The sequence below is a fragment of the Nylanderia fulva genome, unplaced genomic scaffold (genome assembly GCF_048542155.1).
Source record: "Nylanderia fulva isolate GAGA-0341 unplaced genomic scaffold, ASM4854215v1 Scaffold87, whole genome shotgun sequence".
Lineage (NCBI taxonomy): Eukaryota > Metazoa > Arthropoda > Insecta > Hymenoptera > Formicidae > Nylanderia > Nylanderia fulva.
Window position 1 is genome coordinate 1 of NW_028190993.1, and position 133,366 is coordinate 133,366.

Genomic DNA, 133,366 nt, shown 5'->3' on the forward strand with positions numbered 1-133,366 from the left:
CATCGTTAGAAATAAAGAAGTGGATAATCGATGGGTGGTACCGTATTCACCATATTTAATCATGAAATATAATCGACATATTAATTTAGAAATATGTTCATCAGTGAAGAGCGTAAAATATCTATATAAATATATTCATAAAGGATTTGATTGTGCTGTAATTGAAGTGCAAGCACGAGATGGTACAAGATTTATTAGAATAGATGAGGTTAACTCATTTCTGGATGCAAGATATGTTAGTGCTCCAGAAGCAATGTGGAGACTTAACGGATATGATCTGTTCATGAAATCTCATACAGTAATAAGATTGGCAGTTCATTTGCCTGATCGCCAAATGGTTTATTTTCGAGCAGGAAATGAAGAACAAGCTGCTCAAAGAGAGCTAAATCGAGATACTACGCTGACTGCATGGTTCAAATTAAATCAATATGATGAAAATGCAGTAAATTATCTTTATACAGATATTCCTTATCATTATGTTTATAATAAAAAAGAAACTAAGTGGAAGCCACGTAAAAAAGATGGTGAAAAAATAATTTCAAGACTATATACAGTAAGCATAAAAGATATTGAAAGATTTTATCTCCGTCTTCTTCTACTACATGTGACTGGAGCAAAATGTTTTGAAGATTTGAGAAATGTAAATGGAATTATTTATAATACGTTTAAGGGGGGGGGGTGCAGCAATTGCAAAAAATTTAGTAGAAACTGATGACTTTTGGGGAAAAACGATGGAGGAAGCAACAGAATCGAATATGCCTGCACAACTTCGAGAATTATTTGCTTACATTTGCATCTTTGGAAATCCAATAGATGTACCAACAATTTGGAATAAATACAAAGATTTTATGATTGAGGACTTTGTAAATAATAATGTTGTAAATCCCGAAAATATGGCGTTAAACCATATACAACAAATTCTGATAAATAATGGAAGTAGTTGTGAGAAATTTCAATTACCAAATCCAACTGAAATAAATATTTACGAAACAGAGTATAATGTAGATGAAGAAAAAATACGTGGTGATTATTTATTATCTACACTAAATGATGAGCAAAAATACGTGTATGATATAGTAATGCGAGCAATTGAAAATGAAAATGAACCTAAACGTTTGTTTTTTATTGACGGGTTTGCAGGAAGTGGTAAAACCTATCTATTTAATACATTTCTAAGTGTTATTCGAGGAAGAAATGAAATAATTCTTCCATGTGCTTCAACTGGAATTGCAGCCACACTTCTAAAAGGAGGAAAAACTTATCATTCTCTATTTAAGCTTACAATTCCAATTGATGATGCAGCTAAATCAAATATTAGAGGAAATTCTCAAGCTGCACGAGAATTGATCAATGCCAAATTAATCATATGGGATGAAGTGAGCATGACTGTTGGACATGCCTTAACAGCAGTTGATAAACTTTATAATATAAATTATCATTGTTTTTTATCGTTTTATTCTTTTTTCTACTTTAACCGAATGGTCCGATGATAGGACCAAAACGATCATAAATAATAAATAAATTAGGTTTCTAATTAGTATATTTATATTGAAATGTTTTATTTTATTGTTATTATTATTCCAATAAATTTGTAAAATATTATTTCATAAATAAATATAGAATGTAAAAGTAATAGTATATGGTTATCGTTAAATAATAGAGTTATAAAACGAGATATAAAATATATTGCTTTGTCTGCTACTACCTTTAGCATTAATATGTATATTTTTGATGCAATATTTAATTAAAATTTAAAATTTCTTCAAGATTGTACAATTTCTAAAATAAGGCAAGAAGATTGATATTTCGATGATGTATCTTCCAAACTGTATTTAAGCCTTAGTCAGAATTGAACGAAAAGACGTCGAATCGATATCGATTTAACCAATTTAATACCGATTCGACATCAATTCGACGTCGATTCGACGCCGATTCAACTATCATTTCTAACTGGAACATTTTTTCTTCTAATTTTAGATGGCTCAATAGCAAAAAATATTACGATAAGATATCTAAATATAAACATATGAGCTAAATCTAAAAGATATTTTGGAATTTGAGGAGAAATCTGTAGAGGAATCTGAGAAGGAACCTGAACAATTGATAATTATGAATAAAAGTTTAAATTTTACAGAAATAAGAATATACAGTGTGAAGCTGTCACAAAATATTATATCTGAAATACTTGATAAGCTTTATGACATGAATGATTCGATAACTCATATAGCAGATTTCGATTACGAATATCAATTAGAAAATACAATGGCACCTGAGTATGACATATATAGAATGAAACAAATAGCTACAAATTTCGGAACGAACACTTGCATCTCTGATGAAATTAAATACTTGTTAACAACCGTCGAATCTTCACGGTATGATTTACTATAAATTAAGTGCTTTGAATATCATAGACTGAAATAATATACTTATTGTTCTGTTTCTTTTTTCAGAAGTGCTAATTGCGATCTAACCAAGAGATATTGCAATATGAGATTGTATAATTATTTGAGGAAACATGTGCTGTTTGGAAAGTGGAGAGGATTTTAAACAAAACCAGTTGAACAACAGCTAATGGAACAAACTGCTACTATTTTGGCTCAATATTTTCAACCAGAAAAGGATATATTTTACTTGCGCATAAAAGCATCATTAAATACTATCGCACAAAACGCGCGGAATTTACTCAAAAAAGAATATCCCGATCATTCAATATTCGGGACGACTGCCGAAAATTTTTCCCATTAGGAAAACAACAATATTAATGATAATTATTAGGACGAAGCGGAAGGAACTCAAATTATGGATACACTGCAGGAATATATATTTGGTGAATTCGACTTTCGATTAAACAAAAAGGTAGACGATGATGAATTGGAACTGTTTTGTACAGAGAATGTAAGTTATTACAGATTATAATACATAATAATTATAGTCAATTATGCTATAAATATATTCAGTTTAGGCTAAACTCGCGTATGATGACGAATTATAAAATTTTATTTTTTTTTCTTGAAAATTAGTTGATTTTACGAAAATAAAAAAAAAATAAAAAAGTTTCAAAAGGAATCAATATTTGTAACGCATATGTTTGAATAATCATATTCTGTTTAATAAGTTCTAATGAAAAATTGAATATGGATTGTTATTTTTATCTCTCTAAAATAATAAAGATTAAAAAGCAGGGAAAAATAATTAAAAAGATATTAACAAACATTCTTTTTGATAGTAATAAAAGTCAATTTACATTTTTTAACTTGTCCATAATTTTCGAAAAAATTTGAAAAAATCTGTTTTTTATCTTCTTTAAAAAAGTATAACTCCTCAGAGAGGGATAAGATAAACTCGTGCGTGATAGCCGTACCGAAAATATGGCCACAATCTGTAATTTTTCTAATAATCGCTAAATAATACGTTTTTTATTATTCTCAAATATAATCAATATTTACAATAGTATATATGCATATACAATTCAAAATAACAATATAGTATATATTATACCATGCTCTTATTTTTTATTACTACCAAAATATTTCACATGTTCACTAAAACATATGCTATGACGTCGAATAAATTTTAATTGAGCTGTTATACTCAACATTATATATAACAAATGTATATAAATTTTAAAATTCTCGCAAAAGATGGACTTTTTCTTACAAATTAGAAAAAAAGTTTGTGCTATTTTTTTTTCAAAAACACTAGTTCTCCCTCCTCTAATTAATTTTTGTATTGTAATTTCCGAAACAAGTCTTAGAAAATAAATATGGCGATAAATTATATATGGCAAAAAATATTATATTAACAATATGTCACAGCGTGGCTAAAAGACTTGGTCTACGGTGCGATATAATTAAAACTCAATATGAAATATGTATATTTTGGAAACCTAAATAGTAAGTATATTTTATTTAGATTATAAATTATTTAAATTGTTCGACATTTTTACTTTCATTATATATACACACGCACATGTTTACATATATGTATGTATATATATATAACTTTACTTGTTTATATATGTATATGTATGTATGTGTATTTATATATGTATAGATGTGTAACTTTTTATTGTTTCCAGTGCAACGAACAGCTTAGAAAATGTAAGTTGTTTTTACATAAGTTTGGACAAATTCTCGGATTTTTCTATAAAGATGCCTTTTTCAGAACACTCTCAATATTGCAGAATGTCAGCTATTGAGGTTGGCAATTATTCATAGATGATTTATATTAATTTTAATATTTATTATTTAATGCATTTGCAACATCGAAACCACGAATTTCCGAAACACATCTTATAACTAGAAAAAATATACCATTTCTCACTTTTTTTTTCGTAATCGCAACTTCATCTACGTATATATACATGTTTATAATTTTATTATTTCTTCTAGTTAGTTGAAAACATTTTTGAATTTGAAAATATTACTTGGAAAATTAATATTTTGGAGATGCCACCAAAGGAAATACTATTATCAAGTGTATCATTCATTTGCAAGGATGAAAAACGTGTATGTGTCGGCATTATACAATATTAATATACATATATTGATAATCATAAATGTTATTGTTTGTTCTCTTATATCATATTCAATTATGGGCGAATTATAATTTAATTCACTATTATTCATTTTACTACAAAAGTTCAATTAGAAATTACATAATAGAAATTATTATTTAAAGAATAATATTACAATTTCTAGGGTGCATTTAAATTTAGTAAATTAAATCAGTCGATTGGACGACCAAATAATATCAAATTTGCAGTTGGAATGATCGTAAAACATAATAAAAATAAAAGTCATGAATCTACAAACGGTATTCGTGGTGTAATAATAGGTTGGCACAAAAATAAATTTGGCCTTAAAAAAATATTCATTAGCGACAGTTACCAATTCGGACACAAAATAATCTTCTACTGCTATCTTAGGCCTTTCAATACTTACGCGTATCATGATTTTCTGAAAGCATTCACATATGAACAACCACATTACATAATTTTTACTAAAAAAAACACACTTTGTTTTATAAATGAAGGTAAAATCATTGAAACTTATCTCTTTTTTAGAATATATTTATTAAATTACAAAAACGTTTCTTCTATAGGCAATGTAAAAAAATATTTTATTTTTTCTGGTTTATTCCAGACTCTTTATTAATTTAGTTATTCTGTTTATTTTATTTATCATTTTTATTTATTACATTTTATTTATTATTTCTTGATACAGTTTATTACTTAATCGTAGTTATCATTAATTCATTTCTTATTTACTTATTTTTTTTTAATTTAGACGCTCTGACTGTAACAACTGGATGGGTCGAAAATTACGAAATAGGACGTTTTTTTTGTAAATTCGAAGACACGCATTACGTACCAAATAAAATGATGGCAGAACTTTATCCGCATGATGCCGCTTGATGCCTATAATTGAGGAAAAAAACAATATCAAATACGGTATACAAATGGCCGGCTAACTATAAGCACAAACGCAGTAATTAAAACACGTATATGTACTGTAAATTATACCCATTGTTATTGTAAGTATTATAATGTAAGTATTATCAAAATAGGGCGTACATTTTAATTTGTTTCTGAATCATCTGTAACGCAATTGAATAGTAAATTTAACATAATAATAATATAAATAAAATTACTAACAATTTATTAAAGTGTATTCTTACCTCATACAAATATTAAAAAATAACTTTATTTTAAAACGATAACTCCAAAGTATCACACATATTTACAAGATATATTACAATTTGTAAATCAAAAACTGAATTCTACTAAGAGTCTAATAAGGCTAATTATTTATATTATTAGAATATTATGTCGGAAACAAAATTTCAGCTAATAAATCATTGAAACGATACGAGATTAAGAGTGACAAAAGTTACAAAAACGGATAATATTTCTGATTGCGAACGAGATGTAACATAAATCGATCAAACTATCAAGAAGACTAATTATAAATATATTTATTTAAATACATTATAAATTATATTGTAAAATATTCATTTTGATTACCTTTTTGTTTTTGATCATCGAACGTTCAGTATGTTAACACATGAATAATTTATAATATCGACTCTGTATTATAATATATTGCTGTCATGACAAACTAAAGTTTTAATCTTAATATTTATAATGATTATTCTGCGACATATATAAAACATACTAAGAGGCATCATAGTACTAGGTTTAAAGAACATCGGAATAATATAAAATTAGATATTACTTCGCCTTCTGCTATTAGCAAACATATGATTTCGATTAGAATAGTTTTAATATTTTACATACTAAAAAACATGTAAAGAAGAAAAAGTTGTCAGAAATGTTTTTCATTAAAAAACTAAATAATAACATAAACTCACAAAAGGATACAGAGAGATTAAATAAAATCTACAACAAAATAATTAAGGTTGTATAAAATAAGCTTATTGATAGTTTTAATATATTGCTGACGATCATCGCTGTTTGACACGTTGATTACTGTCTCTCGCTTTTAATTTCTGCTTTTTGTCATAAAGTGTTATAATGTTTATTTCGACAAAAAATGTGAATTTTGCTTATATTTAATTTTATAATAAGTAGTAATATTATAAATAATAATATTATCATTGCAGTTCTGCACTTGGACAGTTTTGTGCGTTTTTTGTTATCATCTTTATAATTTTTGTAATTTTTATGTTTAAAATAATTGTTTATTAGTATAATAAGTGTTTCACTTTAAAAGGACTGCAACCACATGGTCGAATCGTCGTGATAGTTAATAAATTGATTTCTTGCTAGTTTGATTGATTATTTATTATTCCTATTTACTGATTAGCGATTGAAAACAATTACGCGTACAATTTTCTTTGCCTATCCTTTTCAAAAATCTCTAAAGATCAAAACAAGCATTATTTGAAGACTTTCAAACCAAAAAACTTTTAATGTTTCCGCAAAGAAGGAAAATTTTTCTAAAAAGAGGCTGCTTATGAAAATGTTCACATTACTCATGTATATATATATATATATATATATATATATATATATATATATATAAATATGTATATTATAAAACTACTTGAATTCTTTAAAAATCTTAGAAATGTATGTAAGCTTCATGTATGCGATGTTGAACAAAAATAACGCTAAAGTATTTAAGTGCAAAACGATGTTTTGGGATAATTAACTTACAGGAATTTAAATTGTACGAAACAAAGATCAAACTTTTTATTTTGGCAGGTACAGAACACATTTTTTTCCCACTTTTTTGATTCAAAAGTAGACGATCAAAAGAGTGGTAATAATAAAAACAACAAACTTAGACTATTATATTAAATTAGACGCGAATCTTTAAAAATATTCAAATTGCAAAAACGTATTTATTGCAACATAAAAAAGTACGATTTTTTTTTAAATATGACGCTTTTCTGCTTTAATGCTATTCCGTATTCATCTATCTTTTTCTATCTTAAAGGCGCATAGATCGAATAGAAGTATTGAACTTCCTTTCCCATTTTCGTGGTTTCTTTGATTCATATAGTCACGTGACAACTCATGGTGGGAGAAACCATAAAAGAGTCTCGATTCTGTAGCTAGTATGGGTTTTCAGGTTAGAAAATAAGGATAGGACATAGTTTGGAATTCTCTATTATATAGTAAACATAAGATTTGCATTTGTACTCTCTGCAATCGGTAAAAAAACAGTATTACGGTAGATTTTTCATACGTTCAGACAATAAATTAATTGTACGGAAATATTGTAATGGCTTCGATACAGTTATTATCTGAAGAGGTGATAACCATCATTCTTGGCTGCAATAATATAAGTATTGAGGATATTGTGAACTTTAGATGCACGTGCAAGCAGTTCCAGTGGGCAGGCGAATCCAAGAAGTTTTGGCGAAAAAAATATTTGCAGAGGTAACTCCGCTTGTTGAGACCTTAAAAGATTATGTAAATTCTATAAAGTTCAGAGAATATTATAAAAATATTGCAGTCGTAGTATGTTTATCAAATGTTTTGTGAATGTACACAATATATACTCTTGAGATATTCTCCGAATATTATCAATTTGTATTTGTTCCCTCATGACTTATTGTTTTGAACTAATATTTATAGTTATAAAATTAATATTTTTTATTTCACTTTAATATTTTTTATATTTTTATATACTTTTATGTATTTTGACAGACACATTGATCCAAAAATAAGATCGAAACGTATCCATAAATAAAAAATAACTTTTACAAGAAAATATTTACTTATATATACAAATTACAACGCCAGGTTTATTAATTAGCACATTTTTATTCAATTGTTTTAGTTTATTGTTGCTATTTCATTAATTAGTTTTGTAAAATAATATTTAAAAATATAAATCAATGATGATGTGAATTTTTAACTTGATATCCTTAATAACTCCAAATTGTAGTAAATTATTTTAAATATTTTACTTATTTGTTTAAAAATTATTAATTATTGATTTATAATTATTAAATTTTGCAATTTTAACATTTAGTTGTATATAAACATTCAAAAAACAGATAATAAATTATTCACACAATATAAAAAAGCAATTATAAAAATTTGATTTTGTTATATCATGTTCTTCAAACATGTAAAAATGTTTTTTACCAAGTTTTAAACTGTTTTTAAATAGTGCTTAAATAATGTAGGTCCTTAAATAATAGAATTGTCAAACGATATATATACTGCTCTGTCAACTGTTTTAGTATAAATAATCTAAAATTTTTTGAAGGTTGTGCATTTGTTGCAATAAGACAAGAAGATTGACATTTTGATCGATACTTTCTATATATTATGCATTTTAAAAGATGTATTATTCCACAACTTTATTAATAATACAATAGCATTGTTTATAATGGAATTTTCAAAACTTTATTAAAATATTTTCTGTTTCAATTTTAGATGGCCTAATGCGAATAAGGACTGGTATAAACTTCTCGAAAAAAGTACAAAAAATGAGCAGGAGAAATCTAAACTAAAACAGCAGTATACAAAATTTTACTTTGTAAAATTGGGAATCCATAGTGCACGTTTTATAAAAAGAATTGTGTCTATACTAATTAATAAACATTATACTATCAATGATACAATAGATAATTTAATAGGTTTTGAAGAAGTATTCAATGTTAAATGTATGAATACAATAAATGATATTTTTAATATATTCAGAAGTGGACCACGTGATCTCACAATGATTGTTTTTCTCATTGATGAAATTAGAACCTGCCTGACTCGATTTTTACGGTAGATTTTAATATATCAATAATGTTATATATAAAGATTATAGAGACTAATGAACTTTGCACAGTTAATTTGGAACTTTTTTTTAGAAAAGATTGCGATCTAACCAAAAGATATTGCTTTAAGAAAATGTTTCACTTTCTGAGGCAATGTTTGGTGAATGCAAAGTGGGAAAAATTAAAAAAAAAACCTCAAAGCAAGCAACTTATAGAACGGATGGCTACTATTGTGGCCCAATGGCTTCAGCCTGAAAAAGAAGTATTATTCTCGTCCATAAAAGCATCATTAAATAATATCAAACAAAAAGTACTGAATCAGCTAAGGAACAAATATCCCGACCATTTAATATTCTCTACGTCCGCCGATAAATTTTTATATTGGGAAAACAACAATATCGACAATAATTATTGGAACGAAGCAGAAGGAACCCAGATCATGGATGCACTTCAGGAATATTTATTTGATGACTTCAACTTTCAACAAATGAACTCAGAAGACAAAAAATTGGAACACAGTTGTATAGATAATGTAAGTTATTATAAATTAAAATACATGATAATAATGACTCCTCAATTATTATGCTTATATACATATTTATATGTGCTCGTTATATATCTTAAAAACACTTTCTCTCTCTCTATCTATCTCTCTCTCTCTTTCTCTCTCTCTCTCTCTCTCTCTCTCTCTCTCTCTTCCTCTCTTCTTTTCTTTCTTTACTTAATTCTCGTAATTTTTTAAATAGGTCGTAGAAAATAAATGTGGTCGAAACGTAATTTTCTCAATAATATATCACAGTGTGGCCAGAAGACTTGGTTTACGATGCGATATAAGAACAAATAATTTAGCACTAATAATATATTGGAAACCCGATTAGTAAGTAATATATATTAATATTAAATTAGGAATTATCTGAATTTTATTATTACACACACGCACATACACCAATGCACATATATTACATTTTGTTTTTAGTGCCACGAACAGCTTACAAAATGTAAGGTGTATTAACATATGTATTCATCGCTACATTTGTCGTAGCGAATATTCTATAATTCCAATTGATGAGGTTGGTAATTATTTGTATATAATTAATATTAATTTTGACACTTTTTAATTAATAAATTTGTAATTTTGGCAAAAATACGAGTTATACAAACACACTTTATAAGATGGAGAGAATATACATTTCTCGTTTTCTTCTTTTGTAATCATAACTTTGTTCTTACGTAATTTCACAATCTTTTTATTTTTAAGTTACTACTACTAATACTACGTGTATTTGAGGATCCACCCTATTACAATAATACTTTCATGCAAACACCACGTGAAATACGTAATTATAGAGAATCCATTCATGAAAGGAGTAACCAAGAGGTGTGTAAATACTATTCATACTACGTTAATATATATATGTCAATATAATATATATATATATATATATATATATATATATATATGTGTGTGTAAAATAATATCAATACAAGTTTTAAATTCTCTTTCATAACATATACGTATAACTGTGCACAAATCGTTATTATTTATATTCCTTTATAAATTATATCTCTAATTGAATTAGCTGTAATTGAACTTGCTCTGAATGTTTATTTATAAATTACTTTAAAGGAAATATTATTTAAAATTTAATATTACATTTCTCAGAGTATAGTTTACTCTGATATAGAAAGACAGATAGATGAAAAACCGAAATTTGTGATTGGAATGATCGTAGTACATGAGTGTAAAGGTGAATGTTATCACACTATCGTAGTACATGAGTGTAAAGGTGAATATAATGACACTAATAAACGTAAACATAAAACCAATACTGCCGGTGTAATAGTCGGATGGTACATTAATAAACACAAAATTACGTTTGTGAAAAATGAAACAATGTACTCTCGTATGCACTTCAACACTTGTTGTAATTTGGGAGATCCAGATGACCTTATACATTACATAATTCTTACGGAAAATAATGAAATGTGTTGTGTAAATGAAGGTATGAATATTATTAAAAGCCTATTGATTTTTAATTTTTATCTTTGTTCAATATGCCAGCTTATCTCTTTATACACAAAAAATATATGTATATATATGTTTTTTTTATTATATTTTCTTTATTATTTTAGTTATTTTATTTATTTTAGTCATTATATTTTATTTATGAGTTGTTATTATATTTTCTTTATTATTTTAGTTATTTTATTTATTTTAGTCATTATATTTTATTTATGAGATGTATTTTTGTTTCATTATTTAATTTTAGTAATCATTAATTTATTTTTTAATCGCGTTTTTTTAATTTAGACGCCCTGACTCTGACATTTGCATGGATCGAAAATAGTGAAATAGGTCGATATTTTAACCAATTCAAAGGCACACATTACGTGCCAAATAAAATGTTGGCAAAACTTTATCCACATGATACCGCTAAAATTGCCACCCGACATGGTAAAAATGTGGCTACTTATAAGCAGCAGTGCATTACTAACAAATAACGATTCGTCGAATCGACGTCGCCTCAACATCGAATCGACCAATTCGTCGTCGATTCAACATCGAATTGACGTCGAATTGACTATCATTTCGCGCTGAGTAATTAGAGCGCGTAAATGTTATAGTAAATTAAAATTATTATAATACAATAGTAATATCAAAAAAAAAAGCATTAAGATTTTGGGCATCCTTGCGTAACGAGTTAGTAAATTTTAGAAAATTATATTAGAAATAATATCATAGTTAGAATAAAATTGCTAATTACAATATATAGTTATAAATGTAATTTCATTTATTCATTTATTCAAGCAAACAATTTTTTCTCTCTTACGTTATCTAAGTAGTATAATGATTTTAAAATGACAAGTATATTTAGATTATTCTTATTATATGTATATCTTTCTAAATATTTTTGTAATAAATAAATTATAATATTTTGTGTAAACAACTTAAGAGTCTTTTTTACACATATATGTACACACAACTACAATTATTATATAATTTATCATTTTAATATTATAATTTTGTGTAATTCTAATTGTTTTTAAATATATTAACTTTGAAAAAGAAAATTGGTACAATTTTATAAAATATTTTGGAAATTTTTATATATATATTCATATATATTGGATTAAATTTGCTGAAAAACTTTAATTAACTGTTGAAAATTACTTTCAAAAAAATTATATAATTATTTGATATGGGCAATGTCTCAATGTTTGATATAGCAATGAGACATACATATGTCATTTGCCTATATCTCCTTTATATGTAGGTGTACATTTGACTTAATTAAAATTGAAGATTTTTTTGAATAAAAAATTAACTTTTTCTTTTAATATTTAAATTACATCGATATCGCTATGCCAAATTTTTAGAGTGTTTAATTTTGAAGTGATTTCTTAGTTTCCAATAAAAATAATTATAAAAATAAATAATACATGTCATTAAATAATTGAAATAAAATTGTCACTAACCAAATTAAAAAATGACATATTTTGATCTTTTTGAGGCAAATTTTGATCACTTTTCTACAGATTAGACAAAACTACAAACACATTTACCGTAAGATTATATGTATAACTTATGTTACATTTCTCATTTTATCTATCCATTTTTTCAAAGATCTTGAAAGATCTAAAACGGATATGCATTATTTGAAAGACTCTTTAAACATCAAGAAATTCTTAAAGTTTTCGCAAAAAAAAAGTTCTTCTAAAAGAAGACTACTTATAATAATGATTACATTACTTATATATAAAAAAATAAAACTCTTCTTTCGACCGTACTGGCAAATATTATTTATTAAATCACAATTAACGTTTCAACTCTTCTTTGAGTCCTTATCAAGTGATCTAGATATACATAGAGAAGAAATACAGTACAGAGATTAATATAATAAAAAAAATTACTTCAAAAAATTACTTAACAATATTACAAAATAATAAAAAAAAAGCGAAACATACTTGTGAAATTAAAACAAAATTATAATTTTAAGATGTCAAGAACGAATATAGTGTCGGTTCGACAACACGTCAAGACTCTTAGACGAGTTACGACCCAGCAAACGTCGATATATAATTGTTACATTGCTATAATTAAACGGAATATAACAGATAATATAACGTGCACGTTACGTGTAACATCCATGTTAGTTGTAATTTCCCACTCATAGATGTAACATTTTAATATAACATATATTACATTATTACATTGTAGTTGTATTGTAATTATATACTAAATAGCACATTGATATATTGATAAGTCAGTGCTTTCTTGGGATATAATGACAATATAAGTACAATGTAATATTTGTAATATTAAAAATGTTATATTTATGAGTGGGAAATTACAACTAACATATACGTTACATGTAATATGCTTAAGTATATAACATTTATATACTGTGTTTGCTGAGTGCCTTAAAATCAGTTCAGTGAATGATCAAACGGGACATTACGGACACTGACATTTCGAATTTGATTCAACGATTGTCAACCGAGAAGGGAATCAACAGTTTGCGCAAGCTGCTTGATAGTGATACGACATCAGAAGATTATGTAGATTTCTCGTGGCCGATTTTCCAAGTGGAGAGATACCTGAAAATTCGCGAACTGTTGGAAGCTCTGGGCGCCAAACAATTATTGAAGCTTGACGCAATCGATTTATGGTAAACGTTTTTGAAGAGAATCGTCCTAGCAGTGTGCACCTTGGCGGTGCCGTAAATCGTGGTGGCGTTTAAATCACGGAAGAGTGCATCATTGCGGATGCGGTCACCGTATTCTATACCGGACAAGAGTCTTTTGTGAGCACCAAGTATGACAACGCGAATCATAACTATCCGTTCGTTTAGCTGATCTATGACAAACGACAAAGAAAAAAATATTCTCTTTGTCGGATGTTATAATAAATTCGCCGAGTTCGCTTCTCAAAATTAAATAGATACTTTACACACAATCAGATACAAATTTGAAATGTGGAATGAATTAATTGCTAATTGAGCAACAGATTCTTAATTATATAAGGCTTTGTGGTATTCACTTCGACCTATTAATTTGTGAAAATTTTTGCGTGTCGCATTTTTAAGAGTGAAAAGATATTTTCGAAACATAACTTTAAATGACTTTAGTATACTTTTAAGATATTTTTTATTAAAATAATTTTTATTTATTGACATAATAAATAAATAAAAGTTTTTAAATTTTGATTTAATATTTTTAAATTAATTCTATAAACAATAAGAATCTTATACATAATCATTAAAATTGATTATTTTTAAATATCTTGTGGATAATCATAAAATATTTATTACAATAATTAATAAATTATTAATTTAAAGTATAAGACAGGCGATAAGAGCCGATCGCGGAAGACAGTGCGTTATCCCAACGAAACTAAATTTTTTCGTTGGAATTAAATATCTGTGCACAAGGCACCAAATTTTACTTGGTCACTGCCAAGATTTTAAATCTCAACTATGAGATTATTTCATGTTTTAAAAAAATCTTGGCAGTGACCAAGTAAAATTTGGTGCCTTGTGCACAGATATTTAATTCCAACGAAAAAATTTAGTTTCGTTGGGATAACGCACTGTCTTCCGCGATCGGCTCTTATCGCCTGTCTTATACTTTAAATTTATATTTATATGACAGAGCCTTGTTAAACTCTTAACTTAATAAATTATTGTTAGATCACGAGATTGCTATGATATAAATTATAATATTACATAAAATCAAATATGTAACAGATAAGGAATCTTGCAATTGTAACTTTTACATTTTTATATAAAAATGTTTATTATATTGAATTACTGAAATACTAATAATTAGAATATTGTTTGCTTTTATTGTGCTATATATTCAATATTATCTGATAATAATAATCTATAAATATTCAAATGTGGTTTATACATATATGTCTATTATGATTTTGCATATTGTAATGATTAATATGTACATTATGTATACATATATCAATTTGTATATGTATATTTAGACTGCAAAATTTTGTAATATTGTAAGCATATACGTTTTTTTAGAAATTAATTTTTTGCGTTACAGTTTCTGCACTTTGTTATGCGTAGAATAATAATATTGCTATTATATTTAAATGATACAAATGTTTGCTGCATAATTAACTGTATGATATTATTTTAAGAAATACAATAATGAGGAACTTCTGACAATTCATTAATTCATGTTTTTGTTATTAAAACGCCTAGGAAAATAATATCGCAAAATTAATTATCGATTAGTCATGAGTTATAAGAAATTAGATCATTAAATGTAATAACAATTTTTCAATCTTATAAAAATGTTGCGTGCATTATACAATTTACGCGAAACGGGCATATTTATATATTAATTTTATATTTAATATTGGGCATTTTTATATATTATATCAATATAAAAGTTATATATATATATAACGGTACTGGAACGTTAATATTATTATATATAATTACAAATGTTGTAAATTTTGTATTTATTTTTAAACTACATATGTATCTCGAAATGTATTTTTGAATCTTTTATTTTCAAATTTAGAAAAATTTTTACAAAACATATTTGTATACACAGTACCGAGTAGTAACTTTTAATGGATTTTTGTAGCAAGTTATATTATAACTAATTAATTTATAAATAATTACATTTCATGTATAATTGTATATGTTATAACAGAAAATACTAAGAAACTTTCATTTTTATTATTATACATTAATATACGATATGTGTAGTGTTGACATATCCTTTTCTTTGGCCGTTTTTATTACATAATTATTTTCTATATAGAATGTGCTATTTCATCTTGTTTAATTATTCAAATACTATTATAAAAGGATAAATCCTCAAATATATTTACAATAACAATTAAGAGATAAAAATAAACGTATGGAAAAAGCTAATAAGCTCACAAAAGAGAATGTGGGAAGTTTATATACTTTCTTGAGAATAAAAGCTCTACATTAAATGTGCAGGGTTTCCTGTAAGTCGAGATCAATAACTCGATAACAACGCATTTTTTGAGCTATATGTTTATATTAACTTTTTTTCTTGTTTTTGAATTCCCATTCATTTTTTGAATGATTGTCTTTGACTTGTGGGACACTTTACATAATGAGAAATAAATTGGCTATAAGAGCTAAGGAGTATACATATATTAAGTTTCTAATGATAAAGTATGCTTTAAATAGCTCGTATTTTTGTCGAAGCTACAAATATATTAATTAATAAGTGTTAAAATTATTACAAATTATATATGACTTAGGATAACCATTAGTTTCGAATAACTGATTATTTCTTTCTGAAGAGTGCTATTATTAATTATAAATTTTAGCAAAAAATTTGGCGTTTTAAATATACATAAATTCTGTTTAATTTAAAGATAAAAGATCTCGTCTTATTGGACACGACAATAATATATATACAAACTAATTATTTTTTAGAAATTAAAAGTGTAAGACAGGCAATAAGAGCCAAATCGCGGATGACAGTGCGTTATTCCAACGAAACTAAAATTTTTTCGTTAGAATTAAATACCTGTGCACAAGGCACCAAATTTTACTTGGTCACGGCCAAGATTTAAAATTGGAATAATCTCTACAAAAGATTTAATTCCATACATCTTGGCCGTAACCAACTAAAATTTGGTGTCTGGTGCACAAGTATTTAATTATAACGAAAAAATTTTAGTTTCGTTGGGATAACGCACTGTTATCCGCGATTTGGCTCTTATTGCCTGTCTTACACTTTAAATTTATATTTATATCACAGAGCCTTGTTAAACTCTTAATTATTTTTTAATACAATTCTATATGAATAGGTTTAATATTTTAAGGTAAGATAAAACAAAAACCTGCATATATGTCAGTGATAATTTTAAAATTGCACTTATTTCATAGAATCCGAATTTTAATCAAGATGATAATTTATATAATGATATTCAGATGATAAGACCATAATGATAAAATGGAAAAATGGAGTTAAAGGTAATATTATTATTGATAATAATATACTGATAAAAGTAATAATTATTTTGTGAAATTTATTTTAAGCCTTATTAAGATCGATCAATTGCGTGCTTTAATTCTATATTGTTTGATTGTTATAAATGTATATAATGACGTAATAAACATATTATGCGCATATGAGCATTACTAGTAGAAACGAATATTTTTTACGACAGATAAGACTAATTATTAAATAATAAGTTTGAAAAAAAGTTTTTCTTATTTTCTCTTTTCTTCGTTTGCTTGAATCGACGAGAAATCTTTTAAAAGAAACAAATTATTAACAATTTTGAGAAATTTCACAAATCACTATATGTAGAAAAAAGATTTATACAGATAAATATAAATAATTTATACTACTTTGATCAGGTTTGTTTTTATTTTCAATCGACCTAGGAAAGACACACAGTTCTTACGAAACCATGTTTGAAAACTGTCAATGGCTCCTCTACGTGTCGCGTTTTCTCGGATGTCATTCACATACCATCGACGAACGATTTCGCGTATCCGGTGTAAATTTTTGCCTGCTATTGATATATTCATTAATTATGTGGGGTTCATATTTTGCTCGAGAATAATTACCAGAGATTCACGCAGCGTGACTGTCAACGTGTCTCCGTCGGGATTATACAACCATATTTACATATGTATATTCTCACGCAATCAAACTTGAAACTTGGAAGCATATGATTATAAAACGAGTTGGACTCGCGAGGAATGATAATTCGGCATTTCTGATAACTCTTATTACGAATATCGTCGTTATTGATAATAATTTGACTTATCATATTTGTAGAGCGCAAACATTGATTTTGTATTTCTTGATTATCTTCTCGTTTATAAACTTATTCGTCTAAGCCAGAAGAAGATAGTGGATTGACAAAAAAATATAAATTAGATTTTAATTTTTTTCTTTTTTTTTCTCGCAAATTTTCTCATTGGAATTATGGGTCAGTGTATCGCATGATTCGATAACAGGATTGTGGCAATCCAGTTATCATTTTTCGGGACATTATTTTTTTTTTTTTTTAAATAGAGAAGGTGGAAATGTATTTAAATAGAGATATATGGAGAGAAAGAAAAACATTTTATTTTTAAAAGAATATATTTTTCATACGTCTGGGGTTTAATAAATCTTTGACCAAGGATTGTAAAATATTTTTTGAGATTACTTTAAAATTATTAAAAGTAAAAAATATTTAGAAAAATAATATGTATAGTATAGATCTTATTTTTCGAAATACAGTAAATATATATGTATCAAGAGACACGGTAGTGTCTCGCGACCAGTTAAGGGCGTAGCGGAGACACCGTGTATCTTAACGCGAGTCGGACATTTGAGTCTTTATAATATTTCGAATCCTCAATAATGGCTGAAGCAATCGAGTTTATACTAGACTTAATCGATAGATTGAGTTCGAATTATATTATGAAAGTGTCTTTATTTCTGCTCTACGTGATTTGTAAGCAGAGATATATAAATGCAAAGTCGAAATATGAAAAATTTCTATTAAGAAACGTCCCCGTCATCATTATCATCATTATCATCATTATCATCATCATTATCATCATCGACCACGCATACATAGTAGTATCGTGCTACACGTATTCACACGTATACAACACATGCGCACACATATATCACACGTACACAACACATGCAAGATGCATGTAGTGGTAATTTTGTCCATCTCGCACGTTTTACAACAGATGGCGATAGTGGCGCTCCGCCATATCGGCAGCGTGCGGGGTTATGTTGGCTAACTCTCTCTCTCTCTCTCTCTCTCTCTCTCTCTCTCTCTCTCTCTCTTTCTCACACACACACGCACACACACACACACTCTCTCATTCTCACTCACTCACTCACTGTTCGTCTTGTGTACTTATTTAGTACATTCATGATTAAACATCTATATGCATTAATGTAAAATTTACTTACAATTAGTTTACTTGAAATATTCAATCTCTAAAGTGTTTATCTTATAAGATAGACAAAAAAATCTGAGTAAATAATAAGAAAAAAAACAAGGATTATTATTGTCATAATTTTTTATCAATTAAGTACTCTCAACTATCCAATAATTAAATAAATACGTACAAATGTGCGCGCGTGTACACACGTACACATATTGATATTAAAGAGATTGAAGGAGAGGAAGGAGAAGATAAAAATTTAAATATTCACATATATTTTCAAATATTATATATGAATTTATAGTTTACATATCTAATTAATAATGAATTTCTAATTATATTAAACATATCAAAATAAAGACATACATGTATTTATCAAATGAATAAAATTATTAAATACAGACTTAAAAAATTTATTAAACATAGACTTAAAAAATTAATTAATTAAACATATTCCAAATTTAGAAAAAATAAACTTTATTTATATATGCAACAGCTTTTTAAACTAAATTTTTAAATTCTATTTTATATTAGACAATTATCTCAATCAACATCTACGTCCACATTAGCTGCACTGCAGACTACCTCTACAGCCACATTATCTGCTCCGCGGATACAGCGTTATGCCAATACGATACATTACATGTACTTACTTACTTGCCTTTACTGTACCAACTCTTGTTCTTTCCACGTAATCATGTTTTTACAGTTATCGTTTGCTGTATTTCTTCCAGCAAACTTTATTTCGTGTGAAGTGTATTTAATTAATTAAATCTCTGCGAAAGATTGAGAAGATGAAGGGATAATTCAAACTATGCGAAGACATGGTTACATGGAAAAGACAAGAGTTGATACAATAATAAAGACATACATGTATTTGTATCCTGCTGGCATAAGGTTATAGAAGTTGATTGAGATTGAAAAATAATAATGAAAATAATAAAAAAAATAAAGACACATGTATTTGTATCGTGCTGGCATAAAGTTATAAAAGTTGATTGAGATTGAAAAATAATAATAAAAATAATTAAAAAAAGGAAATATTCAATCATCATTTAAAAGCATATTTGAAATCTGTAGAATAAACAGTTTTTGCAAAAAATGTGGAGCATTAGAGCTCTAGTAAGTCTAAAAATAAATGTAAACATCAATTAATAATAACTGATGTTATATATATATTATATATATAAACCAATTTGTTGCAATATTCACTATAAAAGGTTGTAAGGGTAAGATGGCTAAAAGTGAATAATTTAAAAGATAGTTAACATAATTTTACATAAACTGAAATATTTCATAGAATAAAATATTTGTAATATTTCGAAGTTTATGTAAGATTATGTAAAAATTATACCTTTACAACTTTTTATAGTAAATATTGCGAGGAATCGATTTATATGAGAAAAATTAAGGTAATTCTATTTTGAAAATATAAGTGACCTTTAAATAACCTTGAAAATCGCCGTTTAGGAAAAAGTCTGTGTCAACTTTTTCTTTTTCGAAATCCTGCAACTTTTATCTAAATTTAATAGAAAATGTATAAAAAATGCTCGACATTAGTACACACACACACACACACACACACACACACATATGGGTAAATTTATATAAATAGGGTGCTTTAGGAGGAATGATCAGGATTCTAGAATATGATTGTACACATTATTTTAAGCAAAGAAGTTTAGATAAACATGTTTAATAATTGTTCTATTCCGGTCATAAAAATATACAAAAATGAATGATATAATCTCTAAAAACTCACCTTTAAAAAAAGGTAAAAAAAGGCGACCAGTTAAGGGCACGCCATTAACAAAAATTATGCATTGCAAACCCATGTAGAATCCTATCCTATTGCAAACCCATGTAGAATCCTATAAAAAATTAATCATTGCAAACCCATGAAGAATCCTAGGCAAAATTAACCATTGCAAACCCATGTAGAATGGTACCCATTGCAAACCTATGTAGAATCCTATGAAAAATTAACCATTGCAAACTCATGTAGAATCCTATGAAAAATTAACCATTGCAAACCCATGTAGAATTGTATTAAAAATTATCCATTGCAAACTTATGTAGAATCCTACATTGCAAACCCATGTACAATAGAATTGTATGAAAAATTATCGATTATAAACCCATGTACAATCGTAACAAAAGTAATGAAATAAAAAAAAAATTGCGCCAAGTGAAAGTAGAAACTTGTACCAGTGGAAAATTAAAGTTGCAGACATATATAGAGTCGTATAATGAATCAGTAAAAATTTAAATTTGCAAATGTAGAATCGTACCATAAAAAAACTTATCTTTTAAAAAAAAAGATAAACAAGATGCCAAGTCCATGCGCCATGTGAAAAAGAAATAAAAAAATTTTAGTTAAAAAAACTGGGAGCGCTGCTAAATAATATTCTAACAATATTAAAATTAAATTGTTACTTTTAAACTCATTACAGTTAAAATATGTTTTGTGTTTAAATTAATTAATGTTACTTTAAGGTGCATTGTAATTTTGAAACTTAGCAGCGCGCCCAGTTTTTTTAACTAAAATTTTTTTATTTCTTTTTCACATGGCGCATGGACTTGGCATCTTGTTTATCTTTTTTTTTAAAAGATAAGTTTTTTTATGGTACGATTCTACATTTGCAAATTTAAATTTTTACTGATTCATTATACGACTCTATATATGTCTGCAACTTTAATTTTCCACTGGTACAAGTTTCTACTTTCACTTGGCGCAATTTTTTTTTTATTTCATTACTTTTGTTACGATTGTACATGGGTTTATAATCGATAATTTTTCATACAATTCTATTGTACATGGGTTTGCAATGTAGGATTCTACATAAGTTTGCAATGGATAATTTTTAATACAATTCTACATGGGTTTGCAATAGGATAGGATTCTACATGGGTTTGCAATGGATAATTTTTGTTAATGGCGTGCCCTTAACTGGTCGCCTTTTTTTACCTTTTTTTAAAGGTGAGTTTTTAGAGATTATAATACTTACTGAAAAGAACACACTTTGTTTCATAAATGAAGATAAAATCATCGAAACTTATCTTTTTTTTAGAATATAGTTATTAAATTACAAACTCGTCTCTTCTATACGCAATGTAAACAAATATTTTATTTTATCTAGTTTATTCCACACTCTTTATTAATTTAGTTATTCTATTTATTTTATTTATCATTTTTAATTGTTACATTTTATTTATTATTTCTTGATACAGTTTATTACTTGATCGTAGTTATTATTAATTTATTTATTATTTACTTATTTTTTTTTAATTTAGACGCTCTGACTTTAACAACTGGATGGGTCGAAAATTACGAAATAGGTCGTTATTTTTGTAAATTCGAAGACACGCATTACGTACCAAATAAAATGATGGCAGAACTTTATCCGCACGATGCCGCTATAATTGAGGAGAAAAACAATATCAAATACGGTATACAAATGGCTAACTATAAGCACAAACGCAGTAATTAAGACACGTATATTTTATTGTAAATTATACTCATTTTTAATGTAAGTATTATAATGTAAGTATTATCAAAAAAGGGTGTACATTTTAATCTGTTTCTGGATAATCTGTAGCGCAATTGAATAGTAAATTTAACATAATAATAATATAAATAAAATTACTAACAATTCAATAAAGTGTTCTCTTATCTCATTCAAATATTAAAAGATAACTCCATTTTAAAATCATAACTTTAAAGTATCACACATATTTCCAAGATATATTACAATTTGTAAATCAAAAACTAAATTCTACTAAGAGTCTAATAAGGCTAACTATTTATTATTAGAATATCTTGTCAGAAACAAAATTTCAGCTAATAAATCATGGAAACGATACGAGATAAAGAGTGACAAGAGTTACAAAAACGGATAATATTTCTGATTGTGAACGAGATGTAACATAAATCGATCAAACTATCAAGGAGACTAATGATAAATATATTCATTTAATTACATTATAAATTATATTGTGAAATATTTATTATAGTTTGATTACATTTTTGTTTTTGATCATCCAACGTTCAATATGTTAACACATGAATAATTTATAATATCGACTCTGTATTATAATATATTGCTGTCATGACAAACCAAAGTTTTAATCTAAATATTTCTAATGATTGTTCTGCGACATATATAAAACAAACTAAGAAGCATCATAGTACTAGGTTTAAAGAACATCGGAATAATATAAAATTAGATATTACTTCGCCTTCTGTTATTAGCAAACATCTGATTTCGATTAGAATAGTTTTAATATTTTACATACTAAAAAACATGTAAAGAAGAGAAAGTTGTCAGAAATGTTTTTCATTAAAAAACTTAATAATAACATAAACTCACAAAAGGATACAGAGAGATTAAATAAAATCTACAACAAAATAATTAAAGTCGTATAAAATAAGCTTATTGATAGTTTTAATATATTGTTGACGATCATCGCTGTTTGACACGTTGATTACTGTCTCTCGCTTTTAATTTCTGCTTTTTGTCATAAAGTGTTATAATGTTTATTTCGACAAAAAATGTGAATTTTGCTTATATTTAATTTTATAATAAGTAGTAATATTATAAATAATAATATTATCATTGCAGTTCTGCACTTGGACAGTTTTGTGCGTTTTTTGTTATCATCTTTATAATTTTTGTAATTTTTATGTTTAAAATAATTTTTTAGTGTTTCACTTTAAAAGGACTGCAACCACATGGTCGAATCGTCGTGATAGTTAATAAATTGATTTCTTGCTAGTTTGATTGATTATTTAATTATTCCTATTTACTGATTAGCGATTGAAAACAATTACGCGTACAATTTTCTTTGCCTATCCTTTTCAAAAATCTCCAAAGATCAAAACGAGCATTATTTGAAGACTTTCAAACCAAAAAACTTTTAATGTTTCCGCAAAGAAGGAAAATTTTTCTAAAAAGAGGCTGCTTATGAAAATGTTCACATTACTCATGTATATATATATATATATATATATATATATATATATATAAATATGTATATTATAAAACTACTTGAATTCTTTAAAAATCCTAGAAATGTATGCAAGCTTCATGTATGCGATGTTGAACAAAAATAACGCTAAAGTATTTAATTGCAAAACGATGTTTTGGGATAATTAACTTACAGGAATTTAGATTGTACGAAACAAATATTAAACTTTTTATTTTGGCAGGTACAGAACACATCTTTTTCCCACTTTTTTGATTAAAAAGTAGACGAACAAAAGAGTGGTAAAAATAAAAAAAAATAACTCAGACTATTATATTAAATTAGACGCGAATCTTTAAAAATATTCAAATTGCAAAAACGTATTTATTGCAACATAAAAAAGTACGATTTTTTTTTAAATATGGCGCTTTTCTGCTTTAATGCTATTCCGTATTCATCTACCTTTTTCTATCTTAAAGGCGCATAGATCGAATAGAAGTATTGAGCTTCCCTTCCCATTTTCGTGGTTTCTTTGATTCATATAGTCACGTGACAACTCATGGTGGGAGAAAGCATAAAAAATCTCGATTCTGTAGCTAGTATGAGTTTTCAGGTCTGAAAATGAGGATAGGACATAGTGCGGAATTCTCTATAATATAGTAAACATAAGATTTGCATTTGTACTCTCTGCAATCGGTAAAAAAAACAGTATTACGGTAGATTTTTCATGGCTTTGATACAGTTATTATCTGAAGAGGTGATAACCATCATTCTCGGCTGCAATAATATAAGTATTGAGGATATTGTGAACTTTAGATGCACGTGCAAGCAGTTCCAGTGGGCAGGCGAATCCAAGAAGTTTTGGCAAAAAAAATATTTGCAGAGGTAACTCCGCTTGTTGAGACCTTAAAAGATTATGTAAATTCTATAAAGTTCAGAGACTATTATAAAAATATTGCAGTCGTAGTATGTTTATCAAATGTTTTGTGAATGTACACAATATATACTCTTGAGATATTCTCCGAATATTATCAATTTGTATTTGTTCCCCATGACTTATTGTTTTGAACTAATATTTATAGTTATAAAATTAATATTTTTCATTTTACTTTAATATTTTTTATATTTTTATATACTTTTATGTATTTTGACAAACACATTGATCCAAAAATAAGATCGAAACGTATCCATAAATAAAAAATAACTTTTACAAGAAAATATTTACTAATATATACAAATTACAACGCCAGGTTTATTAATTAGCACAATTTTATTCGATTGTTTTATTTTATTGTTGTTATTTCATTAATTAGTTTTGTAAAGTAATATTTAAAAATATATATCAATGATGGTGTGAATTTTTAACTTGATATTCTTAATAACTCCAAATTGTAGTTAATTATTTTAAATATTTTACGTATTCGTTTAAAAATTATTAATTATTGAGTTATAATTATTGAATTTTGCAATTTTAACATTTAGTTGTATATAAACATTCGAAAGACAGATAATAAATTATTCACACAATATAAAAAAGCAATTATAAAAATTTGATTTTTTTATATCATGTTCTTCAAACATGTAAAAATGTTTTTTACCAAGTTTTAAACAATGTAGGTTCTCAAATAATAAAATTGTTAAACGATATATATATATTGCTTTGTCAACTGTTTTAGTATAAATAATCTAAAATTTTTTGAAGGTTGTGCATTTGTTGCAATAAGACAAGAAGATTTACATTTTGATCGATACTTTTTATATATTATGCATTTTATAAGATGTATTATTTCACAACTTTATTAATGATACAATAGCATTGCCTATAATGGGATTTTCAAAACTTTATTAAAATATTTTCTGTTGCAATTTTAGATGGCTTAATGCGAATAAGGACTGGTATAAACTTCTCGAAAAAAGTACAAAAAATGAGCAGGAGAAATCTAAACTAAAACAGCAGTATAAAAAATTTGACTTTGTAAAATTGGGAATCCATAGTGCACGTTTAATAAAAAAAATTGTGTCTATACTAATTAGTAAACATTTTACTATCAATGATACAATAGATAATTTAATAGGTTTTGAAGAAGTATTCAATGTTAAATGTATGAATACAATAAATGATATTTTTAATATATTCAGAAGTGGACCACGTGATCTCACAATGATTGTTTTTTTCATTGATGAAATTAGAACCTGCCTGACTCAATTTTTACGGTAGATTTTAATATATCAATAATGCTATATATAAATATTATAGAGACTAATAAACTTTTGCACAGTTAATTTGGAACTTTTTTTTAGAAAAGATTGCGATCTGACTAAAAGATATTGCTATAAGAAAATGTTTTACTTTCTGAGACAATGTTTGGTGAATGCAAAGTGGGAAAAATTTAAAAAAAAACCTCACAGCAAGCAACTTATAGAACGGATGGCTACTATTGTGGCCCAATGGCTTCAGCCTGAAAAAGAAGTATTATTCTCGTCCATAAAAGCATCATTAAATAATATCAAACAAAAAGTACTGAATCAGCTAAGGAACAAATATCCCGACCATTTAATATTCTCTACGTCCGCCGATAAATTTTTATATTGGGAAAACAACAATATCGACAATAATTATTGGAACGAAGCAGAAGGAACCCAGATCATGGATGCACTTCAGGAATATTTATTTGATGACTTCAACTTTCCACAAATGAACTCAGAAGACAAAAAATTGGAACACAGTTGTATAGATAATGTAAGTTATTATAAATTAAAATACATAATAATAATGACTCCTCAATTATTATGCTTATATACATATTTATATGTGCTCGTTGTATATCTTAAAAACACGCTCTCTCTCTCTCTCTCTCTCTCTCTCTCTTTCTCTCTTCTTTTCTTTCTTTACTTAATTCTCGTAATTTTTTAAATAGGTCGTAGAAAATAAATGTGGTCGAAACGTAATTTTCTCAATAATATATCTCAGTGTGGCCAGAAGACTTGGTTTACGATGCGATATAAGACTAAATAATTTAACACTAATAATATATTGGAAACCCGATTAGTAAGTAATATATGTTAATATTAAATTAGGAATTATCTGAATTTTATTATTACACACACGCACATACACCAATGCACATATATTACATTTTGTTTTTAGTGCCACGAACAGCTTACAAAATGTAAGGTGTATTAACATATGTACTTATCGCTACATTTGTCGTAGCGAATATTCTATAATTCCAATTGATGCGGTTGGTAATTATTTGTATCTAATTAATATCAATTTTGACTCTTTTTAATTAATAAATTTGTAATTTTGGCAAAAATACGAGTTATTGAAACACACTTTATAAGATGGAGAGAATATACATTTCTCGTTTTCTTCTTTCGTAATCATAGCTTTGTTTTTACGTAATTTTACAATTTTTTTATTTTTTAGTTACTACTAGAAATCTTATATGTATTTGACTATCGACCCTATTACAATAATACTTTCATGCAAATTCCACATGAAATACGTAATTATAGATAATGGAATCATAAAAGGAGTAACCAAAAGGTGTGTAAATACAATTCATATTATGTTAATATATATATGTCAATATATATATATATATATATATATATATATATATATATATATATATATGTAAAATAATATCAATACAAGATTTAAATTTTCTTTCATAACATATACGTATAACTGTGCACATATCATTATTTATATTCCTTTATAAATTATATCTATAATTGAATTAGCTGTAATTGAACTTGCTCTGAATGTCTATTTATAAATTACTTAAAAAGAAATATTATTTAAAATTTAATATTACATTTCCCAGAGTATAGTTTACTTTGATATAGAAAGACAGATAGATGAAAAACCGAAATTTGTGATTGGAATGATCGTAGTACATGAGTGTAAAAGTGGATATATATATAAACGTAAATCTAAAACTAGTACTGCCGGTGTAATAGTTGGATGGTACATTAATAAACACAAAATTACGTTTGTGAAAAATGAAACAATGTATCCTCGTATGCACTTCAACACTTGTTGTAATTTGGGAGATCCAGATGACCTTATACATTACATAATTCTTACGGAAAATAATGAAATGTGTTGCGTAAATGAAGGTATGAATATTATTAAAAGCATATTGATGTTTAATTATTATCTCTGTTCAATATGCCAGCCTATCTCTTTATACACAAAAAATATATATATGTTTTTGTTATTATATTTTCTTTATTATTTTAGTTATTTTATTTATTTTAGTCATTATATTTTAGTCATTATATTTTATTTATGAGATTTATTATTGTTTCATTATTTAATTTTAGTAATCATTTATTTATTTTTTAATCGCATTTTTTTAATTTAGACGCCCTGATTCTGACATTTGCATGGATCGAAAATAGTGAAATAGGTCGATATTTTAACCAATTCAAAGGCACGCATTACGTGCCAAATAAAATGTTGGCAAAACTTTATCCACATGATACCGCTAGAATTGCCACCCGATATGGTAAAAAAGTGGCTACTTATAAGCAGCAGTGCATCACTAACAAATAACGATTCGTCGAATCGACGTCGCCTCAACATCTAATCGATTAATTCGTCGTCGATTCAACATCGAATTGACGTCGAATTGACTATCATTCCGCGCTGAGTAATTAGAGCGCGTAAATGTTATAGTAAATTAAAATTATTATAATACAAATGTAATATCAAAAAGAAAAGCATTAAGATTTTGGGCATCCTTGCGTAACAAGTTAGTAAATTTTAGAAAATTATATTAGAAATAATATCATAGTTAGAATAAAATTGCTAATTATATAGTTATAAATGTGTAATTTCATTTATTCATTTATTCAAGCAAACAGTTTTCTCTTACGTTATCCAAGTAGTATAATGATTTTAAAATAACAAGTATATTTAGATTATTCTTATTATATGTATATTTTCCTTAATATTTTTGTAATAAATAAATTTTAATATTTTGTGTAAACAACTTAAGAGTCTCTTTTACACATATATGCACTCACAACTACAATTACTATTTAATTTATCATTTTAATATTATAATTTTGTGTAATTCTATTTGTTTTTAACTTTTTTTTGTAATATTTAAATTTTATCAATTTTGCTATGCTAAATTTTTAGAGTGTTTCATTTTGAAGTGATTTCTTAGTTTCCTATAAAAATAATTATAAAAATAAATGATACATGTCATTAAATAATTGAAATAAAATTGTCATTAACAAAATTAAAAAGTGACATATCTTGATCTTTTTAAGGCGAATTTTGATCACTTTTTTACAGATTAGACAAAACTACGAACACATTTACTGTAGGATTATATGTATAACTTATGTTACATTTCTCATTTTACCTATCCATTTTTTCAAAGATCTTGAAAGATCTAAAACGGATATGCATTATTTGAAAGACTCTTCAAACATCAAGAAACTTTTAATGTTTCCGCAAAAAAAAATTCTTCTAAAAGAACCCAGCAAACACATATACTTGGAAATATAAAATAAAATGTAAATATATATAAAATATATATTAAAATAATATATATTTCTTACACATGTTTATTAAAAGAAATTAAACTCTAAACATAATACGCTATTATTTCCTTTTAAAAACATTTTACAAAATATGTTATAAAATCATCGATTAAAATAAACTTTAAAAATTTATACAACATTTTTTCAGCAAAATTAATATATTTATTTCCAGCAAACACTGATATATAATTGTTACATTGCTATAATAAAACGGAATATAACAGGTAATATAACGTGTACGTTACATGTAACATCCATGTTAGTTGTAATTTCCCACTCATAGATGTAACATTTTAATATAACATATATTACATTGTAGTTATATTGTCATTATATACCAAATAGCACATTGATGTATTGATAAGTCAGTGCTATGTTAGTTGTAGTTTCTCACTCATAGATGTAACATTTTAATATAACATATATTACATTGTAGTTATATTGTAATTATATACCAAATAGCACATTGATGTATTGATAAGTTAGTGCTATTTTGGGATATAATGACAATATAACTACAATGTAATATATATAATATTAACAATGTTACATGTATGAGTGGGAAATTATAACTAACATATACGTTACATGTAACATGCTTAAGTATATAACATTTATATACTGTGTTTGCTGGGATAGTACTTACTGAAAAGAACACAATTCGTTACCTAAATGAAGGTATGAAAATTATTGATATTTTATCTCTTTTTGAAATATTCTTATTAATTTACGAGCTCGTCTCTTTCAAACTCAAATTAGAAAAATATTTCATTATTTTCTTCTAGTTTATTATAATTCCTTTATTAAGTTATTCTGTTTATTTTATTTATTACATTCTTTATTGTATTTTATTTATCATTTTTTGTTTCACTTTCTTAGTTAATCGTAGTTATTATTTATTTATTTTTATTCGCATTTCATCTTTTTAATTTAGATGCTCTGACTTTAACAACTGGATGGGTCGAAAGTAGCGAAATAGGCCATTATTCTTCTGCATTCGAAGATACGCATTACGTACTAAATAAAATGATGGCAAGACTTTTTCCGCATGATGCAGCCATAATTCACAAAAAAATAAACGATATCAAATATGATAAACAATAAGTGACTACCTATAAGCGCAAACGCAGTAATTAAGACACGTATATTTTATTGTAAATTCCAATATACGCCCTTCCTTTTGATATGATACTTATTATAAATGTAAGTATTATATCAAGAAGGGCGTACATTGTAATCTGTTTTTGGATCATCTTCAGCGCAATTAAATATAGTAAATTTAACGTATAAGACGGGCAACAAGAGCCAAATCGCGGATGACAATGCGTTATCCTAACGAAACTAAATAATTTTCCGTTAGAATTAAATACCGGTGCACAAGGCACCAAATTTTACTTGGACACGGCCAAGATTTTAAATATGAAATAATCTCATATTTGAGATTTTAATTTCCGTAGGGGGGTTAAAAGGGGGTATTGAAATTAAAATCTCAAATATGAGATTATTTCATATTTAAAATCTTGGCCGTGTCCAAGTAAAATTTGGTGCCTTGTGCACCGGTATTTAATTCTAACGGAAAATTATTTAGTTTCGTTAGGATAACGCATTGTCATCCGCGATTTGGCTCTTGTTGCCCGTCTTATACGTTAAATTTATATTTATATTACAGAGCCTTGTTAAAACTCTTATATAAATATAGTAAATTTTTCAAAATAATAACACAAATAAAATTGCTAATTAAAATTATTAATATGAGTTCTTTTTTACGTCTTCCAAATATTGTAAGATTTTAAAATACTAATTCCAAAGTATCACATATGTTTCTAAGATGTATTACAAAATTTTCATGTATAATATAATTGTTTGTTTATTATATTTCTCTAAATTAATCATTGTGCAAAAAATCGCAATTTCTATACTGCATCTGTAATAGGAAACATTTTTCTGAAATAAAATTTCACATATTCAATAAAAAAAAATATATTTTTATCAAATATGGTATACATGAAAATGCTCAAATTACATGAAATGATCAATTTAAATGCAACAAAATATATGAGTAATTTATATCTAATTATTTATAATGATGTTAATATATTCTTCTGCTTGTACGTTTTTTATAATTAAGAGAGCTAATAGAACTATTGTTCTATTTTAGATTGTATTTCCATACTTTCTTCTATTTTTTGAGATATATTTTCAAGCTTTTCTGACGAACTTTCTTTAAGTTCAGCTCCGTTTATATCTTGTATTTCCAAACTATCGTCTATTTCTTGAGGTATATTTTTAAGCTTCTTTGACAGAGTTTCTTTTAATTCGGGTTGGTTTATTTCTTGTACATTAATTAACTCCTCTAAAGTATGTAAAAATCGAAATCGATTATCATCACTTAATTTCCAAGCAAGTGAAGAAGCCTTATCGTAAATAACTTCGGGTTTCGGTATGCAAACTCGTTCCTCTCTGAATTCGTTTTCTTCAAGTTTTAATTTATCGATCTCCTCCTTCATTTTCTTCTCATCATTTTCATCAGCATCATCATCATTGGAAGTCACTGCAATATTTAAAATATAAATTATATGAAAAAAAAAAAAAAAAAAAAAATTAAATGGACAAATCAATACTATATGTAATTATATGCAAATCAACAATTATCTGCAATTAATGTTATATAAATTTATAACAAATTACAAAATTGAAAAAAAAAAACTAACAACAGAGATTCAAAAGTTGTTCTTCCAGGTGAGTAAGTTTACAAATTCGATTTTGATGAGAGAAAGCCGCTTCATTTATGCCATCGCCAAGCAAATTCAATAGCAAATCCACAAATTGTGTTTCTTCCTCGGCTAACAACTTGTCCAAATAATTAAGAATCCAATCTAGAAGACCGATGCATAAGTAAGCTCGTATACTTTGAGATACGGGATAATTGGTTTTCGCATAAATGCTGTCTTCGTCTGTTGGCTTCCTATTATCCAGTATCGCGAGAATATGAATGAAAAATTTGTTATCTGTTGCATTTCCGCGTTCACGTGCCATTTCCTCATGCTGGAATATGTCAGCTAATACTGTTGTCAAATGTTTCAATCGAGTCTCTTCTTCGTCGCATGTAACTGCTTTAGCAATTCCATAACTAGCATTCAATTTCATCTGAAAACATCATTTCAATTAATTATAAGTATTGTTATTACACACATAATATATAGTATTGTTATAATATTGAAAGTATTATTTATGGAAGAATATATCTATTATAATAATTTCTTTTCTTACCATTATTTCTTTTGTTCCATCTTTTAGAATAGCATTAGTATTTTCATTCTTGCATAAGGCATCATAGTAAGAAGCTATATTATCTGTACTATATTTTATTTGAAGAGTTTGTAATACTCTATTGCTTTCCTTCAACCACATCTGCATTGATTCTAACTCAGTTCGTTTTTTATATTCGCTCGTAATCGCCTCGTGAGCGTCTATATGCACATTCAAATACTGCAGATATATAGACAAAATATTTTACATTTTATAAATTTAAAAATAATTTAAATATATAGTTATATAATTTTATTTTATAATTTATATTTTAATATGTAAATAATTTATATACATACACAAGACATATAATTTACCTGAATTTGTCGGAAACTTGCGATAAGGGAACGTGCTTTGGACCAGTCTGATTTAACAAGAGCACGTGTCATCGCATCTACAATTAAGGATATTCCATATCCTTCATCACCGCTCAGAAATGCTAATTGAGACGCTACCTCTAAACAATGTACGTCTTTCCGACGAGCAAGAATTTTCGCCGCCTTATCATACTGCTTCAATTCTACACGACTAATGTAAGCAATATTAAATATTAATTTAAAATAACAACTCTTTTCGTTAATTACTTCGGCTATGTACAACAATTATTATGTGACGACAAATTGTACAAATAATTTTCAGTTATGAAATGCATCATATATTATATCTATTTATATATATAGTATATATTATACACACATGTATAAAATAAACTATATATATATATATAATATAAAATTATTATGTAAAATATACATCATACATACATATGTATTATTTTGTATAATATAATTTTATGTAATAAATAATATAAAATTTATAATTATCAATAATTATATAAAATTAATTATCCTACCAATGAGCTGCTTGCTCCATTTGACCATTCAAAAGACACCATGCCGACCATAATTCTAATATCTTTTCTAAAAACGCATCAGTGATGTCCAATTTGCATCTCGCAAGCACGTAAGCCTCTTTAAACATATTAGCATTTAAAAATGCTTCTAAGGCTTCGTAAATTTTGTGTATGCAGAGTAAATATGACACTGCTTTCTCCACATTGCCTTGACTTATTAATTGGTGCGCGTACACTTCGCACATTTCTTTCCACATTCTGTAAAATTATATTAATAATTTTGTAAATTAATATTTGTAATGTTATTTTAAATATCTTTTCTTAATTGTTTATAAAAAAAGTATTTGTATGTACTTCATAGAAATGCTAGACGCAAGCGATACCAAAAAATCATTTAATTCTTGATTTTTAGCCGCGCATATTAGATCATTTTGCAGACTACCGCACCATATATTCATCTCAGTTCTGGTATTTGAATCTTGTGTTGATTCTGCAAATATATATATATATATATATATATATATATATATATATATATATTAGTAACTCTATATATAATATAAAATAAAAAATGTATAATATATATAATTTTAATTTACTTTCATGATCAACAAGCTTTGAAAGATCTTCTTTAGAGAACAGCGATATGTTCGCAATGTTATCATCATCTTTGTCTTGCTGTTGTTTCGGACTTATATCGTTTCTGATAAAATTTAAAATGTTGTATTTATTGCTTATCAATTTGTTATATTTACTAAAATATGAATTTTTCTCTTTCTTCTTCGATGGTGCTATTTCAGACTCTGTAATCAAAATTTTTAATATAATTATATACATGTCAATTATAATTTAAGAAGTAATAATCTATGCAACTGTACTTGTATTATATGTATCAGATTGACCGTTTGTCGATTTGACAATTTGACTACAAGTCAAATTAATCGTATTACTCTGCTCTCCATTCATTTTAATTTTTGACCAATTTTTTGGTGGTTTCTGCTGTTTAAGATTCTTCTTTACAGCTTTAATGTCGGAGATTCGCTTCGGCGACTGCGTCGGTAAAGTATAATCCCATATGCGTAACATAAAGTCCGACGAGCCGGTCATTATCAATTGTGGTTTTAAGGGACTCCACATGCAACATAGCACCGGTCCATTGTGACCCATATATGTGCCCATTAGTTCCTGTTTTTCAACATTCCAAACCTAAAAGGAATATTTGAAAATTTTTATATAATCATGTATATATCTGTGTACTTTTATTATTTTTTACCATTAAAAATAATTTTTAGAATTTAATATATGATATTTGCAACACGTATCATTTAATAAAAATTCTAAATTTCAAGACTCACTACTTAAAAAAAAAAAAAAAATAAATTTATTAAAATTAAATTTATTTAAATTTAATAAATGACATCTAATGAAGCACAAAATAGTCATATAATAGTGTATAAGGCTGTTTAAATTACTATATAACTTATACACTATGTACTTTACCTGTGCGACGTTATCATAACTACCGGATACTAAGTGTCCGCTAAAGTGTGGACTCCAAGCTAGACACACCACTTTATTGTTGTGTCCTTTTAACATCGCTACTGTCTTGTAGCGTTTGCATTCTTCTTTACTGTCTTCCTCCTCGACACAATCCATAGTAAGTGCTCTTTCCAGGTCCTTCATCAGTTCTGACATATCAAAAATTACTATAGTACAATCGGAGGCAACTGCCAAGTAATTGGCAGCTGGCGACTTCCATTTATCTGTCGCCGTACTTTCGGGATGCCAAGCCAAGCAATTCACCATAGATCTTAACATATGTATTGTATCTTGTTTCTTCAGCATCTGATCGTAAAACATGATCGATCTGAAATAACAAACATCTATATATTTGATGCAATTATTTCATCATTTTTTAGAATAAATCTATGATTTATACCCATTTTCTAAACCAATCGCTAAGCACAAATTGGATTTCCAAGCAAATTCCGTGCATTCTTCCTTGATTATGGACATGGGTTCTGAAATATAGGTTGTGATAATAAAACAGTGTTATAAAATAGGGAGTTTCGACATCTCACCGTCATTTGGCGCGCATTTTTTGTACGCTACTAATTCCCCTTCCGCACAGGAGAATAAATAAAAATCCTCTTCAAGTTTAGCCCATTCAAGCTTATAAATAGTATTTCTATGATACTGCTTGTATAATATAGGTGGTTTATTAGTCCCAATTGCTTCGAATACACCAATGCGACCTTCTCCAGTACCAAAAGCCACGATGGATTCATCTTCAAGAAACCACGATACCTGATATAATAGTCATTTGCATATTATTCAATATTTGTCATATTTTAAATTATTTGAAAAAAAATTACCGCTCTTATTTTTCCTTTTATCTTCTGCCAATGCGAAACAACATCGAAACATTTTACATTGTCAGGGTCAGACAAATTCCACAGACGCAATATCGCGTCTCCAACGCCAAATACAATGCGCAAAGTATCGATGTCACAAGCTGCCATACAGTAAATAAAGCCTCCTTGCGTAGGAATTTTATATTCCAGGACAGCTGGTTTAGTAAGATCGCTGTTTCGTTTGCAACCTATAATCCAACGATCTTGTGCCGATGTCCAAACCGTGAATCTGAAATTTAATAACACCATGAGCTCCAATATTTTACCTTTAGGGTTGGATAAGTTAATAATTTTTTAAAACTAAGTTAAGTTAAAGTTAGTTGTTTATAAAATTAATTTAGTTAAGTTAAAAGTTGCATAAACAAAAAATTAATTCAGTTAAAGTTAAGATTAAATTAACTAAAGTTAAATCAAAAGTTAATTTTTAAAAACATTATTTATATTAAATTAGAATTTTGTTTGTTAATTCTTTTAAAATTTATAATAATAAATAACAAAGAAATTTTGATTTTTATATAGAAATATATTTTTTGATAATTACAATTGATGACAAATGAATATAAAAATTAATAATACTTTAATTTAAAAATAATACATTTATAACTTATAGAAAAACAATAATAGTATGTATTCAGAAATAAAAAATTTAACTTAAGAAAAAAGTTAACAAGTTTAAAGTAAAAAATAACTAGTTGAAGTTAAAAATAATACATTTTAAATTAACTATGCTAAGTTAAACGTTATTTTAACTTTTTAACTTTATAAAACTTTTAACTAATTAACTAGTTATTACCCAATCCTGTTTACATTACATATCATTTTGTAGTACTATTAAAAATTTTTACTCACTCGGATTCTGTTCTCCAATTGTCAGATGCGGTATCATTTTTGGGTGCAGCAGCTATGCAAAACAATCCTCTGGTATGGTATGTATGAAATAACTTGCACGTAGGTTTGGTGTTGTTTGTAGAAAGATCCCAAGACAGAAGTTCACCCCAAAGAGAGGAAGTTAAAAGCACTTTAGGTTCTATCCAACACACCGCAATCCAAGTTCCAGTACCAGTACCAGTCGTAGTGTTAATTTTGCCTTTATGACAAGTATTTACAAGTGGCAAATTTGGCATATTTATCACAGTCTCGTATCTACCATCTCTACCAGCTCTCCAAATAAACACAGATCTAGAAAAAAGAATGTTTAACTGTTAATTGCTCCCTCATTTCAATATTCAAAAAGAAAATGATGACGATAAACTTTAAACAATATATTTCAGATATTATCTGCCAATTTTTTGACATATTTACATACATTTAACATATGTAATTAATTCAATACATGAAAGATAAAGAGAATATGAAAATATTACGAAAACTTTATCTTACCGGTCTTTTGCACCAGAAGCTAAAAGTAAATCTCTTTTATCATTTCCATTTAAGATATTCATATCCGAAGGACACCATGATAAACTGACTATTTCCTCGTTGTGACCTCTAAGTTTGTATAATATTGTTTTGCCTTGAACAATATGAATTAATCCACTTTTGGTACCTATCGCTACAAGATTCGATTCATGGGGGCATGATGCTAAACATGTAGGAATTAGCTTGCCTAGACATATTGTCTTCGACGTTTCATAAGACATGTAACAATACATTAGTAAACCCTCTGAATTTATTGCATATGCAAGATTGGTATCTTTGACCGACCAATCAACTCCTATAATTGATTTCCCCTGTATTAAAAAAAAGTTACATTAATAATTAAAAATTAATATTTTTTAAATAAGAGAATTCTTTATGTTAAATAAGATACTGTATGTACCAAACTTTAGATTTATTTTGCAACGTTTTACTTACATCCTTAAAGGAGAACTTGGAGACCAATTCTAATGTATCTACGTTCCAAATTTTGACATTATCGTCATCGCCACCAGAAATTAGCAATTCTGGACTGTTTGGACTATCGACATTAGGACAGAATGCTAATGATGTCACTTTACTCTTAAAAGCATCATTAATTAGCAAATACTGTAGACCACTTTGATCCTCCTTCTGTCTGGCAACAACAATAAAGTTCTTGGTGCCCCATGCCAAAGTTCCCTGTTTCGAGCAAACCAGGATATTACTCAGATACCAGTTCGGTGAGGGTGGCAATACAGTCTCATTCATCTTTATTGTATTTCCTGTAATCAAGAAAGAAAGAATAAGAATCCACGAAAGTTTATGACAAAATTTGGTAAAAAGAGACAGCAATCCTTATAAAATATCACAATAAAATTGTATAGATTTATTTTTTATATAAGTTTTAATGCTTTGCAAAACAATTCCTATAAAATATATTACAATCAAATTTTATATAAATTTATTCATATTTTATATTAATTTTAAAGAGATGCAGAACAATTCTTATAAAATATTACAATAGGGTTTTTTTATATAAATTTTAAAGAGAACAATTTCCTATATAATGTCCTATATAAATGAGAGAAAGAGAATAATTTCTATAACAGAGAGGTTAGTTTCTGACGACGAAGAATCCTCTTTTCCATTGTCAGAAAAAAATATAAAATAATAAACTAATAATAATATAAAAATTATTACATCAACAAATAAAATTGTAAATTATTTCTTAAAATTGTTCTCATTGTTTACATTCAAATCCATTACGGATTGAAGGTTAACCGGTGACTCGCAGATACATTATTAACAGTATTTATAATTGTTTCTCAGTTCGTTATCAAATCAATGATAGAGAGGACGGAGAAAAATAGCGTAACTCCCAAAAATTACCTCGTCAAATGCGCAATATTTAATTAATCCACAAGTGTCGGCTTTCGCTGTTCACCATCAAACACGTGTCTGACACGTTTTTGAGCGCACTAAATTCGAAATATCGCGCATATGTATATATCCTTGAGAAAGAAGAAAAGTCGTTTTTTCATTCCGAAGAGTGTGTGTAGTGTGTGCGCGCGCTTTTTATATACAGGGTGTCCGCGCGGTAACTAACGGACCAACGATTACAAATGGATTCTTTGGTCAATCATTTTTTACAACTTTCCAATATTTGTCATTATGTATCTTTATAACTATAAGCCTCAAATTAAAATTTTATTATAGTAAACTCTACCTGAAATTAACTGAGGAATGTATAATTATGTTAGACTTTTAACTCCAAAACGTTTAGTTTTCAAAGAACCTATTTTTTTCAATCGATTTTGTAACTCGAAAATTATTGACTTCTCAACATTTTTGCTAAGAAAAAATCGTCTCCAAATTGGCCAGAGAATCCACCCTTAATCATTGGTCCGTTAGTTACCGGACACCCTGTATATATATATATATATATATATGTATGCGTGATATAAGGTCACAAATAAATTATTCAAACCGCCTTCAAACAAAAATATATATATACATACGTCAAAAACGCAACGTTATATAGAGATAAATTTTTAATATTTTTATTATTTTTTTTAATTTTTAATTTTTTATTATTGTATTAATATTTTTATTATTATAGAAGAACGTATATATTTTTCAAATAATTCTATAAATTATTTTGATATATTTATTATATAATATATTCTAATATATATATATATATATATAACCAATATTTATTTATATATATATAAATTGTTATAAATTAATTATAATATATATATATATATATATATATATATATATATTTGCTATATTATTCTTTCTGATAATTATTTTATTTTCTTATAAAAAATTATATATATATATATTATATAATTTAATACATACCCAGATATAGTACAAGGTATTCGAAAAGAATTCATTTGTATGTCAAATCACCAATTTTGAGTTTTTTTTCAAATACATATACAATTTATTTTATTGATATGAATTTTATATGTATTTGAAAAAGGATTCAAAATTCTTTTTGAGTACCTTGTGCTATCTGGGTATATATATATATATATATATATATATATACATATATATTTATTAAAATTTAGATATATATATATATATATATATTAAAATTTAAAAATGAAAAGATTTATTGAAAATTTGACAGGAAATTAAATGTAAAATAAAAGATAAACAAACATTGCGCGTTACTTATTTATTTTTAATTATATAATTGCTTATAAAAATGTAATATTAAGTTGATGTGTGGATTTTTCTTATAATTAAAAAAAATTTCCTTTACAAACTTCATTTTATAGTTTTCTTAATAAAAGAAATTATTAAAAATTTTATTTCAAAATTAACGTTTTTATAAAAAAATTATATATATTTGATTATATATAATAAAATATATTTGATATTTGATAAAATAAGCCACATAATTCAATTTTTCAATTATTTTATTTTAATTTCTGTAAAAGTTTTCGAAATTATTTGACATGTAAAAAGCACAAAAAGCTTATCTCCACGAGAGATAAAGGATTCCCGGAATAAATTTGTAACAAATATGAGTTTAGTTAATTTAGTGATAAAAAATACATAGTATTTTAGATTTGCGCGCCTCCTTTGTTTTATTACGACACAGTCTGTCAAATCCATATATATATATATATATATATATATATATATATATATATGTGCACATATATATTTTTTGCATTGATTGCGTGACTATAATAACGCGATAGTGCGTTTTCCGTTCTCGTCTTTTTTTCTACTTCCATGTATAGGTTGATAAAAAAATCATAAAAGAGAAACGCGACGATTCATATATATATATATATATATATATATATATATATATATATATATATGTATATATATATACTAGTAATAAAAATAACGTCCGGGAAGAGCAGATTGACATATCCATTTCGTTCTCTTGCATATTCTGTTTTTTTTTCAGAATTTCGGACAATTCTTGCGTTGGTGGTTTTTTGCACCGTTTATTGACTCGTTCGTTGACATAATGAGGTTGATTACGATTACTGAGGTCGTGTTGTTGATGACATTTTACGGTCTTTCCGGTGCGATGACAGCTGAACCGAGCACGTTTATGGCAGAGGAAATATGGACCACCTGGAAGCATCATCAGGAATATGACAAAGAATTCGACAATGTCAGTCTCAACACGGTAAGTTTTGTGTAATAATGCTATATGAACGAGGATTAAAATTCTTGGTCATTTCAATTAGTCACTTCCACATTCCACATCATCTTCTTCTTCTTTCCTTTATTGGCAAAGGAGCGCATTAATTTTGGTGTGCAATTCACGCTGCTAGATTATCTTCAAAGTATAGTTGGAGCTCACAGCATTCCACATCAATATGCTGTCAGGGTCAGGGTTGCGTTCTAAAAGTTCACTTTTCAGAGCAAAGTGTTCGACAATACGATAAAATTTATTAAAACGTTTGATTGACCAATCAGCAACGAAAGCAACGATATAGTATCTTTTTTCTGATTGGTCAATCGAAATAGAATGATAACAGAAGATGAGACGTTATTAATTAAGCTAATTAAGTATATAAGAATATTTGATTGTGATTAGTCAAATTTTTTTTGGAATAATGCAAAATATGATCAAAAACAATAATATTCATATTTTTTCTTAAATTTGTTAAATTTAAATTTCTGTTTCTTAAATTTAATATTTAAATTTTGATATAATAAAATAAAATAAAATAAAATAAATTAAATTTTATTAATTCTTAAATTTAAATTTCTGTTTCTTAAATTTAATATTTTAATTTCGATTTAAATATGTATATTTATATATTGTTAATATTAATGTCATTTGTCTTTAATTGTCATTAAATATAATCTTTTTTCTAACTAAAACAATATACAATGTAAATAAAAATATTCCAGATAATTTATTTAAAATAATGTAGAAAATGGTTCTATTATTTAGAAAATAAATTTGTACGAATTTTATCGCATAAATTATATTATATTTAGATATTCAATATATATATTATAAATTAAACTTCGGCTCGTATACAATTAAAATATGTGATACAATAAAAGGCCAACTTAACGAGCTTATAAGATATTAATTAAAAAAATCTTTTATTATTTTACGTCATAATATAACGTTACAAAAGATAAACGTTTCGACTGTACGACAGTCTTTTTCAATATCATTATCTCTATGCTAATATGTCAAAGAATTAAATCATTTAGTCATATCGAACTTATTATAAATACAACATTTATGGAATTATAATGTGAAGAACGCAGTACAAAATTCATGTTTTGTTGGCTTGAGTTAAAGCGTCAGATTTCTGTATTTCATGCTGTTATATTATGTAGCAACGCTGTGAACCAATTAATATATCAGCTCAAATATTACATATAAGATTTTATTTATTAAAACATTTATTAAAACACTATTTATTAAAAATCTAATATGTAATATTTGAGCTGATATATTAATTGGTTCACAGCGTTGCTACATAATATAACAGCATGAAATACAAAAATCTGACGCTTTAACTCAAGCCAACGAAACATGAATTTTGTACTGCGTTCTTCACATTATAATTCCATAAATATTGTATTTATAATAAGTTTGATATGACTAAATGATTTAATTCTTTGACGTATTAGCATAGAGATAATGATATTGAAAAAGACTGTCGTACAGTCGAAACGTTTATCTTTTGTAACATTATATTATGACGTAAAATAATAAAAAATTTTTTAAATTAATATCTTATAAGCTCGTTAAGTTGGCCTTTTATTGTATCACATATTTTAGATTTTCAGTTTTGAGAACGCCTTTTTTATCGATTCTTTTTTCCAGCTGGAAATGATAAGGAGAGCGGGTTATCCCGCAGAAGCTCATGTTGTAACGACGGAGGATGGTTATCTTTTGACGTTACATCGTATCCCAGGTAGCAACAATTCTTTACCAATATTACTGCAACACGGTCTTTTATGCAGCTCCGCTGACTGGGTCTTTCTTGGCAAAGGCAAAGCACTTGGTATACAATATTTATTAGATTTTCAAATCATATCTTTAAAATAAACTGACAAGTGTGGACTATAGTATGTTATTGTCTCAATGAAAATTGATTTTATTTGATTTATTTGAAATTTAATTTTCCACTAAAAATTAATTTTATTTGATTTATTTTGAAAATTAATTTTTATGTGACATTAATTTATTCTGCGCGGAATAAAAATTTTTTTTGATGTTTTATCAAAATTAATTAAATTGTAATTAAATTGTAATTAATTAAATTTTAATTTAAAATTTATTTTATTTTAATAAATACTAATAAAAGTTAGTTTTCATTAAAATCGATGCACTAATCATTCGGGTTATTAGTGAAAATTTAAATTGTATTTTAAATTTGAGATTTCTCTTAATTTCGTAATTGTCATATCTTCGATGTTCTGTTCGATAAATGATTAAGAAAATATTCTCAAATTTAAATAGCAAACATACCGGAAAAAAACTTTTCCGCAATTTTTTATTTTAATTGTAACGCAAATTTTAATGCATCGTTTATTTGTTAAATATTAAAATTAATTATATATGTATAATATACTTATATATATACATATATATATATAAGTATATTATTTTTATTTAATATATTATTTAATTTAGAATGAGTGCATTAATAAGTCAGATTGCAATCTAAATTTATTATTTTTATTCTAATAAAAAATTATTACCAATAAATGAATAAATATATATACAATATGTATGAGATATATATATATATATATATATATATATATATAAGAAGCTACAAGTTTTATGTAATAAATTTTGCGAACGATGTATTTTTGCATTGTAGCTTACTTATTGGCGGATCAAGGTTACGATGTCTGGTTAGGCAATTATCGTGGTAATACCTACTCAAGGGCGCATATTCACCTGTCTCCGTCAAACTTGACATTTTGGGACTTTAGGTATAATCATAAAATAAAAATAATGATGTTTTAAAAATGATAAAGTTATATAAAGTCAGATTTAATAGACGTCAAAAATATAAAGATATGTAGATAGACATATTATATTTACTTATATAATGATGTGTTTATATTTAAAAAATTTGTTTAAATATATATATATATATACACAATGTGTGTATTTATATATGTCTACATGTATGTGTATGTATGAAATATTTACATATACAATGTTATTTTAAACGGCATTTATTTAGAGATATTCTCCATATGTGTTATAATATAAATATGTAAAGTATCTTGCAGAGTTAGGATATATAGACTGGTACAACTATTATTTTGTCAAAATTATGTTTTTTAATATATATATATATATATATATATATATATATAAATTATTAAAGTTTTTACACAAGGATTGAGAAAGAGCAAATATATTGTATTGACATATTAAACAATACGAAATTTCTATAATAATATGTTTTCAGAAATTTTGTCAAAAAAAGCTATTTCTTGTCGACAAACAATTAGTTAATTTTTTATGCAGGATATTTTATATATTGTATGTGTATATATACATTGTTTCCATACATTTTGTACATATACATATATTTCTATTGTATGTATTATTATTTATAACGATTATATTTATTATACAATATATATATTTTATTTTCTTATTTCGTTTAATCTAATCAAACATAATTATACATGCGAAGCATAATGTTATATTATTCTTTGATAATATAATCTCAAAAATTGCAACGTATGCATGAAAATTATTATTGCAACGTATGCATAAAAATATATTAATTAATTATGCAATGCATAAAAATTCAATATTTAAATCTTTAACAGAAAATGCGAACAAAAAAGTAGAATTTTCTACAAAGGATTCTTTGTAATTAAATATCTATGCTTTCATATTAGATTTTCGTGCAAGACTCTATACTCCGTACACATATCCATCACGCTGCGTGGCTCGCGCGAAACTGATTCTCGCGCGAGCCAGTTCGAGATATCGCGAGCGCGTGACCGCTGGTCACGTGACTACTAGTCATGTGACCGATGATTTCCGCGCTCGCGGTACCTCGCTGACCTCGCATGAGTATCAGTCTCACGCGAAACGCGCAGCGTGAAGGATGTGTGGAGTTTAGTCTCGCGCGAGTCTAATTAAATATTGAATTTTTATGCATTAATAATTATAATTAATTAATATATTTTTTATGCATTGATTGCCATAATAATTTTTGCATGCAATTTTTGAGATTTTATTATCAAAGAAATAATATAACTTTGTTTTATGTGTGTAATTATTTATATTTGTTTAGATTAAACGAAACAAATAATATATGTATATATACAATATGCATTGAATTTTTCATCAGTTTTCACGAAATGGGTATCTATGATTTACCCGCAATGATCAAATTTATCACGACCATGAGAATGCAACCACTGCACACGTACATTGGTCATTCGATGGGAACAACGGGTTTTTATATAATGGCGTCAGAAAGTTCGGAAATTGCTGAAAAGGTACGAATGATGATCAGCTTAGCACCAGCGGTCTTTATAAGCCATATGAAAAGTCCGATAAAATATTTGTATCCTTTCTGGAGAGAATATAAGGTAAAGTAAAACACATATTATCCCATTTTAATTATCTAAAATATTGAAATATGTCGAAATATGTCAAAAAATATCGAAGATGAAAAAATATTTAGAAAAATTGTAAGATTTCGAGGGAGACATCTTTTTTCCATATTATAAATATCTTCCATATTTTTCGACATATTTAGCTGGGGCAATTAAAATCGGATACTCTATTCCGTACAATTTCTTTATTTTTTTTCTGCAATAAAAGTAAGATTTTTTTAGTTTTTTCTATTACTAAATTTGTAAATATAACTAAAAATTATTTTTTTGTTTTCATAATTTTATACAGTCTTTTATTGTGACATGATGCGCTTATTTATCAGTTTAATTAAAATTTAATATGCAAAACAAATTAAAACAATTTAATTGATACTGTTAAATTATCTTAATTATTTAAAATTAATTATCTCGATTTATTTAAAAATGTTTAAAAAGATTATTTATTTATTTTCGTAAAAATTTCGCTAAAAAAACTTAAACAAGAGAAGAATTATGAAGCAACTTAAATTACAAATAAATGATTTCTGATTTCAGAATATTATGCAATCATTCTTTCACGACGAATTACTACCGCAAAACAATTTACTGAAATTTTTAACGACATATGTCTGCAATCAAAATGTTATCGAGGAGAAGATCTGTGCCGACCTACTGTTTATGGTCTGCGGTTTCGATCGCGAGCAGTTCAATTACGTGAGTATAGTAATTCTCGATTAATGATAAGTACAATTCTGGTAGAAACTTTGATTCATTTTATAATACGCTTTGGATTTTTGTAGGAATAATTTTGATAAAATGGCCATTTTTAAAATACAAAAAAACATTTTTATTTTTGTTGTTTTTAAATAATATTTGACACATATTACTTCATTGAAGATTAAAATACGTATAATACTACTGAAATTAAACAATAAATACTTAATAGAAATTTTATATTGTCAAAACATGAGCATTGGCCATATTTCTACAGTTTTAACTTATAATTTTACATATTTCTTATTTTTAGTTTTTTTTATTTTTATACATTAAAAACATATAAATGAATACATTTTTTAATATAAAATAAAAACTTTTATTAAAAAATTTAATTTTAGATTTAATCTTTTAGATTGATTTTTTAACTAAAAATAATCTTTGAAACACTCTTTGAAACAAAACAGAAATAATATTTTAATAATAAATATTTTAATTTTAATAATGAGAGTGAGCCATTCTACCCATATTGTGAAGAAAAGATGACTATAGTATTTATAAAAAATAGTGAAAACAGAAATAAAAATTATGGGTTACATTATTAATATACCTTCATTATGTCTAACATCAATTATGACAGCTCAATTGTAATTTATTCTACGTTACAACATTTTTTAATAGGGATATAAAAAACGTTGATGGTATCAAAAACATGCTATAATATTTACAATATTGTTATTATTGTTAATAGTATACGGACATAAACATTGAAAAAATTATTAAATTAATAAATATTTATTTCAATATAGCCTTCTAAATCATTTATTTGATACAAATAAATATTTTTCTCTTTTAAAAAAAATTTTCTTATATCAAATAAATATTTTTTTACATCAAATAAATATTATTAGATTCAAATAAATGATATATATATATATATATATATATATATATATATAATTTATTTGAATCTAATAATATTTATTTGATGTGAAAAAATATTTATTTGATATAAGAAAATCTTTTTTAAAAGAGAAAAATATTTATTTGTATCAAATAAATGAATACATTTTTTAATATAAAATAAAAACTTTTATTAAAAAATTTAATTTTAGTAATATGAACTAAATATGATTTTAGCAATATGAACTAAATATTTATTCGAATTCTATACATTTTTTTCAGTGTAGTGTAAATATCGATTATCTTTGAAAATAATAAAAAAACGCACCATTTAGCGATTATTAGAAAAATTGCAGGTTGTCGCCATCATACTCGAGTTCACCCTATATGTCCTATTGTTTCTTGTTTAGACTCTGATACCCTTCATTCTGGGTCACGATCCGGCCGGCACCTCTTCTAGGACACTTCTACATTTCGTTCAGGAATATCATTCAGGAAAGTTTCGTCAATACGATTACGGTTGGATGAAAAATCTCCTGAAATATAAGTCCCTGGATCCTCCGGACTATAAACTGGCAAGTATTAAGTTGCCAATCGCGTTGTTCTACGGCCCTGGCGATTGGTTGGTTAATGTGAAGGTAAATATAATGAAAGAACGCATGTTAGATTAAATATGTACATATTGTCAATGAATAGGTATTCGAAGCAATTTTAAATGTCAAAAATGGGTCGAAACTTCTCTTTGTTCAAAGCGAAATACATACAAAGGTTCTTATTTGTATTCTGAAGTCTTCCAGATAGCAACAGTAATTAATATTATGACATCATTTTGACGTCAAAATGATTACTTTGACTATCTGAGCTGCTAAAATATGATATGGGAAAGAATGTTCAGCGTCCAACAGTTGTTATAAAGAAATTGTTGCAGTACGCAATGTGTCAAAAACCCGCATTTGAGTACCCATACATTGACGAAGACGTGAAAAAGTAGCTATTGACAGAAGGATTAACAGAAATAAACTCACGGAAACATTTTTTTTTTCAAGGATGTGAAGAAGCTTTATTCAATATTACCCAATGTAATAGATGCGTATGCAGTGCCATGGTATAAATTCAATCATGGAGATTTTATTTGGGCCACGAATGCACCCGAACTCGTGTACAACAGAATCCTCAAACTCATGAAGCCGGAGGATCTAAATAATGTTACATTAATAGGATGATACTATATTGTCAATCAAAATGGAAAATAAATATTATATTAAATACAAAATTTGGATCCATTAAATAGATATTCAATTCAAATAATGGTTTAAATCATTAGATCCATAAAAATAAAGATTTATAATATAGTAGTATTTTATTTATCATTTATGATTAGTGTAAAAGCGAATTAGAGTAATACGCGCGTTTTTAATCAATTCTTGTTTTATCGGATGGATATTATAAAGTGCTCGCTGCAATAGGATAAGTATAAATTACATATACAATATATAAATATAAGATGTAAATATAAGTATAAATGTATAAATGCGAAAAAATGTGTTAAGTGAATAAATATAATATCTTAATCCACTTTATGCATTTCAATACTTTATACTTACTATTGATCTATTGATGTATTTTTATTAATGTATTTTTTCAATAATTATTCGACTTTCTTCTGGAGAAAATTCTATTAGTTAATTTTATATATAATGAAATAGAATAATTATTTTTTTTTATTTAATAAGATATTATGTTATTTTTTGCATTCCTATTTATGAACTTCAAGAAGTTTTATTGTTTTCCCAAAAAGAAAATATTTTTTTAACAGGAAGCAAATATGTCTTGTTCATTTTATATGCTTTGCATTTTAGGTATGTGATAGAATAGATATTAGTGAAAGAAGAGAATTAAGAACACGATTTCAAGATCTATAGACTTCTTAACATTTATTTTAATTAATTTATTTGAATTACATTAATTTTTTTAATTTCGATGACGTATAGATCAGGGTAGTCTTTGCAATGACTACCATTATTTTTGAAATATTTACGATAATTTGACAAAAAAATTATGAACAAAAATATATTTTTATAAACTTTACTTTAGAATAATCAAAAATTTACACATATAATTTGTAACAACACATTTGATGATTTTTAATAAATGTAAAACCGTTAATATATTTTTCTGCTTGCATGTTTTACTTTATAGTTCATGTGAGCTAATAGGACTTGTTATAATTTATATTGTATTTTCTGAAATATATTCTCAAACTTTTTTGACGAACCTTCTTGATACAGATAAATTATATCTCGTCTGCTTTTAACTATTTAACTGTTCAGACTGTTCTAATAAAGTATTATATGTAAAAATCGATTATGATTAACATTACTTAATTTGTGAACAAGTGAACAAACTTTATCGAAAATAACTTTGGAATTCGGTATGTAAACTCGTTCCTCTCTGAATACCTTTTCCTCAAGTTTCAGTTTATTGATCTCCTCCTCAATTTTCTCATACACATCATTTTCATCGGCAGTATTGGAAGTCACTGTAATATTTAAAATGTAAATTATATGTAAAAAATAAAAAAATTTTAAATTGGAACAAATCAACGCTATATGTAATTATTAGCAAATCAATAATTATATATATGCAATTAATACGCATATGCTATATGAATTTATAACAAATTACAAAATTAAAAAAGAAAAAACTAACAAAAGATATTCAAAACTTGGTTCTCCAGGTGAATAAGTCTACAAATTCGATCTTGATGAGTGAAAGCCGCTTTATTTATGACAGCGCTAAGCAAATTCAATAATAAATCCACAAATTGTGTTTCTTCCTCGACTAACAACTTGTCCAAATAATCAAGCATTCAATCCAAAATACCGATTTAATATTTTATAAATTTAGAAATAATTTAGACATAGTTATATAATTTTATTTTATAATTTATATTTTACAATTCATATTTTATAATTCATATTTTATAATTTATATTTTATATTTTATAATTTATATTTTATAATTTATATTTTATATCTTATATTTTATATTTTGTAATTTATATTTTATAATTTATATTTTATTATTCATATTTTATAAGTTACGTTTGATAATTTGTAAATAAATTCTATATCTATATATGTTTAATCTAAATTTACCTGAATTTGTTGAAAAATTCGCGATAAGGGAACGCGCTTTCGACCAGTCTGATTCGACAAGAGCACGTATCATCGCGTCCACAATCAAAGATATTCCATATTCTTCATCACCGTTTAGAAATGCTAATTGAGACGCTACCTCCAAATAATGTATGTCTTTCCGGCGAGCAAGAATTTTTGCCGCCTTTTTGTACCGTTTTCAACTCTGCATAACTATAATATATGCAATATTAAATTTACAATAATAATTTTTTAATTACATAGGCTATGTAAAACAATATTATTATGTGCCGCACAAATTGCATAAGTAATTATTGTTAATTACGAAATACATTATATATTATATGTATAGAGATATTTATATATGTAATATATATACATTAATGTATCAAATAAATTTTATATATTATATATACATTTTATATTATATAGAATATACATTTATAGATATTTATTGTAGATTTATATGCATACATACATACACATATATACTATAATATATATATATATATATATATATATATATATATATATATATATATAATTGTTAGATAAAATTAATAAATTTATATATAATATATATAACAAACGTAAAATTATTTACTATTATATATAATTTTATTTACTAAATAATATATAAAAATTTATAATAATTATCAATAATTATATAAAATTAATTATTTTACCAATGAGCAGCTTGCTCCATTTGATCATTCAAAAGACACCATTCCGACCATAATTCTAATATGTTTTCTAAAACCGGATCAGTGATGTCCAATTTGTATCTCGCAAGCACGTAAGCCTCTTTAAACATATTAGCATTTAAAAATGCTTCTATGGCTTCGTGAATTTTGTGTAGACAGAGTAAATATGACACTGCTTTCTTCACATTGCCTTGCTCTATTAATTGGTACAAATATGTTTCACACATTTCTTTCCACGTTCTGTAAAATTATATCAATATTTGTAATATTGAACAAATATCTTTTCTTAACTGCATATACAAAAAATGTTGGTATGTACTTCATAGAAACGCTCGACGCGAGCGATACTAAAAAATCATTTAATTTTTTATTTTTAGCCGCGCTCGCCAAATCGTTTTTCAAATTGTTACACCACATATTCATCTCAGTAATGGCATTTGAACTATCTTGAATTAATTCTGTAAACAAATAATTAGTAATTATTAAGTAATAATTAGTAATTAATTAGTAAATATATATTATAAATAAAAAATTTTATAATATATATATGACATACATATATGTATAACTCAATGTTTACGTTTATGAGCAACAAGTTTTAAAAGATGCTTTTTTGAGAATAACGATATGTTTGCAATATTATCATCTTCTTCGTATTGTTCTTGTTCCAATTTTATATCGTTTTTGATAAAATTTAAAATCTTAGTTCCATCGTTTATTAATTTATCATATCCATTAAAATATAAATTTTCCTTTTTTTCCTTTAGCAATACTGTTTAAAAATCTGCAATCGAAAATCTCGATGTAATTATACATTGTAAATTATAAGTTAAGAAATTATACTAATTATGCTCATATTATATACGTCAGATTGACTATTCAATGATTTGAATTGACCGAATTACTCTGCTGTTTATCCGTTTGATTTTGTGACAAATTGTTTAGTTTCAAATTCTTCTTCACGATTTTAATATCGGAGAGATGCTTCGGCGATTGCGCCGGTAAAGTATAATTCCACAAGTGTAACATAAAGTCCGACTAGCCGGTCATTATAATTTGTGGTTTCAGGAGACTCCACATGCAATATAACACCGGTCCATTGTGACCCATATATGTGCTCATCAGTTCCTGTTTTTCAACATTCCAAACCTAAAAAGAATATTTGAAAACATTTATATAATTATGTATGTACATATCTGTGTACATTTATTATTTTATATTAGAAATAATTTTTAGAATTTAATATGTGATATTTGGAATACGTATATCATTTAACATATGAAAATTCTAAATTTTAAGAAATTTAATAAAATTAAACTTATTTAAATTTAATAAATGACGTATAATGAAGCACAAATTAATTATACAATAGTAAATGTGAGTATATTAAAATTATCATATAATTTGTACGCTATATATTTTACCTGTGCAACATGATCGTCACCACCAGAAACTAAGTGTTCGCTTAATGATAAATTAATAAACGATGGAATTAAGATTTTAACTTTATCAAAAACGATATAAAATTGGAACAAAAACAATATGAAGAAGATGATAATATTGCAAACATATCGCTATTCTCAAAAAAGCATCTTTTAAAACTTGTTGCTTATGAAGTATGGACTCCAAGCTAGACACACCACTTTATTGTTGTGTCCATTTAACATTGTTATCATCTTGTGGCGTTTGCACTCTTTTTTAGTGTCTTCTTCCTCGACACAATCCGGTGTAAGCATTCTTTCCAGGTCCTTTATCAATTCTGACATATCAAAAATTACTATAGTCCAATCGGAGGCAACTGTCAAGTAATTGGCAGCTGGCGACTTCCATTTATCTGTCGCCGTACTTTCGGGATGCCAAGCCAAACAATTCACCATATCAAAAATTATTATAGTCCAATCGGAGGCAACTGTCAAGTAATTGGCAGCTGGCGACTTCCATTTATCTGTCGCCGTACTTTCGGGATGCCAAGCCAAACAATTCACCATATATCTTAAGATATCTATCGCATATTGTTTCGTCAGCTTCTGATCATAAAACATGATCGATCTGAAAGAACAAATATCCATGTATTTGATGCAATTATTTCATCATTTTTTAGAATAAATCTATGATTTATACCCATTTTCTAAACCAATCGCTAAGCACAAATTGGATTTCCAAGCAAATTCCGTGCATCCTTCCTTGATTATGGACATGGATTCTGAAATATAAATTGTAATAACAAAACAGAGAGTGTTATAAAATAGCGAGCTTTAACATCTTACCGTTATGTGGCGGGAATTTCTTGAACGCAACTAATTCCCCTTCCGCACAGGAGAATAAATAAAAATCCTCTTTAAGTTTAGCCCATTCAAGCTTATAAATAGTATTTCTATGATACTGCCTGTATAATGTAAATAATGGTGTATTATTTACGTTAAATATGCCAATGTGACCATCTCCAGTACCAAAAGCTACTTTGGATAATTTATCTCCAGGAAACAACGATACCTGATACAGTAGTCACTTGCATGATATTATTCGACAATTTTCATATTTCAAATTACTTTAAAAAAATAATAATTTTTACCGCTGTTATTTTTCCTTTTAGCATCTGCCATTGCAATATATCATTGAAAGATTTTTTGTTTTCATATTCAGGCAAATTCCACTGATGCAACATCGCGTCTCCAACGTGAAATGCAATAATTGAATCATTGTCGTCACAATCAGCTCCTTTGCAGTACATAAAGCCTTCTTGCGTAGGAATTTTATATTTCAGGCTCGCCGATTTCATATCATCGTCGTTTCGTTTGTAACATATAATCCAACCATCTTGCGCCGAAGTCCAAACCGCGAGTCTAAAATGTAATTAACACGGTGGGTTCAAAATTTTACATTACATATCACGTTGAGACACAATTTTTACTTACTTGGATTTTGCTCTCTCATTGTCGGATATTGCATCATTTTCGGGTACAGCGGTTATGGAACACAATTGGTTGCTGTGCAATTTATGGAAGAACTGATATGTACGTTTGGTTTTGTACGTAGATAGATCCCAGGACAGAAGTTCATTCCAAAGAGATGAAGTTAAAAACACTTTAGGCTCTACCCAACACATTGCAATCCAAATCGCACTATCGTGTTTGCGTCTATAAGGCTTCTGCTTGTGTGACCATTTTGGTATATTTATCACAGTCTCGCGTTTACCATCTCTACCAGCTCTCCAAATAAACACAGATCTAGAAAAAGAATGTTTGGCTATTAATTGCACCCTCATTTCAATATTTGAAAAGAAAATGATACGAAGATAGAGGTAATAATGTATTTTAGATGTTATCTGCCTATTTTTTGATATAATATTTACACCCAGATAGCCACAGTAATTATTATGACATCATGGGCATATATTTCCCATATGTAATTAATTCAATACATGAGATATAGAGGATGAAATTATTATTAAAAAAATTTATTTTACCGTAATTTTGCGCCAGAAGCTAAAAGTAAATCTCTCTTATTGTTTCCATTTAAGACATTCATATCTGAAGGGCACCATGATAAACTGACTATTTCTTTCTTGTGACTATTTATATGTCGATATAAAACTAATTAATCGGTGAGCCGTAGATGCATTTTAAATCGTATAATAACTTTGTAATCCGATGACAGAAAAGATAAGAAAAATTAGCATAAATTCCAAAAATTACCTTATAATATTTAATACATCAACGGCGAGTGTCGGTTTTCACTGTTCACTGTCGTCCATGTAACGTACGTCTGAAACAACTTTATAGGCGTTAAATTCGAGATACGTGTCGGTAACCTTGAGAAACCTTCTATTTATTATTTTGACGTGTGTGTATCTATACGGGGTGTCCGGTAACTAACGGACCAACGATTACAAGTGGATTCTTTGGTCAATTTGGGAACAATTTTTCCTCAGCAAAAATGTTGAAAAAGGTCATCATTTTTTACAACTTTTTAATATTTGTCATTATGTATCTTTATAACTAAGCCTCAAATTAAAATTTTATTATAGTAAACTCTACCTGAAATTAACTGAAGAATGTAATTATGTTAGACTTTTAACTCCAAAACGTTTAGTTTTCAAAAAACCCATTTTTTTCAATCGCTTATAACTCAAAAATTATTGTCTTTTCAACATTTTTGCTAAGGAAAAATCGTCTCCAAATTGGCCAGAGAATCCGCCCTTAATCATTGGTCCATTAGTTACCGGACACCCTGTATATTATTTATATCTACATTGTGTATCGAAGAAGAGTACGAGATAAAATCTAAGGAAGATAGCGATATAAACTCAACAAATATGTGCGTGACATGCCTTCATACAAAAATATACGTAAAACGCAACATTAGGGATAGACAACTTCTTATTATTATAATTTTTATTAGATCTTTATTATTCATTTTAAAGAAAACGTATTTTTGATTAATTAAATTATTATGATATTTAACATTTTAACTAACATTTGTATACATGTTAATATCATGTATAAATTAATTATAATTAGTCACTGTTCTTTTTGACAATTTGGTTTTTTCATTATATATTACATTATCTTGCATTCAAATTTTAAAATAAAAAGCAATTCTGTGACTATCGAAGATAAAAGACAGAAAATTAAATGCAAAACAAGAGATTTACAAAATGTGTGCGTGTAACATGTATTGATGAATCGTGTTAAATTAATTTAAATTTTTCAAGTTGACAATATGATATTTTTAAAATTTATATAGATTTAATTATCAATAATTTTCCAATAATAAACAGCGAATACAATACAAATAATATTTATTTATTAATTATTATTTCTATTGTTGACGTAACATTATTTCATAGATGTAACATTATTTAAATTCTCGTTCCTCATAATCTTGATAGCTCTTTCATATACGAGTTTTGGAGTATTTTTGGCCCATATAAAATCGACGTGATTGAATTTGTGCCATGGTACTTCATATAAGTCGATTACGTTGGGTAATGTGCGATATAGTTTTTTCATATTCTTGAAAAAAATGATCTTGTGAATTATCAGAAAATTTTTATATTTCTACACAGACACACACAGTAGAAAAATTTGTGTTTTGTGGTTAAAAACAGTCCTCGGTAAAATGTTTGTGTTAATTATTTAATACATTCATGTGCGAATTTAACATATTGTTTTAACATATTAAAGTTTTGCATTTAATTTGTGTTAAAAAATTAACACAGTATTTGTGTCTCCATTTAACATATCCATATCATGTTAAATTAACACAAAAATTTCTGTGAACATGTGATATCTGTTAAATTTAACACAAATTTTACAACTGTGTACAAACAAGAAAATCTTATTTTTCTTAAATTATTAATTTTCTCTCTCTTTCTTTCTGCTATACATTTTATTAACAAGTAGTTCTTCGTTACTTACCACGCTGTTAACTAGCAAGTCTCCAGGAGCATAAAACAATGCGATAGGTAATGTGGTATTTGCTAGATTATAATCCGGGGGTTCCGACGAATTGTATATCAACAGATTTTTCTCGCAACCGTAATCGTATCGACGAAAATTGCTTGCCTGGCTTAACTGAATGTAATGTAGAATAGTTTTAATCGAGGTGCCGGCCGGATCGACGCCCAGGATTACAGGCAGAAGAGTCTGAATAGAGAACAAGGACATATAGACAAATATAAGAGTTTTAACAAGGCTCTGTAATATAAATATAAATTTAACGTATAAGACGGGCAACAAGAGCCAAATCGCGGATGACAATGCGTTATCCTAACGAAACTAAATAATTTTTCGTTAGAATTAAATACCGGTGCACAAGGCACCAAATTTTTACTTGGACACGGCCAAGATTTTAAATATGAAATAATCTCATATTTTGAGATTTAATTTCAATACCCCTTTAACCCCCCTACGGAAAATAAATAAATGAATGCAAGAGAAAAATATAGATCCGAAAATCGCTGAATCGGGAATCGAACCCGAGACCTTTCGCTTGCCGGGCGACTGCTCTTCCAGCTGAGCTATTCAGATCCTTTCGATTCTATACTTTTCTCTGTTATATATATTAATGTTGGTAAACAAACGCATTTTTTAAGCCAGCGTGTATCAAATATAAGAGTTTTAACAAGGCTCTGTAATATAAATATAAATTTAACGTATAAGACGGGCAACAAGAGCCAAATCGTGGATGACAATGCGTTATCCTAACGAAACTAAATAATTTTTCGTTAGAATTAAATACCGGTGCACAAGGCACCAAATTTTTACTTGGACACGGCCAAGATTTTAAATATGAAATAATCTCATATTTTGAGATTTAATTTCAATACCCCTTTAACCCCCCTACGGAAAATAAATAAATGAATGCAAGAGAAAAATATAGATCCGAAAATCGCTGAATCGGGAATCGAACCCGAGACCTTTCGCTTGCCGGGCGACTGCTCTTCCAGCTGAGCTATTCAGATCCTTTCGATTCTATACTTTTCTCTGTTATATATATTAATGTTGGTAAACAAACGCATTTTTTAAGCCAGCGTGTATCAAATATAAGAGTTTTAACAAGGCTCTGTAATATAAATATAAATTTAACGTATAAGACGGGCAACAAGAGCCAAATCGCGGATGACAATGCGTTATCCTAACGAAACTAAATAATTTTTCGTTAGAATTAAATACCGGTGCACAAGGCACCAAATTTTTACTTGGACACGGCCAAGATTTTAAATATGAAATAATCTCATATTTTGAGATTTAATTTCAATACCCCTTTAACCCCCCTACGGAAAATAAATAAATGAATGCAAGAGAAAAATATAGATCCGAAAATCGCTGAATCGGGAATCGAACCCGAGACCTTTCGCTTGCCGGGCGACTGCTCTTCCAGCTGAGCTATTCAGATCCTTTCGATTCTATACTTTTCTCTGTTATATATATTAATGTTGGTAAACAAACGCATTTTTTAAGCCAGCGTGTATCAAATATAAGAGTTTTAACAAGGCTCTGTAATATAAATATAAATTTAACGTATAAGACGGGCAACAAGAGCCAAATCGCGGATGACAATGCGTTATCCTAACGAAACTAAATAATTTTTCGTTAGAATTAAATACCGGTGCACAAGGCACCAAATTTTTACTTGGACACGGCCAAGATTTTAAATATGAAATAATCTCATATTTTGAGATTTAATTTCAATACCCCTTTAACCCCCCTACGGAAAATAAATAAATGAATGCAAGAGAAAAATATAGAAAATGCGTTTGTTTACCAACATTAATATATATAACAGAGAAAAGTATAGAATCGAAAGGATCTGAATAGCTCAGCTGGAAGAGCAGTCGCCCGGCAAGCGAAAGGTCTCGGGTTCGATTCCCGATTCAGCGATTTTCGGATCTATATTTTTCTCTTGCATTCATTTATTTATTTTCCGTAGGGGGGTTAAAGGGGTATTGAAATTAAATCTCAAAATATGAGATTATTTCATATTTAAAATCTTGGCCGTGTCCAAGTAAAAATTTGGTGCCTTGTGCACCGGTATTTAATTCTAACGAAAAATTATTTAGTTTCGTTAGGATAAAGCATTGTCATCCGCGATTTGGCTCTTGTTGCCCGTCTTATACGTTAAATTTATATTTATATTACAGAGCCTTGTTAAAACTCTTATATTTGATACACGCTGGCTTAAAAAATGCGTTTGTTTACCAACATTAATATATATAACAGAGAAAAGTATAGAATCGAAAGGATCTGAATAGCTCAGCTGGAAGAGCAGTCGCCCGGCAAGCGAAAGGTCTCGGGTTCGATTCCCGATTCAGCGATTTTCGGATCTATATTTTTCTCTTGCATTCATTTATTTATTTTCCGTAGGGGGGTTAAAGGGGTATTGAAATTAAATCTCAAAATATGAGATTATTTCATATTTAAAATCTTGGCCGTGTCCAAGTAAAAATGTGGTGCCTTGTGCACCGGTATTTAATTCTAACGGAAAATTATTTAGTTTCGTTAGGATAACGCATTGTCATCCGCGATTTGGCTCTTGTTGCCCGTCTTATACGTTAAATTTATATTTATATTACAGAATCTTGTTAAAACTCTTATATTTGATACACGCTGGCTTAAAAAATGCGTTTGTTTACCAACATTAATATATATAACAGAGAAAAGTATAGAATCGAAAGGATCTGAATAGCTCAGCTGGAAGAGCAGTCGCCCGGCAAGCGAAAGGTCTCGGGTTCGATTCCCGATTCAGCGATTTTCGGATCTATATTTTTCTCTTGCATTCATTTATTTATTTTCCGTAGGGGGGTTAAAGGGGTATTGAAATTAAATCTCAAAATATGAGATTATTTCATATTTAAAATCTTGGCCGTGTCCAAGTAAAAATTTGGTGCCTTGTGCACCGGTATTTAATTCTAACGAAAAATTATTTAGTTTCGTTAGGATAACGCATTGTCATCCGCGATTTGGCTCTTGTTGCCCGTCTTATACGTTAAATTTATATTTATATTACAGAGCCTTGTTAAAACTCTTATATTTGATACACGCTGGCTTAAAAAATGCGTTTGTTTACCAACATTAATATATATAACAGAGAAAAGTATAGAATCGAAAGGATCTGAATAGCTCAGCTGGAAGAGCAGTCGCCCGGCAAGCGAAAGGTCTCGGGTTCGATTCCCGATTCAGCGATTTTCGGATCTATATTTTTCTCTTGCATTCATTTATTTATTTTCCGTAGGGGGGTTAAAGGGGTATTGAAATTAAATCTCAAAATATGAGATTATTTCATATTTAAAATCTTGGCCGTGTCCAAGTAAAAATTTGGTGCCTTGTGCACCGGTATTTAATTCTAACGAAAAATTATTTAGTTTCGTTAGGATAACGCATTGTCATCCGCGATTTGGCTCTTGTTGCCCGTCTTATACGTTAAATTTATATTTATATTACAGAGCCTTGTTAAAACTCTTATATTTGATACACGCTGGCTTAAAAAATGCGTTTGTTTACCAACATTAATATATATAACAGAGAAAAGTATAGAATCGAAAGGATCTGAATAGCTCAGCTGGAAGAGCAGTCGCCCGGCAAGCGAAAGGTCTCGGGTTCGATTCCCAATTCAGCGATTTTCGGATCTATATTTTTCTCTTGCATTCATTTATTTATTTTCCGTAGGGGGGTTAAAGAAGTATTGAAATTAAATCTCAAAATATGAGATTATTTCATATTTAAAATCTTGGCCGTGTCCAAGTAAAAATTTGGTGCCTCGTGCACCGGTATTTAATTCTAACGAAAAATTATTTAGTTTCGTTAGGATAACGCATTGTCATCCGCGATTTGGCTCTTGTTGCCCGTCTTATACGTTAAATTTATATTTATATTACAGAGCTTTGTTAAAACTCTTATATTTGATACACGCTGGCTTAAAAAATGCGTTTGTTTACCAACATTAATATATATAACAGAGAAAAGTATAGAATCGAAAGGATCTGAATAGCTCAGCTGGAAGAGCAGTCGCCCGGCAAGCGAAAGGTCTCGGGTTCGATTCCCGATTCAGCGATTTTCGGATCTATATTTTTCTCTTGCATTCATTTATTTATTTTCCGTAGGGGGGTTAAAGGGGTATTGAAATTAATTCTCAAAATATGAGATTATTTCATATTTAAAATCTTGGCCGTGTCCAAGTAAAAATTTGGTGCCTTGTGCACCGGTATTTAATTCTAACGAAAAATTATTTAGTTTCGTTAGGATAACGCATTGTCATCCGCGATTTGGCTCTTGTTGCCCGTCTTATACGTTAAATTTATATTTATATTACAGAGCCTTGTTAAAACTCTTATATTTGATACACGCTGGCTTAAAAAATGCGTTTGTTTACCAACATTAATATATATAACAGAGAAAAGTATAGAATCGAAAGGATCTGAATAGCTCAGCTGGAAGAGCAGTCGCCCGGCAAGCGAAAGGTCTCGGGTTCGATTCCCGATTCAGCGATTTTCGGATCTATATTTTTCTCTTGCATTCATTTATTTATTTTCCGTAGGGGGGTTAAAGGGGTATTGAAATTAAATCTCAAAATATGAGATTATTTCATATTTAAAATCTTGGCCGTGTCCAAGTAAAAATTTGGTGCCTTGTGCACCGGTATTTAATTCTAACGAAAAATTATTTAGTTTCGTTAGGATAAAGCATTGTCATCCGCGATTTGGCTCTTGTTGCCCGTCTTATACGTTAAATTTATATTTATATTACAGAGTCTTGTTAAAACTCTTATATTTGATACACGCTGGCTTAAAAAATGCGTTTGTTTACCAACATTAATATATATAACAGAGAAAAGTATAGAATCGAAAGGATCTGAATAGCTCAGCTGGAAGAGCAGTCGCCCGGCAAGCGAAAGGTCTCGGGTTCGATTCCCGATTCAGCGATTTTCGGATCTATTTTTTTCTCTTGCATTCATTTATTTATTTTCCGTAGGGGGGTTAAAGGGGTATTGAAATTAAATCTCAAAATATGAGATTATTTCATATTTAAAATCTTGGCCGTGTCCAAGTAAAAATTTGGTGCCTTGTGCACCGGTATTTAATTCTAACGAAAAATTATTTAGTTTCGTTAGGATAACGCATTGTCATCCGCGATTTGGCTCTTGTTGCCCGTCTTATACGTTAAATTTATATTTATATTACAGAGCCTTGTTAAAACTCTTATATTTGATACACGCTGGCTTAAAAAATGCGTTTGTTTACCAACATTAATATATATAACAGAGAAAAGTATAGAATCGAAAGGATCTGAATAGCTCAGCTGGAAGAGCAGTCGCCCGGCAAGCGAAAGGTCTCGGGTTCGATTCCCGATTCAGCGATTTTCGGATCTATATTTTTCTCTTGCATTCATTTATTTATTTTCCGTAGGGGGGTTAAAGGGGTATTGAAATTAAATCTCAAAATATGAGATTATTTCATATTTAAAATCTTGGCCGTGTCCAAGTAAAAATTTGGTGCCTTGTGCACCGGTATTTAATTCTAACGAAAAATTATTTAGTTTCGTTAGGATAACGCATTGTCATCCGCGATTTGGCTCTTGTTGCCCGTCTTATACGTTAAATTTATATTTATATTACAGAGCCTTGTTAAAACTCTTATATTTGATACACGCTGGCTTAAAAAATGCGTTTGTTTACCAACATTAATATATATAACAGAGAAAAGTATAGAATCGAAAGGATCTGAATAGCTCAGCTGGAAGAGCAGTCGCCCGGCAAGCGAAAGGTCTCGGGTTCGATTCCCGATTCAGCGATTTTCGGATCTATATTTTTCTCTTGCATTCATTTATTTATTTTCCGTAGGGGGGTTAAAGGGGTATTGAAATTAAATCTCAAAATATGAGATTATTTCATATTTAAAATCTTGGCCGTGTCCAAGTAAAAATTTGGTGCCTTGTGCACCGGTATTTAATTCTAACGAAAAATTATTTAGTTTCGTTAGGATAACGCATTGTCATCCGCGATTTGGCTCTTGTTGCCCGTCTTATACGTTAAATTTATATTCATATAGACAAAGTTAAATTTGAAGCAAAATTGTATTTAAAATAATAAAATGCCACGATCGAAGATTCAACTCGGAGTTGTATTTCAATGAGAAATCATTACTCACGTAGTTGAATTGTTCTTGATCATTCCCGCATATCAGAAATATTGGATTGGCACAGAACTGTTGCGTGATAAAATTCTGAGGGCAAATATATTTCGAAGCAAATCTCAACAAATCGTTTTGCGGCAAAAATTCATCGTGAAAGAATAACCGTATGAACATCTGTAATAAAAAATTCTTTTTCGTGATATAATACATATATATGTACTTCTAATTCATGATAATTAAAAAGTAATTCAGAAAATAATTTTTGCATTTTTTTAATAGAAAAAGTAAAACTTTAAGAAATAAAAAAATTGCTCATATATAAATTGCTCATAATCATATATAAATAAATATAAGTATATATGTAGCTATGTATTGAAAATGTTATCTTATTGTATATTAATTTTGAAATTTGAAAAGTAAATTTTTTTTTAAATCGTAGAAATATAAAAAATATAAAATAATACACAATCTCTTTTCGACTGTACTGACAAATAATTTATTGATACTAATCACTACACGTTGCGACTATAGTTTTTGGTCCTTTTCAAGTGAATTGCGAACAATAATTATATTCCTGAGATGTCAAAGAGAGAACATAGTGTCGAATTTAACACACGTCTAGTACATTGAACAGATTTATACTAACTGATTTAAACTAACTTTCAATGTACTAGACATGTGTTAAATTCGACACTATGTTCTCTCTTTGACATCTCAGGAATATAATTATTGTTCGCAATTCACTTGAAAAGGACCAAAAACTATGGTCGAAACGTAGTGATTAGTATCAATAAATTATTTGCCAGTACGGTCGAGAAGAGATTGTGTATTATTTTTTATTTTTAATTCTTCTGGCGGTCTTGACATATTTGATTATTATAAAAAATATGTTTCTTAAATTATGATTTTAAGCACATTTTTATCATGATATCTCTTATTCATATTTCATAATTACAAAACATTAGATCCCTATTAAACAGTCGTTTATGAATTTTTTGTTTCGACAAAGGGATATTGTTTTGAACAGTTATTATATATATATATATACAGGGTGTTCGGTAACAGGTGGGCCAAAATGTAAGGAGTGATTCTACATGATAAAATAAGACGAAAATCAAGAATGACAAAATTGCGTTCGAGACTTCGTTTATTAATTATAAATATTTTACACTTTGCAAAATATACATCAACTGTTACGATGTAAGTTTTTGTATACTTATACGTCACAGTGTATTTTGACGGCGACTCTACCGATGTACCTTACGCACGCCAAATATCGGAAAATTGCCGTACGTTAGGCGCCCTTAATGCGAAGTTTAAAATATTTATAATTAATAAACGAAGTCTCGGACGCAATTTTGTCATTCTTGATTTCCGTCTTATTTTATTATGTAGAACCACTGCTTACATTTTGGCCCACCTGTTGCCGAACACACTGTATATATATAATAACGTATTATTATATATATAAATATAATAATACGTTATTTAATAATAATAACTATAAATAATAAATGATTTTCTAATTTGTATTTGCATACATTATTTTACCTTCAATTCTCTCCAGAAAGGAAAAATATATTTTATCGGACTTTCTACTTGATCAAAAAAGACTGCCGGCGCAAAATTGATCATTTTTTGTACCATTCGTGCGATTTCCGGACGCTCCGATGCCATTATATAAAAACTGGTTGTACCCATCGAATGACCAACGTACGTGTGCAATGGTTGCGATTTCATATTTGTGATAAATTTAATCATCGCGGGTAAATCATAGATACCCATTTCGTGAAAGCTGGTGAAATATTTAATTATCTTACTGCCACAATATATATATATATATATATATATATATATATAAATAATAAATAATAAATACATAGAAATTTATATGTATGATAGAGTATTTTACATAGATAGACTATATAAATTGATCTATTGTTAAAAAATAAATTTCTTCTCCTTTTGGCAAAATTTCCAAATAAGATACATTATTTTCAAAATATCTTTGTTTTTGCCAATATAGATTTGCTGATTCTTCGTGTTAAAATTTGATAAATTATAAATAATACAAGTATTGTAAATAGGCTCGTGTGTTTGCAATGCAAATAATACGAAATAAAAAGACCAAAAGACGAGCGTGAAATACGGGTGTTAAGTATATAATTTTTTTAAAGCAAATTGATATAGATTGTCAAATTAATTTAATACATAGTATACATTGTTTCGACTTACTAAGTCTTTCTCAGTGTGAATTAAATAAAGATATTTGTTTTGTGAACTTCAGAGTTACACCACGATTTTAGGAGGATTTTAACAACAAAAAAGTTCAGCTTCTCGCTATCACACGACGAAATTGTTTTTTGATACTGTTGAAAACTTCTAGTAAAGTACATCTCAAGCATAATTATATTGTTCACTTTACGATTTCGATGACACTCAACACGAATTCACTATAATATTAACATAAAATCATTGAATGTGCGCTTATGTTATTGCAAATTTAATTATGTTTTTTATTTTATTATTTAACTCATACTGAGAAAGACTTAGTAAATCGAAAAGTATGTATACTATGTATTAAATTGATTTGACCATTTACATCAATTCGCTTTAAAGAAATTATATACTTAACACTCGTATTTCACGCTCATCCTTTGGTCTTTTTATTTCGTATTATTTGATAAATTATATTAAAAAATATAATATATTTAAAAAATATTACTAGATATATATATATATATATATATATATATATATATTAAAGAAGTATATTTATATGTTTGACAAAAAGACAATTGTATCAGTCTGCATCTTTATACTTATATAGGGAGAATATACTCTGTATATTTATTGTATAAAGAGTCTTTCTGGATAAATGTCACTTAAAATAATTAAGTATATATACATATATACATAGGTATATACAATAGTGATTTAAAAAAGTGAAACATGTTTACTTTTATTACACTTTATAGGCTATATAAGTAAGCATATTATATGTCTTTCTATTTTGTTTGGCAAATTAAATGTGCAACATCAGTATAAATTTATTATTTTCAAACCATCATTATTTTCATTTTATGTTAGTACCTAAAATCCCAAAATTTTAATTCCAACGGAGACAGAGAAATATGCGCCCTTGAATAGGTATTACCACGAAAATTGCCTAACCAAACATCATATCCCTGATCCGCTAATAGATAAGCTAGAATACAAAAAAACATCGTTTGCAAAATTTATTACATAACTTGTATCTTCTCATATAATATTCTCTTACATATATAAATTCATATATTTATTGTTAATATTTTTTAATAATTATAAATTAAAATTACGAATTGAATTGCAGTTCAATCATTATATTATCTGATAAGTTAAATAAACAATTGTAAATAAATAATATAGAATGTTAAAGATATGATACAAAAAATTAAAATTAAATTTCTACGTGTTAATAAAAGTCAAATAGTTGATAGTATGTCAGTTTTAATAAAAATTAATTTTTATTGGTATTTATTAAAATAATTTATAAAAACAAATAAATTTTGTATTGGGATTTATTTAATTATTTGATGTTGCATCAAAACAAATGTATACCTTCTGAATAACAAATCAATTTGAGTGAAAAATTAATTTTTTTTTAAACTGATGCAGTATCATCCTTGATTGACTCTTACTAGCCCGTTGGAATTTAAATTTGCATATCAAAATCATAATTTTGGAATATATTTGAAGGATTGATTAAAAAATTGTACACACCGAGTGCTTTGCCTTTACCAAGAATGATCCAGTCGGCGGAGGTGCATAACACAGCGTGTTGCAATAATACAGGTGGAGAGTCATTACTACCTGGAATACGATGTAATACCAAGAGATAACCATCCTCCGTCATTACAACATGAGTTTCTGCAGGATAACCCTCTCTTCTTATCATTTCTACCTACAGAATCAGTAAATAAATGCAAAGTTGAAATAAATTTATGCGAAAAACTCCGTATTCTATTTATATTTTAAATAAATAAAGCAAATTTCTCAAACAATTTAAATATGCAGAATTCATTGATAATAATTTTGCATAATTTTGCAATTACGTATAAATATCTATTTAATATAAAGATTTGTTAAAAGGTCAGAATAAAGGCAAATAAAAGTATTATTTTCTAACTAAACATATTGTCGTGTATTCTCGGTTTCGGCAGAAAATGGATAATGATGGCTTGATAAATAATCACAGTTTCTTTCTTGTTATATCACACGTTAACTTTACGTCAAACAGATATAAATATATATATATATATATATATATATATAAATTGATCATAGGAAGAATTACACGACTTCGCTTATTGTACGAGTGCCTTGCTCCAAGGCTGGTAATATAAGAGAGAGAGCTCCGTTCTCGCGCTCTTCACTCGCCCAACCTTCCGCTCGCTCGCTCAACGCTTCTCGAACTCGCGCGTGCGCTATTACAGCTCGCGCGCGCTATACGATTACATATGTAACACATATAATGTGTGATTATTAGAGATTGTAAAGCGAGATTTCTTCGATTGATAAAATTGTAAAAAAAATTTGATATTATTTATTATAAAATTTCTTAAGAAATAATTTTTAATAAATTAAATTATTTTTTATGTTTATAGCTTTTGAATTAGTTGAAATGAATCTAATGACTATGTTACGATTATAATAAATGTTTATTTTTACATAAATTTTTAAGCTGACTAAAATAGATACTATAAGAGTTTTAACAAGGCTCTGTAATATAAATATAAATTTAACGTATAAGACGGGCAACAAGAGCCAAATCGCGGATGACAATGCGTTATCCTAACGAAACTAAATAATTTTTTGTTAGAATTAAATACCGGTGCACAAGGCACCAAATTTTTACTTGGACACGGCCAAGATTTTAAATATGAAATAATCTCATATTTTGAGATTTAATTTCAATACCCCTTTTAACCCCCCTACGGCTGGAAGAGCAGTCGCCCGGCAAGCGAAAGGTCTCGGGTTCGATTCCCGATTCAGCGATTTTCGGATCTATATTTTTCTCTTGCATTCATTTATTTATTTTCCGTAGGGGGGTTAAAAGGGGTATTGAAATTAAATCTCAAAATATGAGATTGTTTCATATTTAAAATCTTGGCCGTGTCCAAGTAAAAATTTGGTGCCTTGTGCACCGGTATTTAATTCTAACGAAAAATTATTTAGTTTCGTTAGGATAACGCATTGTCATCCGCGATTTGGCTCTTGTTGCCCGTCTTATACGTTAAATTTATATTTATATTACAGAGCCTTGTTAAAACTCTTATATTTGATACACGCTGGCTTAAAAAATGCGTTTGTTTACCAACATTAATATATATAACAGAGAAAAGTATAGAATCGAAAGGATCTGAATAGCTCGCTGGAAGAGCAGTCGCCCGGCAAGCGAAAGGTCTCGGGTTCGATTCCCGATTCAGCGATTTTCGGATCTATATTTTTCTCTTGCATTCATTTATTTATTTTCCGTAGGGGGGTTAAAGGGGTATTGAAATTAAATCTCAAAATATGAGATTATTTCATATTTAAAATCTTGGCCGTGTCCAAGTAAAAATTTGGTGCCTTGTGCACCGGTATTTAATTCTAACGAAAAATTATTTAGTTTCGTTAGGATAACGCATTGTCATCCGCGGTTTGGCTCTTGTTGCCCGTCTTATACGTTAAATTTAAAATAGATACTATTTATACAATAAAATTTGTATATATATATATATATATATATTATATTTATTATGTTTTAAAATAAAAAGATATATGTAATTTAACAGTAAATAAACGATACTAATAATTGAATCGGATCTAAATTGATTTTTAAAAAACAAAAAAAATGTTGAAAAAAAGATAATACAAATTTTAATTTTTAATATTTTACAATTCAAATAATAAAAATTTCAATTTTGTTATTAGTTTATAATGAGTAAAAACGTATGTTTACCGTGTCGAAAGTGTCATCGGGATTGAATTTAAAATCTCTCAATTGCTCCCAGTTGATCCACGATATTTTCTCGGCAAATACATGTAGCTGATTTTTTACGTCTTCTACTGCATTCGAAAAATTGCAGAATAATGCAAGATATATGACTAATCTCATCGCGTCTATTATAGAGATCAATTTAATAAACTGTAAAAAAGCAGTCATGTTATCTTATCGGGATATAAGTATATATATATATATATATATTACTGAAAAATGTTTATTAACGTGCAAATAGAAAAAGGCTAATAATTAAAGTAGACTAGAAATAAAATTAAAATAGGCTGGATTGAATTTCTGTTTTCTTTTCGAAATCAAATGTATATGTATTTTTGTAGAAAAATATCTACAACGATATCTGAATGAAGTATAACATTCAATTTAAATTGTTAACAATTACTAAGCGCATTAATTAATTATGCATTCGCAATTATCGCCAAGCATTTGCAAGTAAAAAATCTAGATAACATTATGCAACAATTTCATAATTAGATTGATGCAATAATATATTGATATTTTAATCATTGTAAGACCGCAGAAACACAAATACAGTTTACAAGCACAAAATACACATTAATCATTCTATTCTCATTTTATGTTAATTAATTTTAAATTGTCATTATTTAAATTTAAATTTTAAATTTTTGTAATATATGTAGATTGAGAATTATGTTTAATAAATGGCAACGTAGAAATTTCTGCTTATAAATTTTTGCTTTCTCAAATTTGCTCTGCATTTGCATTGCGATTAAAATGTCAACGGATGTTTTATAATAATGTTTTATTAATCTGAATTAATCCCTAATTCATGTTTTTTTTCCTTTGTCCGATCAACAGGTTAGCTATTTTCTAAAAGATTCGGTTTTTCTTTTTTTGACATTTTATTAAACGTTTTCTTTTAGAAAAGGATAAAGCAAGTCATATAGCACATGCGTTAATTTCATAATTTCTCACTGTACCTAATGTTTTATAATACATTGTCCAACACACTAATAAGTATTTTTTACATTTTACAGACAAAAAATTAATTTTTTAAAATGTATTTATTTTTTTTAAATTAATTTTTTTATTTTATGTACATAGTTTTTCATAAAATTGTGAAAAATTTATTTTTTAAAATAAAAATTTATTCAGAATATTTCAAAATTTTAAAATTTACTTTTAAAAATATATTTAAATATATTTTAACATTTTTCAAAAATATTTTATGTAAAAAATTGTGCAAATGGAAATTTGCACATATTGCTTCCTCATTATATTATTTCGCTAATTAGGATGTTTTTTCAATTATGGCTTCCTTATAGAAAACGCTTAATTTGCATATTACTTGATTACCATTTAATTTCTTCTGTAAGAAATCCATAATTGAAATATTATTATTTTTTATTTTATGTAAAAAGCTTGACTTATATGCAATTAAGATAAATCAGACAGTCAGTCAATTAATCAATCTCTCTCTTGTTATCAATGTTGTGCTTGAATAATTTTAAAATTAGTTAAATAAAGATGACATAAAAATATGTAAATTTATTATAGATAAGATAAAGATGATTTTGTATTAAATGTATCTATATAAAAGATAAAATTATACGGCCATTTATCTAAATAACTTCTAGATAATATTATTTTTAAGACCGCTATAAACACAATTATAAAAATATGTAAAAAGGAATATAAAAATAGATCCATACTTTTATAAGTTTTTATCGTTTAGCGTTTAAATTCTACTTATGAAACAGATAATAATCCTTAAGGTTCGCCAGTAATAATTAATCAAAATCTTTTCTCAATGGTAAAAGTCGACCAAAACTGGCAATCATTTATTATAAATAATTAATTAAAATACAACATTTTGGCTGTCATTGCAGCCCTTTTCAAGTAAATTTATAAAAAGTTAAATAAAAATAATTATAATTTTAATACATTTTATCGCAACAAATAATTATAAATTTATATACAAAAATATGTTACATGCCAAACGTAAATGCATAATAAATTAATACAATAAATCAAATTCACTGCATACCACCGACAATATTTACCATTGTTTTAATGAACAATGTAGAATTGACAGAAGTAAGCAAGAAATAAATAGACNTTAACAGTTAGCAAGAATCTTAGTCACTATGCGTTAAGAAACGCTACTTTTAAGTATTTTTATGTGCTATAACTCTAGATTAAGTTATCTGACCATTATTCTAAATAATTTCGTGAAGATAATACTTGTTTTCATTCAAAATGCAGATAAATATATTATAAGTAATACATATTTTTATTATCTACATGAAGATAAGATGACGCCAAAATTTGATCTACAAGATCATCTATATAATTTTATTCTTTTATTACTTACCATGACATTAATTACTCAATCGTCAAAACTATGCGATATTTCCGTGATAGATTTTCTAATGTATCGGTGATAAATCGATGAATTGTATATCAATAGATTTATCTCCCGATCGTAAACACACAACTTGGCAGACCAGTAGACGCCAATGAAATGCAGAAGTGTCTTAGCTAAAACGTCAGTTGAAGCGTGATTCTTGATAATAGTATAGTAGAGTCGTCGATGGTGGTAATGAAGTCTAAACAAAAAATAAGCACGTGTGTACGAAGTTCAATTTCAAGCATTCTCACGTTTAATCGATGGACAATGGTGTTGATCGATAATTCGATCGAAGTTATAATTCTGTTCGGTATTGCGATCAAAATTTGTTATCCCTGATGTAATTATATATATTTATAAGTTTAGGTATTCAAAAAATAATGAATTCTTATTATATGTAGACGATTTAAAAATTTTCCGTTAACAAATGATCTTAGTGACGTAAGACGATTTAAAAATTTTCCGTAGAGTAAATGATTTTAATGACGTAAGATTATTGCGGCATGATTCTTTTTGCTTGGGTAAATGAAGTAAATTAAACAAAAATTACAGTCTATTATGTCTAAATTAATGTTACGTGACGCAAAAAATCTGAGCAAAAAAAACTATATAACTTTTGAGCGTGACTAATTCTGGAACGGAGCCTTTTTTTAAATAACTGCTTTGATAATCTCGGCGTAACTTTTTGCTCGACGTCGTTTTTTGAAATGCATGTTCTAAATATTGTAAATCGAGTATTTAAAAAATTCGGCTTCGTCATGCGCGCGTTCGAGTAGATACTTCAAGAAAACTGCAAATTTTATACTGTGCAGTATAGTTACATGATTTGGTATCATTTAAATAAAATTATATAGATAATTATCTCAATAAAATTGGCATTATTTTCTCTTTATATAGACAATGAAAAATAAATGACTCTTAAAAATTTTGCAACATGTATCTTTAAGAAGGAATATTCACCTTAACCTACTCCCCGCCAGTGACTTTGACCTTAACCTTGACATACATATTGTCAGGGTCACTATTCTGAATAGCATCTAAAAGATTTCGAACACTGTATACGATAATAGATTTCGTTTCGTATTGACTGAAAAGATGGTGTAAGTGAAACCTCGTTATACGTAGCTAAATTAATTATAATTAATTAATTATAATTAATTTATTATTAATTTTGTAATCTTCAAAAATCATTATCCACAAGATTATTATACTATTATTTAAATTTAAATCCTAGATTTTTTATGTTTACAGTAATTCAGTTTACGTTGTACTATTTTTCTAAAATAATTTAAATTTGAGTAATGATTAGTTTTAATTATTTATTAAAAATAAATAGAATTTATGATAAATATTTTTTACAAAGATTTATTTATAAAGATTTATGATAAATATTTTTTTATCAAAAGTCGAGAGTAAGAATTTAATCAGTATTAACAATCTCTAACTCATCGCTATTTTTATATTCTAATCAAATAAGCAGTCATTATATAAATAATCAGGTAAGTCGAATCTAAACCGGTTTTGGAAAAATATTTTACATTTATTTTATATTTGGCATGGTATCTAGAAATAAGAACGGAATACAAGGTTTGGCGAATAACAATAAACTGATATATTAAACATAATATCATCTTTTAATAATTTCCTTGTATTTTGAGTTCCTTCATTTTACGCGTTCAGTGATTAAAATGTTTATTATTATAGCTTTTGTTTTTTTCATTTTTCAGCCTTCTTCAATTATTTTATTTCTATGTCGAGTTTCTTCTGGCTAAGTACTGAGCTTTACTATGTGGCGGACATTCAGGTAAATTGCCAAGTTTTTATATTGTTCTTTATATTTGACTTGTTTCTAATTTTTATTTGTTTTTTATATTATACAAGCCTGATAGTATTTATATTGCGTCGATCATTTTTCGATGTATAATATGTCCATTTCACGCAGCAAAATCAAACTTTTATTATACCAGTTCTTCATATTTACAAGTATTTCCAGAATGTCTAACAGCATCTGAAACAAAAAAAACGATTAATGTGAATAGCTCGGATTACAAAATGAGAAATTGTTATAAATATATACATGAAACATGTACTGTAAATTATTAAATTGCAAATTAAATAATATAATAAATATAGATGAAGATATAGCTGACAATTTTTTAGTAAATATTTTTACTTATAATTGTATTTTAAATATTTTACGCAAATATTTTTTATTTCAAAAAGAAATTATTATATAAATATATTTAAATTCTCAGAATCCTATAATTATATGATTACGATTTTGATATTAGAATCAAAGAATTGAATATATATATAGACTGGTATATAACTGTATTTTTTGTCAAAAATATTTTCTTAATATGTCAAAATTATTATAATTTTTACACAAGAATTGAGAAAGAGCAAATATATTGTATTGACATATTAAACAATAAGAAATTTTTATAATAATATATTTTCAGAACTTTTGTCAAAAAAAACTAATTTTTTTATTACAAACAAGTAGTTAATTTTTTATGTAGTATGTTTTAAATATTGCATGTGTATATACATTGATCATATACATTTTGTAAAAATACATATATATATATATATATGTATATGTATATATATAGTATATATATATATATTTCTATTGTACGTATTATTACTTATGGCGATTATATATAATTATACGCGCAAAGCAAAGTTATATCATTCTTTGATAATAAAATCTCAAAATATGCAACTTATGCATAAAAATATATAAATTAATTATGCAAGGCATAAAAATTCAATATATAAATCAATTATTTGAAATAAATATATATTTCAATAACAGAAAATGCGAACAAAAAAGTAATATTTTCTACAGGGATCTTTTGTGATTAAATATCTACGCTTTCATTAGACTCGCGCGAGACTATCCCATATATCTGTCACTCTGCGTGGCTCGCGTCTCGCATGAAACTGATTCTCGTGTGGGCTCGCGGTACCTCGTACGAGCATCAGTCTCGCGTGGAACGCGCAGCGTGAAGGATGTGTGGAGTAGTCTCGCGCAAGTTTAATCAAATATTAAATTTTTATACGTTGCATAATTAATTAATTAATATATTTTTTATGCATTGATTGTCACGATATAATTGTTGCATGCGTTGCCATTTTTAAGATTTTATTTATTAACTTTTATTTGTTTCGCGTGTAATTATTTGTATTCGGTTAGATTAAACGAAATGAATAATATATGTATATGCAGTATGTTAATCGAATTTTTTATCAGTTTTCACGAAATGGGTATCTATGATTTATCCGCAATGATTAAATTTATCACGATCGTGATAATGTAATCACTGCACACGTACATTGATCATTCAATGAGCGCAACGGGTTTTTATACATATAATGGCATCAGACGTCCGGAAATTGCTGAAAAGGTACGAATGATCTGTCTAGGCGTCTAAAATATGATATGGGAAAGAATGTTCAGTGTTCAACAGCTGTTATAAAGAAATCGTTGCAGCTAAATATGTCAGAAACACGCATTTGTGTACTCATTTTTTACATTGACGGAGAGATGAAAAATTGACATTTACAGAAGGATCAACAGAAATAACTCAAAAGAAAATTTTTTTCGAGGACATCAAGATCCTTTATTCGATATTTATATCGTGTATAAGAAACTTGTAACACATTTGATGATTTATAATAATGTAAAACAATTAATATATTTTTCAGCTTATATGTTTTTCTTTATATTTTGTTCTAATTTACATTGTATTTTCATACTTTTATCTATTTTTTTCAGATATAATTTCACACTTTTTTCACGGATTTTCTTAATACAGATTAGTTTGTATCTCGTCTGCTTTTAACTAACTCTTCTAAAGTGTGTAAAAATTAGAATTAATTAGCATTACTTAATTTGTATTTTTTTGCAAGAGAACAAGCATTATGATAAATATCTTCGGGATTCGGTATGCAAACTCGTTCCTCTCTGAATTTGCTTTCTTCAAGTTTTAATTTATCGATCTCTTTCTTAATTTTTTTATACTCATCATTTTCATCGGCATCATTATCATTGGAAGTTACTGCAATATTTAAAATATAAATTATATGCAAAAGAAAAATATTAAATTTACGAATCAACGCTTTATGTAATTATATACAAATCAATAATTATATGCAATTAATATGCATATGCTACATGAATTTATAACAAATTACAAAATTGAAAAAAAAGAAACTAACAAAAGGGGTTCAAAAGTTGTTCTTCCAATTGAGTAAGTTTACAAATTCGATTTTGATGAGAGAAAGCTACTTCATTTATGCTGTCGTCTAGCAAATCCAATAGCAAATTCACAAATTGTATTTCTTCCTCGGCTAACAACTTGTCCAAATAATTCAGCATGCAATCCAGAAGACCGATGCATAAATAAGCTCGTATACTTTGCGATACGGGATAATTGGTTTTCGCATAAATGCTGCCTTCGTCCGTTGGTTTCCTTATATCCAGTATCGCGAGAATATGAATGAAAAGTTTGTTATCTGTCGCATTTTTGCGCTTACGTGCCATTTCCTCACTGAATATGTCAGCTAATACTGTTGTCAAATGTTTCAATCGAGTCTCTTCTGCGTCACATGTTACAGCTTTAGCGATTCCATAACTAGCATTCAATTTCATCTGAAAATGTCATTTTAATTAATTATAAGTATTGTTGTTACACTATATATATAGTATTGTTATATTGAAATTATTATTTATAAAAGAATATATTTTTTGTATTTCTGTTTCTTTATTTACCATTGTTTCTTTTGTTTCATTTTTTGAGTTAACATTGATATTTTTATTCTTGCACAAAGCGTTATAATAAGAAGTCATATTAGCTGAACTATATTTTACTTGAAGAGTTTGTAACAGTCCGTTGCTTCTCTTCAACCACATCCGTATTGAATCAAACTCAGTTTGTTCTTCATATTCGCTCGTAATCGTCTCGTAAACATCGATATACACATTCAAATACTGCAGATGATATAAACATTTAATTTTATAATTTATATTTTACAATTAATATTTTATAAGATAGTATATTATGAACGACCCAACTGTCAAACAGGATTCTATATTCTTATGATGTCACATAGATGACGTTTTATATTTTATAATTTATATTTGATAATACATATTTTAAAATTTATATTTTATAATTCATAGTTTATAACTGATATTTAATGATTTGTAAAGAATTTTACATATACATACATATGTATGTATATATATATATATATGGTATATATATATATATATATATTTACCTGAATTTGTTGGAAATTCACAATAAGGGAACGCGCTTTTGACCAGTCTGAGTTGATAAGAGCACGTGTCATTGCGTCCACAATTAAGGATATTCCATATTCTTCATCACCGTGTAGAAACGCTAATTGAGACGCTATCTCTAAACAATGTATGTCCTTCAGATGAGCAAGAATTTTCGCCGCCTTATTGTACTGTTTCAACTCTACATAACTATAATATAAGCAATGTTAAATTTACAATTTTATTAATTACTTAGGCTATGTAAAACAATATTATTATGTGCCGCACAAATTACATAAGTAATTGTTAATTACGAAATACATTATATATTAAATATATTTATATATATAATATATGTTATACATTATATGTATAAAATAAATTTTATATCTCTATATATTACATTTTATATTATAGAATATACATTTATAGATATTTATTAAAGTATATACATATATATATATATATATATATATATATATGTATATACTTATTTATTACATAAAATAATATAAACTTTTATACATATATATATATATATATATATATATATATGTATATATAGTTAATTTTATACATTGTATGTATTATTTAATATTATTTAATATTATTTAATAAATAATATATAAAAATTTATAATAATCAATAATTATATAAAATTAATTATTTTACCAATGAGCAGCTTGCTCCATTTGACCATTGGAAAGACACCATTTGGACCATAATTCTAATATTTTTTCGAAAAACGGATCAATGATATTCAATTTGCTTCTCGCAAGCACGTAAGCCTCTTTAAACATATTAGCATTTAAAAAAGCGTTTATGGCTTTGTAAATTTGGTGTATACAGAGTAAATATGACACTGCTTTCTTCACATTGCCTTCCTCTATTAATTGGTACGCATATGTTTCGCACATTTCTTTCCACGTTCTGTAAAATTATATTAATATTTGTAACATTGAACAAATATCTTTTCTTAACTGCATATACAAAAAATGTTGGTATGTACTTCATAGAAACGCTCGACGCGAGCGATACTAAAAAATCATTTAATTCTTTATTTTTAGCCGCGCTCGCCAAATCGTTTTCCAAATTGTTACACCACATATTCATCTCAGTAATGGTATTTGAACTATTTTGAGTTAATTCTGCAAACATATACTTAGTATTTAGTAATTAATTAGTAGGTAAATATTTATTACAAATAGAAAATTCTATAATATGTATAACATTGTTTAACTCAATTTACTTTTATGTTCAACAAGTTTTAAAAGATGCTTTTTAGAGAATAGCAATATGTTTGTAATGTTATCATCTTCTTCATATTGTTCTTGTTTCGATCTTATATTGTTTTTGATATAATTTTAAATTTAAGTTCTATCGTTCATTAATTTATCATATTCATTAAAATATGAATTCTTCTTTTTATTTTTCAGCCATACTATTTGCAATCCTGCAATTGAAAATCTTGATATATATATATATATATATATATATATATATACATATGTAAATTATAAACTAAGAAATACTACGCAATTGTGCTTATATTATATATATTAGATTGACTATTTGACGATTTGCATATTTGAATGATCGATTTACTCTGCTGTTTATTCGTTTGATTTTTTGACCAATTTTTTAGTTTCAGATTCTCCTTTACGTTAATATTGAAGAGATACTTCGGTGATTGTGCCGGTAAAGTATAATCCCACATGTGTAACATACAGTCCGACGAGCCGGTCATTATCAATTGTGGTTTTAAGGGATTCCACATGCAACATAGCACAGATCCATTGTGACCCATATATGTGCCTATCAGTTCCTGTTTATCAATATTCCAAACCTAAAAAAGAATATTAAAAAATGTATTTATATAATCGTGTATATATATCTGGGCACACTTCTATTATTTTGTACCATTAAAAATAATTTTTAAAATTTAATTTAGAATTTTTTGCCAACACCCTTTATATAAATTTAATAAATAACGCACAATGAAGCACACATTAATCATCCAACAGTGAAAGAGTATATTTAAATTATCATATAATTTGTACGCTATATATTTTACCTGTGCAACATGATCGTCACTACCGGAAACTAAGTGTTTACTGAAGTGTGGACTCCAAGCTAAACACACCACTTTATCGTTGTGTCCGTTTAACATCGCTACTATGTTGTGGCATTTGCCTTTTTCTTTAATGTCTTCTTCCTCGACACAATCCATGGTAAGCGCTCTTTCCAGGTTTTTTATCAGTTCTGACATATCAAAAATTATTATATTATAATCGGATGAGGAAACTGCCAAGTAATTGGCAGCTGACGACTTGCATGTATCTGTCGCCGTACTTTCAGGATGCCACACCAAGCAATTCACCATAGATGTTAACAAATGTATCGCATATTGTTTCCTCAGCATCTGATCGTAAAACATGATCGATCTGAAAGAACAAATATTCATATATTTGATGCAATTATTTCATCACTTTTTGAAATAAATCTAAGGTTTATACCCATTTTCTAACGCAATCGCTAAGCACAAATTGAATTTCCATGCAAATTCCACGCATCCTTTTTTGATTATGGACATGGGTTCTGAAATATAATAAATATATAATAATAAAAACATATAATAATAAAAATATATAATAATAAAAAAATGGTACTATTGTGATAACAAAACAGTATTATAAAATAGCGAGCTTTAATATCTTACCGTTGTTTGGCGCACATGCCTTGTACGCTACTAATTCTCCTTCTGCACATGAGAATAAAAAATAATCCTCTTTAAATTTAGCCCATTCAAGCTTATTAATAGCATTTCTATGATATTTCCTGTATAATATAGGAGGTTTATTAGTTCCAATTTTGTTCGATACTCCAACGCGACCCTCTTCGGTACCAAAAGCCACTGTGAATTTATCTTGAGGAAACCATGACATCTGATACAATAAATACACATAGTAATATTTACATAATATATTATTTAATATTTTTCATTTTTCAAAATAATTTGAAAAAACATTTTACCGCTCTTATCTTGTCTTTTACAATCAGCTTATGCATAATAATATCAAAAGCTTTTACGTTTTGAGATTCAGGAACATTCAACAGGCGCAACATCTCGTCTCCAACGCCAAGTGCAATAAGCGAAGTATCGATGTCACAAGCTGCCATGCAGTAGATAAAGGCTCCTTGCGTAGGAATCTTATAATTCAGGACCGCTGATTTAGAATTGTTGTTTGCTTTGCAACATATAATGCAGCGATCTTGCGCGTAAGTCCAAATCGTAAGTCTGAAGTGTAATTAATACGGAGCTTCATTATTTTACGTTACGTGTCACGTCGAAACAATCGTAAAATCTTTACTCACTCGAACTTTGTTTTGCCATTGTTGGATATTGAATCATTTTTGGATAGAGCGACTATGGAAAACAATGGTTTCTTGTGATAAGTATGGAACAGCTTATACATAGGTTTATTTTCGTTTGTAGAAAGGTTCCAAGACCAAAGTTCACCCCAAGGAGAGGAAATTAAAAGCATTTCAGGCTTCACCCAACACACTGCAATCCAAATTAAAATGCGTTCGTGTTTATTATACCAAGATGGCGAACTTGGCATATTTATCAAAATCTCGCGTTTACCATCTCCGCCAGCTTTCCAAATAATCACATATCTAGAGTAAAGAATGTTTGGCTATTAATTGCTTCCTCATTTTAATATTTAAAAAGAAAATGATATAAAGATAGAGACAATAATATATTTATAAGTCCTTTACTTTTTTTGATATAATATGTACAGATATTTTATATATATAATTAATTTAATACATGAGACATGGAGCACATGAAAATATTATGAGAATTTTATCTTACCGGTCTTCTGCGCTAGAAGCTAAAAGTAAATCTCTTTTATCATTTCTATTTATGATGTTCATATCCGAAGGACACCACGATAAACTGACTATATTTTTCTTATCGTGACCATCCAATTCATATAATATTGTTTCTTTTTGAACAATATAAATTAATCCACTTTTGGTACCTATCGCTACAAGATTCGAGTCGTGGGGACACGAAGCCAAACATGTAGGGATTAGCTGGCCTAGAGATATTATCTTTGACATCTGATATGATATGTAACAATACATTAAACAGCCCTCTGAATTTATTGCATATGCAATATTGGTATCTTTGACTGACCAATCAACTCCTATAATTGATTTACTCTATAAAGAAATAGTTACATTAATAATTAAGAATTTATTATTTCTTGAATAAGCGAATTAATTCTTTTATAATGTTAAATAAGATACTGTATATACTATATGTACAAAACTTTAGCTTTATTTTGCAACGTTTTGCTTACATTCTTAAACGAGAACTCGGAGACCAATTCTAACGTATCCACATTCCAAATTTTGACGTTATCCTCATCACCACCAGAAATTAGTAATTCTGGACAGTCTGAACTATCGACATTAGGACAAAATGCTAATGAGTTCACTGTATTCTTAAAAGCATCATTAATTAGCAAATACTGTAGACCACTTTGATCTTTCTTCTGTCTGGCAAAAACAATGGAATTCTTGGTGCCCCATGCCAAAGTTTCCTTTTTCGAACATGCGAGGATATTGTTTATAAAACAATTTGGCGAGGGTGGCGACACGACGTCATTCATCCTTCTTGTATTTACTTTAGATAAGAAAGATAGAATTAGTTCCACCATAAAATTTTATATAAGTTTATATAAATTATATATAAATCCAATATTTATAATAAAAATGAAGCAATATAAATTTATATATAAATTTGTAATGTAAATTTTATAAATATAAATAATACTGATAAATTATATATAATTTTATATAAAATTATTAAATAAATTTTATATATTTTATATAAATTTTGAAGCGATATAGAACAATTCGTATAAAATGTATATTACAACGACATTTCGTATAAATATAGTTTATATATATTGTTCTATAAATGATAAAATGAGAATAATCTCTACGAAAAAGAGTATAAATTTACGAAGCAAAATTTATTTTATGCATCATAATGTCAGAAAAAATTTATATAGTTATATAATAATATAAGTAAATAATGACATTAACAAAGTTATAAATAATTTTTTAAAATTGTTCTCGACGTCTACTTGTTGATATAATAATGATTAATCGGTGAGTCGCAGATGCATTTTCAATCGTATTTATAATAGCTTAGTTGCCCGTAACCCAATGTCACACAGAGTGGATAGAATAAAATAGGGTATATTCTAAAAATTACCTTGTAATATTTAATAATTCAACGGCAAATGTCGGCTTTCACTGTTCACTGTCATCCGTTTGACATACGTTCGAAACGACTTTAGATATGTTAAATTCGAGATATGTGTATATCCTTGAGAATCATTTATTTATTATTTGGACACGTGTGTGTATTTATTATTTGAATTTATATCATGTGTCACAAAAGAACGAAAAAAGGTCTAAAGAAAATAGCAAAATGAAATTCAACAAATATGTGCGTGACTTAAATAAGTCGCAAAATAAATTCAAAAGCGTCTTTAAACAAAAATATACGTAAAACGCAACATTAGAGATAGACAACTAATTATTATTATAATTCTGATTAAATTTTTATTATTTATTTTACACGGAAACGTATTTTTGACTAATTAAATTATATTTAACATCTTATCTAACATTTATATAAATGTTATTATTGTATATCAATTAATTATAATTAGTCACTGTTCTTTTTGACAATTTTGTTTTTACACTATATTACATTACGTTGCATTCAAATTTTAAAATAAAAAGATATATCAAAAATAAAAGTCACGGGAAATTAAATGCAAGACAAGAAATTTACAAAATGTATGCGTGTAACATGTATTAATGAATCGTGTTAAATTAAATTAAATTTTTCAAGTTGACAATAATTTTTATTTTATGTAGATTTATTTATCAATAACTTTCCAATAAACAGCGAGTACGATACAAATAATATTTATCTTTAATTATTATTTCTATTATTGACGTAACATTATTTCGTAGATGTAACATTATTTAAATTCTCATTTCTCATAATCTTGATAACTCTTTCGTACACGAGTTTTGGAGCATCCTTGGCCCATATAAAATCGACGTGATTGAATTTGCGCCATGGCACTTCATATAAGTCGATTACGTTGGGTAATATGCGATAGAGTCTCTTGACATTCTTGAAAAAAGTGATCTTGTGAATTATCAGAAAATTTTCATATTTCTACACAATAGAAAAATTTGTGTTTCCTTGTTAAAAACGGTTAAAATATTTTTGTTAAATACGTTTAACACCAAATGTTAATTTAACATATTATTGTTGTGTTAATTGAACTTAAATGTTAAATTATTAAAACTATTACAAGTTAAATTATTAAAACAATGAATATAGTAAAAGAGACCAGTATAACGAGCATTAAATAGAATGTTAGAATCAGAAAGTTATTTAATATATTCTACAAGCATTGTTAAACCGAAAAAATATCAATCGAATCGGACAAACCGTAAATTTACCGAATCTTACATATAAGAATTATCTAAACGTTTCGACTGCACGCAGTCTTCTTCAGTGTTACATAAATTATCAAGTTATATCTTAAACGCTATTACGTTACATTAATATCCTATCAAATTAATAATGTTAGAAATGTGTCACGTGTCGCAATGTGTCATGTCTGATGTTTCGTCCATGAATCCTTTTGTGTAGAGATTCTTCGTTTTTTTTTGCGAGAAATGATTAGTAACGGTATGCATTTTAAATCTCTTTGTGCTGATTTCACGTTAAATTAATAAATTATTAAAATTATTATAAGATATAAGAATAACACAATGTGCATCTATTTTCAATTTTAAACAATAAATATGCTTTATTTTATTAGTGACAAGATTTATCTGTAAAAATTTACAGAATAAAATGTTCATTTTTTATTTTATAATATAAGTGGGGATGATAAAATCTAAAGTTAACATATTTTTACATTAAAACTATGTCAATTTTACAGAAAATTTATTTTAAATTACTTGAAGTTTTGCATATATTTTATGTTAAAATATTAACACAGTATTTGTCTTTATTTAATATATCCATATTCTGTGAAATTAACACAAAAACTTTTGTGGACATGTGATATCTGTTAAATTTAACACAAATTTTTTTTCAACTGTGTACAGACAGCAAAAAATAAAAAATAATTTTTTAAAATTAATTTGTTTTCTCTCTCTTTTTGCTATATATTTTATTCAAACAAGTAGGTCTTTGTTACTTACCACGATGTTAACTAGCAAGTCTCCAAGACCATAAAACAATGCGATAGGTAATGTGGTATTTGCTAGATTATAATCCGGGGGTTCCGGCGAATTGTACATCAACAGATTTTTCTCGCGACCGTAATCGTATTGGCGAAACTTGCTTGCATGGTTTATCTGATTGAAATGTAGAAAAGTTTTAGTCGAGGTGCCGGCTGGATCGACGCCAAGGATTACAGGTAGAAGAGTCTGAATAGAGAATAATAAAACATATAGACAAAGTTTAATTTAAAGCATGATTATATTTAAAATAATGAAATGCCACGATCGAAGATTCAACTCGGTGTTGTATTTCGATCAGAATAATCATTATTCATACGTAATTAAATTGTTCAGGATCATTTCCGCAGATCAAAAATATTATACTGGCACATAACTGTTGCGTGATAAAATTCTGAGGGCAGATATATTTCGAAGTAAATTTCAAAAAATCGTTTTGCGGCAATAATTCGTCGTGAAAGAATAACCGCATGATTATCTGTAATGAAAATAAATTCTTTTTTGGGATATAATACATATATATGTATTTCTAATTCATGATAATTAAAAAATAATTCGAAATATAATTTTTGTATTTTTTTATAGAAAAAATAAAGTTTTAAGAAATAAAAAACTGCTTATATATTTAATCATATATAAATGTATAGATATATGTATATGTAACAATGTATTGGAAATGTTATCTTATTAATTTTGTTATCTTATTAATTTTTAAACTTCAGATAAAAGTTTTATTTTTTAAATCGTAAAAATATAAAAAATATATTTCTTAAATTATAATTTTAAACACATTGTTGTCGCAACATTTTTTTACGTATTTGATAATTACAAAACATTAGATATTACCTATTAAAGAGACGTTCATAGATTTTTTGTTTCGACAATAAAGGGACATTGTTTTGAACAGTATATTTTATTAATACGTTACTTAATAATAAACAATTTAATAATAATAAATAATAAATTAATTTTTAATTTAATAATATATAATTACTATAAATAATAAATAATTTTCTAATTTATATTTGCATATTTTATATTACCTTAAATTCTCTCAAGAAAGGATTGATATATTTTAATGCACTTTCTACTTTGTCAATAAAGACTCCCGGCGCAAAATTGATCATCTTTTGTACCATTCGTGCGATTTCCGGACGCTCCGATGCCATTACATAAAAACTAGTTGTACCCATCGAATGACCAACGTACGTGTGCAATGGTTGCGATTTCATATTTGTGATAAATTTAATCATCGCGGGTAAATCATAGATACCCATTTCGTGAAAGCTGGTGAAATATTTAATTATCTTACTGCCACAAAATATATATATATATAAATAATAAATACATAGAAATTTATATGTATGATAGAGTATTTTACATAGATAGACTATATAAATTGATCTATTGTTAAAAAATAAATTTCTTCTCCTTTTGGCAAAATTTCCAAATAAAATACATTATTTTCAAAATATCTTTGTTTTTGCCAATATAGATAATTGCTGATTCTTTGTGTTAAAATTTGATAAATTATATTAAAAAATATAATATATTTAAAAAATAATATTATATTGTATATATATATATATATATATATATAAATAAAGTATATTTATATGTCTGACAAAAAGACACTCGTATCAGTTTGCATCTTTACTTATATAGAAAGAATATACTCTATGTATATTTATTGTATAAAGAGTCTTTCTGGATAAATGTTATTTAAAATTATTAAATATGTACCTATATACAATAGTGATTTAAAAAGTTAAATATATTTATATTTATTAGACTTTATAGGCTATATAAGTATAAGCATATCATATAAGTCTCTCTACTGTGTTTGACGCCAAATTAAATGTGCAACATTTATCATTTTCAAACCATTATTATTTTTTTTATGTTAGTACCTAAAATCCCAAAATTTTAATTCCAACGGAGACAGAGAAATATGCGCCCTTGAATAGGTATTACCACGAAAATTGCCTAACCAAACATCATATCCCTGATCCGCTAATAGATAAGCTAGAATGAAAAAAGACATTGTTTGCAAAATTTATTACATAACTTGTATCTTCTCATATAATATTCTCTTACATATATAAATTCATATATTTATTGTTAATATTTTTTAATAATTATAAATTAAAATTACGAATTGAATTGCAGTTCAATCATTATATTATCTGATAAGTTAAATAAATAATTGTAAATAAATAATATAGAACGTTAAAGATATGATACATTTAATAAATTAATAAGAAGGATTTTAATTAAAAGAAACTAAATTTCTACGTGTTAATAAGAGCCAAATAGTTGATGTGTCGGTTTTAATAAAAATAAATTTTTGTTGGTATTTTTTTATTAAAATAATTTATAAAAATAAATAAATTTCGTATTGGGATTTATTTAATTACTTGGTGTTACACCAAAAAAATTTATGCCTTGTGCATAACAAATCAGTTTCAATAAAATTAATTTTTTAAACCAATACAGTATCAACCTTGTTTAGTTTTTACTAGCCCGTTGAAATTTAAATTTGTATATCAAAAATATAATTTCGGGATATATTTGAAGGATTGATTAAAGAGTTGTACACACCGAGTGCTTTGCCTTTGCCAAGAATGATCCAGTCGGCGGAAGTGCATAACATACCGTGTTGCAATAATACAGGTAGAGAGTTATTGCCACCTGGAATACGATGTAATACTAAGAGATAACCATCTTCTGTCGTTACAACATGAGTTTCTGCAGGATAACCTTCTCTTTTTATCATTTCCATCTAGAAGAATCAGTAAAAAAAAAAAAAAAAATGCAAAGTTAAAATAAATTTATGCGAAAATCTGCGTATTCTATTTATTTTTTAGATAAATAGAGCAAATTTTTCAAACAATTTAAATATTCATTAATAATAATTATGCATAATTTTGCAATTACGCATAAATATCTAATTAATATGAAGCTATTTGTTATAAAGTCAGAATAAAGAAAAATAGAGGTGTTAATTTTGTAATTAAACATATGATTTTTAGAGATTATAATAAAGCAAGATTTTGATTGATAAAAGTGTAAGAAAAACTTGATAGAATTATTTATTATAGAATTATTTAAGAAATAATTCTATAATAAATTCAATTATTTTTTATTTTTATTTTTTGAATCAGTTGAAATGATTTTAATGATTATGTTACGATTATAAAAAATGTTTATTTTTACAGAATTTTTAAGATGAAAATAAATATTATTGATATAATAAAAGATTGTATATATATGTTTTATATTTATCATATGTTTTAAAATAAAAAAGAGATAATTTAAAAGCAAATAAATAATACCAGCAATTGAATCGGATATCTAAATTGACTTTAAAAAACAAAAAAAGAAAATATTAATATTATTATATGTAGATGTAATTAATAGAAATATGTAATTTAAATTAAATTTTGATATATAAAAGTGCAGCAATAATAAATAAAAAATATAATAATAATTATTAACGTATACGTTAATAAATATATATATTTGAAAATTGCCAGAAATTATTAAAATAAATCAACACTATTCTCTCGACAGTACTGACAAATAATTTATTTAATTCAAATCACAACGTTTCGATCAAAGTTTTGGCCCTTATCAAGTAAATTGCGAAATGTTAGACTTAAAATTACATTTTGCAATTCGCTTAATAAGTACAATATATATATATATTGTACTTATTAAATGTTATGTTTAATTACATTTTACATGATAAGGGTCAAAACTCTGATATAATATATATAAATTACATATATATAAATTATATATATATATATATATATATATATATATATATATAAATGTAATAAAAGTATCAAATGTTTTCATCTTCTTTGAACCTTCTTCAATGAAAAACAATAGTTGACATAATAAAAATTATTGTTATACCAAAGTATATAATCTAATAATAAGTCATAAAACACTTGAAAAACGGAAAAAAATAGCAGACGTTATTATAATGTGTCAATAAATATAAAACGTATTAAAAAACGCATAAACTCTCGCATGATAAAAAATCGTACAACACTTAAATTATGACGCAAACTGTCAATATCGTGAATAATGGTAAAATATTCACAATCTTGCATGACGTTGCAAAAATGTCAGGACATATTACTATCTATAATAGATAGAAGAGGCTCATTTTTGTACAAGTGTAAAGCAATACAGCGAAAGAGAAAGACCAACTATGTTTCATGGAAAGAGAAAAGCGGGACATATAGTAAATACTTCCCGAGTACTTAATATCCAAATCTACATGTCGCTAAGAGAAAAAAGCACAAAACAACGCATAATTGATATTATTATTTATTGTTAATTTTTAATTTTTTTTAAGTCCAGTTTTGCGATTAAGAAAATACCGCATAAAAACAGTTTCTATATAAACAGTTATACAACTTCTCAAGTACGTACAATAAAAATTTTCATATGCAAAATTTTTGAATTTTATAAAAAATTAGTTTCTTAAGCGGGAATATGAGCCTCTTGACATCGATATGCCTTTCTTGAAATTACAAGTGAACGATGATTAGAAGAATAATGCCGGCATAATAAAATATACAAAACGTATGAAAATAACGAGGCGGATATATTATGATAATGTTTCTGGAAACGAATCTTTCGTTTCTCTTAATCCAAATTAGCGAGTTTAGATTTATACGTTGCCTTATAAGAAAAGTTATTAAGAAAAGATCATTTTTGATTATTTAAAAAAAAAAACTAATTAAAATAACAAAAATTTTAATTTTTAATTTTTTACAATTAAAATAATAAAAATTTCAGTTTTGTTATTAGTTTCTAATGAGTAAAAACGTATGTTTACCGTATCGAAAGTGGCATCAGGATTGAATTTAAAATCTTTCGACTGCTCCCAGTTGATCCACGATATTTTCTCGGGAAATGCATGTAGCTGAGTTTTTACGTCTGTTATTGCATTGGAAAAATTGCAGAATAATGCCAAATACATGACTAATTTTATCACGTCGATTATAGAGATCGATTTAATAAATTGTAAAAAAACAGACATGTTTTTTTATCGGGAGATATAAGTATATATTATTAAAAAATTGAGTAAAACATGCAAGTTTAAGCTAAAAATAATGCAATTATATTAACGTACTATATCCTTTCGATTGGTTTTTATTAACCTGCAAACAGAAAAACTAATAATTAAAGTAGGCTAGAAACAAAATCAAAGTAGGCTAGATTGAACTTTTTTTCTGGAGCTAAATGTATATGTATTTCTATGGGAAAATATCTACAACTATATTTTTGAAAACGTGAAGTATTCAATTTAAATTGCTAGCAATTATTGAGCGCATTAATTATAATTATGCATTTTCAATTATTGCCAAGCATTTGCAAGCAAAAATCTAGAAAACATTATCCAACGATTTCATAATTAAATTTGTTGCAATATTAGTTATTTAATTCATTGTAAAACCGCAAAAACAAAAACACAGTTTACAAACACATTAATCATTGTATTCTCATTTTGTGTTAATCAATTTTAAATTTGCACTGCGATTAAAATGTCAATAAATGGTTTACAATAATATTTCATTAATCTCAATTAATCTCAATTTCGGGTTTTTTCCCTTTGATTTTCGGATGAATAGTTTAGCTGTTTTCCAGAAGATTCGCTTTTTCTTTTTTTTTGATACTTCATTAAACGTTTTCTTTTAGAAAGGGATAAAATAAGTCATATAACACATGTTAATCTCATAATTTCTCACTATACCTAATGTTTTATAATAAATTGTCCAACACACTAATAAGAAACGTTTCGACAGAAATGTTTATAAAGTCATAATTTAACAAACGTATTTTTTACATTTTACAGACAAAAATTAATTTTTTGAAAAGTATTTTTCTCTTTAAACTACTTTTCTTATTTTATGTTTAAAGTTTTTCATATAAATTTTTAAAAATATTTTATTCCAAATATTTCAAAATTTTATAATTTACATTTAAAAAACATATTTAAATATATTTTGACATTATTCAAAAATATTTTATGTAAAAAATTGTGCAAATGGAAATTTGCACATATTACTCCCTCATCATATTACTTCGCTAATTAGGATGACTTTTCAATTATGGCTTTCTAATAAAGGACGCTAACTTGCACATTGCTTGATTACCATTTAATTTTTCTATGAGAAAGCTATAATTAAAAAGTTATTCTAATTTACGAATTAATATAATGCGAAAGCAATATGCAAATTTTCATTTACAAATGTTTTTTAATTTTATGTACAAAGCTTGACTTACATGCAATTAAGTTAAATCAGTCAGTCAGTTAATTAAGCAATCTCTCTCTTTCTATCAATGTTGTACTTAAAAAATTTTGAAATTAGTTGGATAAAGATGAGATAAAAATATGTAAATTTATCTTAGATAAAATAAAGATAATTTTGTATTAAATGCATCTAGATAAAAGATAAAATTATACGGCCATTCATCTAAATAACAGTTAAATAATATCATTTTAAGATCATTTATAAGCACAATTATAAAAAAATTTAAAAGAATATATAAAAATAGATCCATACTTTTATAAGTTTTTATCGTTTAATGCTTAAGTTCTACTAATTAAGTATTTGTATGTGCTATGACTCTAAATCAAGTTATCTCAACATTATTCTAAATAATTTTGTAAAGATAATAATTTGTTTCATGCAAAATGCAGATAAATATAAATAATACATATTTTTATTGATCTCTATCTATATACCTCTACATATTTTTATAATCTATATAAAGATAAGATGACGTCAAATTTTATCTAGATGACCATCTATGTATATAATTTAATTTTTTATTACTTACCACGACATTAATTACGCAGTAATTATTCGATATTTCCGTGATAGATATCCTGATGTATCTGTGATAGATCGATGAATTGTATATCTATAGATTTATCTCGCGACTGTAATCACATAACAAAACTTGGCAGACCAGTATACGTCAATGAAATGCAGAAGTGTCTTAGCTTAAACGTCAGTTGAAGCGTGATTCTACATAATAGTATAGTAGAGTCGTGGATGGTAATGGAGTCTAAATAAAAAATAAGTATACGTATAAAGTTCAATTTCAAGCATTCTTACGTTTAAACGACGGACAATGGTGCTGATCGATGATTCGATCGAAGTTATAATTCTGTTTGATAATGTGATCAAACATTTTTTATGCCTCATGTAAATATATATATATTTATTTATATATATTACATATAAATATATATATATATATTTATATATAATATATATAAATAAATAAATATATATATATATATATATATATATATATTTATAATTATAGATATTCAAAAATAACGAATTTTTATTATATGCAAACAATTTAAAAATCTTTCGTAGATTAAATGAATATTTAATATTCTAAGAATACGCCTAGAATATTAAATAATATTATAGGGATCCGCTTATAGGGATGGTTTGGTGTCATTTAAATAAAATTATATAGATAATTATCTAAATAAAATTTTGACGTTATTTTCTTTTTATATAGACAATAAAAAATCAATAATAAATAAATAGATAGATCTAGTAATAAATAGATTCGTAAAAATTTTGCAACATGTATCTTTAAGAAGAAATGTGCAATATTCACCTTAACCAACACCTCGCCAATGATCTTGACCTTGACCTTGACACAAATATGGTCAAGGTCACTGTTCTAAGTATCATCTAAAAGATTTCGAACTTCGTATACGATAATAGATCTCGTTTTGCGTTGACTAAAGGAATGGTGTAGATAAGACCTCGTAAATAAATAAATTATAATTAATTAATTATAATTAGTAATTTATTATAATTCATTTATTATTAATTTTATAATCTCCAAAAATCTCCAAAGAACTACAAGATTATTATACCATTACTTAAATTTAAATTTTAGATTTTCTATGCTTACAATAATTTAGTTTACGCTGTACTATTTTTATTGTATTATTTTTTCTAAAATGTTTTAAATTTGAGTATGTTATATCCCCCAAAGATATACAATAGATATAACTATTAAAAGTTAACTAATATTAAGAAATGGGTACTCGTATTGCATCCGCAATTACGACAGACACTGACCGCGTTAAAAAACGCATACGATGCGAGGTATACGCGGAATCAGAATTACGACAGATAATGACCGCGTTAAAAAGCGCATACGATGCGAGGTATACGCGAAATCAGAATTAAGACAGATAATGAACGCGTTAAAAACGCATACAATGCGAGATATACGCGGAACAGAAATTGGTCAACGTGCAAGCAAAGCAGAAGGACTTTGAATCTGCTTCGCTTGCACCTAGATTCTCGACCGGGGAAACCTGTTGCCAGGCACCCCTTCCGATCGGGAAAACTCCAAAAAACAACGATATAAAAAGAGAGTAGAGACGCGACAGCTCGCTCAGTCGCAGACACAAATAATCGCTCTAACCACGATCTCGCTAACCGCGCGCGCACTTAGCATCGACTCGCAGTTGTGCGCGATACGCGGAGTAATATAAAGTCAGTGCCGCACACTCGTAAAGCTACAGTGTATTGATAGTGAAATAAAATAAAGACCAAGTGGTTGAAATTGAATAAAGAATTTTAATACAAAAAGTGTAGTGCATTTCTCTACAAACACCCGACAAGTCCTGACGCCCCGGATTCCCATCCCAATTTGGCGCGACCCTTAAGTGTCTCTCCCGAGGCACACAACAATTTGGTGGCAGCGGTGGGATTGCGCCGAAGGACCGTCAGGAACTACTCGGAGGAAGACCTGAAAAATACAGCAGTATTAATAAGCAGGCACGTCGAACATAATAATCGACGGGAAACAAACAAAACAGAAGCCGACGTATAAGCAGCAGCGTGCCGTACGTACAAAAAAAAAACACACCCACACGGACAACGCATCAGCCGTCGGGAAGTAGGCCATCACCTAAGGACGCGACCTACGACAATACGGACAACGCATCGCACCGTACAGCGACCCGCAGGATCACCTTACGACACCGGACCGCCAGCCGTATCAACACTGCCGAGCGATGATCTGCAGCGTCAGCAAGCGAGCGATAGTAACATTAATGTAAGTCCGAACCAAACTTTTACACATACTGCATGAATGTCGGAGGAAAGCGAAACACCCCGACAAGCAATAGCGAATAATTCGTGGTTACATAGCGACTCAGCCGCACGATCAATCAAAGCACTACCGATAACCTTAGAAAACCTCGGAAAAGTGCGGATAAAATTAGAAGCATATTATTCAGGAGAGAGCGACTCCGAATCATATACTCACGGGAAAGCCGAACGCGAATTTCCGTTTAACATTTTTGACGAAAGTTTATTTGAAGAAGGGGAAACCAACACCGGTAAAAATTTAAGAAAAGAAAGTAACGAACGCGTGAGACGAACTCCTAGCAACGGGTCACAACACGGGGAATCTTTGCTTACATCATACGATAGTAGTATTTTCGATCCGAGTGAGTATCAGGACATGCTGCGAACACCGCCTAACGGTGGCATGGATGTGTCCGAGGGTGCCATCGACCGCGAGATTGACCGTCTACACGGTACAATAGCTCGCGACAACACTCGACTGGTGGAAGCTGACGTACATGCACCACCACTTAATAGCGAACTAGGAACAACTAACCCCCGCGATACCAGACGATACATAGATAGACACATTGACGAAATCGAGGTGCGCGAAACTCCTAATTATAGGGAGGCCGGAATAGATAACCCCATGCTACGTGAGATAATGAGAGGCATGCGAGAACTACGTAGGAAAATAGACATATTGCGCGAACAAATTCGTGATATTAGCACATACGCGGACGAACGAGGTCGAATCCGCCGGGACACACACACCCGCGAGAGAGAAACGCGAGACCCCGACAATGACGACAAAAAATATAACGTTGTGTACGGACGAACAGAGAGTGACGCTAGACATCGACAAGGCCCGCAGGAGCCTTTTTTATCGTTAAAAGAAGCACGGCAAATGATCCCGGAATTTGACGGGACGGCCCAACATAAATTACAGGAATTCCTAAGCACATTCACATACGCCATGACAAACATACACCCTGCTAACGAAAGAGGATTGGTGGGAGCTATCCTATGCACGAAACTCAAAGGCAAAGCAATGTTAGATTTTCAAACGCGAGACATACAGACATACCACGAACTCAAGCGACAATTGGAATGTACATATCAGAGTAGGCGAAGTACTACGTATTTGCAGATAGAGTTCAATTCCTTAAAACAAAAGGCGAATGAAGGCGCGCAAGCTTTCGGAACGCGCGTCGATACCTTAGCTATGGAGTTATATGAATCCATGACGGAGGGAGAAGATCACTCCCCCATTGCAAAGCGGATCATACTAAGTACTATACAAAAACAAGGCTTGCAAAATTTCCAAATAGGACTACGCGACGAGATACAACTTCTTATTCGTTCTCGAAATTACCAAACACTGCAGGAGGCAATAACGGCCGCAACCGCCGAAGAAAAAGTAAAGGGCACAACTACAACGCGATCTAGTAATTACACAAATCGAAACCGTTACGAGGGAGCGCCGTCGCGATCAACAAAGAATGCTGTACAATGTTATAAATGCGGAAAATCGGGGCACTACGAGCGAGAATGCCGTAACAGTAAATACGCGCTTCCGAAACCCGAGAAGTCAGATCGGGTAATCACAGCAGAAAAGTTTTGCAATTACTGCAAAAAACGTGGACACAACCGTGAAGAATGCTGGACATTAAATGGACGGTTAAAAATGACATCAAGTCACGATAGAATAAACGGTGATAAAAAATCGCGTAACGTTAATGTAATCAAAAGTCGTAAGAAGCTGAAAACGAGAAACAGTGATACGGATTCCGAGCGAAGCAGTAACAATGACGAGCAAAGTAGCGACGAGGACGAAAGACAAGAGAAAAAGAATAAGACGACACGCGCGCGGGAATATCAGATGTCACACGTGCGCCGAACGCCGAGAGAGAAAGAGAGTTTAAATATAATTAATCTGCCCATGCGAGAGGCAAAACACGGGAAAGTAAATATGCTTTACGATTCGGGAGCTACGATTTCATTGATAAAAGTGAAACTCTTAAAAGGCGAGACCGAAATTTACAACGATAAAATAACTCTCGTGGGAATAACCGGTCACAAGGCAAAGACAATCGGAAAAATGTACGCGACCATTAAGCTAAATGGGAACAAAATAAAACACGCAATTTACGTTGTGAAAGATGAATTTCCGATGGAATTTGACGGAATTATAGGAATAGATTTCCTGAAGAAACAAAATGCTTGTTGCAACCATAGGAAACGAGAGCTGCAACTAGGAAACGCGGTAATAAAACTGCGCCCGTATGAGAAGATCCGACTACGGCCGCGCAGCGAAACGATTAACCGAAATTTGAATAGGTCACGAAAAAACGAATCTGAGACCGAACGCGACAGGAACGAGGGAGACTCGGAAATAGAGACCCCGGTACGCGTAAGCCAGTATCGCTTATCACATATCCGACCCGCCGTAACTAAAAATATCGCAGGAATCATAAAAGCCGAACAAACCGCGCCAGGAATTTTTTATCGGACGATACCTAGACCAACAAAAATTTTTTAAAACAAAATTGAAGTCGGTGAAAAAATGCTTATATATGACGAAACGCTACAACAAGGATAACCGAAAAGAAAACCTCCGACGCCTAAGGTACAATAAGGAAGAGAGAAAAAAAGAGGGGGAAGAAAAAGCGATACGCATGCACACGACAAAATTAAAGTTATTTATTAAACACTAGGGACTTACCTATTCTGGTATCGCGAATCGATCAAGGCTGGTCGCCCCCACCAAAACCACCACTTCACGCACCACTCGCGTACCGGTACGCGTATCGAGGGTGACGTGCAAGGAATGCGGCTCACCCGCCCTCCGGGACACATTCGCCCACCGGAGCACCATATCGTACGCCCGGGTATACTCGTCCCTCGTTATTTCGGGCCCCACAACAGGGGCGCGGGCGCGACAGTAAGGACACAACAAATCGTCCAAATGCGAATAAGCATTGCATCTAATACAATTAAAACGAAAACGACAGTATGGATCCCGTTACATCAAACACACACATGGTTGTACTCAACAGCTAAGGAAGAAAAAATAAATATAAAATGTGACGGATACACAGAAAAAAATTTAATAATAAAAAATACCGGCCGACTAACCTCACGAGGAAACTATCAAATTAAAACGCAGAATTAATAGAATTACGAACAAAAATAAACAACATAGACAATGATTTACAGGATAATGAACAAAAGTTTTATACAAGAAAACAATTTATTTATCCCATGACCTCGAGCGGGTTAGTAATAATCATAATTATAATATTTATCATTGTCATTATAATTTGGAAGGTAAAAAATAGAAAAGACATTAAAAGAAGACCAAGAGTGACGATACTCGACGATGACTGGGATGTACCTAGATCTATATTAAATAAAAAGGAGTAATAGTACGCGTTTTTAGGAAATAGGAAACGATTATAATTATATTGTGAACGGGATAAACATTTGTAAGCTTTAGTTGTAAGCGAAAAACTTCATGCCTTCGTTTTTCTTCTTTAACGGGGGAGGGATGTTATATCCCCCAAAGATATACAATAGATATAACTATTAAAAGTTAACTAATATTAAGAAATGGGTACTCGTATTGCATCCGCAATTACGACAGACACTGACCGCGTTAAAAAACGCATACGATGCGAGGTATACGCGGAATCAGAATTACGACAGATAATGACCGCGTTAAAAAGCGCATACGATGCGAGGTATACGCGAAATCAGAATTAAGACAGATAATGAACGCGTTAAAAACGCATACAATGCGAGATATACGCGGAACAGAAATTGGTCAACGTGCAAGCAAAGCAGAAGGACTTTGAATCTGCTTCGCTTGCACCTAGATTCTCGACCGGGGAAACCTGTTGCCAGGCACCCCTTCCGATCGGGAAAACTCCAAAAAACAACGATATAAAAAGAGAGTAGAGACGCGACAGCTCGCTCAGTCGCAGACACAAATAATCGCTCTAACCACGATCTCGCTAACCGCGCGCGCACTTAGCATCGACTCGCAGTTGTGCGCGATACGCGGAGTAATATAAAGTCAGTGCCGCACACTCGTAAAGCTACAGTGTATTGATAGTGAAATAAAATAAAGACCAAGTGGTTGAAATTGAATAAAGAATTTTAATACAAAAAGTGTAGTGCATTTCTCTACAAACACCCGACAAGTCCTGACGCCCCGGATTCCCATCCCAATTTGGCGCGACCCTTAAGTGTCTCTCCCGAGGCACACAACAAGTAATTATTAGTTTTAATAACTTATTAAAAAAATCAATTGAATTGTTTATGATAAATTTTTTTTTTTTCGTCAAAAGTCGAAAGCGAAAAACTAAATATCAACGTCATTTGAACCACTGCTATTTTTAATTCTCAATTAAATAACTGCACTGCAACGTCACTGCTATTTTTAATTCCTAATTAAATAAAGTCTTCATAAAAATGTTAAGGTTAGAAAAGTAGAATCTAAACCGGTTTTGGAATAATATTTAATTTTTATATTTCGTACATTAGCTAGTGGAAACGCGCGGAATACAAGATTTGGCGAATAATGATGAGCTGATTGGACGTATGTATATATTGTGTGTATATATTATTATATATATATATATATATATATATATAATTTCATCTTTTAATTATTTCTTTGTACTCTAGAGTTAACGAATGTGTATTCATTGATAAATTCATGGAATAAATAGAATTATTTTTACTTGTTATTCAAAAAAAATTTTTATATCCACATATCAATGAATTCTTTAATAATATATTTTTAATAATATAAAAAATATATATATATATATATATTAAAAGTATGTTTACAAATATATTAGTTTTTCATAGAGTCAATAGTTAAATAAAAAATCTATAAACGTTTTTTATTTTTCTCAGATATGTAAGTAAATGTTATATGTGTATAATTTTGTAGTAGTAGTCAGACAATGTGCGTGTGTATGTTTTCTTGCAAAATGATCGACAACTCGTCGTCCTCGGTAGTTTCATCTTCTCTTTCGTGGAGATACATTCTTCCATCTTTTTAGAAAAAGAAGTCAAAGCCGGATATGGTGTGAAATAATATATGTATGTTTCAGTAAATCTAGCGAGATATAAGAAACCAATCGCCTCTACGTTAATGGTGCTAGAATAAAATCACAGAACAATCTCCCGAGATTCCGTTGAAAAACACAAAAAGAAAACGATACTTGGATTTTATTAAATGTGTATATTTTGCATTAACATCTTTCTTTCGCACAATTAATATAAACTCTAAAGTATGTATAAAAATATAGACAATTTTAATTATTGAACATTCGAAATCTATGTGCGAGGACCGATGAATGCTGATAAGTTTGCATCGATTTAATTATTTAATTTTTCTAAAGTATATCCTTATATAAAATAATGTGTCAAAAAAGTTTCGCGTTTTTGTGTTGCGGATTGTTTCTCTTTATCATTTCGCCATCGAAATCTCAGCAAAGTTTCATCGACAACGAAGAGAAAGAAAATTCGACGGTACGAAACGAGAAGGACGCGGATTCTACAATAATCTATAGCGACGAAATAAAAACAATTCGATACGATTTGTGTGAAAATAAGTTTGCCAACAATACGCAATATGTTCACAATCCTGAGAATGATGACCAAATATGGATGAATTTTCATACCCATTCGACAAATGTCAATTATGAAGGAAATTTCACGTCACAGGAAAATTATGAAAATTTGATCGTAAAGAACGATTCCGTGTCAAATGGTGTCTGTGAAAATTTCAAAGGGAGTAAAGAAATTAACATCGTTCCGTACGAAATGTGCCATAATGTTACTTGCATTCTGCTGTGCTGTCCTCTTGGCGACACCCTAAGATGGAAAACCAGCAAATGCATTCCGAAAAAAATTAAATACAATCTTCCGAATGTATACGAATCCACAAACAATTTAATGGAGAACGAAAATAAAAGTGTGGACGAATTGTTCCAGTATGCCGTCTACGATTCGTGCTTGGAGATGCATCGTTTCAGATATCCGTATGATTATAAGATTTTCACCAACGGTTCTATTTATTTATCTCATTCTAAAACATTACTTAAATCGACGTCATATTGTCTCGCTTTTATCTGGAAATGGGGGAATAAGTTTGATGTGACTTTTTGTTCGGAAACTGCTGTTCAAATTTTCAAGGACGAGAGAGAGGCCATACCAACGGTTCGCTCGGCAATTCGTTTATTTAAGATATGTGCAAGCGTGAAATTAATATGTTTATTATTTCTCGTATCGATATTTCTAGTGTATTCCATATTGCCAGAACTCCGAAATGAGCATGGCTTCATGTTGTGCAATTATAGCTTCACTTCATCCATCGCAATCGTAATTGATTTTGTAAAGATTATGCATTACGGAGCGGATGTGTCGCATCCCGTCTGTATTACACTTGGTACAGTACATATATCTAACAATAAATTATATAACTATATACAATCAATAGTCAAGCATAATGTATATTTCCATATTTATTAATCTTTTTCATAACTTGAATATGTAACTTGTCAAAAATATGACGACTAATAATTAATTAAATTAATTAAATTAATGCACTTTAATAATAGCTAATCCGAGTTTGCCGCAATATACATTGTAAAAAAATATGTAATATATTACACAAAAATATGTAAAATTACATAAATAATAAGTGTAAAATTACACAATAAATAATAGAAATCTTTACTTTTTCATTATTTATCATGTAATTTTACATTTATTATTTATGTAATTTTACATATTTTTGTGTAATATATTACATATTTTTTTACAGTGTATGTACCTTCATATATGTATTTATACATATATACAATATTGTTTCAGAATTTTTAGCGTTATGTCTTGAAATACTATTTAATTTTTAATATCTGTAGCATCAGTATTTATAAAATATTATAAACTTATAGTGCAAGAAGCAGAGTAAATCTATTTTTAAATGGAAAATTAAAAACGTGGAAATTTTGAATTTCTTCATTGTATATTTTCTATTATATCTTTTATTCTTATTCATTTTTCAGCTTTTTTGGGATATTTTTGGATTATGTCGAGTTACTTCTGGATGAATATCATGAGCTTTAATATGTGGCGGACATTCAGGTAAATTACCAAGTATTTTTTATTTGACTTGCCTCTAAGTTTCATTTGATTGTACTGTTTTATAATATTATAAACAAAACAAATATTTTATTATATTGACGTAAACGTTTGAAATTAGAAATGGCTTATATTGGATAATAAATATTACATTATTAATTTATAAAATATTTCTAAAATATTTCAACACAGTCTAATTCGCAATAATGTAACTTTTTGATGAACGTTTTTTACATTTTACAAGCTTGATATTTATATCGCGTTAATCATTTTTTTATGTATAAAATAAGGCAATACAAATTAATTTTTTGATATAAATATTTTTTGTATTTTAAAATTAAATAACAATTTATATTATCTTTGTTTGCAAAATATTTATAAGCAAATATGTAACAATTTCTAAATATTATACAATATTATTCTGTTTTTTTATGATAATTGAGTAAGCCTGAGAAAAATCTTGATCGAAAATAAACATTAATTTAACTCTTCTACATTGAGATTTCTTTATCTATTCTTAGTTGAATATGACATATACCCTAAATTGTAGAGGATTCTCTTCGTTACAAAAAAATGTCAATCGGAAGAAAAAATCGGAAAAAAAGAAGTTGCTGTATTATGTGATTTTTGCATACGGTTGCCCATTTATACTTGGTATTGTGTGTGTCATCATCGTGGATTTGGTTTCTGAGTATATACCAGTAAATTTGAGACCAGAATTCCAGATGGCAAATTGCGGGTATAATGGTAAACGTACGTCTCAGATAAATGTATTAATGCTATGTTTAAAAGTGTGTGAAACTGTATAAAATTTTATAACAATAATAAATAATAATAATAATAAATAATAATAAATTTATATTTACAGTTCAAAATGTGGTGTATTTGTTCTGGATCGAAACTGTCTGTATCATTAGTACTGTTTGCTTATCCATTTCTACGGCACTGAACATCAAATGTTACGAAAAAAATACAGACTTACGTCTAACAGATTCGGAAAGCAAGCGGTATAATGACAATAAAAAATGGTGAATATGCTGACATTTTTGCGTTGTATTTGAAATTTGAAAGCAATATACTGTATTCGTTTTTTTTCTATTTTGTTTTCTTTTCTTCTTTCTGACTAGTAATTACATAATTTATAAGAAAAGAAAAACATTTATTGCAGTAATTTAACTTATTGGATCGTGTCTTTCCGAGAAGGTCTGTAATTCTCGAATTGTCGCAAATAGTGATAATAAAGTTAACGAACATACATTTATGTCACATAAGTCACATTTTTAAACAATTTCATTGAACAACTATTTCTTTTTTTTCCTTTATTTAAGATTGTAATTTATTCCATTATTTTTCAATTTAATAATATAACATATGATATATATAGAATTTATTTTATTATTGAAAAATGACTAAATATTAATATATATATTTGTTTCAGGTTTAAACTATATATGCAGTTATTTATCGTAATGTCTATTTTAGTGGCCATAAACTGGGTTTTGTTTACAATGTTACTTTTGATTACTAATAAATTATTTTTATCTTTGGTAAATAATTATTATTTATATGTCATTGTATTGTTAGATATTGTGAACTGTTTCTGCAACTTTATCATATTTGTGTGGAAGAAGAAGATCAAATTGATGTTAATGAAACGATTCGGATACGAAACAAAGGCAACATCGTCTTGAATATCACAACTGAGGAGTCTATGTAAAAAAAGTCAAACTCTTGTGGAGAAGAAAACTGTTACGCGAAAGATTTGTCCGAGAAGATTAAATCTAATATTGCACTAGGTAAAATATGTTTTATCGCAGTTTATGAACAAACGATTAATCGCAATTTAATATATCAGATAATACATAAACGCACGCTTTGCGCTCGCCATTCTGCGATTTATTTTATAATTTGTGTGTGCGATTTAACTTTTTAATAATTGTAATTTTAAATAATTATATTTTCTCAACTGCCAAACTGTTACATGACAACAGCACGATTATAATTATAACGCATAATACGAATCGAACAGCCAAAGTGACAATACACAGTGTCAATAACATGATTTTTTAAATAGAACTGGATCAACAAAAGCGCGCGTTACATGTGCGTCAATGTCTACTCTTGTGTTTAATAATTTTTTAAATTTTACTTAATTTTATTTTCAATAACATTCAAACTGTTAATTCCTGGAAGGATAGTTGCTAAATGCTAAACGTTTAACACTAATATAATAAATAATTTTATTTAATATTCCGTTTACATTTATATATATTTTCATACATGTCATAACATTGCAATTAAAATATTTCGGTAACAAAATGTGAATAGCATATAGTAATCCAGCTTGGTATTGTCAATAAAAGTGCATTATTATTGTCAGTCGAGCTTCGACACACGATTAAAAAAGACGCATAAGTAAAACGCTTTGCATACTGTCAAATTCCTTTTTTACGTTTGCGATCGATATGCGAAAACTATTTTATATGGAAAAATAATTAATAAGATATTAACTTCTACAATTAAAATGTAATTACATATGTGTCAGTCGCACGCCGACATTCGAACAGTAATGTCGTAGTGCGAGATACTTTGTATGTTGTCAAATTTTTTTCAAACGACATCTCGTATCGTATCATAATTTGCTATAATTATTACATTTAATGGTTATTAAACTTTTGTAAATATAATCGCCGCGAAACTGTATCGTAATTATAAATTTTTGTTAAAACGCGAGTATTAATTATTGGAAGTATGAATAGGGGCTACAGGAATATAAATAAAAATTAATGTTTCTTTTACAATTATTTGATTATAGATTTTTGCGGATATTAATTACTTCTCTAATAATGCTTAGAATGTAATATGATATGTCCGATAAAATAAAGCTGTTTTAAATGCGAATATAAATTAATTATAATATAAACAATTGCTTTATCATAATATTTAATTATTTATATTTTTTGATTCTATATATATATTGTTGTATATTATATTATAAAATTATATACGTAATAATACAATAATCTCCCCAATGGGTATACCTTATGGCGTGACTCAATAGTATTAGTAATATTTACATAATATATTATTTAATATTTTTAATTTTTCAAAATAATTAATTTGAAAAAACATTCTACCGCTCTTATCTTGTCTTTTACAATCAGCTTATGCATAATAATATCAAAAGCTTTTACGTTTTGAGCAGGAAAATTCAACAGGCGTAACATCTCGTCTCCAACTCCAAGTGCAATAAGCGAAGTATCGATGTCACAAGCTGCCATGCAGATAAAGGCTCCTTGCGTAGGAATCAAGAGACACGGTAGTGTCTCGCGATCAGTTAAGGGCGTAGCGGAGATACCGTGTATCTTAACGCGAGTCGGACATTTGAGTCTTTATAATATTTCGAATCCTCAATAATGGCTGAAGCAATCGAGTTTATACTAGACTTAATCGATAGATTGAGTTCGAATTATATAATAAAAGTGTCTTTATTTCTGCTCTACGTGATTTGTAAGCAGAGATATATAAATGCAAAGTCGAAATATGAAAAATTTCTATTAAGAAACGTCCCCGTCATCATTATCATCATTATCATCATCATTATCATCATCATTATCATCATCGACCACGCATACATAGTAGTATCGTGCTACACGTATTCACACGTATACAACACATGCGCACACATATATCACACGTACACAACACATGCAAGATGCATGTAGTGGTAATTTTGTCCATCTCGCACGTTTTACAACAGATGGCGATAGTGGCGCTCCGCCATATCGGCAGCGTGCGGGGTTATGTTGGCTAACTCTCTCTCTCTCTCTCTCTCTCTCTCTCTTTCTCACACACACACGCACACACACACACACTCTCTCATTTTCACTCACTCACTCACTGTTCGTCTTGTGTACTTATTTAGTACATTCATGATCGGCAGCGTGCGGGGTTATGTTCGCTAACTCTCTCTCTCTCTCTCTCTCTCTCTCTCTCTCTCTCTCTTTCTCACACACACACGCACACACACACACACTCTCTCATTCTCACTCACTCACTCATTGTTCGTCTTGTGTACTTATTTAGTACATTCATGATTAAACATCTATATGCATTAATGTTAAATTTACTTACAATTAGTTTACTTGAAATATTCAATCTCTAAAGTGTTTATCTTATAAGATAGACAAAAAAATCTGAGTAAATAATAAGAAAAAAAAACAAGGATTATTATTGTCATAATTTTTTATCAATTAAGTACTCTCAACTATCCAATAATTAAATAAATACGTACAAATGTGCGCGCGTGTACACACATACACATATTGATATTAAAGAGATTGAAGGAGAGGAAGGAGAAGATAAAAATTTAAATATTCACATATATTTTCAAATATTATATATGAATTTATAGTTTACATATTTAATTAATAATGAATTTCTAATTATATTAAACATATCAAAATAAAGACATACATGTATTTATCAAATGAATAAAATTATTGAATACAGACTTAAAAAATTTATCAAACATAGACTTAAAAAATTAATTAATTAAACATATTCCAAATTTAGAAAAAATAAACTTTATTTATATATGCAACAGCTTTTTAAACTAAATTTTTAAATTCTATTTTATATTAGACAATTATCTCAATCAACATCTACGTCCACATTAGCTGCACTGCAGACTACCTTTACAGCCACATTATCTGCTCCGCGGATATAGCGTTATGCCAATAATCTCTAAAAACTCACCTTTAAAAAAAGGTAAAAAAAGGCGACCAGTTAAGGGCACGCCATTAACAAAAATTATCCATTGCAAACCCATGTAGAATCCTATCCTATTGCAAACCCATGTAGAATCCTATGAAAAATTAACCATTGCAAACTCATGTAGAATCCTATGAAAAATTAACCATTGCAAACCCATGTAGAATTGTATTAAAAATTATCCATTGCAAACTTATGTAGAATCCTACATTGCAAACCAATGTACAATAGAATTGTATGAAAAATTATCGATTATAAACCCATGTACAATCGTAACAAAAGTAATAAAATAAAAAAAAATTGCGCCAAGTAAAAGTAGAAACTTGTACCAGTGGAAAATTAAAGTTGCAGACATATATAGAGTCGTATAATGAATCAGTAAAAATTTAAATTTGCAAATGTAGAATCGTACCATAAAAAAACTTATCTTTTAAAAAAAAAGATAAACAAGATGCCAAGTCCATGCGCCATGTGAAAAAGAAATCAAAAAATTTTAGTTAAAAAAACTGGGAGCGCTGCTAAATAATATTCTAACAATATTAAAATTAAATTGTTACTTTTAAACTCATTACAGTTAAAATATGTTTTGTGTTTAAATTAATTAATGTTACTTTAAGATGCATTGTAATTTTGAAACTTAGCAGCGCGCCCAGTTTTTTTAACTAAAATTTTTTTATTTCTTTTTCACATGGCGCATGGACTTGGCATCTTGTTTATCTTTTTTTTTAAAAGATAAGTTTTTTTATGGTACGATTCTACATTTGCAAATTTAAATTTTTACTGATTCATTATACGACTCTATATATGTCTGCAACTTTAATTTTCCACTGGTACAAGTTTCTACTTTCACTTGGCGCAATTTTTTTTTTATTTCATTACTTTTGTTACGATTGTACATGGGTTTATAATCGATAATTTTTCATACAATTCTATTGTACATGGGTTTGCAATGTAGGATTCTACATAAGTTTGCAATGGATAATTTTTAATACAATTCTACATGGGTTTGCAATGGTTAATTTTTCATAGGATTCTACATGAGTTTGCAATGGTTAATTTTTCATAGGATTCTACATGGGTTTGCAATAGGATAGGATTCTACATGGGTTTGCAATGGATAATTTTTGTTAATGGCGTGCCCTTAACTGGTCGCCTTTTTTTACCTTTTTTTAAAGGTCTTATAATTCAGGACCGCTGATTTAGAATTGTTGTTTGCTTTGCAACATATAATGCAGCGATCTTGCGCGTAAGTCCAAATCGTAAGTCTGAAGTGTAATTAATACGGAGCTTCATTATTTTACATTACATGTCACGTCAAAACAATCGTAAAATCTTTACTCACTCGAACTTTGTTTTGCCATTGACGGATATTGAATCATTTTTGGATAGAGCGACTATGGAAAACAATGGTTTCCTGTGATATGTATGGAACAGCTTATACATAAGTTTATTTTTGTTTGTAGAAAGATTCCAAGACCAAAGTTCACCCCAAGGAGAGGAAATTAAAAGCACTACTGACTTCACCAAACACACTGCAATCCAAATTAAAATGCGTTTGTGTTTATTATACCAAGATGGCGAACTTGGCATATTTATCAAAATCTCGCGTTTACCATCTCCGCCAGCTTTCCAAATAATCACATATCTAGAGTAAAGAATTTTGGCTATTAATTGCTTCCTCATTTTAATATTTTAAATGAAAATGATATGAAGATAAAGGCAATAATATATTTATAAGTTCTCTACTTTTTTTTGATATAATATGTACAGATATTTAATTAATTCAATTCATGAGACATGGAGCACATGAAAATATTATGAGAATTTTATCTTACCGGTCTTCTGCGCTAGAAACTAAAAGTAAATCTCTTTTATCATTTCTATTTATGATGTTCATATCCGAAGGACACCACGATAAACTGATTATATTTTTCTAATCGTGACCATCCAATTTATATAATATTGTTTCTTTTTGAACAATATAAATTAATCCACTTTTGGTACCTATCGCTACAAGATTCGAGTCGTGGGGACACGAAGCCAAACATGTAGGAATTATCTGGCCTAGAGATATTATCTTTGACATCTGATATGATATGTAACAATACATTAAACAGCCCTCTGAATTTATTGCATATACAATATTGGTATCTTTGACTGATCAATCAACTTCTATAATTGATTTACTCTATAAAGAAATAGTTATATTAATAATTTAGAAATTATTATTTCTTAAATAAGCGAATTAATTCTTTTATAATGTTAAATAAGATACTGTATATACTATATGTACAAAACTTTAGCTTTATTTTGCAACGTTTTGCTTACATCCTTAAACGAGAACTGGGAGACCAATTTTAACGTATCCACATTCCAAATTTTGACGTTATCCTCATCACCACCAGAAATTAGTAATTCTGGACAGTCTGGACTATCGACATTAGGACAGAATGCTAATGAGTTCATTGTATTCTTAAAAGCATCATTAATTAGCAAATACTGTAGACCACTTTGATCCTTCTTCTGTCTGGAAAAAACGATGGAATTCTTGGTGCCCCATGTCAAAGTTTCCTTTTTCGAACATGCGAGGATATTGTTTATAAAACAATTTGGCGAGGGTGGCGACATGACGTCATTTATTCTTCTTGTATTTCTATTAGATAAGAAAGATAGAATTAGTTCCACCATAAAATTTTATATAAGTTTATATAAATTATATATAAATCCAATATATATAATAAAAATGAAGCAATATAAAGTTATATATAAATTTGTAATGTAAATTTTATAAATATAAATAATACTGATAAATTATATATAATTTTACATAAAATTATTAAATAAATTTTATATATTTTATATAAATTTTGAAGCGATATAGAACAATTCGTATAAAATGTATATTACAACGACATTTCGTATAAATATAGTTTATATATATTGTTCTATAAATGATAAAATGAGAATAATCTCTACGAAAAAGAGTATAAATTTACTAAGCAAAATTCATTTTATGCATCATAATGTCAGAAAAAATTTATATAGTTATATAATAATATAAGTAAATAATGACATTAACAAAATTATAAATAATTTTTTAAAATTGTTCTCGACGTCTACTTGTTGATATAATAATGATTAATCGGTGAGTCGCAGATGCATTTTCAATCGTATTTATAATAGCTTAGTTGTTTGTAATCCAATGTCACACAGAGTGGATAGAATAAAATAGGGTATATTCTAAAAATTATCTTGTAATACTTAATAATTCAACGGCGAATGTCGGCTTTCACTGTTCACTGTCATCCGTTTAACTTAAGTTTGAAACGACTTTATATGTGTTAAATTCGAGATATGTGTATATCCTTGAGAATCATTTATTTATTATTTGGACACGTGTGTGTATTTATTATTTGAATCTTTATTATGTATCACAAAAGAACGAAAAAAGTCTAAAGAAAATAGCGAAATAAAATTCAACAAATATGTGCGTGACTTAAATAAGTCGCAAAATAAATTTAGAAGCGTCTTCAAACAAAAATATACGTAAAACGCAACATTAGAGATGGACAACTTATAATTACTATAATTTTGATTAGATTTTTATTATTTATTTTACACAAAAACGTATTTTTGACTAATTAAATTATATTTAACATCTTATCTATAACATTTATATAAATGTTATTATTGTATATCAATTAATATTAATTAGTCACTGTTCTTTTTGACAATTTTATTTTTACACTATCAAGAGACACGGTAGTGTCTCGCGACCAGTTAAGGGCGTAGCCGAGACACCGTGTATCTTAACGCGAGTCGGACATTTGAGTCTTTATAATATTTCGAATTCTCAATAACGGCTGAAGCAATCGAGTTTATACTAGACTTAATCGATAGATTGAGTTTGAATTATATAATAAAAGTGTCTTTATTTCTGCTCTACGTGATTTGTAAGCAGAGATATATAATTGCAAAGTCGAAATATGAAAAATTTCTTTTAAGAAACGTCCCCGTCATCATCATTATTATTATCATCATCGACCACGCAAACATAGTAGTATCGTGCTACACGTATTCACACGTATACAACACATGCGCACACATATATCACACGTACACAACACATGAATAGATGCATGTATTGGAAATGTCCATCTCGCACGTTTTACAACAGACGGCGATAGTTGCCCTCCGCTATATTGACAGCGTGCGGGGTTAGATATTTTCAATTTTCAATTTCAATTTTTACATTCAATTTTAATGTTATTATTTGCAAATTTATTGTCATAATAATTTATGTGCAAGTTTACAGTCTGTGATACAAAATCAGATATTTTGCTATTATTTCAATAATATTTCAATTATATAAATGCTTATGTATGAGTATGCATATATTTTTAATAATTTTCTTAATTAGCTTCTATATTTTTTTCAGTTGTACATCAAGCAGGTAGCATTATCAGCTCACTTGTGAGCATGGGTTGGGCAATGGCTAGTTATCATCGCAGCATTCGATTAGCTTAACAAGATAAATCTAATATCAGTGCTATAGGAACTATTTTACAATTTTTCTGGCATTTTCTTATTGCAGGTACATATATATCCAATAATTAATATACAAAATTAAATATTATTCATCACACACTTTGTATCAAAATAATATATTTTTTAAAATTTATTTTAAATTTATTTAATCATTTTTATCATTGTGATTGTAGTGGCAAGGATCTTATTGCTCAGTGTCATTGCAAGCATCTGGCCTGTATATACCATAATATATTGCGTAATACATTGGCTAAGTATGACAATATAGATTTTGATAGATTCCCATGGAATATTGGAATTTTGTCGGACTTACAGTCATCCACCACATATGCAGCCTACAATTAAAGAACGCATTTATTCCATATGATTTGCTTCCGTTATTGGAATATTTAAAATAAAAATTTTATTAATAAATTTCGATGAAATAATTTATAAGAGGTTGAAGAAACTATGAAACAAATTCAGTCTCATAAAAGGGTAGTTGGAACAATAGTGGTGAATGCAGAAGGTATTACATGAGATCATTGACATGATTTACTTGTAGTTGTAAACAAAAATTTATAAAATTATATCTGTTTTAGGTATTCCTATAAAGTCAACATTAGATAATACGACAACAGTTCAATACGCAGGTTTGATAAGTCAATTGTCAGATAAAGCTCGTTCTGTCGTACGTGACTTGAATCCAACAAATGATTTAACTTTCTTGCGCATACGTAGCAAAAAACATAAAATTATGATGGCACCAGATAAAGAATTCATATTAATAGTAGTACAAAATCCAGTTGATTGATATTTAAAAGAAACAAAAATATATTTCAAAGTTAAGATTTATTTCTTTGGTTGTTAATTTAATCTGTATGCTACATTGTGGATGTTAATATCTATTCAATTAAATAAAGAAAAATAAAAGAATAAAGCTTAAAAATTATACAAAATGCAGTATTTAATTACTAATTTAACAAATTATGAACTTTTAGAGTTTTTAAATAGTGCTTTCTTCTTTGGTAACAATATTATATTTTTAAGTTTGATAATTATGAAAATATGTATATATAGTAATTCATGGCATGTTTATTTTTGTATTTAATACAATTATAAATGTACATTTCTCATCAATAAAATATCACAGTATCTTTTTTATAATTTAATTTTAATATTGAGATTGTTTTTATTCAGTGGAAAAAAAATGTGTAGTTGGTCCCTATTAATTATACATACATATAAGAGTGTCGCACAAATAATTCTATGCAGTCTTTTTAAGATAATATAAAAATACTTTTAAAATACATATAATCAAAATTGTATGTATTAAAATTCAATAGCATATAAAAAAGATTTTTTGAAATTATATATATATAATAAAAATCCAACATTTTATATATATATATATATATATATATAAATATAAATATATATTTATTTATTGTATATCATAAATATATATTTATTTATTTATATTTACCTATCTTTTTTTTATATATAATATATGGTAGAAATACAATGTGAGTTATTTTATTTTGTAAAATTGTTGAAAGTTAAACTATACAATGAAATTATTTCATATAATACCGAGATTCTTTTCATAATAAAGATTAAGAGAGAGTTAGATTTTATCATAAGATTTATAAAAGTCATAAGATAAGGTTAATTGCATATTGTATAATTTATCTCTCATTTTTTAAAGTAAATAAATATCAAAGTTACATTGCTTGAACTGGTGCGTTTGAAGTATGTTGTCTTTTTGAGGGATGCAAGACAATATAGTACAAAAGCATTGCTGTAATTCCCAAGAAAAAGGAAATGATACAAATAATAAAGATTATATTAAAGTACTAAGCCTCTTTAACTGCAGGAGGACAAGCATATTGCCATAATAAATTTGCTGCAATATTTTCAAAAAAGCAGATAACATAGAAAGATAGATGTTTTCAAAATGTTTTGCTATCTACAGCATTGAGATATATAAAAATGTGCACTATGCCAATAACGGAAGCAAATAATATGGAATAAATGCGTTCGTTAATTGTAGGCTGCATATGTGGTGGATGACTGCAAGTCCGACAAAATTCCAATATTCCATGGGAATCTATCAAAATCCATATTGTCATACTTAGCCAATGTATTACACAATATATTATGGTATATACAGGCCAGATGCTTGCAATGACACTGAGCAATAAAATCCTTGCCACTACAATCACAATGATAAAAATGATTAAATAAATTTAAAATAAATTTTAAAAAATATATTATTTTGATACAAAGTGTGTGATGAATAATATTTAATTTTGTATATTAATTATTGGATATATATGTACCTAAAATAAGAAAATGCCAGAAAAATTGAATTTGCTTATTTATTTAAAGATGCTTATCATATACAAAAATGAATGATATAATCTCTAAAAACTCACCTTTAAAAAAAGGTAAAAAAAGGCGACCAGTTAAGGGCACACCATTAACAAAAATTATCCATTGCAAACCCATGTACAATAAAATTGTATGAAAAATTATCGATTATAAACCAATGTACAATCGTAACAAAAGTAATGAAATAAAAAAAAAATTGCGCCAAGTGAAAGTAGAAACTTGTACCAGTGGAAAATTAAAGTTGCAGACATATATAGAGTCGTATAATGAATCAATAAAAATTTAAATTTGCAAATGTAAAATTGTACCATAAAAAACTTATCTTTTAAAAAAAAAAGATAAACAAGATGCCAAGTCCATGTGCCATGTGAAAAAGTGTTAAACAAAAAAGTATTTTTAAGTAAAAAAATCTATCAATTGACAAAAATTTATGTTCTAAAATTAATATCTCTACAAAAAGTAATGTCCAATTATTGCGCGAATAAATAAACATTTTTATAAAAAATTAAAATTTAAAAACTTATGCAAATTTAAAATTAATATAAAATAAAAAGAAATAAAAAAATTTTAGTTAAAAAAACTGGGCGCGCTGCAATGAGTTTAAAAGTAACAATTTAATTTTAATATCATTAGAATATTATTTAGCAGCGCGCCCAGTTGTTTTAACTAAAATTTTTTTATTTCTTTTTATTTTATATTAATTTTAAATTTGCATAAGTTTTTAAATTTTAATTTTTTATAAAAATGTTTATTTATTCGCGCAATAATTGGACATTACTTTTTGTAGAGATATTAATTTTAGAACATAAATATTTGTCAATTGATAGATTTTTTTACTTAAAAATACTTTTTTGTTTAACACTTTTTCACATGGCGCATGGACTTGGCATCTTGTTTATCTTTTTTTTTAAAAGATAAGTTTTTTTATGGTACAATTTTACATTTGCAAATTTAAATTTTTATTGATTCATTATACGACTCTATATATGTCTGCAACTTTAATTTTCCACTGGTACAAGTTTCTACTTTCACTTGGCGCAATTTTTTTTATTTCATTACTTTTGTTACGATTGTACATGGGTTTATAATCGATAATTTTTCATACAATTCTATTGTACATGGGTTTGCAATGGATAATTTTTGTTAATGGTATTACATTACGTTGTATTCAAGTTTTTAAATAAAAAGATATATTGAAGATAAAAGTCGCGGGAAATTAAATGCAAGGCAAGAAATTTACAAAATGTATGCGTGTAACATATATTAATAAATCGTGTTAAATTAAATTGAATGTTACAAGTAATTGACAATATAATATTCTTATTTTTTAATGGTTTATTTATTAATAACTTTCCAATAAATAGCGAGTACAATACAAATATTTATTTATTAATTATTATTTCTATTATTGACGTAACATTATTTTGTAGATGTAACATTATTTATATTCTCATTTCTCATAATCTTGATAACTCTTTCGTACACGAGTTTTGGAGCATCCTTGGCCCATATAAAATCGACGTGATTGAAATTGCGCCATGGCACTTCATATAAGTCGATTACGTTGGGTAATATGCGATAGAGTCTCTTGACACTCTTGAAAAAAGTGATCTTGTGAATTATCAGAAAATTTTCATATTTCTACAAAATAGAAAAATTTGTGTTTTCTTGTTAAAAACGGTTAAAATATTTTTGTTAAATACGTTTAAGAACAAATGTTAATTTAACATATTATTGTGTTAATTGAACTTAAATGTTAAATTATTGAAATTATTATAAGTTAAATTATTAAAACAATCAATATAGTAAAAGTATAACGAGCATTAAATAGAATGTTAGAATTAGAAATTTATTTAATATATTCTACAAGCATTGTCAAACCGAAGAAATATCAATCGAATCGGACAAACCGTAAATTTATCGAATCTTACATAAAAGAATTATCTAGACGTTTCGACTGCACGCAGTCTTTTTCAGTGTTACATAAATTATCAAGTCATATCTTAAACGCTATTACATTACATTAATATCCTATCAAATTTATAATGTTAGAAATGTGTCACAATGTGTCATGTCTGATGTTTCGCAATGTTTCATGTCTGATGTTTCGTCCATGAATCCTTTTGTGTAGAGATTCTTCGTTTTTTTTGCGAGAAATGATTAGTAACGGTATGCATTTTAAATCTCTTTGTGCTGATTTCACGTTAAATTATTAAATTATTAAAATTATTATAAGATATAAGAATAACACAATGTGCATCTATTTTCAATTTTAAACAATAAATATGCTTTATTTTATTAGTGACAAAAATTATCTGTAAAAATTTACAGAATAAAATGTTCATTTTTTATTTTATAATATAAGTAGGGATGATAAAATCTAAAGTTAACATATTTTTACATTAAAACTATGTCAATTTTACAGAAAATTTATTTTAAATTACTTAAAATTTTGCATATATTTTGTATTAAAATATTAACACAGTATTTGTCTTCATTTAATATATCCATATTCTGTGAAATTAACACAAAAATTTTTGTGGACATGTGATATCTGTTAAATTTAACACAAATTTTTTTTCAACTGTGTACAGACAACAAAATATAAAAAATAATTTTTTAAAATTAATTTGTTCTCTCTCTCTTTCTGCTATAAATTTTATTCGAACAAGTAGTTCTTTGTTACTTACCACGATGTTAACTATCAAGTCTCCAAGACCATAAAACAATGCGATAGGTAATGTGGTATTTGCTAGATTATAATCCGGGGGTTCCGGCAAATTGTACATCAACAGATTTTTTTCGCGACCGTAATCGTATTGGCGAAACTTGCTTGCCTGGTTTATCTGATTGAAATGTAGAAAAGTTTTAGTCGAGGTGCCGGCTGGATCGACGCCCAGGATTACAGGTAGAAGAGTCTGAATAGAGAATAATAGGACATATAGACAAAGTTTAATTTGAAGCATGATTATATTTAAAATAATGAAATGCCACGATCAAAAATTCAACTCGGTGTTGTATTTCGATCAGAATAATCATTACTCATACGTAGTTAAATTGTTCAGGATCACTTCCGCAGATCAAAAATATTATGTTGGTACATAACTGTTGCGTGGTGAAATTTCGATTGCAGATATATTTTGAAGTAAATTTCAAAAAATCATTTTGCGGCAATAATTCGTCGTGAAAGAATAACCGCATGATTATCTATAATGAGAATAAGTTCTTTTTTGGGATATAATACATATATATGTATTTCTAATTCATAATAATTAAAAAATAATTCGAAATATAATTTTTGTATTTTTTTATAGTAAAAATAAAGTTTTAAGAAATAAAAAACTGCTTATACATTTAATCATATATAAATGTATAGATATATGTATATGTAACAATGTATTGGAAATGTTATCTTATTGTATATTAATTTTGAAACTTCAGATAAAAGTTTTATTTTTTAAATCGTAAAAATATAAAAAATATATTTCTTAAATTATAATTTTAAACACATTGTTGTCGCAACATTTTTTTACGTATTTGATAATTACAAAACATTAGATATTACCTATTAAAGAGACGTTCATAGATTTTTTGTTTCGACAATAAAGGGACATTGTTTTGAACAGTATATATTATTAATACGTTACTTAATAATAAACAATTTAATAATAATAAATAATAAATTAATTTTTAATTTAATAATATATAATTACTATAAATAATAAATAATTTTCTAATTTATATTTGCATATTTTATATTACCTTAAATTCTCTCAAGAAAGGATTGATATATTTTAATGCACTTTCTACTTTGTCAAGAAAGACTCCCGGCGCAAAATTAATCATCTTTTGCACCATTCGTGCGATTTCCGGACGCTCTGATGCCATTACATAAAAACTGGTTGCACCCATCGAATGACCAACGTACGCGTGCAATGGTTGCGATTTCATATTTGTGATAAATTTAATCATCACGGGTAAATCATAGATACCCATTTCGTGAAAGCTGGTAAAACATTTGATTACCTTACCGTCACAAAAAATATATATAAATAATAAATACATAGAAATGTATATGTATAGTAGTGTATCTTACATAGATGGACTACATAAATTGATTTATTGTCAAAAAATAAATTTTTTTTATGGCAAAATTTCTGAAGATACATTATTTCCAAAATATCTTTGTTTTGCCAATACAGATTTGCTGATTCTTTGTGTTAAAATTTTGATAAATTATATTAAAAAATATAATATATTTAAAAAATATTATATTGTATATATATGTATATATATATGTATATATATATATATATATAATATATATATATATATATATATAATATATATATATATATATATATATATATATATAATTACATTGTATTAATTATACAATAAATATACACAGAGTATATTCTTTCAATATAAGTAAAGATGCAGACTGATACGAGTGTCTTTTTGTCAGACATTTAAATATACTTTATATATATATATATATATATATACATAAAGTATATTTATGTCTGACAAAAAGACACTCGTATCAGTTTGCGTCTTTACTTATATAGAAAGAATATACTCTGTATATATTTATTGTATAAAGAGTCTTTCTGGATAAATGTTCTTTAAAATTATTAAATATGTACCTACATACACAATAGTGATTTAAAAAAGTTAAATATATTTATATTTATTAGACTTTATAGGCTATATAAGTATAAGCATATTATATAAGTCTTTCTACTTTGTTTGATGCCAAATTAAATGTGCGACATCAGTATAAATTCATCATTTTCAAACCATCATTATTTTTATTTTATGTTAGTACCTAAAATCCCAAAATTTTAATTCCAACGGAGACAGAGAAATATGCGCCCTTGAATAGGTATTACCACGAAAATTGCCTAACCAAACATCATATCCTTGATCCGCTAATAGATAAGCTAGAATGCAAAAAAACATTGTTTGCAAAATTTATTACATAACTTGTATTTTCTCATATAATATTCTCTTACATATATAAATTCATATATTTATTGTGTTAATATTTTTTAATAATTATAAATTAAAATTACAAATTGAATTGCAGTTCAATCATTATATTATCTGATAAGTTAAATAAATAATTGTAAATAAATAATATAGAACGTTAAATATATGATACATTTAATAAATTAATAAGAAGGATTTTAATTAAAAGAAACTAAATTTCTACGTGTTAATAAGAGCCAAATAGTTGATGTGTCGGTTTTAATAAATAAAGGTTGGTTGGATGTGTGGTATTAAAATAAATGGGATAAAACGAAAGAAAGTCGGAGGGGAGGTATTAATACGTACTTGGTGTGACACCAAAAAAATGGAGGCCGTGGGCATAACAACAGTTCAATAAAATGAAGTTTGGAACCAAGACAGGATCACCCGGGGTGGAGTGGGGACGACCCGGGGGAAAGGAAAATTGGGTAGTATCAAAATAGAGGTGCGGGGGGGGGAGAGTGTACGGAGGGATTAAAGAGGGGCACCGAGGCGGGCCTGGCCAAGAATGATCCAGGCGGCGGAAGGCGACAGACCGGGTGGCAAGCAACGTAGACAGAGGGGGGAGGGCCACCGGAATACGAGGAATACGAAGAGAGAACCATCTTCGGGGCAACATGAGTTGCTTGCAGGAGAACCTTCTCGGTTTAATCATGGTATGATCAGAAAACAGGAAAAAAAAATGCAAAGGGGAAATAAATGAGGCGAAAAGGGGCGGAGCCGATTGAGGGAAAGAAATAGACAATGTCTCAAACAAGGTAAGATGCAGAAGGCATTGTCGAAATCGGGGGGGGGAGGCCGAGGCACCGGACGGGGAGGACCAAGAGGGGCGCGCGGGGGCGGGACGAGGAGGGGAAGAGGAAGGGGGAAAAAGGGGAAGTGCGGGAGACCCCACCCAGAAGGGGGCAAGGCCGGAGGCCAAAGGAGCGGGGGTGGCGGAATGGCGCAAGAAAACAGCCGGGGGGCGCGAGGGGGGCGAGGAGGAGGAAGGGGGAAGGGGGGGGGGGGGGGAAAAGAAGAAAAAGGGGAATGTGGAGGGGGACAGGCAAAGAAGAAAAAAGGGGAAGGGGGGGTAGGAGTTATATGGAATAAAACAAAGGGGGGGTACCGGTGCGACAGGGGCATGCGGGAAATAAGGAAAAGCGCGCGGGAGGGGGCTCCCAGGGGGAGCCACGAGAGGTTCGCGGAAAGGAGGTAGCTGGTGGGGTGGAGCGCGTCTAAGTGCAGGGGGACAAATTGCAGAAGAAAGGCCAGAGACGGGGACGCCAGGGGGGCGAGGAAAAAAAGGAGGGATAACGGGACCGAATAGACGGGGGACCGAGCGGAAGGTAAGTAAGATGTGCCTAAAAAAGAAGACAAAAACAGGAAAGGTGTGAGGCGAACTAGGATGCTGAGTGGGGGGGACGCAGGAAGCGGTGGGGGGGGGGGGGGGGCAATGCGGGCGAGGGGGGGGGGGGGGAGAACGGGCAAAAAACAGAAAAAACGACTAAGTAAGGAGGCGAAATAAAAGTAAAGGTAGGGGGGAGAGTAGAACGCGGTGCGGGCGGACCACAGGGACTCGGAGAGGATGTCTTGGAAAAACCGACGGTCATCGTGACGAAGTGGAAGGAATAACAGGCAAGGGGGAAAGGGGCGGCAAGAACGGATCGCAGGAAGGATAGGAGGCAGGCGGCAAGGAGGGCCAGCCACGCAGGGAAGCAGAAACCCAGAAAACATTTTACGCATAAATACCTAACCGCATTGACCATACACAAGTTGCTCGTACTGCGCAAGCAAAATCTTATTTATTCTAGTGCGTCATCATAGTGATAGCAAATGCTAACACATTTTGCGCGCAATCTCATCTCATTATAAGCATGCAAAATGAGCATATTCAACAAGCATATTGCACGCACTATTACATCACAGGCATATTTTTGGCAACTTCATATCCATTTGCACGTGATTTGCTGGTGTATCAAATAATACATAAGCTAATCATTTGCGTGAAATATGTATGTCTAAACATATCCTCCATGCAAAACTCAGGCAAATATCGTACACAATTTATGTGCATAAAATGCGCAAATTTTTCACGCAAAATTTATCTTAGAAGTCTAGAAAACATTATGCAACGATTTCATAATTAGATCGTTGCAATACCAGCTGATATTTTAATCATTGTAAGACCACAGAAACAAAAACACAATTTACAAGCACATTAATTATCCTATTCTCATTTTGTGTTAATCAATTTTAAATTGTCATTATTCAAATTTAAATTTTATATTTTTGTAATATACGTAAATTGAAAATTATGATTAATAAATAGCAACGTAGAAATTTGCGCTTATAAATTTTTGCTCCCTCAAATTTATTCTGCATTTGCACTGAGATTAAAATGTCAACGGATGGTTTACAATAATATTTTATTAATCTCAATTAATCTCTAATTCGTGTTTTTAAATTCTTTTTCTTTGTTTAACACTTTATTAAACGTTTTCTTTTAGAAAGGGATAAAACAAGTCATACGTCATATGTTAATCTCTTAATTTCTCACTGTACCCAATGTTTTACAATAAATTGTCCAACACACTAATAAGAAACGTTTCGACAGAAATGTTTATAAAGTCATAATTTCACAAATGTATTTTTACATCTTTACAAACAAAAAATTTATTTTTGAAAATGTATTTTTTTTCTTTAAACTACTTTTTTATTCTCTAAAAATTTTCATAAAATTTTGAATATTTTAAAATAATATTATGTTCAAAATATGTAAAAATTTACATTTAAAAGATATATTTAAATATAATTTAACATTTTCAAAAATATTTTATGTAAAAAATTGTGCAAATGGAAATTTGCACATATTGTTTCCTCATCATATTATATCGCTAATTAGTATGATTCTTCAATTATGGCTTCTTCATAGAGGACGCTTAACTTGCACATTGCTTGATTACCATTTAATTTTTTCTATGAGAAGATTCTAATTAAGAAATTATTCTAATTAGTGAAATAATATGGTGCAAAAGCAATATGCAAATTTCCATTTACAAATGTTTTTTAATTTTATGTACAATTAATTTTATGCTTGACTTACATGCAATTAAGTTAAATTAGTCAGTCAGTTAATTAATCAATCTCTCTCTTCTTATCAATGTTGTATTTAAAAAATTTTGAAATTAATTGGATAAAGATGAGATAAAAATATGTAAATTTATCTTAGATAAAATAAAGATAATTTTGTATTAAATGCAATTTCCATTTACACATTCCTTTATTTTATGTGCAAAGCTTGACTTACATGCAATTAAATCAAATCAGTCAGTCAGTCGATTAATCAATTTCTCTCTTATTATCAGTGTTATGCTTTTAATTTTAAAATTAGCTAGATGAAGATGAGATGAAAATATGTGTATGTAAATTTATCTTATTGTTAGATAAGATATAGAATTGATTTTGTTTTAAATATACCTATATGAAACATGAAATTATACGACGATTTATCAAAACAACTTTCAGAAAATATTATTTTTAAAACCGTTTATGTAAACATAATTATAAAAAAAGTAAATTATAAAAGGAATATAAAAATAGATCTATACTTTTATTTCTAAATTTTTATCGTTTAGTGCTTAAGTTCTACTAATTAAGTATATTTTCATGGCTATGACTCTAAATCAAGTTATCTGTGAACATTATTCTAAATAATTTTGCGAAGATAATACTTTTTTCATCCAAAATGCAGATAAATATATATAATATACATATTTTTATGAGATCTATATAAAGAAAAGATGACGCCAAAATTTTATCTACATGGTTATCTATATATTTTTAATCTTTGATTACTTACCACGACATTAATTACGCAGTTGCAAAAATTATTTTATATTTTTATGATAAATATCCTGAAGTATCGGTGATAGATCGATAAATGTATATCAATAGATTTATCTCGCGACCGTAATCACACAACTTGGCAGACCGGTATACGTCAATGAAATACAGAAGTGTCTTAACAAATACGTCAGTTGAAGCGTGATTCTAGATGAAAGTATAGTAGAGTCGTGAATAATGGTAATTGAGTCTAAACAAAAAATAAGCACATGTGTACAAAGTTCAATTTCAAGCATTCTCACGTTTAATCGACGGACAATAGTGCTGATCGGAAATTCGATCAAAGTTATAATTCTGTTTGGTATTGCAATCACAACATTTTTATCCCTCTAATGTAATTATATATATTATTATTCAACCTTATATTTTTTTTTATAGTTTATAGGGTCGAATTTTGAAACCTCAAATTTCAAACTTATTTTTATGCCAAATAGTGATATAATGAGACATTAATTTTAGAGAAATTTCAAGATGAGCATATTAGGTACGGTTTCTTAGGTATGAAGAAATGAAAGTGATAATTTCTCATAAAAATGACTAAAAATCATCACTTTCCCTCTTGTATTTCCGTAACCGTGTCTATGCTCATCTTGAAATTTTATTGAAATTTAAAGTCCTATATATATATATATATATATATATATATATTTGTTTCAGGTTTAATCTATGTATGAAATCATTTATCGTGATGTTTATCATAATAATCTCTAAAAACTCACCTTTAAAAAAAGGTAAAAAAAGGCGACCAGTTAAGGGCACGCCATTAACAAAAATTATCCATTGCAAACCCATGTAGAATCCTATAAAAAATTAATCATTGCAAACCCATGTAGAATCCTAGGCAAAATTAACCATTGCAAACTCATGTAGAATTGTATTAAAAATGATCCATTGCAAACTTATGTAGAATCCTACATTGCAAACCCATGTACAATAGAATTGTATGAAAAATTATCGATTATAAATTCATGTACAATCGTAACAAAAGTAATGAAATAAAAAAAAAATTGCGCCAAGTGAAAGTAGAAACTTGTACCAGTGGAAAATTAAAGTTGCAGACATATATAGAGTCGTATAATTAATCAGTAAAAATTTAAATTTGCAAATGTAGAATCGTACCATAAAAAAACTTATCTTTTAAAAAAAAAGATAAACAAGATGCCAAGTCCATGCGCCATGTGAAAAAGAAATAAAAAAATTTTAGTTAAAAAAACTGGGCGCGCTGCTAAGTTTCAAAATTACAATGCACCTTAAAGTAACATTAATTAATTTAAACACAAAACATATTTTAACTGTAATGAGTTTAAAAGTAACAATTTAATTTTAATATTGTTAGAATATTATTTAGCAGCGCTCCCAGTTTTTTTAACTAAAATTTTTTTATTTCTTTTTTACATGGCGCATGGACTTGGCATCTTGTTTATCTTTTTTTTTAAAAGATAAGTTTTTTTATGGTACAATTCTACATTTGCAAATTTAAATTTTTACTGATTCATTATACGACTCTATATATGTCTGCAACTTTAATTTTCCACTGGTACAAGTTTCTACTTTCACTTGGCGCAATTTTTTTTTTATTTCATTACTTTTGTTACGATTGTACATGAATTTATAATCGATAATTTTTCATACAATTCTATTGTACATGGGTTTGCAATGTAGGATTCTACATAAGTTTGCAATGGATCATTTTTAATACAATTCTACATGAGTTTGCAATGGTTAAATTTGCCTAGGATTCTACATGGGTTTGCAATGATTAATTTTTTATAGGATTCTACATGGGTTTGCAATAGGATAGGATTCTACATGGGTTTGCAATGGATAATTTTTGTTAATGGCGTGCCCTTAACTGGTCGCCTTTTTTTACCTTTTTTTAAAGGTGAGTTTTTAGAGATTATATCATTCATTTTTGTATATTTTTATGACCGGAATAGAACAATTATTAAACATGTTTATCTAAACTTCTTTGCTTAAAATGATGTGTACAATCATATCCTAGAATCCTGATCATTCCTCCTAAAGCACCCTATTTATATAAATTTACCCATATGTGTGTGTGTGTGTGTGTGTGTACTAATGTCGAGCATTTTTTATACATTTTCTATTAAATTTAGATAAAAGTTGCAGGATTTCGAAAAAGAAAAAGTTGACACAGACTTTTTCCTAAACGGCGATTTTCAAGGTTATTTAAAGGTCACTTATATTTTCAAAATAGAATTACCTTAATTTTTCTCATATAAATCGATTCCTCGCAATATTTACTATAAAAAGTTGTAAAGGTATAATTTTTACATAATCTTACATAAACTTCGAAATATTACAAATATTTTATTCTATGAAATATTTCAGTTTATGTAAAATTATGTTAACTATCTTTTAAATTATTCACTTTTAGCCATCTTACCCTTACAACCTTTTATAGTGAATATTGCAACAAATTGGTTTATATATATAATATATATATAACATCAGTTATTATTAATTGATGTTTACATTTATTTTTAGACTTACTAGAGCTCAAATGCTCCACATTTTTTGCAAAAACTGTTTATTCTACAGATTTCAAATATGCTTTTAAATGATGATTGAATATTTCCTTTTTTTAATTATTTTTATTATTATTTTTCAATCTCAATCAACTTTTATAACTTTATGCCAGCACGATACAAATACATGTGTCTTTATTTTTTTTATTATTTTCATTATTATTTTTCAATCTCAATCAACTTCTATAACCTTATGCCAGCAGGATACAAATACATGTATGTCTTTATTATTGTATCAACTCTTGTCTTTTCCATGTAACCATGTCTTCATAGTTTGAATTATCCCTTCATCTTCTCAATCTTTCGCAGAGATTTAATTAATTAAATACACTTCACACGAAATAAAGTTTGCTGGAAGATATACAGCAAACGATAACTGTAAAAACATGATTACGTGGAAAGAACAAGAGTTGGTACAGTAAAGGCAAGTAAGTAAGTACATGTAATGTATCGTATTGGCATAACGCTATATCCGCGGAGCAGATAATGTGGCTGTAGAGGTAGTCTGCAGTGCAGCTAATGTGGACGTAGATGTTGATTGAGATAATTGTCTAATATAAAATAGAATTTAAAAATTTAGTTTAAAAAGCTGTTGCATATATAAATAAAGTTTATTTTTTCTAAATTTGGAATATGTTTAATTAATTAATTTTTTAAGTTTATGTTTAATAAATTTTTTAAGTCTGTATTCAATAATTTTATTCATTTGATAAATACATGTATGTCTTTATTTTGATATGTTTAATATAATTAGAAATTCATTATTAATTAGATATGTAAACTATAAATTCATATATAATATTTGAAAATATATGTGAATATTTAAATTTTTATCTTCTCCTTCCTCTCCTTCAATCTCTTTAATATCAATATGTGTATGTGTGTACACGCGCGCACATTTGTACGTATTTATTTAATTATTGGATAGTTGAGAGTACTTAATTGATAAAAAATTATGACAATAATAATCCTTGTTTTTTTTCTTATTATTTACTCAGATTTTTTTGTCTATCTTATAAGATAAACACTTTAGAGATTGAATATTTCAAGTAAACTAATTGTAAGTAAATTTCACATTAATGCATATAGATGTTTAATCATGAATGTACTGAATAAGTACACAAGACGAACAGTGAGTGAGTGAGTGAGAATGAGAGAGTGTGTGTGTGTGTGCGTGTGTGTGTGAGAAAGAGAGAGAGAGAGAGAGAGAGAGAGAGGGAGAGAGAGAGAGGGGGGGTGGGGGGGAAGAGAGAGAGAGAGAGAGAGGAAGGAGACGAGAGAGAGTCTCTCTCTATCTGCTCCTCCGTCTCTCGTCTCTTCTCTCTCTCGTCTTGCTCTCTCTCTCTCTCTCTCTCTCTCTCTCCTCTCTCTCCTCTCTCTCTCTCCTCTCTCTCTCTCTCTCTCTCTCTCTCTCTCTCTCTCTCTCTCTCTCTCTCTGCTCTCTCTCTCTCTCTCTCTCTCTCTCTCTTTATTCCCCCACTACCCCCCGCACGCTGCCGATATGGTGGAGCGCCACTATCGCCATCTGTTGTAAAACGTGCGAGATGGACAAAATTACCACTACATGCATCTTGCATGTGTTGTGTACGTGTGATATATGTGTGCGCATGTGTTGTATACGTGTGAATACGTGTAGCACGATACTACTATGTATGCGTGGTCGATGATGATAATGATGATGATAATGATGATAATGATGATGATAATGATGACGGGGACGTTTCTTAATAGAAATTTTTCATATTTTGACTTTGCATTTATATATCTCTGCTTACAAATCACGTAGAGCAGAAATAAAGACACTTTTATTATATAATTCGAACTCAATCTATCGATTAAGTCTAGTATAAACTCGATTGCTTCAGCCATTATTGAGGATTCGATATATTATAAAGACTCAAATGTCCGACTCGCGTTAAGATACACGGTGTCTCCGCTACGCCCTTAACTGGTCGCGAGACACTACCGTGTCTCTTGATGGGCATAAACTGAATTATGTTTATAATATTTTTTTTATTACTGATGAATCATTATTAAATAATTATTATGTTATAGTTAGTGTTTTGTTAGATACTGTGGAGTGTTTTTGCATGTTCATCATATTTGTATAAAAAAAGAAGATTAAATTGATGTTATTGAAACGAGTCGGATACAAAACGTATGCAACATCGACTTGAATATCACAACTGAGGAGACTATGCAGGAAAAATCGAATTCTTGTGGAGAAGAAAACTGTTACGCGAAAGATTCGACCAAAGAGATTGCAATCTAATATTGCGCTATGTAAAATATGTTTTATCTCAGTTTATGAACAAATGATTAATTGCAATGTAATATACCAGATAATACAAACGCACGCTTTGCGCTCGCCATTATGCGTTTTATTTTGTAATTTGTGCGTGCAATTTAACTTTTTAATAATTGTAATTTTATATAATTTTATTTTCTCAACTGTCAAAGTGTTACATGACAGCTGCCGATTATAATTATAACACACAACGCGAATCAAACAGCCAAAGTGACAATACACAGTGTCAATAACATGCTTTTTTTATAGAATTAGACCAACAAAAGCGCGGGCTACATGCGCGCCATTGTTTATTCTTGTTTAATGATTCTAATTTTACTTATTTTTATTTTCAATAATATTCAAACTGTTAATTCTCACAAAGACGTACACGAGTTTTGGAGTATTTTTGGCCCATATAAAATCGACGTGATTGAATTTGTGCCATGGTACTTCATATAAGTCGATTACGTTGGGTAATGTGCGATATAGTTTTTTCATATTCTTGAAAAAAATGATCTTGTGAATTATTAGAAAATTATTATATTTCTACACAGACACACACAGTAGAAAAATTTGTGTTTTGTGGTTAAAAACGGTCCCCGTTAAAATGTTTGTGTTAATTATTTAATACATTCATGTGCGAATTTAACATATTGTTTTAACATATTAAAGTTTTTGTCTCCATTTGACATATCCATATCATGTTAAATTAACACAAAAATTTCTATGAACATGTGATATCTGTTAAATTTAACACAAATTTTACAACTGTGTGTAAACAAAAAATTCTTATTTTTCTTAAATTAATTAATTTTCTCTCTCTCTTTCTTTCTGCTATACATTTTATTAACAAGTAGTTCTCCGTTACTTACCACGCTGTTAACTAGCAAGTCTCCAGGAGCATAAAACAATGCGATAGGTAATGTGGTATTTGTTAGATTATAATCCGGGGGTTCCGACGAATTGTATATCAACAGATTTTTCTCGCGACCGTAATCGTATCGACGAAACTTGCTTGCCTGGCTTAACTGAATGAAATGTAGAATAGTTTTAATCGAGGTGCCGGCCGGATCGACGCCCAGGATTACAGGCAGAAGAGTCTGAATAGAGAACAAGGACATATAGACAAAGTTAAATTTGAAGCAAAATTGTATTTAAAATAATGAAATGCCACGATCGAAGATTCAACTCGGTGTTGTATTTCGATGAGAAATCATTACTCACGTAGTTAAATTGTTCTTGATCATTTCCGCAGATCAGAAATATTGGATCGGCACAGAACTGTTGCGTGATAAAATTCTGAGGGCAAATATATTTTGAAATAAATCTCAACAAATCGTTTTGCGGCAAAAATTCATCGTGAAAAAATAACCGTATGAACATCTGTAATAAAAAATTCTTTTTCGTGATATAATACATATATATGTATTTCTAATTTATGATAATTAAAAAGTAATTCAGAAAATAATTTTTTTAATAGAAAAAGTAAAACTTTAAAAAATAAAAAAATTGCTCATATATAATCATATATAAATATATATAAGTTTATATGTAGCTATGTATTGAAAATGTTATCTTATTGTATATTAATTTTGAAATTTGAAAAGTAAATTTCATTTTAATTTAAATCGTAGAAATATAAAAAATATAAAATAATACACAATCTTTTCTCAACCGTACTGACAAATAATTTATTGATACTAATCACTACACGTTTCGACTATAGTTTTTGGTCCTTTTCAAGTGAATTGCGAACAATAATTATATTCCTGAGATGTCAAAGAGAGAACATAGTGTCGAATTTAACACACGTCTAGTACATTGAACAGATTTATACTAACTGATTTAAACTAACTTTCAATGTACTAGACATATGTTAAATTCGACACTATGTTCTCTCTTTGACATCTCAGGAATATAATTATTGTTCGCAATTCACTTGAAAAGGACCAAAAACTATGGTCGAAACGTAGTGATTAGTATCAATAAATTTTTTGCCAGTACGGTCGAGAAGAGATTGTGTATTACTTTATTTTTAATTTTTCTGGCGGTCTTGACATATTTGATTATTATAAAAAATATGTTTCTTAAATTATGATTTTAAGCACATTTTTATCATGATATCTCTTATTTATATTTCATAATTACAAAACATTAGATCCCTATTAAAGAGTCGTTTATGAATTTTTTGTTTCGACAAAGGGATATTGTTTTGAACAGTTATTATATATATATATACAGGGTGTTTGGTAACTAACGGACCAACGATTACAAATGGATTCTTTGGTCAATTTGGGAACGATTTTTTTTCAGCGAAAATGTCGAAAAAGATCATCATTTTTTACAACTTTTCAATATTTGTTATTATGTATTTTTATAACTAAGCCTCAAATTAAAATTTTATTATAGTAAACTCTACCTAAAAATTAACTAAAGAATGTAATTATGTTAGACTTTTAACTTCAAAACGTTTAGTTTTCAAAAAACCCATTTTTTTCAGTCGCTTATAACTCGAAAATTATTGACTTCTCAACATTTTTGTTAAGGAAAAATCGTCTCCAAATTGGCTAAAAAATCCGCCCTTAATCATTGGTCCGTTAGTTACCGGACACCTTGTATATATATATATATATATATATATATATATATATATATATAATACGGTATTTAATAATAATAACTATAAATATAATAAATGATTTTCTAATTTGTATTTGCATACATTATTTTACCTTTATTTCTTTCCAGAAAGGAAAAATATATTTTATCGGACTTTCTACTTGATCAAGAAAGACTGCCGGCGCAAAATTAATCATCTTTTGTACCATTCGTGCGATTTCCGGACGCTCCGATGCCATTATATAAAAACTGGTTGTACCCATCGAATGACCAACGTACGTGTGCAATGGTTGCGATTTCATATTTGTGATAAATTTAATCATCGCGGGTAAATCATAGATACCCATTTCGTGAAAGCTGGTGAAATATTTAATTATCTTACTGCCACAAAATATATATATATATATATATAAATAATAAATACATAGAAATTTATATGTATGATAGAGTATTTTACATAGATAGACTATATAAATTGATCTATTGTTAAACAATAAATTTCTTCTCCTTTTGGCAAAATTTCCAAATAAAATACATTATTTTCAAAATATCTTTGTTTTTGCCAATATAGATTTGCTGATTCTTCGTATTAAAATTTGATAAATTATAAATAATACAAGTAAATAGGCTCGTGTGTTTGCAATGCAAATAATACGAAATGAAAAGACCAAAGGACGAGCGTGAAATACGGGTGTTAAGTATATAATTTCTTTAATGCAAATTGATATAGATTGTCAAATCAATTTAATACATAGTACACATACGTTTCGACTTACTAAGTCTTCCTCAGTGTCAGTTAAATAAGGACATTTGTTTTGTGAACTTGAGAGTTACCACCACGATTTTAGAAGAATTTTAACAACAAAAAAGTTCAGCTTTTCGCCATCACACGACGAAATTGCTTTTTGATACTGTTGAAAACTTCTAGTATAGTACATTTCAAGCATAATTATATTGTTCACTTTACGATTTCGATGACACTCACAATCAACACGAATTCACTGTAATATTAACATAAAATCATTGAATGTGCGCTTATGTTATTGCAAATTTAATTATGTTTTTTATTTTATTATGTAACTCACACTGAGAAAGACTTAGTAAGTCGAAAAGTGTGTATACTATGTATTAAATTGATTTGACAATCTATATCAATTCGCTTTAAAGAAATTATATACTTAACACCTGTATTTCACGCTCGTCCTTTAATCTTTTCATTTCGTATTATTTGATAAATTATATTAAAAAATATAATATATTTAAAAAATATTACTAGATATATATATATTAAAGAAGTATATTTATATGTTTGACAAAAAGACAATTGTATCAGTCTGCATCTTTATACTTATATAGAGAGAATATACTCTATATTTATTGTATAAAGAGGCTTTCTGGATAAATGTCACTTAAAATAATTAAGTATATATACATATATACATAGGTATATACAATAGTGATTTATAAAAGTTAAACATGTTTACTTTTATTACACTTTATAGGCTATATAAGTAAGCATATTATATGTCTTTCTATTTTGTTTGGCAAATTAAATGTGCAACATCAGTATAAATTTATTATTTTCAAACCATCATTATTTTCATTTTATGTTAGTACCTAAAATCCCAAAATTTTAATTCCAACGGAGACAGAGAAATATGCGCCCTTGAATAGGTATTACCACGAAAATTGCCTAACCAAACATCATATCCCTGATCCGCTAATAGATAAGCTAGAATGCAAAAAGACATCGTTTGCAATTTATTACATAACTTGTATCTTCTCATATAATATTCTCTTACATATATAAGTTCATATATTTATTGTTAATATTTTTTAATAATTATAAATTAAAATTACGAATTGAATTGCAGTTCAATCATTATATTTTCTGATAAGTTAAATAAACAATTGTAAATAAATAATATAGAATGTTAAAGATATGATACAAAAAAGTTAAAATTAAATTTCTACGTGTTAATAAAAGCCAAATAGTTGATAGCGTGTCAATTTTAATAAAAATTAATATTTATTGGTATTTATTAAAATAATTTATAAAAATAAATAAATTTTGTATATTGGGATTTATTTAATTATTTGATGTTGCACTAAAACAAATTTATACCTTGTGCATAACAAATTAATTTGAGTGAAAAATTAATTTTTTTTTAAACCGATGCAGTATCATCCTTGATTGACTCTTACTAGCCCGTTGGAATTTAAATTTGTATATCAAAATCATAATTTCGGAATATATTTGAAGGATTGATTAAAGAATTGTACACACCGAGTGCTTTGCCTTTACCAAGAATGATCCAGTCGGCGGAGGTGCATAACACAGCGTGTTGCAATAATACAGGTAGAGAGTCATTGCCACCTGGAATACGATGTAATACCAAGAGATAACCATCCTCCGTCGTTACAACATGAGTTTCTGCAGGATAACCCTCTCTTCTTATCATTTTCACCTAGAGAATAAGTAAAAAAAAAAAAAATAAAATAAATTTATGCGAAAATCTCCGTACTCTATTTATTTTTTAAATAAATAAGTAGAGCAAATTTCTCAAACAATTTAAATATGCAGAATGGATTAATAATAATTTTGCATCATTTTCTATTTTGCATAATTTTGCAATTACGCATAAATATCTAACTTAAAAGGTCAGAGTAAAGTCAAATAGAGATATTAATTTTCTAATTAAACATATGGTGTGATTTTTAGAGATTATAAAGTGGGATTTCTTTGACTGATAAAAGTGTGAGAAAAACATAATAGAATAATTATTTATTATAGAATTATTTAAGAAATAATTTTTAATAAATTAAATTATTTTTTATGTTTACCTTTTGAATCAGTTGAAATGATTTTAATGATATGTTACAATTATAATAATAAATGTTTATTTTTACACGAATTTTTAAGCAGACTAAAATAGATATTATTGATATAATAAAAAATTGTGTATATGTATTATATTTATTATATGTTTTAAAATAAGAAAAAGATAATAGTTGAATAGCAAATAAACGATACTAACAATTGAATCAAATATTAAAATTTTTAAACAAAAAGATAAAGATATTAATATTATCATATGTAGATGTAATTATTAGAAATTTGTAATGTAAATTTCAATTTCGATATACCTATAAACAAAAGTGTAGGAAGATAAGATCATTTTTGATCATTTTCTGAAGAAAATAATCTAATTAAATTAATAAAAATTTTAATTTTTCATATTTTACAATTCAAATAAAAATTTCAATTTTGTTATTAGTTTATATTGAATATAAACAAATGTTTACCGTGTCGAAAGTGTCATCGGGATTGAATTTAAAATCTCTCGATTGCTCCCAGTTGATCCACGATATTTTCTCGGGAAATGCATGTAGCTGATTTTTTACGTCTGTTACTGCATTGGAAAAATTGCAGAATAATGCCAGATACATGACTAATTTCATCACGTCGATTATAGAGATCGATTTAATAAATTGTAAAAAAACAGACATGTTTTTTTATCGGGAGATATAAGTATATATTATTAAAAAATAGAGTAAAATATGCAAGTTTAAGCTAAAAATGATGCAATTATATTATTAACGTACTATATCCTTTCGATTGGTTTTTATTAACCTGCAAACAGAAAAATTAAAGTAGGCTAGAAACAAAATCAAAGTAAGCTAGATTGAACTTTTTTTCTGGAGCTAAATGTATGTGTATTTCTATGAGAAAATATCTACAACTATATCTTTGAAAACGTGAAGTATTCAATTTAAATTGCTAGCAATTACTGATCGCATTAATTAATTATGCATTCGCAATTATTGCCAAGCATTTGCAAGCAGAAACCCAGAAAACATTTTACGCGTAAATACCTAACCGCATTGAACATACACAAGTTGCTCGTACTGCGCAAGCAAAACCTTATTTATTCTAGTGCGTCATCATAATGATAGCAAAAGCTAACACATTTTGCGCGCGATCTCATCTCATTATAAGCATGCAAAATGAGCATATTCAACAAGCATATTGCACGCACTATCACATCACAGGCATATTTTTGGCAACTTCATATCCATTTGCACGTGATTTGCTGGTGTATCAAATAATACATAAGCTAATCATTTGCGTGAAATATGTATGTTTAAACATATCCCCCATGCCAAACTCAGGCAAATATCGTACGCAATTTATATGCATAAAATGCGCAAATTTTTCACGCAAAAATTATTATCTTAGAAGTCTAGAAAACATTATGCAACGATTTCATAATTAGATCGTTGCAATACCAGCTGATATATTAATCATTGTAAGACCACAGAAACAAAAACACAATTTACAAGCACATTAATCATTCTATTCTCATTTTGTGTTAATCAATTTTAAATTGTCATTATTCAAATTTAAATTTTATATTTTTGTAATATACGTAAATTGAAAATCATGTTTAATAAATAGCAACGTAAAAATTTGCGCTTATAAATTTTTGCTCCCTCAAATTTATTCTACATTTGCACTGCAATTAAAATGTCAACGGATGGTTTACAATAATATTTTATTAATCTCAATTAATCTCTAATTCGTGTTTTTTTCTTTTGGTTTTTAGATCAACAGTTAAGCTGTTTTCTAGAAAACTTTTTTTCTTTTTTTGACACTTGATTAAACGATTTTTTTAGAAAGGGATAAAACAACTTATATAGCACATGTTAATCTCATAATTTCTCAGTGTACCTAATGTTTTATAATAAATTGTCCAACACTAATAAGAAAAGTTTTGACGGAAATGTTTATAAAATCACAATTTCACAAATGTATTTTTACATTTTTACAAACAAACAATTTATTTTTAAAAATGTATTTTTTTTTTAAACTACTTTTTTATTCTCTAAAAATTTTCATAAAATTTTGAATATTTTAAAATAATATTATATTTAAAATATGTAAAAATTTACATTTAAAAGATATATTTAAATATAATTTAACATTTTTAAAAATATTTTATGTAAAAAATTGTGCAAATGA

At 27.9% G+C, this 133,366-nt stretch overlaps 13 protein-coding genes and 1 pseudogene across 21 annotated transcripts; 6 read left to right on the forward strand and 8 right to left on the reverse strand.

Annotated features, from left to right (window-relative positions):
- Window positions 1-7,620: 7,620 nt before the first annotated feature.
- Window positions 7,621-11,948, forward strand: LOC114939261 (uncharacterized). Its single transcript, XM_029313537.2, has 8 exons — window positions 7,621-7,912; window positions 8,921-9,262; window positions 9,349-9,787; window positions 10,002-10,132; window positions 10,232-10,325; window positions 10,514-10,633; window positions 10,919-11,258; window positions 11,567-11,948. The coding sequence occupies exons 1-8, from the start codon at window positions 7,755-7,757 to the stop codon at window positions 11,755-11,757; spliced, it is 1,815 nt and encodes a 604-aa protein (XP_029169370.2). The 5' UTR covers window positions 7,621-7,754; the 3' UTR covers window positions 11,758-11,948.
- Window positions 11,949-13,695: 1,747 nt separating this feature from the next.
- Window positions 13,696-27,193, forward strand: LOC114939255 (F-box only protein 21-like). Its single transcript, XM_085489552.1, has 4 exons — window positions 13,696-13,925; window positions 26,286-26,357; window positions 26,445-26,883; window positions 27,062-27,193. The coding sequence occupies exons 1-4, from the start codon at window positions 13,696-13,698 to the stop codon at window positions 27,191-27,193; spliced, it is 873 nt and encodes a 290-aa protein (XP_085345678.1).
- Window positions 27,194-31,675: 4,482 nt separating this feature from the next.
- On the reverse strand, window positions 31,676-39,250 carry rig (gem nuclear organelle associated protein rigor mortis). The gene is made up of 16 exons (XM_029313526.2): window positions 39,075-39,250; window positions 38,142-38,467; window positions 37,668-38,017; window positions 37,137-37,466; window positions 36,249-36,516; window positions 35,955-36,180; window positions 35,813-35,894; window positions 35,374-35,740; window positions 34,752-35,079; window positions 34,473-34,676; window positions 34,228-34,363; window positions 33,874-34,131; window positions 33,338-33,548; window positions 32,982-33,200; window positions 32,423-32,858; window positions 31,676-32,262 (listed from the first exon to the last, which is right to left on the reverse strand). Exons 2-16 carry the CDS (start codon window positions 38,451-38,453, stop codon window positions 31,853-31,855), a joined length of 4,137 nt encoding a protein of 1,378 aa, XP_029169359.1. The 5' UTR covers window positions 38,454-38,467; window positions 39,075-39,250; the 3' UTR covers window positions 31,676-31,852.
- LOC114939252 (lipase 3-like) lies at window positions 39,021-48,678 on the forward strand. 3 transcript variants are annotated; one of them, XM_029313527.2, is made up of 8 exons: window positions 39,021-39,056; window positions 41,131-41,358; window positions 43,030-43,210; window positions 44,036-44,150; window positions 45,539-45,782; window positions 46,344-46,502; window positions 47,816-48,043; window positions 48,452-48,678. In XM_029313527.2, exons 1-8 carry the CDS (start codon window positions 39,030-39,032, stop codon window positions 48,626-48,628), a joined length of 1,359 nt encoding a protein of 452 aa, XP_029169360.1. In that variant the 5' UTR covers window positions 39,021-39,029; the 3' UTR covers window positions 48,629-48,678. The 3 variants fall into 3 exon arrangements, with proteins under 3 accessions (XP_029169360.1, XP_029169361.1, XP_029169362.1); XM_029313528.1 differs by lacking the exon at window positions 39,021-39,056 and adding an exon at window positions 40,873-40,954; XM_029313529.1 differs by lacking the exon at window positions 39,021-39,056 and adding an exon at window positions 40,893-40,911.
- Window positions 48,679-49,476: 798 nt separating this feature from the next.
- Window positions 49,477-55,021, reverse strand: LOC114939259 (gem-associated protein 5-like). The gene is given in 14 exon segments (XM_085489553.1): window positions 49,477-49,944; window positions 50,564-50,762; window positions 50,764-50,776; window positions 51,250-51,507; window positions 51,587-51,725; window positions 51,848-52,045; window positions 52,311-52,416; window positions 52,908-53,316; window positions 53,389-53,470; window positions 53,535-53,760; window positions 53,840-54,110; window positions 54,183-54,494; window positions 54,734-54,838; window positions 55,005-55,021. Coding segments are annotated over 14 exon segments (2,538 nt in total). The 3' UTR covers window positions 49,477-49,741.
- Window positions 55,022-56,105: 1,084 nt separating this feature from the next.
- Window positions 56,106-71,414, reverse strand: LOC114939254 (lipase 3-like). Its single transcript, XM_029313531.1, has 8 exons — window positions 71,275-71,414; window positions 68,883-69,068; window positions 66,662-66,842; window positions 65,993-66,107; window positions 64,451-64,694; window positions 62,915-63,073; window positions 56,688-56,915; window positions 56,106-56,282 (listed from the first exon to the last, which is right to left on the reverse strand). The coding sequence occupies exons 1-8, from the start codon at window positions 71,275-71,277 to the stop codon at window positions 56,106-56,108; spliced, it is 1,293 nt and encodes a 430-aa protein (XP_029169364.1). The 5' UTR covers window positions 71,278-71,414.
- Window positions 71,415-75,027: 3,613 nt separating this feature from the next.
- Window positions 75,028-81,296, reverse strand: LOC114944397 (gem-associated protein 5-like; annotated as a pseudogene). The gene is made up of 15 exons (XR_014926345.1): window positions 80,974-81,296; window positions 80,481-80,833; window positions 79,979-80,281; window positions 79,637-79,901; window positions 79,323-79,548; window positions 79,120-79,201; window positions 78,678-79,047; window positions 78,149-78,449; window positions 77,853-78,056; window positions 77,613-77,751; window positions 77,276-77,533; window positions 76,603-76,813; window positions 76,091-76,309; window positions 75,538-75,970; window positions 75,028-75,377 (listed from the first exon to the last, which is right to left on the reverse strand). The product of XR_014926345.1 is annotated as a gem-associated protein 5-like (transcript).
- A 1,275-nt stretch (window positions 81,297-82,571) lies between these two features.
- LOC114944407 (lipase 3-like) lies at window positions 82,572-91,007 on the reverse strand. The gene is made up of 8 exons (XM_029320293.2): window positions 90,830-91,007; window positions 88,821-89,145; window positions 86,564-86,744; window positions 85,873-85,987; window positions 85,006-85,249; window positions 84,282-84,440; window positions 83,924-84,151; window positions 82,572-82,835 (listed from the first exon to the last, which is right to left on the reverse strand). Exons 2-8 carry the CDS (start codon window positions 89,022-89,024, stop codon window positions 82,659-82,661), a joined length of 1,308 nt encoding a protein of 435 aa, XP_029176126.2. The 5' UTR covers window positions 89,025-89,145; window positions 90,830-91,007; the 3' UTR covers window positions 82,572-82,658.
- A 2,123-nt stretch (window positions 91,008-93,130) lies between these two features.
- Window positions 93,131-97,281, forward strand: LOC146719767 (uncharacterized). The gene has a single exon (XM_085489554.1). It carries the CDS (start codon window positions 93,131-93,133, stop codon window positions 95,648-95,650), a length of 2,520 nt encoding a protein of 839 aa, XP_085345680.1. The 3' UTR covers window positions 95,651-97,281.
- A 42-nt stretch (window positions 97,282-97,323) lies between these two features.
- Window positions 97,324-106,680, forward strand: LOC114944410 (G protein-coupled receptor Mth2-like). 3 transcript variants are annotated; one of them, XR_014926343.1, is made up of 8 exons: window positions 97,324-97,383; window positions 97,657-97,711; window positions 98,235-99,574; window positions 100,197-100,275; window positions 100,823-101,025; window positions 101,141-101,300; window positions 101,711-102,068; window positions 106,509-106,680. XR_014926343.1 is itself a non-coding variant. In XM_085489528.1 (7 exons), exons 3-7 carry the CDS (start codon window positions 98,545-98,547, stop codon window positions 101,961-101,963), a joined length of 1,725 nt encoding a protein of 574 aa, XP_085345654.1. In that variant the 5' UTR covers window positions 97,324-97,383; window positions 97,657-97,711; window positions 98,235-98,544; the 3' UTR covers window positions 101,964-103,183. The 3 variants fall into 3 exon arrangements, 1 of the variants encoding a protein (XP_085345654.1); XR_014926342.1 differs by lacking the exon at window positions 106,509-106,680 and adding an exon at window positions 103,478-104,466; XM_085489528.1 differs by lacking the exon at window positions 106,509-106,680 and having other exon boundaries at window positions 101,711-103,183.
- Window positions 106,209-107,699, reverse strand: LOC114944414 (uncharacterized). The gene is made up of 4 exons (XM_085489548.1): window positions 107,374-107,699; window positions 106,881-107,233; window positions 106,388-106,690; window positions 106,209-106,310 (listed from the first exon to the last, which is right to left on the reverse strand). The coding sequence occupies exons 1-2, from the start codon at window positions 107,671-107,673 to the stop codon at window positions 107,207-107,209; spliced, it is 327 nt and encodes a 108-aa protein (XP_085345674.1). The 5' UTR covers window positions 107,674-107,699; the 3' UTR covers window positions 106,209-106,310; window positions 106,388-106,690; window positions 106,881-107,206.
- Window positions 107,700-108,836: 1,137 nt separating this feature from the next.
- On the forward strand, window positions 108,837-110,531 carry LOC146719768 (dynein light chain roadblock-type 2-like). The gene is made up of 4 exons (XM_085489549.1): window positions 108,837-109,262; window positions 109,484-109,639; window positions 109,767-110,101; window positions 110,175-110,531. The coding sequence occupies exons 3-4, from the start codon at window positions 110,044-110,046 to the stop codon at window positions 110,384-110,386; spliced, it is 270 nt and encodes an 89-aa protein (XP_085345675.1). The 5' UTR covers window positions 108,837-109,262; window positions 109,484-109,639; window positions 109,767-110,043; the 3' UTR covers window positions 110,387-110,531.
- A 2,747-nt stretch (window positions 110,532-113,278) lies between these two features.
- On the reverse strand, window positions 113,279-116,923 carry LOC146719769 (lipase 3-like). Of its 2 annotated transcripts, none has more exons than XM_085489547.1 (5): window positions 116,798-116,923; window positions 115,729-115,972; window positions 115,015-115,173; window positions 114,657-114,884; window positions 113,279-113,562 (listed from the first exon to the last, which is right to left on the reverse strand). In XM_085489547.1, the coding sequence occupies exons 2-5, from the start codon at window positions 115,960-115,962 to the stop codon at window positions 113,386-113,388; spliced, it is 798 nt and encodes a 265-aa protein (XP_085345673.1). In that variant the 5' UTR covers window positions 115,963-115,972; window positions 116,798-116,923; the 3' UTR covers window positions 113,279-113,385. The 2 variants fall into 2 exon arrangements, with proteins under 2 accessions (XP_085345673.1, XP_085345672.1); XM_085489546.1 differs by having other exon boundaries at window positions 113,279-113,607; window positions 115,729-115,992; window positions 116,798-116,856.
- Window positions 116,924-125,818: 8,895 nt separating this feature from the next.
- On the reverse strand, window positions 125,819-133,328 carry LOC114944406 (lipase 3-like). Of its 3 annotated transcripts, none has more exons than XM_085489532.1 (7): window positions 131,650-133,328; window positions 130,631-130,811; window positions 129,961-130,075; window positions 128,457-128,700; window positions 126,949-127,023; window positions 126,597-126,824; window positions 125,819-126,225 (listed from the first exon to the last, which is right to left on the reverse strand). In XM_085489532.1, the coding sequence occupies exons 1-7, from the start codon at window positions 131,851-131,853 to the stop codon at window positions 126,058-126,060; spliced, it is 1,215 nt and encodes a 404-aa protein (XP_085345658.1). In that variant the 5' UTR covers window positions 131,854-133,328; the 3' UTR covers window positions 125,819-126,057. The 3 variants fall into 3 exon arrangements, with proteins under 3 accessions (XP_085345658.1, XP_085345657.1, XP_085345659.1); XM_085489531.1 differs by having other exon boundaries at window positions 126,949-127,107; XM_085489533.1 differs by lacking the exon at window positions 125,819-126,225 and having other exon boundaries at window positions 126,497-126,824; window positions 126,949-127,107; window positions 131,650-133,327.
- Between the last annotated feature and the right edge of the window lie 38 nt (window positions 133,329-133,366).

Bases quoted from the DNA above. Each gene is read 5' to 3' on its own strand.
- LOC114939252 (XM_029313527.2), top strand. From the start codon at position 39,030: ATGATAGAGAGGACGGAGAAAAATAGC. The intron at 44,151-45,538 runs GTATAATCATAA...ATTTTTCATCAG, and splicing joins TTGACATTTTGGGACTTTAG to TTTTCACGAAATGGGTATCT. The intron at 46,503-47,815 runs GTGAGTATAGTA...TTTCTTGTTTAG, and splicing joins ATCGCGAGCAGTTCAATTAC to ACTCTGATACCCTTCATTCT.
- LOC114944407 (XM_029320293.2), bottom strand. From the start codon at position 89,024: ATGTCTGTTTTTTTACAATTTATTAAATCGATCTCTATAATCGACGTG. The intron at 85,988-86,563 runs GTGTGTACAACT...TTTTCATTCTAG, and splicing joins TGGCAAAGGCAAAGCACTCG to CTTATCTATTAGCGGATCAG. The intron at 85,250-85,872 runs GTACTAACATAA...ATATTTCACCAG, and splicing joins TTAAAATTTTGGGATTTTAG to CTTTCACGAAATGGGTATCT.
- LOC114939255 (XM_085489552.1), top strand. From the start codon at position 13,696: ATGATCAAACGGGACATTACGGACACTGACATTTCGAATTTGATTCAA. The intron at 13,926-26,285 runs GTAAACGTTTTT...TATATTCAGAAG, and splicing joins CTTGACGCAATCGATTTATG to TGGACCACGTGATCTCACAA. The intron at 26,884-27,061 runs GTAAGTTATTAT...TTTTTTAAATAG, and splicing joins AACACAGTTGTATAGATAAT to GTCGTAGAAAATAAATGTGG.
- LOC114939254 (XM_029313531.1), bottom strand. The intron at 56,916-62,914 runs GTGAGTAATGAT...TTCTCTATTCAG, and splicing joins ATCAAGAACAATTCAACTAC to ACTCTTCTGCCTGTAATCCT. The intron at 56,283-56,687 runs GTAAGTAACGAA...ATTTTTTTCAAG, and splicing joins ACTTGCTAGTTAACAGCGTG to AATATGAAAAAACTATATCG.
- LOC146719768 (XM_085489549.1), top strand. From the start codon at position 110,044: ATGAAACAAATTCAGTCTCATAAAAGGGTAGTTGGAACAATAGTGGTG. The intron at 110,102-110,174 runs GTATTACATGAG...TATCTGTTTTAG, and splicing joins AATAGTGGTGAATGCAGAAG to GTATTCCTATAAAGTCAACA.
- LOC146719769 (XM_085489546.1), bottom strand. From the start codon at position 115,962: ATGGGTATCTATGATTTACCCGTGATGATTAAATTTATCACAAATATG. The intron at 114,885-115,014 runs GTATGAGTAATG...TTCTCTATTCAG, and splicing joins ATCCTGAACAATTTAACTAC to ACTCTTCTACCTGTAATCCT. The intron at 113,608-114,656 runs GTAAGTAACAAA...TCTATTTTGTAG, and splicing joins ACTTGATAGTTAACATCGTG to AAATATGAAAATTTTCTGAT.
- LOC114944414 (XM_085489548.1), bottom strand. From the start codon at position 107,673: ATGTCGCCACCCTCGCCAAATTGTTTTATAAACAATATCCTCGCATGT. The intron at 107,234-107,373 runs GTAAGCAAAACG...ATTTCTTTATAG, and splicing joins CCCAGTTCTCGTTTAAGGAT to AGTAAATCAATTATAGAAGT.
- LOC146719767 (XM_085489554.1), top strand. From the start codon at position 93,131: ATGTCGGAGGAAAGCGAAACACCCCGACAAGCAATAGCGAATAATTCG.
- rig (XM_029313526.2), bottom strand. From the start codon at position 38,453: ATGAATGAGACTGTATTGCCACCCTCACCGAACTGGTATCTGAGTAAT. The intron at 36,181-36,248 runs GTAATTTTTTTT...CTATTATATCAG, and splicing joins TAAAAGGAAAAATAAGAGCG to GTATCGTGGTTTCTTGAAGA. The intron at 33,201-33,337 runs GTAAATTATATG...ATATATCTGCAG, and splicing joins CAAGTTTCCGACAAATTCAG to TATTTGAATGTGCATATAGA.
- LOC114939261 (XM_029313537.2), top strand. From the start codon at position 7,755: ATGGCTTCGATACAGTTATTATCTGAAGAGGTGATAACCATCATTCTT. The intron at 9,263-9,348 runs GTAGATTTTAAT...ACTTTTTTTTAG, and splicing joins TGCCTGACTCGATTTTTACG to AAAAGATTGCGATCTAACCA. The intron at 10,634-10,918 runs GTGTGTAAATAC...TACATTTCTCAG, and splicing joins ATGAAAGGAGTAACCAAGAG to AGTATAGTTTACTCTGATAT.
- LOC114944410 (XM_085489528.1), top strand. From the start codon at position 98,545: ATGTGTCAAAAAAGTTTCGCGTTTTTGTGTTGCGGATTGTTTCTCTTT. The intron at 99,575-100,196 runs GTACAGTACATA...TTCATTTTTCAG, and splicing joins TCCCGTCTGTATTACACTTG to CTTTTTTGGGATATTTTTGG. The intron at 100,276-100,822 runs GTAAATTACCAA...CCTAAATTGTAG, and splicing joins AATATGTGGCGGACATTCAG to AGGATTCTCTTCGTTACAAA.
- LOC114944406 (XM_085489531.1), bottom strand. From the start codon at position 131,853: ATGTCTGTTTTTTTACAATTTATTAAATCGATCTCTATAATCGACGTG. The intron at 130,076-130,630 runs GTGTGTACAATT...TTTGCATTCTAG, and splicing joins TGGTAAAGGCAAAGCACTCG to CTTATCTATTAGCGGATCAG. The intron at 127,108-128,456 runs GTAAAATAATGT...TTTTTATTACAG, and splicing joins CTTTCTGGAAAGAAATAAAG to ATGTTCATACGGTTATTTTT.